This window comes from Pinus tabuliformis, chromosome 6 (genome assembly GCF_031772625.1).
Source record: "Pinus tabuliformis cultivar Carrire ecotype Pingquan chromosome 6, CPIR1, whole genome shotgun sequence".
NCBI lineage: Eukaryota > Viridiplantae > Streptophyta > Pinopsida > Pinales > Pinaceae > Pinus > Pinus tabuliformis.
This window is the reverse complement of record NC_142292.1, coordinates 1,304,002,400-1,304,146,578: the sequence shown is the minus strand read 5'-3', so window position 1 is coordinate 1,304,146,578 and position 144,179 is coordinate 1,304,002,400. Positions and strand designations below refer to the sequence as shown.

The 144,179-nt window shown below is 38.2% G+C and overlaps 3 protein-coding genes across 3 annotated transcripts; all 3 read right to left on the bottom strand.

Moving 5' to 3' along the window:
• Positions 1 to 26,622: 26,622 nt before the first annotated feature.
• Positions 26,623 to 78,802, bottom strand: LOC149263404 (putative calcium-binding protein CML25). Its single transcript, XM_089388049.1, has 2 exons — positions 78,707 to 78,802; positions 26,623 to 27,012 (listed from the first exon to the last, which is right to left on the bottom strand). Exons 1-2 carry the CDS (start codon positions 78,800 to 78,802, stop codon positions 26,623 to 26,625), a joined length of 486 nt encoding a protein of 161 aa, XP_089244175.1.
• An 8,334-nt stretch (positions 78,803 to 87,136) lies between these two features.
• LOC149263403 (putative calcium-binding protein CML25) lies at positions 87,137 to 87,770 on the bottom strand. Its single transcript, XM_089387682.1, has one exon. The coding sequence runs from the start codon at positions 87,758 to 87,760 to the stop codon at positions 87,272 to 87,274; it is 489 nt and encodes a 162-aa protein (XP_089243808.1). The 5' UTR covers positions 87,761 to 87,770; the 3' UTR covers positions 87,137 to 87,271.
• Positions 87,771 to 136,074: 48,304 nt separating this feature from the next.
• On the bottom strand, positions 136,075 to 136,446 carry LOC149263402 (polcalcin Ole e 3-like). The gene has a single exon (XM_089388042.1). The coding sequence runs from the start codon at positions 136,444 to 136,446 to the stop codon at positions 136,075 to 136,077; it is 372 nt and encodes a 123-aa protein (XP_089244168.1).
• Positions 136,447 to 144,179: the final 7,733 nt, after the last annotated feature.

Here is a 144,179-nt window from a genome sequence, read left to right as displayed (position 1 = left end):
TTCAGCTCTATTCAGGAGTTTTGCTGTCTGTAGTCAGTATACCTCTGTGGAAACCCCCTTCCTTGCCATTATTCTGCCTCCATTGTGCAAAGAACTGTAAATTTTTTTATGTATTGTGAGCCATTTTCAGTTCTCTTTTACAAAGAAGTAGCGTAATTGAACTGTCGTTTTTTGATTTGGAAGTGTCGCAAGTGTCGTTTTCAGTCATAGAAGAGAATCTGATTGTTCTTAATAGTCGATTACATTGTTACTCTTGTATTTGATTTGAATTAGTAGTTTTTCAAGTGTTGAAAGCAAGTTTTCCATTCCAAATTGCAAAGTGTCGTCATTGTCTTCATTTTGTCTTGAAAAGAAGCTTGTTAGTAATGTCGCTTTGAAAAATAATTCAGATTTGCGCTTAGCTTTATTTTTTATCATTCACACATTAAGAAGGCTGAAAACAAATACATGCATGTGCATTTGCATTTAGACTGTTTGTTGGTTTGATTTAGGACAGTGCATATAGTGTGTGCTCTCTGCTCTATGTTGAAAGAATATCATCTCTCTTTCTTTGGTAGCTAGGATTTTCATTGCAAAAAGAAGATTAAACGATTGTTTATCATCTTAGATTGCATTTTAGGAATTGTATATCTACATCACGCGGTGAACCTGAAAGGAAAATTTCTTAAGCAAGATCAACTGTAAAATAAATTTAATGAATCTAAAAACTCTTTGGAACCTAACGCACAACATTTAGAAGTCTAGGCTAGAGATGTATTCCGGCGTCGTAAAGCCTGGTAACTGTTGTTTTCATTGCTGGTTGGGTGATTCCTCCACTTTGAGACGACAAGTGCCAGTACGGACTTGTGCTCCCACGTACCGTCAAGTATATATTGGGAGACCACAATAGGCTATATCCTTTATCCATAGGAAGCCGTGTCTGCCGCCCTATCAATCACAATGCACTGAACACAGCATTCGGGAAGATTGACTGCCGTACCGTAAAAAGTATTCTGCAGTTTTGCGATTGGTTTGGTAATCCCTCTATCTAGATTTCCAGATTAGTCTCTTTCGTTCCTTTTCAGACTCCTTAAAGGAAAAGGTCCATCTGAGCACTTGTCACTTCAAGCTCATTAAAAATCGAAGGCGACTAGAGTCATATTTTGTTTTTTCTCGACTCTTAAAAATTGAAAAAACAAGTTGTGTCAAAGCGTCTAAAATTCATTTAATTCGGAAACATATTTTCCCTTTATTTTAGTTGATCGAGTAATCCGCAATCGTGGAAGAAAGTCAATTGAAACCCCGTCGTTCGCGGAGGCTTACGAGTCAACCGTCTTTGTCTCCAGAATCAAAACTGTTATAGACGAAGTGAACTCGTTTAACTGGTTCGAAGTCCCCTGGTAAAGTTGGAACAAGTGTTCCAACACCATCGGAGACTCCGGTTACTCCAAACATTTCTGGTATCCATACCTTTATAGAAGAAGTTCAGCAGCCACCAAAGGATAGTAGAGCTGATCCTAGTGTGAAGGCAAACACTTGTATTACTGAACCAGCTCCATCTACAGCTGATTCAGAAGGTGTTATTCCCCAAACATCTGTCGCTGCAGAATCTATACCTTCTTCGACACCGGAGATATTTTACGGACCTGACGGTCTTCCTCTTACACCTGGTATGATTGCTATAGAAGAGATTGTGGAGGATCCTCCATCTAGTACTCCATCGCAATTTGGAGTCGGGATCACTCTATATCCTTCTTCATCAAAAATTAGTCTACTGTTATCGGAAGCTCCTGTAGAATCGCTAGGAAATCTTTTGGATAGACTAGAAATGTCTGAACAACCATTGACATCTAGGACTGTGTCATCTGACACAGCGACGATAGAGCTTCCTGCTGTCACTCCAACAATGTTCACCGGCATACCATCTGTCCCGACTAGCTCTCAATTGCTAGATGGGGCCCACTTAGGGGCTATTTCGACAGTATGGTCCGTTCCCGTTTGTTCATCCGGAGTAATATCTGGGAGCTCTTACATTGAGTCTCAGCAAATTGATCCTTCACGGTGTCAATTTGGGCAGTCCGGTCCTCAAGGGCAAATCATTCCTTTGAGTACCAGATTACTGCCATATGGGGGGCAATATACCCTTTCATTGTCTCCTCCGGGAGAACAACCATACGAGAGTTCACAACAAAATTCAGGTTATGCCGGAATTACATCTAGCGGTTGGGTGCCAATACTGCCTCAACAACCAAGAGTTGTATACTCGATGCAACAATGTTTACCTATGTCAAATATACCAACTACAGCAGCTATTGTGACGGTGTCGCAAGTACAAGCGTTGCCTGTTGTATGCCAACCTAAGGTTTCTTAGGTCGTAATGCAACAGCCTCTTATCCCTGCGACTCAACCACAATCGCCAACTAGTGGAATGACACAGGCCCAAACAGGTACAATTACCCCTCATCTTGGTCAAACAGCTAGTATTGGACAACAGCATATGGCTTCACAACCATGGCTGGTGCAATATCAACAACCACAATTCCAACAAGTTTACCAAGGATCTGAGCAACAAATCTTTGCAAATAATGGGCAGCCGTATATTCAAAACGGTCAAAATCAACCATTCTATAATGGTTATGCCCATCAACCTTACCAAAGTTACCAGCATCAAATGCATTATGCTGGTATGCAAAGACCAACTACTCAGGCAATTCCATCTTATCCTGGGTATGCTTCGCCAAACCTGAATCAACAGTTACCCTTCGTGGCGACTTTAGAGTTACCGGATCTAAATCGGCTAATGAATGATCCAATTGCTTACGCCCCTTGGTGGCCAGCGATTCCACATAAACTTCCGTCAGATATTCCTAAATTTAATGGAAATCCAGGTGAAGACCCGTCGAATCATGTGATGACCTTTCATCTGTGGTGCTCATCAAACACCCTAAACGATGATTCGATTAGGCTTCGCCTTTTTCAGAGAACGTTAACTGGTCCGGCAGCAAAATGGTATATCGAATTACCTAGAGCTTCATTTGATAACTTCAGTACCCTAGCCACAACCTTTTTAACCCATTTTCAGTTACCCATAAGGTACGAAACGGGAACAGAACTTCTTACCAATTTCAAGCAAACGACGGCCACTCACATATCCGATCATATTCATGAGTGGCGACGTCGTCGTAGAATGGTAAAAACATACGTTCCTGATCAGCTTTTAGCTGAATGGTTTATTAAGTCATTATTACCTTCCATTACGGAAGATGTGGCAAAAGGAGGAGTCATCACTGAAGAGCAAGTTATTGCTTGTGCGCAATATTTGGACTTGATTTATACTCAGTCTGGCACGCTCTACGATAAAATCCCTGACGCTCCCAGACCGAAATTTTCCGTTCCTCCTCCTGCTAAATCGAACAATGACTCTCATGTCGGCGATGGCGTGATTGGTACGACAGACACGAAATCAACAAAGGCTACATCTAAAAAGGCCTGCAAGGTTTCTAGTCAAAATGAAAAAGAAGAACTTCTCGCCTCGGAAGTAAATGCCGTCTCAACAGACAAAGGCAAAGAAACCAAGCAACCAGGAGGCAAGAAGAAAAACAAAGGGAAGAAGAAGAAACAGGAGGAATCATCACCTGAAAAATCTTCTGCAAACCCTTCTGGAGATAAGAAACCAAATCGTCCATGCCTTATATGTGATGAGGATCATTGGGTAAGAGATTGTCCATATAAAGCTGAGCTTAAAAAATTCTTCAAGAATTCAAAAACCTCGGCAATATTAACTGATTCGTTTCGAAATCCAGGAACAAATCTGGTTGCCAGTGATAATGCTTCCCCATCCCAAGTGCTGATGTTGTCGGTTTTGAAACAACAAAATGATGCTTTGATAACGACAAGGAATAAAGATTACGGGAATCCATAGCTGTCGAACAACAAGGATAAAGATCAACCTAGTAGTTTGACAACAACTTCGACAGAAGTTGCACCGCCCATCATTCCAGAGCTAACGATAAAACCGCCAAAGGGAGTAGTACACAAGTCGACATTTAATCCTCGTGCCAGAGCAGCACAAAATTATAATATAGTGGAAGATCTGGCCCAATCGCCATCCGCTATGTCGACACTCGAGGTACTGCAAATTGCCCCTCCCAAAAGCAGGCTTTATTATCAGCAATAGGTGGGATTGAACCAAAGGATTCTAATATTGTGTCCTTTAATCACAGAGGATATGACCCTCAGTTACCAGCTCAACAAGCTTTCCTCATTCAAGTGAAAGCCCTCAACAAAACTGTTCATTGAACAATTATTGATGAGGGGGCATCTACATGTATTATGTCGATGAGTTGCTGGAAAACTTTAGGATCTCCAACCTTGTCATGATCTTCGACGACATTAAAAGCATTTGATGGACGAACATATACCCCATATGGGATTTTAAGTAACTTGCAAGTTGAACTGGGAGGGAAAACAGTAGAAATAGATGTTGAAGTAATCGACGGAAACCTCGATTACAACATCCTACTAGGAAGGCCCTGGATATATGCTATGGCTACCATTGTGTCGACCTACTTCAGGAAGATTGCATTTTCCTTTCAAGGGGGAATTACAATCGTCGACCAACAAACATTTCTCCCCAATAGTTCCCAAGTTACGGGAAGCATTCCGATGATCCATGGAAGCCCCCATTCACTTCAAAATATCGGAGTAGGCCTACTAAAAGACCCTATATTAATGGGGACTTTTGCCCTCCCACCTCCAATCAATCTGGCAGAAGTGGTGACGGTAGGAACCTGCAATATGATATCTTCTATTCAAAAGATCTCAGAAAACGATATTAGCATGGATCATCTGCAGGTATTGCCTCCAAGCCCAATAGAAATATTGTAGCAATCAATGTTTTTGGCATGGGAGGCAAACCCAAATCAACGCTCATCAAGTGTTTGGATAGATAGGTCTAAGGAATATGGCACCCCTTCAGATCCTTGGTCGCAAGTACATTACACAGACGAAGGAATTGTTCAGTCAATGATAATTGACGGGGCACCATGGGAAGATTACCACCATCGTTCCCATCTTCCGGATTGTCAAGAAGATACTCCTGATGACCTTCATCATCCTTCAGTTTTTGATTTCCTATCAAATACTGTAAACATGGTGGATTCCGAGCGAAACTTGTCCAATATCGAAGAGACTATCGCCATAAATATCTCGACCAAAACAGATGTTGTAGAGAATATTTATGTCGGCAAATGTTGTTCTCCTTCAGAACTGGAAATATACAAAGTTCTTTTTCGCGAATTCAGAGATGTCTTCGCTTGGTCATATGATGAAATTCCAGGCATTGACTCAAGTATAGTTGAACACGAAATCAAGATGTATCTAGATGTCAAACCAGTACGACAACGACTACGGCAGGTGCACCCCAAGAAAGCTACTGCCATAAAGGCAGAAGTTGAAAAACTTCTCCATGCTGGTTTTATTTACCCGGTTCCTCTAACCGATTGGGTATCGAACATTGTTCCTGTAATAAAAAAACAAGGAACGATTAGAGTGTGCGTCGATTATAGGGATGTAAATCAAGCTTGTCCAAAAGACAACTACCCTACACCCTTTATTGACCAGATAATTGATGAATGTGCCGAATGTGAAATCTTTTCATTTATGGATGGATTCTCCGGGTATAATCAAATAAATATCCGCCCACAGGACCAGTCAAAGACTACATTTATTTGTCCGTGGGGCACATTTGCATATCGCAAGTTACCCTTTGGTTTAAAGAACGCAGGGAAACATTTCAGAGGGCAATGAATTATGCCTTCCATGACATCAAAAACATCATTCAACCATATCTCGACGATCTTCTGGCTCATTCACGAAAGCGGACCGATCATCCGCAGCATTTGAGAGCGATATTTCTACGTTGCCGACACTACAAGATACGACTCAATCCACACAAATGTGTGTTCTGTGTCAGTTCTGGTCGTTTTCTTGGCTTTGTAGTCTCAAAGGACGGGATTCGTCTCGACCCATGTAAGGTTCAGGCAATCATAAATTTGCCTCCACCTTCAAATTTGCTTCAGATTCAGAAACTCCAAGGGAAAGCAAACTTTCTGAGGAGGTTCATTCCAAATTACGCCGAACTTGCTAAAGGTTATACACGTCTATTGAAAAAAGGAGTACCCTTCATCTGGGATCAGGTCGCGCAAGCTTCCTTTGATGCTTTAAAGGAATCCCTACTAAAAGCATCATTAATGTACGCTCCTGATTATCAAAAAGACTTTAACCTGTATCTGGCTGCAGCGGATACAACCATCGCAATGGTTTTAGTTCAAGAAGACGATGGAATTGAACATCCTATATATTATTTGAGTAGAAACTTAAATGATACAGAAAGCAAGTATTCCTACATTGAAAAGCTGGCTCTCGCAGCTGTTCAAGCGATACAGAGATTTCAACACTATGTCCTCTTTCGAAAAACTACCATTTTGTCAGATTGCAACCCCATGACTTATATATTGTCGCGACAGTTGCTGGGGGGAAAATATTCAAAATGGATAGCAATTCTTCAAGAGTTTGATCTAGAATTTGTAAAATCCAAATCGAAGAAATCCCTGGTTTTCGCGGAATTACTATGCGATCTCCCATCGTCGTCCAACGATGAAACATCCGAAGAAACCATCGTGGATGAATCTTTGTTTCTGATATCTTCAAGCAATCCGTGGTATGGAGATATAATCATCTATCTCCAAACCCAAAAATATAGGTCTAATACCTCTCGCTCGGAACAAAGACGTATTCGATACCAATCAAAAGACTACATGATCGTCGGTGATACGCTTTACCGTCGTGGTGTCGATACAGTTCTGAGGAGGTGCCTCACCCATGAGGAGGCCGAAAAAGTCCTGAATGATTGCCATTCAGGCGCCTGTGGGGGACATCAATCTGGTTACTCTACGACACAATTTTTTTTTACGAGCAGGATACTTCTGGCCAACAATGTTCAAAGATTGCATAACCGCAGTCAGAAGTTGCCATGCGTGTCAAATTTTCAATAGCAAAACCAGAAGACCACCCACACCCCTACAACCAGTAGTTGCTATTGGGCCATTCACCAAATGGGGCATAGATTTCATGACATGTAACCCCACCTCGACCGGGGGGCATGGGTATATCATAGTCGCGGTAGACTATTTTACCAAATGGACTGAGGCGATGCCTACATTAAACAACACCGGCGAAACGGCTGCCCTTTTCTTTTTCAATCATGTAGTCGCCAGATTCGGCGTTCCACAGGCCATAGTCATAGATCATGGATCACATTTTTGCAATCACATGATGGTTGAATTGGCTGCCAAATTGGGGTTGTCCCACGACAGCTCTACTCCATATTACCCACAGGACAATGGACAAGTTGAAGCAATCAACAAGGTCCTGAAGCGGATGCTGCAAAGGATGATTGGAGTCCACAAAAGGAGTTAGCACCTGATCCTGTACTCAGCCTTGTGGGCATACCGAACATTGGTAAGGAATGCAACTGGGTTTACACCCTTTCAACTGGTGTATGGCCTAGAAGCAATCTTACCAGTTCAGTGTGAAATCTCGTCCCTCAAACTCGTAGTCGACCTTCTCCCCGGAACTTCAGAAGAGGAGGCTCATTTCTTGGAACTAATCCAATTGGATGAAACCCGTCGTGATGCCGCTTTGGCTAACGAAGCCCATAAGAAACGAGTCAAGGCGTAGTTCGACAAGAATGTCAAACCCCATGTCTTCTCAGAAGGTGACTTGGTCTTACTTTACGACCAGGAATCTGATAAATTGGGAGCAGGTAAATTCAAATCCTTATGGATGGGCCCCTATATTGTTAAACGTGTATTAGCAAAAGGAGCCTACGAGTTAGTGGATTATGATGGGATTCCACTGGCGCAACCCCGTAACGGGTTGTATCTTAAGCATTAGTACGCATGATTCAGTGTAGTAACCCCTATGCTTTTGTTAAATTTTTGTTTTCGCTAAGGGTAATTGTTTTGGTCAGGTAATCCATTTTCTTACAACTGTTGTAGATGTCGAACCTATTGGAATCATTTGTTGGATATGCCGACGGAGCGAGTCATAGTTCGCGGAACCTATCTTTTGCGGCCTGGGCCATTTTTGATCCAAGCGACGAGTTAATAAGTTTCAGAGGGGTATGTATTGGTCGGTCAACAAATAACATCGCTGAATATAGCACATTGATAGAACTCCTCTTTGACGCCATCACACATGGCGTACGCCGACTTGTCGTCAGGCTAGACTCACAACTCGTCATACTACAACTCACTGGTATCTACTCCGTTCAAAATCCAGCTATCTATCGCATGTTCCTAAGGGTCACGATTTTGGAAAGACAGTTTGATTCTATTCAATATCAGCATATTTCCAGAAACTTAAACACATTAACGGACTCATTGGAAAATTATGTGTTAGATAGACATTTGCAACATTTATAAAAGAAGCATTTCATCAATATTTGCATCAGGATCATGTAACTTAACCAAAATAAAACTCCGAAAATCAAAAATATATATATATATATATATATATATATATATATATAACTGTTTGTGGTTTACACATAATGTTCTGTAACCAAGACAAAATTGGTCAGATGACCCAAAACTCAAAATGCTAGGGGGCACCCTAGTCTAATGGTGCTGATGATAACAAGTCACCGCCTGTGCAATCATGCGTAAAAGCCGAGTCCATCGACTTGGCACGCCAGTAGTATGTCGCTGCAGCCTAAGAGGCAGCTCGTCGGTCCTCACATCTGGAATACCAAGAGTGAGACCCTCGACCTGATCCTGCAATGCTGAAAGAGTCTCGGCCACATCAAGGTCGCGAAGGATAGCCCTCCCCACAGCCTCTCCTGCCGGAGCGGCAGCTGGCGCTCTCGGACGTACTGCTGGTCGGACTGGTCCAATGTCTGCATGAGCGCATGAGTTTTGATTAGTCTTGAGTAAAGAAAATATAAGAACATTATGAAAAATAATAAACAGGGATATGGTCAGAGAATTTACCTATGGCACCCCACTGCTCACCAGCCAGCAGTACCAAATCCAGATCACCCCGGAAATCCATACCAGCATATGGACACTCGGCAAAAACCATCTGCTGACGGTTGAACCACTCAAAGAAGGTATCAGAGAAAGAAATCCGGGACTGACCCGCATGTCGAGCCATGAAGTCAACCCATCTCTACATCCGTGGCTCAGTCGGTGGAGGTAAACCAAGTGGAATATACTGTGGCTGCATCAGTGGGATCTTTTCCAAGAACACATATTTCATTAAATTTGGAATTAAATAGTGGATCTAGAATTTCAAAATAACCAAAAAACTCAATTCTGGTGAAGTGCTTGTAATAATGTTTTTCCAATTTTAATGAAATATGTGTTCAAGGCAAAAGCAGTCAAAATAGAACCATAACCAAAGTTCTTCAATCTCCCACTCTTTACCTTGGTCAGTTGTTCTTTCATCACAGAGAGTACTACATCACACCAGTTGAACACCTTTGGTTCAAGGCATTCCAAGGCATACTGCATATAAGACCTGTTGGCCACATGAAGAGCCGCACTACCAGCCAGTCTAGCAAAAGTGAACAGAATGGTCCTCAAAGGCCTGTCAGTGACATCTCAGATATTGATCTTTCCATCCTTACTCGGCTGAGATCCCTCTCTGCAATACCGGCGAATGTAATCTCTCACAGATTCACCCCCACGGGCCGAACCTGATAATGAGATAGGGGCACCACGCCTCGATAAACCGGTCAAAAAATAGATGTCCACGACAGTCAAGGGGATGGATTTGCCCCTAATCTGGAACACCTGGTTGGTAGGATCCCATGCATCGAGAAAATATTGCAACAAGTTGATTTGTTTCCTCATGCTAGAGATGCAGAAAAACTTGAACAGGCCACAGTTCCACAGTGCATTTACCGTAACCGGATCATGTAAAGCAAGCATGTCCTCTTCTTCATGCTCACGTTCTCGCCATGTAACAGGCATTTTGCTCCGATGAATCTCTGAAAACAAACAAGAGAAGAGTCAGGATCCTGATTTGGTGAAAAACAGGCAAAAAATTCCATGAAAAACTGTGCACAAGTTTCCCTCCTTGCGCCCATCGCACCCCCAGTAGTGTACTGGGTGGGATGCATGCTGAATGGCCAGTGGCCAAGCCAGCATGCATCGCACTTTTTGATATAGAAAAGGTGCGATGGAGCTAGGGCGAATTCTTCAAACCCTAGGGGCTCCGAAAAACCAGGAAACATGCTCAGAATTCAAAAAGGAAAGAATGAAATTGAAGAGCTTAGGTTTAGCTCTTACCTAGTCCAGACGGCGCCAAGAATCGTCCATAGAATCTCCTGGAATCAGCTAGTGAAAATCAAGGGGGGAAGCACCTCCAAAGCTCCAACAAACCAAAGTTCAAATGAAATGGTAAAATGAGAGGTAAAAACCACTTTTAAATTACTTTTCACGTAATTCAAGTAAAATATTAGTGTTTTGACTCATTTTTCAAGCATATATTATTCGTTTCTAACTAGTTTGATGAAGCAATTGAGTAGGCAGTACAACCTTTGAAGGAACAAAGTTGTCAATGGTAAAATCAAGGTAATCAATGACCATTATATCGAGCAGTTTTTATGTGGAGTTCAAGCTCGTTAAAAATTAAACATAAGCAATGAGCAAATGTTTCCCCCAGAGTTTAAGCTCATTCATTAAAAAATGAACCAATTTCTGGTAAATAACCATCGTGAATGCATTATCATCAGCCTTTGAAGCCTTGGTCGTGTTCTCATCATCACCTCCACTCTGTATTGGCCGATCATTCACCTCCATTTGATTGTTTACCCTTTTTGAGGAACAGCTGCGAAGAGTGATCCTGTTAGCCATCCTTGTGACACTGCCGTGATTGGAAAATTCCAAACCTTACCTGGAATCAGCTGCTACCCGAATTTATCACTCGTTCCTCGAAAAACGAGTCTCCTTTAAGCTCTTTTCATCTGACTCGTAAAATATGAAAAGATTGCCGAGCAATTAGCCTCTCTAGCTCGTTAAAGTGACCGGAAGTGCTATCCCTCCTCTAGATTTTAATCTTTTTGGACCTGAGGGATTATTACACAAAAAGATCGAGCGCTTGTTTTGTTCGGCTCGTTAAAATTACCGAAAATTCATCCCTTTTGTATTATTTTATACTTTTTTGGACTTAAGGGATTATAAGACGAAAAAGGATTATTGGAGTTTTCTTTACGTCCCTTTCAGACTCTCTAAAATTGAAAAGGACCGAGTTATCTTTGTCGTTAAACTCGTTAAAACTGAATAGCGACAAACTTGTCCATACAGACAAGAACGAGTTTCACTATCGCTAGGCTCGTTAAAACATAGCGATGGGTTTGCCCGAAGGGAAAATTATAGAACAAGCATATGTTATCCTCCTCAAGCTTGAAAAAAATAAAGAGGTACTGGTCAGCAATGACTGGGGAAAAATTGGGAAGAAAACTTGAAGAAACTTTATTGGTAGCAAGTCGCTCTTGAACATGACACTTTCACTCTGCATCCGAGTCGGGTTGGGTTGTTCCGTTCACTGGTCATATCACCATTGGTCCATCACACCATCCATATTTGGGGTTAACGCTACCAATCCATCATGTCAGTGTCGCCAGTATGTTCACGAGAAGTCGCTCAGAGAATTCATCTGTGTCTCATCCACTGCAATACATTCACGCTCCATTCTTTCATGACCGCCACCCTGAACCCTGTATCATCAGACCGTTTTCACCTCCAAAATCATTTACTCCATTCCATGCCGTAGATGTGGGATTCATTAAGGCCCTCCTATGGTGGGTCACTTCTTGTCGACATCAGCTCATTATCCAAGAAGTCGACTTAGGGACAACCCTTTCAGTACTTTGAAGCTTGCATGCCTCAATGGCAAGTTTCTCACTTCCGGCGATAGGTTTACATCAATGGCCTTCGACCGAAAGATTTTGCGTGGTGTTCGACGCCAAGTCCCTTATTCACACCACGTGAATTGTACTGTAGTACCTTGAGGGTCATCATCATTATCGGTGATTCCTCTCGTGCCTGTTAACAACTTACATCACCGGCTGGTAATCAGGCGATGTCTTTCCATGTTCGACTCCAGAACATCTCTCACATGGATCGACCTGTACTTTGAGTGAAGATCGAACGAGATTGAAGACCCCGGATCTAGTTTCATCCATCCGGGCTGCGATATATATTCAGGAAAATAAATACATCAAATGTACATCATTGCTGCACAGATAATCATCCAATCTAAGGGATGATGGCTCTACCAGAATCGTCAGTCTGCACACAGACGATTGTCTGTCTTATGTACATGAAAATGAATTTATAAAGCTGAGCATGGGAATGCCCGCCTCAGCTAGATCATGAAAATACTATGAAGATAATGTATTGTATTGTATCTTATTACAGGTCGCCTTCCAGCTCGAAAAAAGTTCGGATCCTCATGATAAAGCATTTCACCCGACATCAAAAGATTAACGACCTCATGCTTTAGGGGGCAACTGTTATAGACATTTTTGGGCACTTCAACCCCAATCATATATGTCCATAAACCAAGGGCTCCTAGGTCCCTAAAAGTGTTGTTCCAACCCCTAAAAGAACAAGGTCAGCTGATTACATCATCTCCCAGAAGTTCTCCATAAAAAACTACTCAGAACTGGTCAAAACTGGACCATCTCACCTGCTCCATGATCAAAGTGCGCTGCATCCCACCTAAATGCACACGCGAGGTGCGATGCCTACTGAAAATCCCTTCTATGGGGTGTGATGGGCGAGAGTGGACAAATGGCAGAGTCAATTTGCGAGGTGGATGATCATGGAATCTTCCAGAAACTTCTCCTGTGACACTTGCCTCTCTGCATTCGCCCAGGGATGAGTAAGAGATCATCAATCTCCAAGTGGAATCAAGAACTATCAGAGAGAGGACACTAATCAAATCTCAGAAGCTAACTCACCTCCCTACAATCATCTATATATGGATCCCTCATCCCAGAGATCCAAGAGGCTGGAATTTTGTATCTTGTAAGGAAGTGCTGCTGGTTTCTTGGTGTAACATCATAGTGTTGGGTGATCTAAGCTTTTCATGAGGTGAAGAAGGGCTTTCTTGCTGAGAGGATGACGCTGGGTCAGAACAATTGGTTGTAATCCTCTTTGCTATTCTTGATATTAATAAAGCTATTCAAGTTTTCCTCCACATTCTTGTATGATTGATGATATATGCATTTGTGTGGTCAATATATATCTGGTCCTATATTGTTTGTGATAGTAGATCTTTGTTCTTGGATAGTGTTATGCTGCTTTGATTCCACAGGTGCTCTTTGAAGCTGGGTAGACGAGGAAGTGAGTGACAGAGATCTATCAGAAGGGAGAGGAATCAAGCAAGGAACCAAGCGCAAGACAGAGGTTGGTCTCCTTTGTTCCCCTCCTATCTACTTCTCATAAAGGAAAATGAAAGTAGTTTTAGTTTGTTTGTTTCTAATATAGCTACTAGTCTTAGTGGGACTAGTAGCTCTGCATAGACACTAGATTTCCCGATAACACTTTGCGACGCGTGGCGGGGTACTGTGCGGAAACCACTTTGCGATCGCGCGCTAACCCGCGGTCACAAAGTGGCACGCGATATCGTTAATGGCCGTTGGATGATGGAGGTGTGATCGGACCACTGACGGGAGGCACGATACAGCGGGGTTTAATGTGCGCGGGCCCGACCCAATTAAAAACTATTTAATCGTATCGGGAGTGATATGATTGGTTGGGAAGGGTTCTTAATTAACCATGAGGGTTAATTAATCCATTTTGTGCAGCGGGGGAATTAGGCTGTTAATGAATTATGGATTAATTCATTAATCCTATTTTAAACGTTGATTATGGTTGTATTCAATCGGGGGCGGTGTATATAACAATTTGGGAATTTTAATATAGTTAAATAATATGGGAAAAACTAATACCTGTGCAGGCTTTATATAATACAAAGGTTAATAGTTAATGTGACATGAAAAGTAAAAAGCGCTAAGTAAAACATTAGAATGAGTATTTAACTTAGGCTTGAGTGAAAACAGGGGTTTTTATGTGATATTGTATATTTTTCCTAAGTAAAATGGGATTTTACCTAGGAAAAGACTTATGAGAGTAAATGAATGATGATTTTAAATACTTAGGCTTTTAAATTATTGGGCCGAGGGTTCGGTCCCTCCAGAAGTCAGAGAAATGCTCTGAGCCCCTCTAATTTTCAAAGACCTTAATACTTAGGGGGAATTAGTGAAATCTTTAGGGAAAAATGAGAAGGGGAGTTAATTATTTGACCTTGTCTTGCTTGAAATGCATCAAGTGTAATGTCTGCCTTGCACTTGTGATGAAAGTGAAAATTAACATATTTAGAGATATTATCCATCACATGTAATTCTTCCACATTATCTACCTACCCTAACTACTTTAGCCTGACATTTTTTCTTCTTTATTAGGGTGCACTTGGACTGCAAACCCTTATCACACTTTCTTTTCTTTTACATGTAGAAATCTATCTAAGTCTAACCTTATTACATCCAAGGGCTCAGATTAAATTGTTGAGCTCCTTTTATTCACTCTACCTATCTACTTATCTGCCAAGATTAAACAGTTTGGTCAGATTTTATTCTCTATCTCTAAAACATAAAATTGAAAATTTGATACTTATAGTTGAATTAGAGGACAAAGGTTATGATGTGGTGTACAGTATGGGAAATTTTTTTCTAAAGCATGTTTCTACCGGAGAAGTGAAACAGATTGGAGTTAGAGTGAAAAATATCGTCAATCTAGAGGTATATTTCTCCATGCATGCAACTATACCTCCAGGAGTGAGGAGGGGTGATGTAGAGCCTTAGTCGCAGAGTTGCAATGATTTGGCTAGGGTCCATAGGAGAGAAGTAGCAGTTGGAGTATACTCTTCTCATGGATCATTACCCTTGATATAGGGACCCACGATATTTAGTAGCAGTAGGATCAATGTTAATTGTAGCAGTCAGATATAGAGGAGCACAGACTAATGTTGACACTAGAGCAGGAGGCTCAACAACAGAGTCGGGAACAACATAATTTTCCCAGTAGACACTGTAGACACTAGTAGTAGTGAAATGCTTAGGAGATAGTTGCAAATCAAAGACACAATTGATTTAGTATTTCAGATGCTTCTCAGTTGCAATTATCGTAGTAACAAAAACAACAATGAGATGGCTTCTTGTTATCATACATTCTTGTAGGAGAAAGATTGGTGTTGTGCAGAACCCTTTTCTTGCTAAGAGGGAGTGTTGAAATTGTAGCAAGAAAAGGCTTCATTTCACTAGTGCTTTATTCAAATGGAGAAAATTTGATTTTCCACATCAGCTGGATGACTTGGATTGTAGTTAGCAAGAGTGACATGGCCTTGTCTATTAGTTATCTCAGTAAATTCAAGTTATAGGCTAGAAGTAGAGTTGTGCATGAGTTGATTGCTAAGATCTAGCAATCTAGTTGAGTTAATGTTAGTTTAACTTAGTTAATTGAGCTCTCGTCATTAATTAAGTCAGTTTAAGGTAAGTTGAGTAGTTATAACAATTATTAACTCACTGATATCTCATTTAACTACTTAATCAACTAAAAATACACCTAGTCATGCATGGAATTCAAATTACCTAGTTGAGTGGATGGAAAAGGAACATTTGTATTTATAATTGACCCCCTAAATGGAAATTTTTTTATTTTTAGAAATCTTGTAGTACTTGGAGATATTTCCAATGAGGTATCATACACGACAAACAAAGATCATATGACTAAGTTATAACCCTGGGAAGTGGGTTTCCCAACAAACCCCAACAGGGCCTAAACAATCTTGGCAGTCCATCTCTTGGGGTTAGGGTTTGGGTTGTTAAGGGTTTTCCCTTGTTGTTAAATAATAAAAAGGCCATTAAGCCTCATTGTAACACAATTTAGAGGCATGTAGATGTCACATATCTTCTTAGTCATAATCTACCATCCCTTGAGCTAGTTTATTTCCATTCTCTATGTAAACATATTTTAGTTCTTTGATATTATTGAAATGAATTTTAATTTCTGTCACATTTCTTTGTTTATGTTTGTATCTGTATTCTGTTGCGTTCAATATAAGTCTGGATCAGTGGTATTAGAGCAGTATTCTCTTTCTCTATTCTTATTTTCATGTCCCCAACAATGTTAGGGTATAATGATTTAGGGCTCCAACTGGTTGAACCTTTCCAAGACCATGCCGATAAACACCAACGACCTCCCCTAGTGGAATAAAAGAAAGATAATGGAGTAGAAGATCCTTCCAAAATATTGCTCGAATAAGCCGTCGAGCAATAGAGGAATGGGGTGATGGATAACTTTGCCAGGATTTTTCTGTGGCTACCCACAGGTGATACATCTTCATCCAGTAGCCACTCTAGAGGTGCCACTCCCTATAAGGTACAAGTCAAATTTGACATACCCATACTTGAAGGCCATAAAGATGTAGGCATCCTAGATAGATGGTTAAATCGGTTGGAAGGATATTTTTCAGGTCATGAATTTTCCAATCGGGAAAATATTACTTTTTCACTTCTCAAAGTCGCCCCCATGTAACGAACTGGTGGGAAACTGACTGTGAATAGAAGGATAAGAGGGAACCCTCACTATTTTCAATTGCACCCGGTTGGAATTCTCTTTGAGACGCCATAAGGGAACAATATTACCCTATCAAGAGCTATGAATATAAATGCATAAAGTCAACCACATTGCAGCAGGGAAGGGACCAAGATGTGTCGAAGTTCACAAATATTTTTCATACACTTCACACGAAGTTTGGTATCAAGGATTATGAGTAGAATTTGGTATTCAAGTATCGCGAATATCTACACAAGTAAATCCAAGATGAGATGGAGTTCCTGGACATCTCCTTGCTTAGCGCTCCTTATCAATATGATGTCAAGATTGAGAAAAAACTTAAATAGAAGAAGAAAGGCTTTGGATCTGCAAATTTGAATAAAGGGAAAGGAGCCCCCAAACCATAGAACAAAGGATAAAGCCAAGGTGAGGCGACCCAAGAAAAATTGCCAAAGCCACAAGAAAAGAAAAACACCACGAAAACAAATAAGGACACAGATAAATGGTGTGAGTGCCATCATGGGCCCACTCACAACATAAGTGAGTTTCAAGCCAAGCAGTCATTAGTAGTCGAGTTGAAGGCTTCTTAATCAAATGCATATTCTGACTCTGAGTCAGAACCCAACAAGGGTAATGCCAAAGGGAAGTAGTTTATTGATGCGGAGCCCAGTGCCACTATTGCCACCATAAGTATCGAGAATATTGATCCCGAAGATCCAAAAGAGGGGGAGAATTTTTTCCACTCCCATATGCAAGGGTTCTCGACTATAGTTCATTGTCGACAACGAAAGCTAAAATAACTGAATTTTAGCAGTGTTCATGAAGCGGTTGGCCGTACCAACCACACCACACCCACAGTCGTACACCATGGGATGGCTTCACCAAGGATGAGATCTCCGCATCACCCAACAGTGTCTCCTTCCCTACAACATCAAGCTCTTCACATATGAGGTACTGTGTGATGTTTCTCCTCCTGAAGTTTTTGATGTATTATTTGGCCAACCATACTTGTGGAAGTGTCATGTTTTGTATAAGTCTAGGCCTCACAATGTTATTATTTCTCTGTGGAATAAGTTAAACAGGATACTAGAGGTACCACTTCCTACCGCCATCTCTTTTATTTCTATGAAGAAATTTTATTATTTTCTTAATAAGATTTTAGGGGTTCTATGGGATCCGGCGAGGTATGACCATTCCATCTCTTTCATCATATTCATCTATAAATTCCATTGGAATTAGTAGGAAATAATATGTATAACTTAGCTGTTGGAAGAGGTCAAATGAGTGAAATGATGCCTCCAAGGTGTTCTATTCAAAACGGGGGGAATGGAAAGAAATTGAGTAAAATACAATGGATATGATTACCCCTAGACTATGAAGTTGTTATCAAGACTTTGAAATTAAAATTCATAAAGAAATTGGTTCTTCTTGTAGGTCATTTTATTGTTTTTCTTAAATTGAAAGGATATTCTATGTTGAGTAAGAGATACTAAATGTAAGTGGCTTATTAATTAAATAGGTCTCTTGTTTTCTCTAAGTTTAAAGGGAGGAATTATTGTATTCACTTGTCTTATGAGAATTTTCATTTTTTCATTTAGTTTGAAGAAAATAATAGAGGATTTACCTTTTAAGATCCCAATATGATTTTCTCTAAATTGATGATAAAACAAGAGAGATAAATACCCTACTACTTCTTTAAAAATATAGACATATCTACTCCTACAAACTAAGGTGAATTGCTTGCAGGTTTTCATGGCTTTATGGTGATTTCTCAATAAGTTAATGCAGGTTCAAGTAATAGAAAAGAAAATGTTGTTTTAAGAACTCAATCCAATTGCAAAGATGGAAGATTTGAGTTAATTTATGCGAAACTACTTTCATTTAATGAGGAAATGGGCATGGGATGGTAACAATATTTTAGCCAAGTATTTGGGAATTATAGTTATATCTTCCTTGATATCATTGGCTTCCCATACTAAATTGTATAGTTCTCTCTTTTGATGCTTCTAACAAGGAAGACTATACTAAAGCATTAATATTATGGAATACTAGTTTGGCATTATAGTTATATATTTCCTAATATCATTAGGTTCCCATAGTGAATTGTATAGTTTACTCTTTCATTTCTTCCAACAAGGAAGACCATAATGAAACATTGTTATTATGAAATACTTATGAAACTATATTTTGTATGGTGCGAAGTAACAATGGATGCTCACAACTTTGCAATAATCTAAATAATTAATGATTTAGGATTTCGAATGACTATATTTCCAAATGGATTTTCTAACATTAGGTTATAGACACAGACTCTCATAAGAAAAAAATTCTTAAAATGTGCAAGTGACTTGAGTACAATTTTTTATTATTTGTTTTTTAACATAGATTGAAGATCCCATAACATGATAGTTTGAAGTATTACGTGTCTTCCATTTCATTAGTGAAATTAAACCCAATATGCCTTTTAATCTTGTATTTATTTTGAAAAACAATTTTATTTTGGATTGCCATGAATAATCATATTCAAATCTTGTGGTATGTTATCTCCTTGTAAACTCAATAAAACTGACACTTCCTTGGTTGCACATAAATGGTTAATGGGAACCCATTTTGTTTTTGATGCAATAATTAAGTGGATAGACTTGTCTATTTTGGAATGGAGATTTTAGGGTTTTATTTTAATTATCAGTGATTATTAGGAGGATGGTAGAGATTTAACCTCCACTGAATATTATGGAATATTCATATTACTATACAAAAATAAAAGGTTGGAAGTGATCTCCAATGCTACAATGTTTTCCCCTTTTAATTAAATTGATTAATTAAAAAAAATGGCATATGAACAAGTACCATTGGAAGTGAATTATGGTTTTTTGGGCATGTGGTATTGATAATCCATGGCATTTGTCCGATATTTTTAATCCTTTTCTATATATTGATGGATGCAATTTCATATTTATTAAAGAGTAATTTCTTTTTCTTTTTGTTCAATTGCCCATGGGCCATACATAAGGATACAACCCACATGCAAGATTGAGAATGTAATTTCATCTTATTGGGTGTGGTGTAATTTAATCTTGAGAGTGTATTTCGAGTCCTCATCTCAAATACCAAAAATGTTTTGGATGACAATGCACCAATTTCCGGGATGCTTTACACAATTATTGAGGTGCCAAGATGTTGGGTGGCGAACAATAGAAATGTTTGATTGATGTGACAAGATGATGGGTGGCGAACAGTAGAAATGTATGTTTGATGTGCCAAAATGTGAAGAGTATAAATGTTTGATGTGCCAAGATGATTGTGTGTGGTAAAAAGAACAGCAGAAATGTATGATGGATTTGAAGCGAATTGCAGTAAAACCAAGAAAAGCGAGCCTGCATGAGTAAACAACAAACCTAACCCTCACGTGCATTCTCCTAGTCCCGCCTTGCAACCAGCACTCAAAATTCCATTCCTCGCTCTCATCTTCAACTTCCTCGCCTTCCTAGTAAGGATGGATGGAAGATACAGTAGACGACAAGAACGCCTAGGTGATCGAGGTTGCATGAACCTGAATATTTCAATAAATTAATAAAAAATCACCCGACTATTTATTTATTACCACTGATGATATCAACATTGATACTTTATGAGATACTCCATCCTGTGTGGTGAACAATTAAAAAAACAAAAAAGTTTGATAAAGAGACGCAACTTTGGTCCTTTTGGTATATATATTTAAATATTTGCAACTTACTAGAATATTTATTATCAACCAATGATATTCGCATCAATGAGATATCCAATGGAATATGGTTATTTAATTGAATTTAATTTCAAAAGAATCACTTTTGGAATCTAATTAATTTGAGCTTTTAGTTCATTTCAATTTAGTTTATGCTTAATTAAAGTATTATTTTATTAGATTTTGAAGATTATCATGTGTATTTTTTTTTTTTCCTGATGGTGTCACTAAAGCTTATCTTTAATAACATAATTTAAAAGAACCTTTCGCTATTCAAATGAGAAGGTTTTGTAATCATGGAAGCAATAATGTGTAGGTTGTCATAAATACATTGTTGTGCTATCCATTAGGTTCTCATGTACATAACAATATTTGTAATGCTCAATTTATAGGTGTTGACATCCTAACCATAGAGGAAATGAAGTGAACCACCCCTAATAAAAAAATACAAAGTTACCAGAAAAATTAGTAGTTAGGGCTAATGACTATGCCACAATAATAGAATTACCGCTCTCATGAATGTAACCTTACCCCACTTAAATCTTCTTTTCCTATAGACAAAAGGAGGTATAAAGTAACTTGGTGGCCATGGATGAAGGAATCAATGAAATGGACTATGGGGATGATGATTCCCCTACCACCACATCCATTTTTGGGTCTCACCATGAATTCATTAAGATATGGCATAAAAAAAGGGTTAAATGATTAGATGGGAGTACCATACATGTTCTTGGATGTGGTCAAATTTGACAGAGGTGAAAGATATGCATTTGAGGATGAATCTATTCACAAACTTCTTGAAGACGATAAGTTATTTCTTTACTCTTTCATGACAGTTTATAAAAATATACCATTATTGATTTTATGTTGGAAATTTAACTTATTTAACCTTTCTATGTCCTCCCCACCAATAATATTTTGTTTGAACAACTCAAAATTATGCGTGATGGAAAGTAATCACACAACTCTTCAATATTTAAAGGCTTTCAAACTTGTGATCTAGGTGTCTTTTCATGTGATTTTTCAAGGCAATTCATATACATTTTCCTATGCAATGGGGCTATTCTTGATCCATATTCACTTCATATTTGTCCTTTTCCAAGAGTCATGGATAACATATTTGCTAATTTTCAATGAGTGGGATATATAACTATATCGTATCATCTCATCACAATGGTGCATTGATTTCAATCTTGGTGTGGTTTCCAACATAATGTTATTTATCTATAGCACGAACCCATTTGTTATTAGCTATTACATATTGAAATACCCTATATTTATGTCACGTAATCAAATATGTTCCTTCTTTTGTTGGACATCAACACTGACATCAAGAGAATATTGCTTATGTAGTTATATTTTAGGTTATAAATGAGTATGAAGTGTAATGTATCAGATTTATAGACGTATCAAAGAGAAAAGTTGGTCATCATAGTTTCGAGGGGTTGGCTTTACACTTTCACCACTGCCATTCTAGAAAATTGTAAATGACCCTCCCATATTTACTCACTTGTACAAGCTCTCTAGGGTAAATATGAGTTGAGTTCTATAGTGACATGACCCAACTTTCAAGTTCCAGTTATGGAAGTGGGGCCTACAAACCTACAACTAGTTGACCTCCCTCAGGGGTTGCAAACCACTCACAATAGGCGACAATTGCAAATAAAAGACACAATTGATTTAGTATTTTGGATGCTTCTCAGTTGCAATTATTGTAGAAACAAAAACAACAGTGAGATGGATTCTTGTTATTGTACATTCTTGTAGGAGAAAGATTGGTGTTGTGAAGAACCATTTTCTTGCTAAGAGGGAGTGTTCAAATTGTGTAGCAAGAAAAGGCTTCATTTGACTAGTGCCTTATTCAAATGGAGAAAATTTGATTTTCCACATCAACTGGATGACTTGGATTGTAGTTAGCTAGAGTGACATGGCCTTGTCTACTAGTTATCTCAGTAGATTCAAGTTATAAGCTAGAAGTAGAGTTGTGCATGAGTTGATTGCTAAGATCTCGCAATCTAGTTGAGTTAATGTTAGTGTTAATTGAGCTCTAGTCATTAATTGAGTAAGTTTAAGGTAAGTTGAGTAGTTATAGAAATTGTTAACTCACTGATCTCTCATTTTACTACTTAATCAGCTAAAAATAGACCTAGTTATGCATGGAATTCAAATTACCTAGTTGAGTGGATGGAAAAGGAACATTGTATTTATAATTGTATAATATTTAGTGTACAATGATTTTGTGATCTAGGTGGATATTGGTGGCCACCCACCTATTCCACCTAGACCTCTAGTTAGTTTCATGTGATTCCTTGATTATAGTAGCATCTATTATTTTTAGAAGTTTTTCGGGTCTTGAACTTCTGGAACTATTTTAATCCCCTAAATTACAGTTTTTTTATTTTTAGAAATCTTGTAGTACTTGGAGATATTTCCAATGAGGTATCATACACGACAAACAAAGATCATATGACTAAGTTATAACCCCGGGAAGTGGGTTTCCCAATGAACCCCAATAGGGCCCAAAATATCTTGGCAGTGCATCTTCTGGGGTTAGGGTTTTGGTTGTTAACGGTTTTCCCTTGTTGTTCAATAATAAAAAGGCCCTTAAGCCTCATTGTAACACAGTTTAGAGGCATGTAGATGTCACATCTCTTCTTAGTGATAATCTACCATCGCTTGAGATAGTTTATTTCCATTATATATGTAAACATATTTTAGTTCTTTGATATTATTGAAATGAATTTTTATTTCTTTTAAATTTCTTTGTTTATGTTTGTTCTGTATTCTATTGCGTTCCAGTATAAGTTTGGATCATTGGTATTAGAGCAGTCTTCTCTTTCTCTATTTTTATTTGCATGTCCCCAATGATGTTAGGGTATAATGATTTAGGGCTCCAACTTGTTGAACCTTTGCAAGGCCATGTCGATAAACCCCAACGACCTCCCATAACAGAGGAAAAGAAAGATGATGGAGTAGAAGATCCTTCCAAAATATTGCTCGAATAAGCCCTCAAGCGACAGAGGAATGGGATGATGGATAACTTTGCTAGGAATTTTTTGTGGCTACCCACAGGCGATACATCTTCATCCAGTAGCCACTCTAGAGGCGCCACTCCCTATAAGGTACAAGTCAAATTTGACATACCCATATTTGAAGGCCATAAAGATGAAAACGTCATAGATAGATTGTTAAATCGGTTGGAAGGATATTTTTCAGGTCATGAATTTTCCAATCGAGAAAATATTACTTTTTCACTTCTCAAAGTCGCCCCCATGTAAAGGACTGGTGGGAAACCTACTATGAATAGAAGGATAAGAGGGAACCCTCACTGTTTTCAATTGCACCCAGTTGGAATTCTTTTCGAGATGTCATCAAGGAACAATATTACCCTATCAAGAGCTATGAATATAGATGCATAAAGTCGACCACGTTGCAGCAGGGAAGGGACCAAGACGTGTCGAAGTTCACAAATATTTTTCATACACTTCACACGAAGTTTGGTGTCAAGGATTCTGAGAAGAATTTGGTATTCAAGTATCGCGGATGTCTACACCAGTAAATCCAAGATGAGATGGAGTTCCTGGACATCTCCTCGCTTGGCGCTCCTTATCGATATGATGTCAAGATCGAGAAAAAACTTAAATAGAAGAAGAAAGGCTTTGGATCTACAAATTTGAATAAAGGCAAAGGTTCCCCCAAACTGTAGAACAAAGGATAAAGCCAAGGTCAGGCGACCCAAGAAAAATTGCCAAAGCCGAAAGAAAAGAAAAACACCATGAAAACAAATAAGGACACAGATAAATGGTGTGAGTGCCACTAGAGGCCCACTCACAACACAAGTGAGTTTCGAGCCAGGCAGTCATTTGTAGTCAAGCTGAAGGCTTCTTAATCAAATGCATGTTCTGACTCTGAGACGGAACCCAAAAAGGGTAATGACAAAGGGAAGTAGATTATTGATGTAGAGCCCAGTTCCATTATTGCCACCATAAGGATCGAGAAGATTGAGCTCGAAGATCCATAAGAGGGGGAGAATTTCTTCCACTCTCATATGCGGGTGAAGAGTTCTCTGCTATAGTTGATTGTTGACAGCAAAAGCCAAAATAAATAAATTTTAGCAGTGTTCGTGAAGCGGTTGGGCGTACCAACCACACCACACCCACAGTCGTATACCATGGGGTGGCTTCACCAAGGATGAGATTTTTGCATCACCCAACAGTGTCGCCTTCCCTACAACATCAAGCTCTTCACATATGAGGTACTGTGTGATATTTCTCCTCCTGAAGTTTTTGATGTATTATTTGGCCAACCATACTTGTGGAAGTGTCATGTTGTGTATGAGTCTAGGCCTCACGTTGTTATTATTTCTTTGGGAAATAAGTTATACAGGATACTAGAGGTACCACTTCCTACCACCATCTCTTTTATCTCTATGAAGAAATTTTATTATTTTCTTAATAAGATTTTAGGGGTTCTATGGGATCCTGCGAGGTATGACCATTCCATCTCTTTCATCATATTCATCTATAAATTCCTTTGAAATTAGTAGGAAAATTTTATCTAATTTATTCGCGTTTGAGATTTGAATGAAGGAAGTTAAAATAATAGGTATAACTTAGCTGTTGGAAGAGGTCATATGAGTTAAATGATGCCTCCAAGGTGTTCTATTCCAAACGGGGGGAATGGAAAGAAATTGAGTAAAATATAATGGATATGATTACCCCTAGACTATGAAGTTGTTATGAAGACATTGAAATTAAAATTCATAAAGAAATTGGTTCTTCTTGTAGGTAATTTTATTGTTTTTCTTAAATTGAAAGGATATTCTATGTTGAGTAATAGATACTAAATGTAAGTGGCTTATTAATTAAGTAGGTCTCTTGTTTTCTCTAAATTTAAAGGGAGGAATTATTGTATTCACTTGCCTTATGAGAATTTTCATTTTTTCATTTAGTTTGAAGAAAATAATAGAGGATTTACCTTTTAAGAGCCCATTATGATTTTCTCTAAATTGATGATAAAACAAGAGAGTTTAATACCCTACTACTTCTTTAAAAATATAGACATATCTACTCCTACAAACTAAGGTCAATTGCTTGCAGGTTTTCATGGCTTTATGGTGATTTCTCAATAAGTTAATGCAGGTTCAAGTAATAGAAAAGAAAATGATGTTTTAAGAACTAAATCCAATTGCAAATATGGAAGCTTTGAGTTAATTTATGTGAAACTACTTTCATTTAATGGGGAAATGGGCATGGGATGGTAGCAATATTTTAGGCAAGTGTTTGGGAATTATAGTTATATCTTCCTTGATATCGTTGGCTTCTCATACTAAATTGTATAGTTCTCTCTTTTGGTTCTTCTAACAAGGAAGATTATACTAAAGCACTAATATTATGGAATACTAGTTTGGCATTATAGTTATATATTTCCTAATACCTTTGGGTTCCCATAGTGAATTGTATAGTTTACTCTTTTGTTTCTTCCAACAAGGAAGACCAAAATGAGACATTGTTATTATGCAATACTTATGAAACTATATTTTGTATGTGCGAAGTACCAATGGATGCTCACAACTTTGCAATCATCTAAATAGTTAATGCTTTAGGATTTCGAATGACTATATTTTTAGATGGATTTTCTAGCACTAGGTTATAGACTGAGACTCTCATAAGAAAAAAGATTCTTAAAATGTGCAAGTGACTTGAGTACATTTTTTTATTATTTATTTTTTAACATAGATTGAAGATCCCATAGTATGATAGTTTGAAGTATTACTTGTCTTCCATTTCAATAGTGAAATTAAACCCCATATGCCATTTAAGCTTGTATTTATTTTGAATTGGCATGAATAATCATATTCAAATCTTGTGGTATGTTATCTCCTTGTAAACTCAATAAAACTGACACTTCCTTCGTTGCACATAAATGGTTAATGGGAACCCATTTTGTTTTTGATGCAATAATTAAATGGAAAAAATTAATAAGAATGGTAAAAACAACAAGGTAAGTGATCAAAAGTAAAAAATGCTAAAAACGTAAAAGAATGCTAAAAACAAAAACGTAAGTAAAAATAGTAAGAGATTGTGTAGTTATTTTAAATATATGTGCATATATTTAAAACTGAAAGTACATGCATTCAGCCGTCATATAATGATAGAGTTAAGCGCTGAGAGCTAAGGTAGGGGAATATTTATTTATTTATTAATTAGGGGGGCGACGTGGGCATCAATTGGCTGAAGTGAAGCCTAGCATGAGATGGGCGGAATTGAGGCCATTGTTGTTGGTGGCCACGAACTCGTCGAAGCTGATGAAGCAGTCTCTATTGGAATCCATGTCCTTCATCACACCATCAATCTCCTCCTCACTAGAGCTGCACTTGAGGATGGCGCTCAGTTCTGATTTCGATATTTTGTCGTCGCCGTTGGTGTCGAACTTGCAGAACACGTCCTCCAGCTCCAAGCGGCCGAGCAGGGTGGCACATTGCACAGCAGAAGCAGAATTTCTCATGAGATTGGCGGCATTAAGGTTCTTGGAGTTGGCCTCCACCAACTCGTCGAAGTTGATGAATCCATCTTTGTTGGAGTCCACCTCCTTCATCACCCCTTCAATCTCCGCCTCCGAAATCAGGGCACTCAGGGCACTCAGTTCCGAAATCAAAGAGAAAAGTTAGTTTTCATAGTTTCTAGGGGTTGGTTTTACACTTTCACCACTACCATTCTGGAAAAATGTAAATGACCCTCCCACATTTACTCGCTTGTACAAGCTCTATAGGGTAAATATGAGTTGAGTGCTACAATGACATGATCTGACTTTCATGTTCCTGTTATGGAAGTGGAGCCTACAAACCTACAACTAATTGACCTCCCTCAGGGGTTGCAGACCACTCACGAGATTAACGATCAACTCGGGTGATCAATCCCTTGACAGCCAACCCAGGCGATCAATCTCTCAAATGGATCTATTTTCTCAAGAGAAACTCCCAAACTACACCCATAACATTGCATCCGTGTGGTTATGAAGCTCCACCAACACTCATAAGCTTTCTTGCGTGTTGTTATGGCCAAAGGTCCCTTGTTCTGTGCATGCCGTTCTAGGATATGTGTGACTTTTTTTTGATGGTCTCCATGCCACTGCTGAAAATTGCCTCTAACTTTCCATAATTGTGATTGAGATGATCACAGTGTCAAAAATTCAAACTTGAAGCAAGAAATTTAACTAGACTGCCTAGTACACATTAGACATTTCTTCAAACACATGGTAAACATATAAGTTATAGGTCATGAATCCATATATGAACATAAATCTCTAAACTTCATATAAGAATCACTAAGAAGGTCTAATTCCTTCTCAATTAGGTGCAACAACACTTGTTAGCTCGTGCATTCATCAGCCATTCAAATACTGATAAAATCATGAATAAGAACCATAGTCAGAGGACATCATAGAACCTTTCATATAACCAACAAATAACCAGAATATTAACCATGACAAACTAGACAACAAATCAACATAATAACAAGTATGAGTGCTCATAGGTCGCAATAGGGAAAATAACTTCTATTAACATATGTAAAATCTGAGCAAGTCAGGGACTTCCACGTTCAAACCAATCATAGTTTGGGCTAAACCAAGTATTTATTTTAGCCAATAACCCCTGTGCCATATTCCAAGCATGAATATGGGATATCATGGGATAAAACAAGAAAAAATAAAAAAGGGAATCTAGAGGTTAAACCACCTTGACCCTCAAGCTGCTGTGATCTCACCTAAACTGGTCCAAAGATCATAAAACTAAACCAAGATTGGATGCCTCAGAACTCCTTCACCACACCTTGAGGATTTTTCTTTTTTCCACCCACCTCTCGACGACTTCCTAGAGAAAAACACTTCTATAAACAACCCTTTGGAATTTTCCTGAGACCACATCACCTAGTTCTAAAACCTTCCGGAAATCGAGAGCGTGACTAAGGATGAATCCCAACACACCATGGCTATCCAAGAAATTGCAAGGAAAGGCTGGAACCACTAAAAAAGCAGTAAAAAACCATGTCAATGCCAACAGATGAACCAAATAAAAAAATGCATGTACCATGCATTCACCCCTCAGTAAGGAAATCACACATGCAACCTGTTACCTGCAAAATCCTCCTGTTGAATTTTTTTATCCAACCTTCTCCTTGACATCCTTCACGTTCCTTTTATTTTTCTGTTACCTTCCTTTTCTTTCATAATTTCCTTTCTCCAAATCTAAGTGAATGCCCATGTTCTCCAAGAATGTTCTATTTTTTCAAGACTCTATGAAAGAGAGAATGAAAAGAGAGAGCCAAAACATAACTAACAAAAGTTGTGAACTGTTTCTTTGAAGCCTTTTTATCATTGATGTCTCAATTTTCTTCATTTTCCTTCATTTTCCTCTAATTTCCATTGCATAAAATTTGTGTCTCTTTACCTTCCTTTTCTCCTATTTTTCCTTATTTCATAATTAAATGCCATTTGTTAGCTCTTTGCCTTTGCCAATTTCCATAGCCATAAATTAACCAAAAGTCCTATTCACTTCATCTTGATCCATATTCACTTCATCTTTGTCCTTTCCAAGGAGTCGTCGATAACATATCTGATAATATTCAATTAGTGGGATATATAACTAGATGGTATGAAATAAAGTGGTGCATCAATTTTAATCTTGGTGTGGTTTCCAACATAATGTTATTTATCTATAACAGGAACCCATTTTCTATTAGCTATTACATATTGAAATACCCTATTGTTTCTATCATGTAATCAAATATGTTCATTCTTTTGCTGGACATCAACACAGACATGAAGAGAATATTGCTTATCTTGTTATATTTTACATTATAAATGAGTGTAAAGTGTAATGTATCATATTTATAGAGTTATCAAAGAGAAAAGTTGGTCATCACAGTTTCTAGGGGTTCATTTTACACTTTCACCACTACCATTATGTAGAACTATAAAAAGGACAATGGAAAGAAAATTATATTACATGTAGTATCAATTGCATGTTCACTCTTATCATCAATTCATTGACCAAAATTTTAACTATATTTAACTGAAATCTAATCCAAAATTTGTATTTTACATGAGAAGATAAATGTAGCTTGTTAGAGTGGTTGGAAACATAGATGATACCTTTATTTCTCCTTTCCTCATCCCTCAAGAAATTATCAATTTATTTTTATATTTATAGACTTAATTTATTGTTGTCTATTCCATTATATAATTTATGTGAGTATGTGCCTCTATATATAAAATAAATATTTGAAGCCATATTACTGAGGTGACAAGTCTAATTAAAATATAGTTCACTGGAACCACAATCCCATTTATGTTGTCATGAACATATGTATTTTCTCAAGATGCCCATTTCTCGAGCTACATATCACTTATGAATGGTAAGCCAATCTAATGCTTATGGAGCTAGAAAACTATTGCCAATAGTTATTTATACAACAATTTATGATATTCAATATGAAGGTCCTCTTCATTATATATTCTTCATACAAATTCATAAACAATAAGGCATTCGTTTCCGTATGAATACTTGCAAATAAATGGTAGTGAAATGGTAAGTGTTGTACATAATACTTAACCATTGACACTAGTGATATTGAGAGCATTCTCCTTGATTTTAAGTTAGGATATGAAACCTTATATATTTGATATTTTCTTTACAAATATCTTTCTTAGTATACCATGAGAAATCTAAGCTTTGATATTTACTTTCTTATAGCTAGAAACCATTCCAAACATGAAAGGCATTGGTCATGTTGTTTTCTTGAGATAGTTTTTTCTTAGAAAACTATGCCAAGAACCAATAATGTTTTTAAAAGAAAGGTTTTTATTCATTTCAGTTCTCATGGATGATACCTTTCATGTATATAATCAACATGCTAGCTTCCAACTAAGGCAGATGAATATTAAGGTTAATTATGGTTGTAGAAGAGAAGAGGAAAGGATATGACAAACTTTATAGAATTTGGTAAATACTTTGAGATCTATTACTACATAAAACACTAATTATGGTTGTAGAAGAGAAGAGGAAAGGATATAACAAGATTTATAGCATTCACTAAATACTTTGAGATCTATTACTGTAGAAAACACCTAGGAATGATATTCAAATGGTTCTAACACAAAGACAAAAATTTAATCATATGAAATATGGACAATAATATAACCATTCATATATAGGTATCGTAAAAGAAAACAAATTCTATCATAAGACTTTGTGTGTAACATTACTAGAAGATAGGGAAATTGATGCTCAATTTATCCACTTAGAGATATCTCATATAACTTCAAATATTTGCACATATGAAAACATAATGTAAAACTTACAAAGGAAAAATAATTAGGTCTTAGCATGAATTAGTTAAGATATGGCATAATAAAAGGGTTAAATGATTAGATGGGAATAGGAGACATGTTCTTGGATGTGGTCAATTTTTTTGTTGTTGTAATCTTAGCAATACCTTTCCATTCATTCATTTCAATAATCAGGCAGGTTACCCACATAAGAAACCTTCAGTGGCCTCAACCCACCTAATGGGAAACCAGGTTTGTTGGCCACTGAACCGCATTATAAGCCATCCAAAAGATAAACAATCTGGTTTTGTCTATCTAAGCCTTATAGGACTTATAGTCTGTAAACCATCTACTAAACATAAAGCTATAAACATAAATTCTTCTCGACATATACATCAAAATATAAGACAAAAATTATCAGATAGTACATTCCATCAACTAGTCATCTCACGATTCCACAGGAGCATGATATTTTGCACATGAGCATAGCAGTTCAGATTGAGGCAAACAGGGAATGTAGTGCTCAATGCAGCCAAGAGAGCATTCTGGTGCTGCAGCTGGAGTCGAATTAACTGGAGTTCTTTCTGAATGTCTTTGAGACCTAGGTCAGGATCCCCATTTTCAGTTATATTGAAAGAGGAAGCCATTTCTTTAGAAACAATACATTTCATAAGCCAGGATCAAGAATCAAATTGCTTCGATCCTCCACCAGCGGCTCAATCTAAACTTTCAAATTTAATTCGGCCTCTTAGGTCCAAATTAGATTCTTTACCTCGGCCGAGGTCCCTACACAATAGGCCTGAATGGTGTTTTGCAAAATCTCAATATCCGTTTTCCTTCCACGTTGGTGTCGAGGTCTACTCAATTTCAAGCCATTTTCCTTGCCCTATCCACCCTGATTCTTGCAACCACGATCTCTGCACTAAGAGGCACCACCTCCAGGAGGAGTATTCACCATGATTAACAGTGTTGAACCAACCTTCTTCAACTTTCTCTCACCTACCCACACTCGAGACCCAACCCACTGTGCAAAGGCTAGAGGAAGAAGTGACTTAGGCGGACCTGGAGTAACAACAATACAGAAAACAAATCGAAAATCAAACTTAAACATAATATGAGGACAAAAGGACAGAGGTAGCACCAGACGACACTGCAACACAACATAAATCCACCGCCCAAGCCAGTACTAAGAGAAAATCAAGAGCCCTCCCATAGTGTGTGGCACCTTCTGAATGACAACAACGATCCCTCTGCACTCCTGAGACCGGAGTCCATAGACTCAGCCCCGTCCAAATGCTTGAACCCTTTCCCTCCTCAAGGTTTTTCAAGGCACTTTAAACTCGGAATGGTATGGCTCACATTCAACATGTAGAGTAAACATAATAAATATGACCTGGAAACCATGAATCATGCCCATACGAAGTAGAATATTGCCAAAAATTACGAAGATTGAGATAACATAGTTGAGAAAGCTAGAGCTTGTAATCACAAAAACTTTCCAATTCATCATTGTTTCTTTGCCCCTCCAGATGCAAGGTGAATCACTAATTGCAACCCCCAAGACAATGAATAGGATAAGCATAAGAATATACCAGACTATTTGCGCCATCCCTGAGTAAAGATAGACTGTTACAAGGTTTCCTCCTTGCGTTTCCAATGTAACGAACCCAAAAATAGTTTTCTGGGGCATCCTAAGATACCCATAACACGAGTTAGATTGCCAAACAAATTTTTACATGTAATCCTCCTTTCCCGCCACGTGGAATTTTAATAGCTTGCTAAACTACACGTCATGGATTTGTCGTGATCTATGACCCTTCATTTTATTAAGGAGGAGGAGCGTCTTAGAGCGTGGGAGAGGACACCCACTGACCCTTACGATTAAACGATCAATCATGGTGACGATCCCCATGTGGATCTCCAGCTAGCTCGCACCCCGATCAAGGGTTCTGATTAGGAGCTGAGTCCTGGTCCAAAATCAGTGTCAGCTGATCCAACCCCTCTTCTTGGGTCTCACTTACCCAAGGATCATCTATATTCTTACTCGAATGAAGGCATCCCCGATTTTCTAGGAAGTCCACTTATTTGTTATTGGTGCGACGAACATGCGAGGGAATGATATATTCAAATCCTTGAATAAGATCAATAATGTCCTGAATCAAATGAGTATTCCTCCAACTTTTATTGATATTTTCCTACTAGGAACCTTGAATAAGCTTCTTTATAGTATCGATGACGAGTGTGGAGTTTCCTTCAACCACCATTTTGTTGAACCCTTCCTGTCTTGTGATTAGCAAACCATGTTTTACTACATTGAATTTTGCTTCATTTTTGCTAGCCAAGCCATAATCCGAAGCATATATTTGAACCACCCGACACTATGGGTCTCTGAAGATACCTCCAAAGCCCACGGCTCTTGGCTTACCTTTGGATGCCCCATCAAAGTTGAGCTTAAGAAAACAATCAGGAGGGCAGAAGAATTGGGAGGGGGATTTTCGGGGAGGCACCTTTAACTTCCATGATGAGGGGGAAACATTTGCAGGGACAAGTTTAGGAAATAAAGGATCCGCACTTCTTGAGGTGTAACATTCCTATCATTAGATTGTCATTTCTCTACAAGGATAGTTTCTCTAATGTTTTGGAGAATTCTTTTCTAAATCTCTGAATATGGGATCTTCTGTTCTTTGAAAATCCTTCTATTCCTTTCTTTCCATATTTCCTAAAGAAGAAAGCCAAGGGAGAGATGCCAAGCTCCATTTAGGAGAGGACTAGAGAAGATTCCTTGCCTCCAGGTCTCAATAGTGGATCAAATATTGGTATTATCTCGGTCTAGGTGACCAAAAAGAGAGTCAATATTCTACCAGAGCTGAGCTACAAAGGGGAATATGTTCAAAATATGCTCAATAGTTTCATTTTGAGAGGCACACCTACTGTAGAAGGAAGGCCCATGGATTCCTATCTTTTGTAATTGGTCCCAAGTGAGAATATGAGAACTGCACTCTAGTGACATGAAGTACATCACTTTTGTGCCAAATTGTCACGTCCATATTTTTGACGAGGGAGGATTATACTGGTCCTGAGGTTCCTTTGTTGCCAACTGATAAGATTCTTTTATGGTGAACATGCCTTTGGTTTTGTATCCCCATCGAAGAATATTCGACCCATCAGAAATAACGATCCTTCTAGAGTGTAGCTCTGTATCAAATAATTCCCATTGATTTGAGCTAGGGAGATTGTTCCAATTGTGTTCCCTTTTCCGTTGTCTTCATGTAGTTAATGAGAGAGGTTCCCAAAATTGATTGACTATCAAATTATGGGTTCTGTTGGTAAAAGGAAGATCTCAGCAAGGTCCTGTTGACAGAAGAGATTTTCTCGTTGTTGCAACGAATCTTGCCAGAATAAATCTCTAATCCCATCCTTTATTTCCGAGAATGTATGATTATGGATTAACTCTTTATTCGTAGAGGATAAATTCCAAATTGAGGATCCTCTTGGAATACCTTGCACTCATAGTTTATCTTTCGAAGAGGAGGGCATATTGTATTTTCGGCCCCAAATAATCTTCCAAAGATTTGTTTCACCCTAAATCCAGTGCAAACATAGTTTCACACCCATCACTTGATTTAGGATAAAAGGCTCACAGAGACCAAGACTGCCAGTCATTTTGTGTTTGATAAGACGATTCCTTGAAAGGAGCACCCATTTTTTAGCTTCCTAAGGCCCATTCCATAAATTTTTTTGAAAATATTTGTCATATCTGAGCATGTAGTTTTAGGAGTAGCTAGGCCTGATAACTGGTAGGTTGGAATTGATTGCAACACAACCTTCAGTAGAACCACCCGCCTAACAAAATTTAGTGAACGAAAAGGCCAGTTTTGAAGGCATGGTTCAACAAGCTCGAGGAGGTATTTCCAACAAGATGTTCTTAGAGAGTTAATCACTAGGGGAATTCCCAATTATTTGGACAAAAGGTAGCCAACATGAAAACCAAAATTCCTGGCCAGGAAGGATTGGAAAGAAACCACGCTATGGAGGAAAAAAATATTAGATTATGATTATTGATCTGGGTGCTAGAGGCTTGCATAAAATCTTGAAGGATAGGTTTAAGGAGTCTAGATTCTCGAAGGGAGACTTGGAAAAATAACATTATGTCATCCAAAAATTCTTGATGGGATAAGGGAAGATCATTTACCCATAGATAGATACCTTTGAGATGGCCTGCTTGAAAAACTGATTTTATATATCTACCCAACCCTTCCACATCCAGAATAAAAAGGAAGGGAGAGATAGGCTCTCCTTGTCTAAGGGCTCTGGATGCATTAAAAGTGCAGTTGGGGGAGCAATTAATAATGATTGAAAAAATCGGTGTAGAGATAAGAGAAGAAATCCATTGGATCCATTGTGGGTTAAAACCGAAGGCTTTCAGATTATTCAACAAGAAAGGCCAGCTGATGCAGCCATAAGCTTTGGAGAGGTTCAACTTAATCAACATTCCCTTATATTTGAGGCAATTAAGGGAGTGAATAGCCTCCTTGACAGTAGTGATGCCATCTAGAATTTGGAAACTTGGGAAAAAATCCGTTTTCTCAGGAGAAATAAAAAATGGAAGGAGAGGTTTAAGGAAGTTGACCATAATGGTGGAGAGGATTTTGTAAATAAAATTACATAAGAAAATAGGTCTAAACCCTTGAGGATCTTCAGAGTGGGCTCTTTTAGGAATTAAAGCTATAAAATTAGAATTAAGAGCGGGGTATACTTGCTTAGATTAATGTGATTCCTCTAATACTTCTAGAATGTCCTTACCAAGGATGGGCCAGGTTGCTTGAAATAATTCTGTAGTAAATCTGTTAGGCCCTGGGGCTTTGTTTTCACCAAACCTTTTACCACCTCCTCAACTTCCTCCAAAGTGATGGCCCACATCAGTGCCATATTTTGATCGTTGCTGACCAACTAGGGAATATGTCTTGTGATTTTCCCGATCGCTTCCGATCTGTCCAGACACGGTTCCTACAAAAGATTGTGGAAGTGGTCGACCAATAGGGTTTCCATATCTTCATGTTACACTAGTCGGTTCCCCTCTGAATCATGCAACGAAAAAGTTCTAATATGATGCCTATGCTGTATCATTGCTTTATGAGAGAAACAGGTGTTTATCTCCCCTTCCCGAAGCCATTGTACCTTGGATTTATGTTTCCACATGATTTCCTCATGCTTTCTTCATTCTTCTATCTGGGTTAAGAGTTCTCCTTCTTCTACTGCAAGGGGTCCAAAGCGGCCTTGGGTGATCATCTATTGTTGTACCTTTTTCATGCGAGCCTGAAGGATTTCCTGATCCTTATGAATATGTCTAAATTCTGATTTATTCCACTCTTTTATCTGCTGCTTAAGATCCTTCAAGTGAAGTTGAAAGGTGTGCATGCATTTCCTGCCTTACACATAACTAGATGGCCACCAATCCTTTGCCTTATCTAGAAAGGATGGATCGTGCAACCAAAAGGATTCAAACTTGAAAGGTTTGTTGCAGTTGCCCTGTTTCAAATCCATTTCAAGGTGGATCGACCAGTGGTCAGATCCAAGGCATGGCATGATATAAGCTTTAAAGAAGATGTCCTTACTAATAAGGTCTTCAGAAACCAAAAATATATCCAACCGGGAGGCGAATTGGTGTGACCCTTCCCGACAGTTGTTCCACATAAATAGCCCATGGATAGTGGGTATATGTACATGTTGCAAGTCCATGATCAGATTTCCAAAAAGTTCCATTTCTGGTTCCTGACATCTAATCCTACCCTTTTTCTCTCCTAGAGAGGTGATGAGGTTGAAATCTCCCCCAATCCACCAAAGTTTTTCCTTGTTCATATTTTTAAGCTTTCCTATATTTTGAAGGAATGCATCCTTCTCCCTTGGAATATGAGAGTTGTAGTCCATCGAGAGTAATGCCCTCTCAATAGTCCCAATATGTTTGAATCACCCAAAGAGAATGTGGAGCATGTTGAACTAGTTATCAAAGAAAATCTTCGTAGGGTTCCAACAAATAGAAACTCCTCTTGCACTGCCCCTTGCATCTAAAGCTACTACTTCATACTTGGGAGGCATATGGATGAGTATTTCTTCTATTCTTGCCCCTATGACCTTTGTTTTATAAAGCAAAATGATGTGGGGATTCCCCTTTTTGAGGTGATCTTGTAAATATCTTTGTTTACCTCGGCTGTTGAGGCCCCTCACATTCAAATAGATTACAATCATTGGGGAACTTTGTTAATTTGGTGGAAGACCGTTGCTAGAGGTACTACCCATCTGGAGTTTATTAACATATATCCAACCATATAGATCTATTCTTGAAGGTTTTTCCTCCTGCATTTCCATCCTCCCTTTCTTTCGCTACCTTGAACTTGCATGCTTCCCAAATGAGAGTCAAGAGGATCTGGTAGATCAAGTGGATTTTGGTTCTGTTTCACCTGATATTGCTAAAAAATTTCAAGATAGAGTTTCTTTTGGTCCTACGATATGAACCTCTCATCCAGATTCCTCCATTCATGCAGTAATATTTTTTAGCACTTGCTCCTCTGCACTTAGATCCTCCTTTGATGCATCAATAGCCATGGTCGAGAGATCCATGGACTTCTCCTATTATTCCTTATCCGAGGGTTCCATATGAGCTTTCCTTTTTGGCTTAGGAGTTGTTTTTGAAGGGTCTCTCTCTCATGCCAAATATTTCTGTAAATTTGTTGCTTTGGAGCTCTCCCCCAAATCCTGCAATACCCAAAAATGATTTTGGTTCTTAGATTTTCTTTGCTGTACTAAAGGGTATGATTGAGTCGACTTCACATTCTTCTTCTTGTGTGAAACTTCTTGAAAACCCTTGCTACAATATTTAGGTGAGGATAGTGCCTTTGGTTTTTTCACGATCTCTGGTTCCATTTGAGTCAATGGTAAAGCCTTATACAAATGGCCATACTCATGGAAGCGACAACAATGAAAAGGAACATGTTAGTAATCCAGTAGCTATTGCCATATCTTATATTGATATTCTAGTTATACAATTTCATGATTGGGCTCAGTGATGTTCATGTAGATGCAGATTGAGGCATATGAAGTATATCTCCCTCGATGGGTGGATTCAACCACTTTCATGAATCGTCCAATGCAATTGGAAATCCCTTCTAAGGTTTTTGGATCCCTAAAATCTATTGTTAGGGAAAAGAGAGGAAACTAGATTGGGGCAACCGTGAACTGTTCATGATCCCAGTTGTAGCATTCCTCCCAGTATCTCATGAAAGGGCCTATATTGTAATAAAAACATGGGCCATTTTAAAAAATCTTCTCCTTATCCTTGAGGATGGAGAACATTACTATGAAGAAGCCTCTGGATCTTAGATTTAGATCTATATGGAATTTTGGTTTCCATTTTAGTTGGATCCACTTAATAAAATCCTTTTCCAAGGGCCATATGCTAGTAAACTTACAGATCAGGGCATGATCTTTCATATACTTGTGGTAAATCTCCAATTTTCTAGAGGGAATCACAAATATAATTTTCTTGGTTGCTCATGGGAGGAACTACCTGCAGATTATTTCTTGCCACTGGGCTTCCATTACAGGTCCCTCATTAGGGTTGGCTCCATGGATATGCCTTTTTTTCGTTGGATTCGCTTTCTTCCACACTTCGATATGAGGGGATGTCGCCACCCACCCCCCCGGCGTAAGGGTGATCATTTGCCTCTGTCAGAACCCTGGGGTGAAGAATATATGTTTGCGGAAAAGGTAATTCTAGTATTGTCAGGTGCTTTAGATACTATTCAAAACCCTAACAGAGCTCATTTGTGAAATTAACATTGCCCGGATGTGGTCAAATTTGAGAGGTGAAAGATATGTATTTGAATATGAAAGGCTAGAAATGATGATTCCTTTATTAACATCGACTCAAGAAATAAGAGAGGGAAAGGACAAATAGTCCTTATTTTCTTCAAGACAAAAAATGAGGCTATTAATTAAACTTATTCATAGTAGAATGAAGCAAAATATACTACATAAATTCATAGGGGAAAGTCTAGAGAATTTAAATTTATGGTTGGGAAACATGTAAGTTTGAATGAGGTAGAAGGACAAATTGGGAGGCTGCTCATTGAATTATACATGAGGAAAATTGTTAAAGGATAAACCCTAAAATTATGGATGAGTTTTGGTTGTGATGTGTGTAAAATCAACTATATCTAAAGCACATTATAAAATGCGTAGTCTTGATTTGATGAAACTAAAAATTCAATTGTAGTGCTAATTTGAAAAATTATATATTATACCAAGTGTACCTCCAAGTGGACCACTAGTTCCATTTATAAAGAAAAGGGATTTTACCCTGAGGATGTGCATTATTATAGAGGTTGAACAAAATGATGGTGGAAAATAAGTATCAATTACCGTAGATTTATTATTTGTTTATCAATTAAAGGAGGACAAATATTTTTCAAAAATCAACTTGACATTGAGATACTATCAAGTGAGAATGAAAGATGATGATATTGATAAGAAAAATTTCAAAAAAAGATATGGTCGTTATGAATTTATAGTGGTACCATTTGGTCTTACCAATACACCAACTGCATTCATGTGTTTCATGAATAACATCTTTAGGGAATACTTGGATATGTTTATATTAGTATTTATAGATGATATCATGATGTAGTCTAAGTCTGAGGAAGAACACAAAAAAAATATTGGATTGGTTTTATACGTATTAAGAAAACATTACTTAAATGCCAAGTTCAGTAAATGCAATTTCTAACGAAGACAAATGTATAGTATTTGGGATAGTTGTTTTAGATCTAAGAATCTCAATTAGTGTAGAAATGATCAAGGGTATGATGAATTGGCCTACTCCAAAGAATGTGATAGCTATAAGATCATTTAAGGCACTTGCAAGATATTATTGTAGATTCATTAAAGGATTTTAAAAGATTGGTCATCCTATATAATATTTGCAATGGAAAGGAGTAAAATTTGTTTGATGTGCCAAGATGCAAAGAGTAGAAATGTTTGATGTGCCAAGATGATTGTGTGTGGAAAACAGAACAGTAGAAATGTATGTTGGATTTGAAGCGAATTGCAATAAAACCAAGAAAAGCGAGCCTAACCAACAAACCCAACCCTCCTGTGCGTTCTCCTGGTCCTGCCTTCCGACCAGCACCTTAAATTCCATTCCTCGATCTCATCTTCAACTCCCTCGCCCTCGCCTTCCTAGTAAGGATGGATGGAAGATACAGTAGAATGCCTAGGCAATTGAGGTTGCATGGACTTGAATATTTACAATAAATTAATAATAAGCCACCCCAATCTTTATTTATTACCACTGATGATATCAACATCGATACTTTATGAGATACTCCATCCTGTGTGGTCAACAATTAAAAAAACAAAAACGTTTGATAAAGAGACGCAGATTTGATCCTTTTGCTATATATATTTTAAATATTCTCAATTTACTAGAATATTTATTATTAAAAAAAAAATGTTTGATAAAGAGACACATCTTTGATCCTTTTGCTATATATATTTTAAATATGTAAAATTTACTAGAATATTTATTATCAACCAATGATATCAGCATCAATGAGATATCCAATGGAATATGATTTTTTAATTTAATTTGATTTCGAAAGAAGAACTTTTGGAATCTAATTAATTTGAGTTTTTAGTTCATTTCAATTTAGTTTATGCTTAATTAAAGCATTATTTTATTAGATTTTGAAGATTATCATGTGCATCTTTTCTTTTTTGATGGTGTCACTAAAGCTTATATTTAATAACATAATTTAAAAGAAGCTTTTGCTGTTCAAATGAGAAGGTTTTGTAATCATGGAAGCAATAATGTGTAGATTGTCATAAATACATTGTTGTGCTATCCATTAGGTTCTCATGTACATAACAATATTTGTAATGCTCAATTTATAGGTGTTGACTTCCTAACCATAGCGGAAATGAAGTGAACCACCCATAATAAAAAAATACAAAGTCACCAGAAGAATTAGTAGTTAGGGCTAATGACATATGCCATAATAATAGAATTACCACTCTCATGATGGTAACCTTGCCCCACCTAAATCTTATTTTCCTATATACAAAAGGAGGTATAAAGTAACTTGGTGCCCATGGATGAAGGAATGGACTATGGGGATGATGATTCCCCTACCACCACATCCATGTTTGGGTCTCACCATGAATTCTTTAGGATATGGCATAAGAAAAGGGTTAAATGATTAGATGGGAGTACCAGACATGTTCTTGGATGTGGTCAAATTTGACAGAGGTGAAAGATATGCATTTGAAGTTGAATCTATTCACAAACTTCTTGAAGATAAGTTATTTCTTTACTCTTTCATGACAGTTTATAAAAATATACCACTATTGATTTTATGTTGGAAATTTAACTTATTTAACCTTTCTATGTCCTCCCCACCAATAATATTTCATTTGAGCAACTCAAAATTATGCGTTATGAGAAGTAATCACACAACTCTTCAATATTTAAAGGCTTTCAAACTTGTGATCTAGGTATCTTTTCATGTGAATTTTCAAGGCTCTTCATATACATGTTCCTGTGCAATGGGGCTATTCTTGATCCATATTCACTTCATCTTTGTCCTTTCCCAAGAGTCGTGGATAAGATATTTGCTAATCTTCAATGAGTGGGATATATAACTATATCATGTCATCTTATCACAGTGGTGCATTGATTTCAATCTTGGTGTGGTTTCCAACATAATGTTATTTATCTATAGCACGAACCCATTTGTTATTAGCTATTACATATTGAAATACCCTATATTTCTATAATGTAATCAAACATGTTCATTCTTTTGTTGGACATCAACACCGACATCAAGAGAATATTTCTTATGTAGTTATATTTTACGTTATAGATGAGTGTGAAGTGTAATGTATCATATTTATAGAGGTATCCAAGAGAAAAGTTGGTCATCATAGTTTCTAGGGGTTAGTTTTACACTTTCACCACTACCATTCTGGAAAACTGTAAATGACCCTCCCACATTTACTCGCTTGTACAAGCTCTCTAGGGTAAATATGAGTTGAGTGCTACAATGAGATGACCCAACTTTCAAGTTCTAGATATGGAAGTGGGGCCTACAAACCTACAACTAGTTGACCTCCCTTAGGGATTGCAGACCACTGATTAGCTTGACAATCAACCCGGGTGATCAATCTTTTCATAGCCAACCTAGGTGATCAATCTCTCAAATGGATCTATTTTCTCAAGAGAAACTCCCAAACTACACCCATAACATTGCATCCGTGCGGTAATGAAGCTCCAACAACACTCATAAGCTTTCTTGTGTGTTGTTATGGCCGAAGATCCCCTATTTTGTGCATGCGGTTCTAGGATATGTGTCACTTTTCTAGGATGGCCTCCATGCCACTGTTGAAAATTGCCTGTAACTTTCTATAATCGTGATTGAGATGATCACAATGCCAAAAATTCAAACTTGAAGCAAGAAATTTACCTAGACTCCCTAGTACACATTAGACATTTCGTCAAACATATGGTAAAAATATAAGTTATAGGTCATGAATGCATATACGATCTTAAACCTCTGAAATTCATCTAAGAATCACTAAGAAGGTCTAATTCCTTCTCGATTAGATGCAACAATAGTTGTTAGCCCATGCATTCATCAATCATTCAAATACTTATCGAATCATGAATAAGAGCCATAGTCATAGCACATCATAGAACCATCCTTATAACTAGCAAATATCTAGAATATTAAGCATGAAAAACTAGCCATCGAATCAACATGATAACAAGTACAAGTGCTCATAGGTCGCAATAGGGAAAATAACTTCTATTGACATATGTAAAATCCGACCAAGTCAGGGACTTCCACGTCCAAACCGAGCATAGTTTTGGCTGAACCAAGTATTTATTTTAGCCAATAACCCCCGTGCCATATTCCAAGCATGAATATGGGATATCATGGGATAAAACAAGAAAAAATCAAATAGGGAATCTAGAGGTTAAACCACCTCGACCCTCAAGCTACCGTGATCTCGCCTAAACTGGGCCAAAGATCGTAAAACTAAACCAAGCTTAGATGCCTCAAAATTCCTTCACCACACCTTGAGGAATTTTCTTGTCTCCACCCACCTCTTGACGACTTCCTAGAGAAAAACGCCTTCATCCACAACCCTTTGGAATTTTCCTTATACCACATCACCTAGTTCTAAAATGTTCTGGAAATCGAAAGCTGGACCAAGAATGAATCCCAACACACCATGGCTATCCAAGAAATTGCAAGGAAAGGCTGGAACCACTATCAAAGCAGGAAAAAACCATGTCAATGCCAACAAATGAACCAACTAAACAAATGCATGTACCATGCATTCACCCCTCAATAAGGAAATCACACATGCAACCTGTTACCTGCAAAATCCTCCAGTTGAATTTTTTTATCCAACCTTCTCCTTGATTTCCTTCGTGTTCCTTTGCTTTTTTCTTTTCCTTCCATTTCTTTCGTACTTTCCTTTCTCCAAATCTAAGTGAATGCCAGATTTCTCCAAGAATGTTCTAAGTTTTCAAGACTGTATGAGAGAGAGAATGAAAAGAGAGAGCCAAAATAGAACTAACAAAAGTTGTGAATTGTTTCTCTGAAGCCTTTTTATCATTGATGTCTTAATTTTCTTCACTTTCCTCTAATTTCCATTGCATGCAAATTTGTGTCTCTTTACCTTCCTTTTCTCCTATTTTCCTTTATTTCATAATTAAATGCCATTTGTTACATCTTTTTCTTTGCCAATTTCCATAGCCATAAATAAACCAAAAGTGATTCCCACTATAGTGTTTGCCCAAGATTCAACTTGGAATACATGTCCCATGACCTTGGTCTTATTTTAACTTTATTATCCTTTATTACGTGAAACTTAACCCGAGGCTATTACAAAACCCTCCCCCTTGGGAGAACAATGTCCGCGGTGTTCTATGACACATATGACCAGCAAATTAATTAAAAAAAAATACACTGCCTGTGGATCTTTATAACATAGCTCGATGCAATGTTTACAATGACATCCTGCTGAAATAAAAACAAACATAACACTTATTAGAGCTTTATAACACAACTCATTGCGGTATTTACAAATATATATATATATATATATATATATATATATACAAAAACTCATTTACTTGAACCTGCAAATCATGAAGGATACAAATCCTGCATCTAATCATTCATCTCTCATGTACCTTCATCGATCCCAAAGTGCTTCAACTGTACTTTAACTTACTTTATTGCTTGGTTTCGGAGCATGAGTTGTTTCGAATGCAAAATGAACTGACGTTCTAGCTAGAACTGTCCCTCTTGTCCAACCTGTAATACAGACCAATCAATCAAATGATCAATATCTTGGAAATATCTCTTAAGCGATGAAACATGGAAAGCATCATGGACTTTCATTGTTGGCAGCAGTGCAAGTCTATAGGCCATTGGTCCAATCCTCTCAAGGATCTCAAAATTCCCACAATACCGAGTTGTCAACTTGGCAAATGATATAGTCATCAAGGAGCTCCTCTTGGATTTGATATGTTAAATTTTCTTAGGGCTTATTGTTTTTTGCTTTAGATAATTTCATTTCATCATTTACATATAGAATTTGCCCCACAACATCATAACAATAATGAGATTTACAACATTATTCAGTAGCATATGAAATTATATAGAATGAAAAACATCATCATTAATGCAAAGGAACATAAATGAATAATATAATTAAAACATTCACACATAGAAACACCAGGATTGGTCGAAGACTAGGGAAAAACCCAATATGGGGAAACCATTTCAAATTCTTTTTCTTATTAGATTGTCATTGAATGATTCAACAAAATAGAGTAAACTGATCCATATCTTCAACCATAATCCTATCGAGAAAAATCAACTAACCAACATCATGGGATGAACCCAACAATGCCAATAAAAAAAAAGCTAACTTAGAAGCCTACAGTTAGTTGTCACTATCTGTGTTCAATTGCCAAACTCTGTTGTCAACTCATGAATTCTTTAGTCAACTGTAAAATTAAAACCTTAGGTCTTTTTGTAGTTGCTACAACAACCTCCAAAATTTTAGCTTCCACTCAATTTTGGAGCCTTTCTTGGTCTGACATACTGTCTTCTCAAACACCAAAAATCATTTCATGAGCTTTCTTGAAGTATTTTTCTCCCCTTTGCAAGTTGGGTTAATTGTCATGTTTCAACATGAATAGATATCACACAATGTGCAGAAGCCTGTTATGATGGTTTGACGGGTCCCTCTTTGTGTATATGAGATTATCTAACTATGTAAAAATCTGTCGCACTCATTCACCAAATTTTGAGCACTGTCACACAGGTGTCGTCACGGTTGTCCCAAAGTCTACCTTAAGTGTCGCACTTGTCGTAAATGGTTGTAAAGTGGTCACGCGGAGGGAAACCTATTATTCTTGTGTCCTAGGTGATCTATGTCATTATGTTTTCAAGTATTCTAAGTGTGAGATCATATTCAAAGTCTTATCATTGTTCACATCAATTTAACAGGTGTTACACTTAGTCGTTTCTGAGAAGGCATCTCAACTAAGAAACTTGGCTTCATCCATCCTCCCTGAACTATCCATTGCATAGTTCCAGTCCTCCATTTGTGTCATTTCCCCTTGGAACTATGCAATGTGCAGCTCCTGCCTCCCAGGATTGTTGCACTGCACAGTTTCCATGCTCAAGCTCCAACCTTGACCTTCAGAATTGCACAGTCATTCCTCCTAGCCTAGCCTTCACTATGCACTACAAAATCACAAGCCTCAAGCTCATCCCCTGATCCTATGAACTGTGAAATTGTGCAGTAGCACTACCTCCCTTGTCTCTCAAAATTTCACAGTGTTTCCTCTCATTTCTCATCCCCTCAACCTGTCCCATTGGCTCTCAAAAATGCGTAGTATTTTCCCTCAGTCCTGCCTAAACTATGCATTGCACAATCTCAAATCTCAAGCCTCACCCCTGGCTTCTAGAACTATGCTCTGCCCATTCACTGCGCCCTCTCTCCTGACTTCTCACCTGGTTCCGACTTAGATAATGGATCAAAATGAACTATCTTATACTAGGTTTTCAGACTAATGTCATCTTGTCATGAGTGAATTGCAGATGTTGGTACTCTATCACATCATGGAAAGATGATGAAGAAGGACATGAAGTAGGTGATCTTGCTGAAAGACACACTTGTAGTTGAACACATAAGCTAATCAATCAAGAAAAGCAAAAGGGACATCAGTTTGCGATTTCATCTCAAGGCTTAAGATCATTGCAGATTCTTTATCACCAAGTCATACAGAGGTAAAAAGAAGAAGCATAAACAAAACACTTAGTGGAGATAGTGGCTTGACATTGCCACATCATCATGCAGTCCATGTCAGCAGTGTCCTGTCATGTCATGTCATGAGTAGTCACATGCCACACCTTGTGGCCAATGATGTAACATATGTTTCAGAAATGTATTGTAAAGTGAAATTCCAAAGGACATGTGTGGAATACGAAAAGTCATGTAATGTTGAAAAGTCATAGGAAGTCAAAAAATCATGAGGGAAGTCAAAGAGTCACAAGGAAGGGGAAGCATCACCCCTTGGTTATATATACTCTCTCATTGTATGGGCAAAGGATGCCTCACCTTATCTCCTCCCGCAAGGAATTAGAGAGACAAACTCGTTATTTTGAGGAGAAAGGAGTGGCTCCAACACTCCACTATTAGAGCTAGTGATGTTCATTGCACACATGTGTCTTGGAACTTTTACTTAATAACAGAAGCCTTCAAGGCCAACATGATCTTCATGCATGGATTATGAATATTTATAAGACTATTATGCAAATGTTTGTATTTCATGTTTTCTTTCATTTGTGCTAAAGTAGTTAAACTATTTTGGTCATTTTAGTGCTTATCTTATTGAGAATATGTTGTAATGTCTTTTGTTTCTATCCCATCCTTGTGGAATATTTCGAAGGATATTCGACAAATATTTCTGATTGATTAGTCGTAATGATCGTCACATCTTTTGTGGAATATTTTGTTCGATGTTAGACATACCCTTCTTGATTGTGTGTGTCTCTTCTAGGGTGGTACTATTACCTCTTTATTAGAGGCTCACTTTACTCTTTCACTCCACGATAGAAGAAATTTGACACACCTACAACTGAACACTCACTAGGCATAGCTTCTTGATTTTCGAAGGCACCACACGTTCCTCTCTTGTTGACAGTTAGAGCTAAGGAAAATCTATAAGAATAGATGGCAACCAGGCCGATATTCGGGATGGAGCTTCTACTCCAAACGGTGTGACGTCTAATTTGGACTTCACATTAGGGAGACCCCTTGGTTGACGGATTTCCAGCACTGTCAACAATGGCACTAGAAGGAGGGCCAGATGATAAGCTGAGCCCACTGAATCTGGTATTAACATCTTATCTAAAATGACTCATGCTCAAACCTTACTCTCGGGGTATTTCTCTAATCTTCCATTTATCAATTTTCAATCCTTGATGAGCCTATATATAACTTGTCCCATTAAAGTTTGATGGTGAGGATGGAACATCCATAACCGAGCACATTTCTAATTTTCTTAAATTTTGTGAATCTTACGAAATCAATGATGAAGAGTTTTCTTGTGTGATTTTCTTCCTCACCCTTGAAGGTCGTGTTAATCAATGGTGCCATACCTTGCCACCTGCTTCCATCCATTCCCTTCATCATTTCCTCGGGGAGCTTCATCAAGCCTTTGATATGTATAATTACCGAGATGTTTGTAAAATAATCAATCTCTTAAGAATGAATTCTAATGAATCAGTTGAGGAGTTTTTTGATCAATTCCTTCACCTTTGTTATGAAATTTCTAAAGAAGACATGAATAAGGATTTCTTGAAACAAGTGTTTGAGAGCTTGGTTCTTATCTCTTTACATGATGAACCTAAAACCCCTAATTTTCCTACATCCCCAACTATTATGAATCATGAGACACCTCTAATTTCAGAGGAGACATTCATTGCCTCTTTTTGTCTTTTTCCTCCCCCTTTTCTAGTTCCGATGAAGGTGTCTCTATGCGATGGTGATAATGTTGAAAAATCTGCAAATCAAATTCCTAATCCATCTTCTCATTCTTCTTGCATTTCTCATGACTCAAATTCAATGAAGGAAATCTCAGAATGGCTCATGAAGCCCATGATGAAGACTAACTTCCCCATTCTGCAACATGATGTTATCATTCATAACTCTAGCTTCCAATCTAATCTAGATTTCTATGCTCCTCTATCATATACATGCCATGAATCTTTTTACTATGATCTGCCCGATCAATTTGCTCCACCGGCTAGTCTTTCACGCTCTCTTGATTTTTTCATTACTGGTTCAAATTGCGATCAGTGTTTCCAGGAAAACTAGTGTCCATTCAGAGCTGCTAGTCCCACTAAGACGGGTAGCTATCTTAGAAACAAACAATTCAAAGTAACTTGTGTTTTCCTTTATGAGAGATAGATGAGAGAGAAGCAGAGAGTACCAACCTCAGTCTTTCACTTGACTCCTTGCTGGTTTCCTCTCTCCTTTGATAGAGCTTCACCACTCCTTTCTCACTTGTCTCGCTTCAAAGAACACCTGTAGAGTCAAAGCAGCAAAATACCATCAAAGCATATAAATCTATAACCATAAACAATGTAGAGTCAGATGTACATTAACCATACAAATGCATACACAAATACAAGATTCAGAAATATACAAGTATATGGAGGAAAACTCAAATAGCTTTGTTGATAGAAGTAGTAGAAGAGAGGATTACAACCCAGCTGTCTGATCTAGCATCATCCTCCCAGCATGAAAGCCCTCTTCACCTCATGAAAAGCTAGATCACCCAACAATACAATGTCTCAAAGAGAAACCAACATCACTTCCTTACAAATTACAAAATTCTAGCCTCTGGATCTCTAGGATGAGGGATCCATATATAGATATCTGCAGGGGAGTGAGTCAGCTTCTGGGATTTTGATTAGTGTCATTTCACTGATAGTTCTTGGTTCCACTTGGAGATTTCATGATCTCTTACTCATCCCTGGGCGAATTAGAGAGGCAAGTGTCATATGAGCAGTTTCTAGAAGATTCTCTGAGTTTCTACCTAGCAAACTGCCTCTGCCATTTGTCTGCTCTCGCTCATCGCACCCTACAGAAGGGATTTTCAGTATGCATCGCACCCTTTGTGTGTAGCAGGTGAGATGCATCACACCCTCAGCATGAAGCAGTTTGTATGGTCCAGTTTTGACCAGTTCTGAGCAGTTTTTCAGGGATAACTTCTGGGAAATGATGTAATCAGTTGACCTTGATCCTTTAGGGTATGAAACAACACTTTTAGGGGTTTGAGAGCCCTTGGTTTATCGATATATGTGATTGGGGTTGCAGTGCCCAAATATGTATATAACATTTGCCCCCTAAAGCATAAGGTCTTAAATCTTCTGATGTCGGGTGAAATGCTTTATCATGAGGATCCGAGGTTTTTCAAACTGGAAGGTGACCTGTAATAAGATACAATACAATACATTATCTTCATAATATTTTCATGATCTAGCTGAGGCGGGCATTCCCATGCTCAGCTTTAAAAATTTATTTTCATGTACATAGGACAGACAACCGTCTGTGTGGCAGACTTATGATTCTGGTAGAGCCATCATCCCTTAGCTTAGATGATTATCTGTGCAGCTATGGAGTACATTTGATGTTTTTATTTTCCTGAATATATCGCAGCCCGGATGGATGAAAATAGATCCAGGGTCTTCAAACTCGTTCAATCTTCGCCCGATGTACAGGCCGATCCATGTGAAAAGATGTTCTGGTGTCGAACATGGAAAGACATCGCCTGATTACCAACCAATGATGTACACTGTTAACAAGCACGAGAGGAATCACCAATAATGATAATGACCCTCAAGGTACTGCAGTACAATTCACGTGGTGTGAATATATGAGTCGATGTCGAACACCACGTAAAATCTTTCAGTAGAAGGCCATTGATGTAAACCTGTCGCTAGAAGTGAGAAACTTGCCATTGAGGCATGCAAGCTTCAAAGTACTGAAAGGGTTGTTCCTAAGTTGACTTCTTAGATAATGAGCTGATGTCGACAAGAAGTGACTTGTCGTAGGAGGGCCTTAATGAATCCCACATCTACGACACAGAATGGAGCAAATGATTTTGTGGAGGTGAAAACAATCTGATGATACAAGGTTCAGGGTGGCGGTCATGAAAAAAGGTATTGCAGTGGATGAGGCGTTAGCTGGGTTGGTGAATTCTCTGAGCGGCTTCTCTTGAACATATTGGCGAAAATGGAATGGATTGGTAGTGTTAACCCCAAAATGGATGGTACGGAGGACCAATGGTGATATGACCGGTGAACGGAATAACCCAACCTGACTCAATCATGGTGATGGAGTGAAAGTGTCATGTTCAAGAGCGACCTGCTACTAATGAAGTTCTTCAAGTTTTCTTCCCTTTTTCCCCAATAATTGCTGACCAGTACCTCTTTATTTTTGTCAAGCTTGAGGAGGATAACATATGCTTGTTCTATAATTTGCCCTTCGAGCAAACCTGTCGCTATGTTTTAGCGAGCCTAGCGACAGTGAAACTCACTCTTGTTTGTATGGACAAGTTTGTCGCTATTGTTTTAACGAGTTTAACGACAAAGATAACTCAGTCCTTTTCAGTTTTAGAGAGTCTGAAAAGAGATGGAAAGGAAACTCCAGTAGTCCTTTTTCATAGTATAATCCCTTAAGTTCGAAAAAGTATAAAATAATACAAAAGGGATGACTTTTCCGATCAGTTTAGTGAGCCGAAAAAGACAAGTGCTCGATCTTTTTGTGTAATGATCCCTCAGGTCCAAAAAGATTAAAATATAGAGGAGGGATGGCACTTCCAATCACTTTAACGAGCTGGAGAGGCCAATTGCTTAGCAATATTTTCACATTTTACAAGTCTAAAAAGAGCTTAAAGGAGACTCGTTTTTGAGGAACGAGTGATGTTTTCGGATAGCAATTGGTTCCAGGTAAGGTTTGGAACTTTTCAATCACGACAGTGTAAAGAAGGTGGCTAATAGAATCACTCATCGCAGCTGTTCCTCAAAAGGGTAAATAATCAAGCGGAGGCGTATGATCGGCCAAAAAGTGGAGGTGATGGTAAGAACACGACCAAGTCTCAAAAAGATGATAGCAATGAGATCACAAAGGTTATTTACCGAAAGGTGGGTTCATTTTTTTTAATGAGCTTGAACTCTAGTGGAACATATGCTCATTGCTAGGTTTATTTTTTAACGAGCTTGAACTTCACGGAAACGTGCTCGTGCCAGTCATTTAATAAGGATGTCTCTCATTAGTAGGTTCATTTTTTAGGGAGCTTGCCCCATGCGAAACTTTGCTCTGAGCCTTTTGTATGCAAGCTAGGAACCACCAACTACTGTCCTAAGGGTTAAAGAACTACTGAGGTTAGGTAGGATAGTTTCTCGACAGGAAATATTTCCTTTGCTTTGCCATCGCCATCGGTCCCGGCAAAGGTGAATGGTGGATCAGACCAATCACCTAACTTAAGCAGTTGAAGTTAGTAAAACTACAGGGTTAGAGTTACGTTGGTCGCTTTTACTTGCGTAAAAAAGGTTTGCATGCCCCCCAGGTATAAAGAGAAGTAGAGTTTCCAGGTTACCATATGGAAGTTCTTGCATTAAAGCAAAGTCTTTTTGTCCACATAGCAGCCAAAACACTTCCTTGGCTTTGTCCATCGAAATAAACAAAGGTGAATGGTTGGAGCTTCCAATCACATAACCTTCGATGAGGAAATCTTATTCCAGACTGATCCCATTTTCCTAAATGGATGGGTGTGTCAGATTGGTCATATATCCTACGAGGAAACCTACCTTATATCTGGGGTTTTCCTGCCGAAGCAGACCAGGGCACATGCCCCTTGGGTTTAGTCAAATTCACCGAATCACTCGCGATCATCAGGTGGATGGACTGGAGGTTGATAAGACATTCCTTGTGCAAAAAGAGCATTTAGGGATGGAATTTGACTAGTAGCTGTGTTTGAACCGGGGAATGAAAGCTGGTCAATGATTTGGACCATTCTGCCTTCATACGAGAAACACATCACCTGAAAGAGTGAGGAAACAATAGCTCCCATGTTGTAAATGTAGTCACACCCAAGGAGTAGATTGTAATCTAGTGGCCCTTGGACTACCATCACGTTTAGATGAATGGTTTTCCTTCTCAAAGTTATAGGAAAATTTGGAAGGATCCCTAATGGTCGACTGGTTCCTTTATTGAACCCTGACAGATTTCGAATCTTAGGCAGAAGCGATGGCGAACCAAGCACTTTCCAACCAGTTGAGGAAAGGATACTCACAGAAGCCCCTTCATCTATGATAGTACCAGCCATGATCATTCTGTAAGCTTGTACTATGATTCAAAATGGTACATTAGATGGTAAACGGGGTCTCGCTAGTAGATTCCAATCAAAGGAAACGACTAGATTGCTTGGAGGAGGGACTGAATAAATGGCCGGATGAATCTCTTGAACTGAGGAACTTCCTTCTTGTGGTAGAGGAATGGGTAGATTTCCCCCCTATTCATCGAATTCCGTGTTAACAAAAATAATTTGAATGGTGTCGTCCTCATTCTCTTTGGAGACTGTATCATCTGAAGGTGGACCTTCTGAAGACAAAACTGGGTCGACTGCCATCTCGACTTGTTGACTTTGGTCAGTGTGGACTCAGAGGGTTTATATTCAATGATAGGCGTTTCGACCGACAACAGAGGTGTGTCAGTCGGATTTTCAACTAGCGATGGACTTGGCAAGAGTTTCTTGTATCCAGGAGGAAGTCGCTGCAGTGAAGCAGGACAGTTATCCAAGACTCTTTTAGCTTCGTCTAGGAAAGGGCAATGGTGGAGGGCATGATCGCCTTCACACAACCTACAAGGAAACTTAAATCTTCCTTTTTTCCCATTGACTTCATTTTCACTAGTTGACGGTGTACTCTCAACATGATTGACAGAGGTTGAAGACACTGGATTGTGCAAGCAGGGAGACTAGTCTCTCAAGATCCGTGGGATGCAGGGACAATCTCGATGATAGTGGTCTCCTTTGCAAATGACACATGGAGATTTGGGTTTGGATGGTGCAGTGTGTGGATTTTCACCAAACGATGCATGGTTTCCCCCTTTCGCCGTTGGCTTCTTCTTCTTCTTCTCCTTCCCTTTCTTCTTCTTCTCAGTTACTTGGTTTTTAGTGTTACTAGTTTCACCAAGCAAAGAAGAAGAAGGAGAGGGAGAAAAAAACGAAGTGGAAGGTGGGGGAGCAACTTTAGTATCATCTGGTTGCTGAGGATTTACGGTGTTTTGAACGACAGAGGTCGAGAATAGCCATACTGGTAGGCCAATTGTGAGTCCTGGAAGGGACAATGTAGCCATGTGTGGAGCACCAACATCTCCCCAAGAGGAGAAAGGACTAGGATTCCCCCCAAGGGGAAATCCTTGATTGGTGGACTCCATTTTCTCAACCTAAGACCAATGAGGGAACAGTGATGTTATTCCGAATTAAATGAATTTTATGACACTTTGACACAACTTGCTTTTTCAATTTTTAAGAGTCGAGAAAAATCTAAAGATTACTGTCGCGCGGAATGAGTCGATCTTGCGGACAAGATAGACCTTCCTAGAATCTAAAGAAGACCTAACGACAAGCAAACCAACCAGAAACTATATTTCTCTAAATATGCTTCAATTAACAATAGCAAACAAAGGTTTTTAGGGCCTACCTTTGGTCCAACGCAAGCTTGTGGATGCCCTCGCTCCTTTGATCCAAATGAGCTCCTTTTCGCGAATCTGCAAACACAAACAAGGGAAACACATTAAATAGCACTTGAAAAACCAATTGCATAAAACATATTTAACATGAAAGTCAAGGAGTCCATGAAACAAATAACATAAGATACTTGTTGAGAAAAATGAATTTGATTGTATTAATTCAAAAGAAGAAGAACCTTACAACCTTTGCCTTGACGCTGTACAAGCTCCTCCCAGGGTCCAACAAGATTTCTCCTCTACTTTGACAAGTTTCACTCACTCTCCAATGGAACCAAGAGGTATGTGATCTCTCCTCTCAAGCTCAACCAAAGAGTCTCAATTTCACCAGCATTTACCCTAAAAAATGTTCAGCTTCTAACCTCCTTAGTCCTCACCCCAATGCCTGTATTTATAGTGCAATGGAGGGAAGTTACTAGGTCCTCCTTCAAAGGGATAAAGCCCTCCTTCAAAGGGATAGCTCCTTTAGTCAAGGGATTAGCTCCTTCTCTTTTGGGATGCATGAACCACCTCAGAGCGAACAATCCACGTCAAAATTCCTTCTAGAAAACTCTAGAATTAACCCAAAGTGAGTTTTTTAAGATAAAAATTACGCCTTTTGACTTTCACAGGGGTCCGCACCTGCACCGTTAGGAACAGAGCGGGTAGGTACGCAGCTTTTGTACACAGAAGGTGCGGGACCGCAGGTGACCATGAGAGAAAGTGTGGAACCAGAGTTACATTGAATTTTAATGTCTTTCTCCCACTTCCAAAGCTTGATTTGAAGAGCTGAGGTCTTAGACTTGCTTAGGAGGACAGTACAAGTGATGATAGACCCATACTGACTGCAAATAATCATGGTGACATTATTTTTGTGTAACAGATTGCCCCCTAAAGTGCGAAGTCTGTAGTAGATGAGGATTTCATTTATCATATAGGAAGAGTGAAGTACTTTATCATTTCGAGGATTATCTTGTGGAGGGCCCGGTCGGAACCTGTAAAAACATTCAATGCAAGATATATATATGAGATCATATCATCACTGAGGTAGGCATTCCCATACTCAGATCAAAACTAACTAGAAACCTATCTACTGCTCTGATACAGGAATGATCTTGTAAAACATCATAAGTATAGACTCGTGTGAACACAGTATGGACGCAGCCATCTGTTTATGAATAGTCCACAACATAATGAATACAAAATTCCTCGCAGCTTGGATGGTGGAAACTAGATCCAGGGTCTTCATTTCTATATCCCGAAATAGTACGATTCTATCCATGCGAATAAATGTGTTGATGTCGAACATGGTAGAAACCACTTGATTACCAGTCAATGATGGAAATTGTTAACAAGTGTGAGAGAAACCACCAGTGATGTCCATGGCTCTCAAAGTACCCAGTATAATCCACGAGATGTGAGTAAATGTGTTGATGTCGAACATGTCACGGAATCCTTTGATCGAAAGTCAATGATGTAAACTATCGTCAAAGGCGAGAAACCTGCCATTGAGGCATGCAGATTTCAAGGTACTGGCGATTTCTAGATCATCTTTCTAGATAATGAGCTGATGTCGATAGAAAGCGATCCGTCGTAGGCAAGCCCACAACACGAAATCATAGATCAAGTTGAAGAAATTTAGTTGCAAGGACTGACTCAGGGATGGTCAAGATGGATGACAGATATTTTGCAGATGAATGGCTTATTGGCAGTGACCTCTTGAACACATAACGACACAACAGATGGCTTGGTGACAATTGACCCAAAGTTAATACCCAGAAACCGGCTGAAGACTTTCAATGTGGTTTGATCAACTGTTAGTCAAAGGATTTCCCAACCCAGGTGAATAAAAGTGTCGTGTTCAAGAGTGGTTACAAAGTATGACAAAAAGACTCATTTTCCTCTCTTTTCCCCCACCATTTCTGGCAAGTACCTCTTTATTTTTAACAAGCTTGAGGAGGATAACATTTGCTTTATTATAAGCTCATCCTTCGGATGAGTCCAACTTAGTTTAAATTCGAACCCTAAGAAGGAGTGGTTCGTTCCTGTTTGTAATTGAACAGGTCCTTTACTGTGAAATTTTAACGAGTCCAGTATAGGAGAAACTCGGTGTTTTTCAATTTTAGAGAGTCTGAAAAAACTTAAGAAGACTCCAGGGTTGACCTTTTTCGTAAATTTGTGTCTCCCAAGCCCGAAAAAGTATAAAATAATACTTGAGAGAACCGCTTGATCTTTTACGACCAAGGATTACTTTTCGTTATTAGTGTCACTGACCCGAAAAAGTAAAAAAGCGATCAACAACACGTCGTTTTATAACCAATATCGAATTTGAAACGACAAAAATCCGGCAATCTTTTCATGTTTTTTACGGTCGGAAAAGAGCTGTAAGTGGACCGTCTTTTAATTCCGTTTTAACAAGTGTAAAAGAAACACTCGGCAATCTTTTCATGTTTTAGGAGTCAAAAAAGGGCTTAAAGATGACTCTACTTGTTTTTTCGTTGAAAATGATAGATTTCGCCTGAATAATCCTGTATTCTGCACAAAGACACAAACATTACTCATACCTGTTTAAAATGGATAAAAGCATTGCAAAATACCTTTTCAAAGTGAAACATAAACAAATTTGCGATTTATTTACTCAAAAAACTTATAAAAAGGGCCTTTGTCAATTCATTTTTACCGTTCGAGTTTGGGTGAGAAAATAGTGCTTTTGCTTAGAAAAATTCCCGTGAATATTGTGGAAAATCCAACCGTCGGAATCGAGCGCCGTCTTCTCCAGGTAATCCACATCATCTTACTCTTCATTTTCAACCATTTAGTTTTTTTATTTAGTCCCTCATTTCATTTTTTGGGAGGGTTTTTAGGCGCAAAACCCGCGCGCGGGGGTCCGCAGGTTTACCATTGCGGACCCGCGGACCCCGACTTTTTCTCCATTGGGAAAAAGCTCGGGGTCGCACCTTCCGTGTAGACAAAGTGCAGACCCACGCACTGTGTCTAACGTGGAGGGTGCGTACCCCGCCGCAAGGGTTTTGAACCCAAAATTTCTCAAAAATGGACCAATCAAAAAGTTTTCTAGCAATCTAATTAATCTTTATTCTTGATGCAGAGAATATATCATGCTAGATTGGCGCGAACGGGAGCATGAGGACGTGGATACCGCTGCATGGAATCATCAGCCTTCACTTGATGCTTTGAGGGCATGCGGACTGTACAAGTTCTGGACCATTCCTGGCATGAGGGCTCAGGTAGATTTCTTACAGTGGCTGGTTGACCGATGGAGCGTACAGGACCAGTGTTTCTTCATTGGCGGGCACCGGCTCGAAATCGAGCCGGAGGACATTTATTTCTTGACTAGTTTGCCTAAGAGAGGCGAGGACTTGACTCTATACGGGACTAGGCCAGGTGGCCAGTCTGTCGATAGCCTCCGGCTAGAGTACTGCAACAGCCAGGCTAAAGACAAAGGGATATACATAAAAACCATATCCCATCCTGAGCTCATGGTGATTGCGTTTACTGTCACCAGACTTTGCGGAGCTACCGCATTACATGTTGCCACCGGATCCCAGATGCGTATGGCAGTTGATTGCTTTCAAGGCACCATCTTCAACTGGTGCAATGCTGTGCTGGCCAATGTGAAAGGCCAACTGACCAGGGCCAAGAGCGGACGACTAAAGACCTTTGGTTATGGGGCTTTGGTCATGAGTTTTGGCCTGGAGAGGGTTCCTATGCTGATCCCACAGCATCTTACTGTTGGAGTTGGGCTTCCTCAAGAGCCCAAAATGATGCGATGGGTCGCAGTCATGGCCCGTCACCCGGACGAGAGGACAGAGGTTGCTCGGTTCAAACCTGAGTATTTCCAATGGTTGGAAAACCAGGTTTTTGCCAATCAGGACTTCCCTTACGCTGGGATAGATTTCCGTGGTGACCCAGACATGGATCTTCCACCAGGAGAGCAGTGGGACGAGTAAGGTAAAATCCTTTTCAACTTTTCTATTTAATTTTTTTTTTTTTTTTTTTGCATCGTCTCAAAACTGATAGTAAAAATTTCAAATGCAGATGTGGGTCCACAATGACCAGCTGCTCTCCGGCCTTTCGAGAGGAGGCAACCAGTTGCACCCGCACCAGCCCCACAGGACGAATCAGCAGAGGTTTTGGCCGAGTTGGAGGGCCATCTTGAGCGCTTGACAGGGGATATTCCTGAGACCACTATAGACGACATTCCTCGTCGACTTCAGCGCTATGTGATTGGAGTCCCGGGACCTTTTAGGAGGTTCCTTTGCAAGGTGGCCCGGGTAGTGGTTTCTTATAGAGATCATCACCAGTGATAGGATGATCGCCTTTTGTGGGCACATGTGACATTTTTGTTTTTTGTACTTATCATTTTTGCCGATCATAAGGTGTTTTTCAACCTATGATCGAAGACGATGTATTTTTTGACACACTCCTATATATATATATATATATATATATATCACTCTTACCGGCTTAATTTGAATATCAGCATTGGTCTGCGAAACCAGAGATTCTGGGTTCAATCCCCAGTGGAGTCGCCATTTTGTCGCGCGGAATGAGTCGATCTTGCAGACAAGATAGACCTTCCTAGAATCTAAAGAAGACCTAATGACAAGCAAACCAACCAGACACTATCTTTCTCTAAATATGCTTCAATTAACAATAGCAAACAAAGGTTTTTAGGGCCTACCTTTGGTCCAACGCAAGCTTGTGGATGCCCTCGCTCCTTTGATCCAAATGCGCTCCTTTTCGCGAATCTGCAAACACAAACAAGGCAAACACATTAAATAGCACCTGAAAAACCAATTGCATAAAACATATTTAACATGAAAGTCAAGGAGTCCATGAAACAAATAACATAAGATACTTGTTGAGAAAAATGAGTTTGATTGTATTAATTCAAAAGAAGAAGAACCTTACAACCTTTGCCTTGACGCTGTACAAGCTCCTCCCAGGGTCCAACAAGATGTCTCCTCTACTTTGACAAGTTTCACTCACTCTCCAATGGAACCAAGAGGTATGTGATCTCTCCTCTCAAGCTCAACCAAAGAGTTTCAATTTCACCAGCATTTACCCTAAAAAATGTTCAGCTTCTAACCTCCTTAGTCCTCACCCCAATGCCTGTATTTATAGTGCAATGGAGGGAAGTTACTAGGTCCTCCTTCAAAGGGATAAATCCCTCCTTCAAAGGGATAGCTCATTTAGTCAAGGGATTAGCTCCTTCTCTTTTGGGATGCATGAACCACCTCAGAGCGAGCAATCCACGTCAAAATTCCTTCTAGAAAACTCTAGAATTAACCCAAAGTGAGTTTTTTAAGATAAAAATTGCGCCTTTTGACTTTCACAGGGGTCCGCACCTGCACCGTTAGGAACAGAGCGGGTAGGTATGCAGCTTTTGTACACAGAAGGTGCGGGACTGCAGGTGACCATGAGAGAAAGTGCGGAACCAGAGTTACATTGAATTTTAATGTCTTTCTCCCACTTCCAAAGCTTGATTTGAAGAGCTGAGGTCTTAGACTTGCTTAGGAGGACAGTACAAGTGATGATAGACCCATACTGACTGCAAATAATCATGGTGACATTATTTTTGTGTAACAATGACTCTAGTCGCCTTCAATTTTTAATGAGCCTGAAGTGACAAGTGCTCAGATGGACCTTTTCTTTTAAGGACTCTGAAAAGGAACGAAAGTGACTACTCTGGAAATCTAGACAGAGGGATTACCAAACCAATCGGAAAGCTGCAATATACACCTCGGTGGTAAATTATAGAGAGATTACCAAGGACTTTACGTACGACAGTCAATCTTCTCGAATGTTGTGATCAGTGCATTGTGATCGATAGGGCAGCAGACACGGCTTCCTAAGGATAAAGGATATCAGCCTATTATGGTCTCCCAATATATACTCGACGGTACGTGGGAGCACAAGTCTGTACTGGCACTTGTCGTATCAAAGAGGAGGAATCACCCAACCTACAATGAAAATGATAGTTACCAGGCTTTACGACGTCGGAATACGTCTCTAGCCTAGACTTCTAGATGTTGTGCGTTAGGTTCCAACACGTTTTTATGTTCATTGAGGTTTATTTTATAGTTGATCTTTCTTAAGAAGTTTTCCTTTCAAGGCTCATCACATGATGTAGATGTACAACTCCTAAATATGCAATCTAAAATGATAAACAGTCGTTTACTTTCTTTTAGCAATGAAAATCCTAGCTACTAAGGAAAGGAAAATATGATTCTTTCAACATAGAGCAGAGAGCATACACTAAATGCACTTTTCCTAAATCAATTTCCGCATGCAGTCTAAATGCAAATGCACATGCATGTATTTGCTTTTCAATTCCCTTAATGTGAGAATGACAAAAAGAAAACTAAGTATAAATCTAAACTACTTTTCTTCGAATCGACACTTTAACAATTTCTTTTCAAAAAATGAAAGGAAGACTAAGATGACACTCTCTCTTTCGAATGGAAAACTGTTTTCGACACTTCAAAGAATTGATAATTCAAATCAAATACAATGGCAAAAGTGTAATCGACTATCTAAAAGAGGAAGACTTTACTACACTCTTTTTCTTGACTGAAAATGACAGTTGTGACACTTTCAAATCAAAAGACGACAGTTCGATTAAGCTACTGTTTGCAAAGGAGGACTGTAAATGATGAAAAATACATAAAAAACATTCACAATTCCTTATCAATGGAGGCTGAATAATGTGAAGAAAGAAGGTTTCAATAGTGATATACTGATCATAGACAGCAAAACTATTTAATAGAGCTAAAGACAATGAAGAAAAAACCAAAATCTGGAGGCAGAAACAGTCTCATTCAATCAACGCACCTGTCCTCAAGGAAAACAGGGATGCATCTCACCTGCAGCGCACGGGAGGTGCGATGCATCCAGACTGCCAATGAGAGACAGTGCAATGGTCCAGGGACGAGACTAAGCTTGGTTTTCACCCACAGTTCAGCTAAGTTCAGGGATTTAGGCTGAGCTTATGATAGACAATAAACACAGAGTATAGGGGCTGATTTAATGAGGTTGTTGAGCTACCACCAGGGCACTTAGGATGTTTGCAAGTCAGATGTTCAGTTCATAAACCAACCCGGAGATTGACTGAAGCAGTGTTGATCTACTTTGCAGTTGCATAGCAAAAGTAGTTCGAAGGCTAGCTGGCTTAACTTCAGGCTCCGTCTGTAGTTTATAAAGCAAACAATAGTAACAAACAAACAAACTATTCGTTCCCCAGCGGAGTCGCCATTTTGTTTCCGGGAAAACTAGTGTCCATTTAGAGCTGCTAGTCCCACTAAGATGGGTAGCTATCTTAGAAACAAATAATTCAAAGTAACTTGTGTTTTCCTTTATGAGAGATAGATGAGAGAGAAGCAGAGAGTACCAACCTCAGTCTTTCGTTTGACTCCTTGCTTGTTTCCTCTCTCCTTTAATAGAGCTTCACCACTCCTTTCTCACTTGTCCCGCTTCAAAGAACACCTGTAGAGTCAAAGCAACAAAATACCATCAAAGCATAGATATCTATAACCATAAACAATGTAGAATCAGATGTACATTAACCATACAAATGCATACACAAATACAAGATTCAGAAATATACAAGTATATGGAGGAAAACTCGAATAGCTTTATTGATAGAAGTAGTAGAAGAGAGGATTGCAACCTAGCTTTCTAATCCAGCATCATCCTCCCAACATGAAAGCCCTCTTCACCTCATCAAAAGCTAGATCACCCAACAATACAATGTCTCAAAGAGAAACCAACAACACTTCCTTACAAATTACAAAATTCCAGCCTCTGGATCTCTAGGATGAGGGATCCATATATAGATATTGGCAGGGGAGTGAGTTAGCTTCTGGGATTTTGATTAGTGTCATTTCATTGATATTTCTTGGTTCCACTTGGAGATTTCATGATCTCTTACTCAACCCTGGGCAAATTCAGAGAGGCAAGTGTCATATGAGCAGTTTCTAGAAGATTCTTTGAGTTTCCACCTAGCAAACTACCTTTTCCATTTGTCTGCTCTCACTCATCGCACCCTACAGAAGGGATTTTCAGTATGCATTGCACCCTTTGTGTGTAGCAGGTGAGATGCATCGAACCCTCAGCATGGAGCAGTCTGTATGGTCCAGTTTTGACCAGTTCTGAGAAGTTTTTCAGGGAGAACTTCTGGAAAATGATGTAATCAGTTGACTTGACCCTTTAGGGTATGAAACAACACTTTTAGGGGTTTGAGAGCCTTTTGTTTATCGAGATATGTGATTGGGGTTGTAGTGCCCAAATATGTCTATAACAATAAGATACAACACAATCAAATTACACAGGTATAAGAGCAAGAAGGTGAAGATGTTTTCAATCTTTTTTCTCTTTTTAAAAATCTTCCATGTCAAAAAAATGCGCTTCTATTCTTAAATGATTCTCAATCTTCTAATCTCGATAATGAATCAAATGTAATCAATTCTTTCGATCAATCGATAACCTTCGGCAAAAATCACCCCAATGATGATGACTCTATTGATGTATTCAATCATGAATTCCCAGGTGCATCAACTAATCTTTTGGTTTCTCATGAAGATTTTACTTTTGATCTAGAATCTAATTCAGTCAAAGAAGATGTGCTTATCGAAAATTCCTCTTCATCTCACTATCCCTTGTGCTCTACCGTCTACGATTCATCTACTTGCAATGGAGATAATCCACGCTCATTAAGTTCTTCATCCAATGAGTTATATTCTCAATTTACACAAGGCGATGAGATTATCCATGATGTATATGAAAACAATTGAATCTTTGACTACTCTTCCCAACCCTCATCATCTCTTCTCTTGCACGAAGAAAACTCTTCAAATCACCTTGCTCATGAAATTTCCTCTATTAGTTAATCTTCAAATTTTTTATCAAAAGAATCTTTCGACTTGAATAACTTGGTTGTTCTAGTTGAAAAATCCAATGAAATTAGTGGTAGAGATGGATGTAATCCGGTGGGAAATGGATTTATTGAAACCAGTGGTAGTAGCTATCCTCAAACCATGCATGATCTCATTCAATCTTCAAAACACAATTTTACAATCCTGGAAAGTTTTGGGACCTTCCAGGGAGTCGAGGCACCTCAAATTATGTTGATGGTTATGTCAAGATCTTGCAACTCTGGTAATCCCCCCGAAATAAGTCAGATCTGGTTTTTACTGCATAATCCTTCTCTTTGCATGGTTTCACTCAATGAAAATTGCCTTTTGAAAAATGTTTGGTATTCTGAGCATGATCTTTCAAATTGTCAAGCTTTTACTTCTCACTGGATTCAGGAATATTTTTTAGTTTATTCATCTTCATGAAAATGACTCGCATCAAACTTGGGTTTGGAATGTGTGCCTCTCATAGAGTCATGGAATTGCAAAGTTGATCATTTCAAAGATTATGTTTGGCCGAAGGAATCATGCTTATCAAATTCATCTCTTAATAGTCAGCTCCTGGTTTTTCTCGCGAATGTTATATTGCAAATATTCCCATTCATTGCACCTAAAATCCTCTTGAGTGATAATGAATGCACGAGTTATCACGCGAATCAAATTATTCTTCGTTCACTACATCTTGATTGATTTCATGTGTTTGTTGTACTGACATTCCTTCTCACTTATTTCGATAATGACGTTGCTAGTGTAGTGTGTAACCAGTTACAAAGAAATAGTTTGTCACATTCATCACATGAGGAAGATGATTCTATTATTCAGAGCATTTGTGAAACTCTTCAAAATGATTTATCTTCATTTATTACAAACTGGGAATATGATGCTTTAATCAGCCAATCTAATCAGTACTCTTTCTCTAACGAATGTTATTCATTTTATCCTTTCCCGTCAGCACATCCAATGACACTTGTTTTACATCCTTTGATCTTCATCATTCAACATCTCACTATTTGGATTTTTCCGAGTGATTGAATCACTTCAGCCTTCGCTAATGGTTATGTCAGGGCCTCACCATCTCAACATGACTACCAAATATGATAAGATCTATTTTCCATCACAAGATTCCCATCTTAATCTCATGCCTCTAATTGAAGAGCCATATTTTCAAATATTTCAGGGTTTTCAAGAGGATCATCATCAATTTTATGATCCAACCGCTGAATGGTTGGAGGAATATTACTTGGCAAGCTCCATTACAATAAACAGGTTTCGGCCTTTTCTCGTGCTTGCTAAGCAGGATGACATAGCAGAAGGTGCATTCACAAGAATTCTTTGAGGTTTGTTTGATTATGCTTTCCATCGTAGAGGTAAGAATGTGAATTGGATGAAAGTAGTGGTTGTGACACATCTTTCTGTGCATAGGCAAGACCTTCAATTTTTTTGTGAAAATTATTCAAGCTCTCATACGTTAACTTGCACATTGCTTTATATTGAAGGTTAGGAATGATTACAGTGGCTATATTAGAAATTCCATCATACGTGACCCCGACCTTCTAGTTGTTAGATTAGGAGTAGGATTACCTTCATCTTAGAATTCCTTCTCTTGCACCAATCCCATCTTGTTATATTTAGTCTCTCTTGTTTTCTCTTACTTTTCTCTTACATTATGCTTTGGTTTAGTTTCTTTCTTGGCTTCTGGTTTTGTTTCCTTGTTGTGTGTTGTCCTTCCCATCATTTTGTTTCTTTTGTTTTTCTTTCTTGTTAATTGTCTCCTTTTGTTTTCATCATATGAATAAGTGTTGTTCCTGGACCTATTTTGGCTTCTTAGTATGTGTGTAGTTGAAGTCTAAAGAGTCTTGTGACACTTCAAAATTTGGCTAATGTCCAGTCCATCTCCCTTGTGTCGGTTATATATTTTGGTCGATGAAGTTCTGATGGAAAATACAATTCGTTCGTAAGGAGATTTTTGGTCAAACCATGAACCTATGTCTATTCAGGAAACCTAATGCCTACAATCGGTTTTGTGTTTTGGTGTTTTCATGCTTATCCAATAAGTAGAAGAGGAAAAGGGGAAAAATAAAAAATAGCAAGCCTAAATTAGAGGTATCTATATGCTTCTCTAAAGGAACCTCTTCTGCTCTCAATAAGTCGGGATCCCTTTTCCGCCCAAAAATAAATAAGTGTCGATGCATATTCCTCTTTAAAATAAGTAACTAAAGATGAAATAAGAGAAATGCTTCATGCACAGAGACTTGAAGCAAGAAACTCCGTTGGGGTACTGTCTAGGCTCGCTGGTAGCAGAGAAGTTCTTGTGTTCCTAGGTGACTTCATCGTGGTATTGTCCAGGTCTGCTCGCAGTGGAGCAACAAGAGAGATAAAAAATTATACTCTAAAAATATTAAGCTCGCAAGCTACACTACCCTTACTAAGTTGAAACATTTGATATTGCTAAATGTTTTGTTGTGTTCAACCAAGAAGGAATAAAGGAAATCGTGTCTATTGATGGCTATGTGGGAAGGCCAAAGTAATCTGCACGACTAATCAATGCTCCCTGAAGAACCAAGGCCCTCCACAGAAGAATTTAACCGACATAGAGAAGCTGTAATTCTACCAGTGTGTCGCCAAGTGTTGTAGCTACTACAACAACCTCCAAAATTTTGGCATACACTCAATTTTAGAGCATTCCTTGGTCTTGCATACTATCGTCGCAAAAATTGAAAAACATTGCATCAGATTTCTTGAAGTATTTTTCTCCCCTTTGCAAGTTGGGTTAACTGTCATATTTTGGCATGATTGGATGTTGCATAATGTGTAGAGGTATGTTCTCATGGTTTCAAGGGTCTATATTTGTGTATATGAGGTATTCTAACTATGTAAACATCTGTTGCATTCAATCACAAAGTTTTGAGCACTCTCACACAAGTGTCGTCATGGTCATCCCAAAGTCTATCTTAAGTGTTGCACGTGTCTAAATGGTCATAAAGTAGTCACACAGAGGGAAATGTATTGCTCTTGTGTCTTAGGTGATCTATGTTGTTGTGTCGTCAAGTATTCTAAGTGTGATATCACAGCCGAAGTTTTATCATTGTTCACATAAGTCTAACTCGTCTTACACTTATCCATTTCTAAGAAGGCTTCCCAACTAAGCAACTTGGCTTCACCCGACCTCCTTCAACTATGCATTGCGCAATTCTAGTTATCTAGTTGTGAGATTTCCCTTTGGCACTACCCATTGTCTAGTTCCTGCCTCCTAGGACTATTGTACTGCGCAGTTTCCATGCTCAAGCTCTGCCTTTGACCTATATATTTGCGCAATCATTCCTCCCAGCTTGGCCTTTACTGCAAAATGCACAATCACAAGCCTCAAGCTCATCCCCTAAGCCTCTGAACTCTATAATTGCATAGTATCCCTATCTCCCTTGTCTCTCAAAATTGCGCAGTGTGTCCTCTCAGTGCACATCCCCTTAGCTTGTCCCACTACCTCTCAAAACTGCACAATATTTTCCCTCAATCCTGCCTAAGCTACGCATTGTGCAGTCTCAAAGCTTAATCCTCACCCCTAGTTGTTGGAACTCTGCATTGCACAGTCACTGAGTCCTCTCTCTTGACCTTTCACCTGGCTCCGTCTCAAATAATGGATCAAAATCCACTATCTTAGACTAGGTTTTTAGATTGATGTCATCTCATCACGAGTGAATTGCAGATGCAGGTACTCTATCACATCATGTCAAGATGATGAAAAAGGAGATGAAGGAGGGGAGCTTGCTTAAATACACACTTGTAGCTGAACACACAAGCTAATCAATCAATAAAAGCCAAAGGGGCATTATTTTTTGATCACAACTCAAGACTTAAGATCATTGAAGATTCCTTATCACCAAGTCATACAAAGGTGAAAAGAGGAAGCGTGTACTCAACACTCAGTAGTAGCAGCGAATTTACATTGCCACATTATCATGCAATACATGTCCATTGTGTCATGTCATGCCATGTCATGAGTAGTCACATGCCACACCTTGTGGCCAATGATGTAACATATTTTCAAAAATGTATTGTAAAGTGAAAGTCCAAAGGACGTGTGGAATACGAAAAGTCATGTAAAGTTGAACAGTCATAGGAAGTCAAACAATCATGAGGGTATTCAAAGAGTCACAAGGAAGGAGAAGCAACACCCCTTGGTTATATATACTCCCTCATTATATGCGCAAAGGACTTTTCTCCTTGGATCCTCCCGCAAGGCATTAGAGAGACAAACTAGTTCTTTTTAGGAGAAAGGAGTGGCTCCAATGCTCCACTATTGGAGCTAGTGATGTTCATTGTACACATGTGTCAAGGCCAACACGTTCTTCATGCATGGACTATGAATATTTGTAAGACTATTCTACATATTTTTGTATTTCATGTTTGCTTTCATCTATGCTAATGTAGTTGAACTAGTTCGGTTCTTTTAGTGCTCATGTTATTGAGAATGTGTTGTAATGGTTGTTGTTGCTGTCCCATCCTTTTGGACTATCTTGTGAGATACTAGAAAGATCTTTCTCATGGATTGGTGTAATGACCATCACATATTTTGTGGACTATTTCATTGGATGTTAGATGAACCCTTATTGACTGTGTGTGTCTCTTCTATGGGGGTACTATTACCTCATTCTTAGAGGCTCACTTTACTCTTTTGCTTTGGGGTAGAAGAAATTTGATGCACCTACAACTAAACACTCAGAAAGCACACATTATTTCTTTTCAGAGGCACCAAACATTCCTCTCTTGCTAACAGTTAGAGCCAAGGAAAATCTATAAGAATACATGGCAATCAGGTCGATATTCTAGATGGGGCTCCTACTCCAAACAGTATGAGGTCAAATTGATACCTCACATCAAGGATAACCCTTAGTTTACAGATTTCCAGCATCGTCAATAGGTCCCAACTGCCTGGGCTGAAGAAAAATTTGATACTTGTAGTTGAATTAGAGGACAAAGGTTATGATGTGGTGTACAGTATGGGAAAACATTTTCTGAAGCATATTTCTACTGTAAAAGTGAAACAGATTGGAGTTAGAGTGAAAAATCTCGTCAATCTAGAGGTATATTTCTCCATGCATGCAACTATATCTCCAGGAGTGAGGTGGGGTGATCTAGAGCCTTAGTCGCAGAGTTGCAAAGATTTGGACAGGGTCAATAGGAGAGAAGTAGCAGTTGTAGTATACTCTTCTCATGGATCATTACTCTTGATACAGGGACCCACGGTATTTAGTAGTAGGAGGATTAGTGTTAATGTTGATAGTAGAGCAGGAGGCCCAACAACAGAGTCAGGAACAACATAATTTTCCTAGTAGACAACGCGGAGACTAGTAGTAGTGAGATGCTTAGGAGACAATTGCAACTCAAAGACACAATTGATTTAGTATTTCAGATGCTTCTCAGTTACAATTATCATTGTAACAAAAACAACAGTGAGATGGATTCTTGTTCATACATTCTTGTAGGAGAATGTTTGGTGTTGTGCATAACCCTTTTCTTGCTACAAGGGAGTGTTGAAATTGTAGCAAGAAAAGGCTTCATTTGACTAGTGCCTTATTCAAATGGAGAAATTTGATTTTCCACATCAGCTCGATGACTTGGATTGTAGTTAGCTAGAGTGACACGTCCTTGTCTACTAGTTATCTCAGTAAATTAAAGTTCTAGGCTAGAAGTAGAGTTGTGCATGAGTTGATTGCTAAGATTTAGCAATCTGGTTGAGTTAATGTTAGTTTAACTTAGTTATTTGAGCTCTAGTCATTAATTGAGTCAATTTAAGGTTATTTGAGTAGTTATAACAATTGTTAGTTCACTAATCTCTCATTTAACAACTTAATCAGCCAAAAGTTAGACCTAGTCATGCATGGAATTCAAATTACCTAGTTGAGTGGATGGAAAAGGAACATTTGAAGTTATAATTGTATAATATTTAGAGTACAATGATTTTGTGATGAAGGTGGATATTGGTGGCCACTTGCCTATTCCACCTAGAACTCTAGTCAGTTTCATGTGATTCCTTGATTATAGTATTATTTATTATTTTTAGCAGCTTTTCGGGTCCTGAACTTCTGGAGCTATTTTGACCCCCTAAATGGCAGTTTTTTTTATTTTTATAAATCTTGTATTACTTGGAGATATTTCAAATGAGGTATCATACATGACAAAAAAAGATCATATGACTAAGTTATAACCTTGGGAAGTGGGTTTCCCAACTAACCCCAATAGGGCCCAAAAAATCTTGGCAGTCCATCTCTTGGAGTTAGGGTTTTGGTTGTTAAGGGTTTTCCCTTGTTGTTCAATAATAAAAAGGCCCTTAAGCTTCATTATAACAAAGTTTAGAGGCATTGTAGATGTCACATCCCTTCTTAGTGATAATCTACCATCGCTTGAGCTAGTTTATTTCCATTATCTTTGTAAACATATTTTAGTTCTTTGATATTATTGAAATGAAGTTTTATTTCTATTACATCTCTCTATTTATGTTTGTATCTGTATTCTGTTGCGTTCCAGTATAAATATGGATCAGTGGTATTAGAGCAGTATTCTCTTTCTCTATTTTTATTTGCATGTCCCCAACGATGTTAGGGTATAAGGATTTAGGGCTCCAACTGGTTGAACCTTTGTAAGACCATGTCGATAAATCCCAACGGCCTTCCATAGCGGAAGAAAAGAAAGATGAGGGAGTAGAAGATCCTTCCAAAATATTGCTCGAATTATCCCTCGAGCGACAGAGGAATGGGATGATGGATAACTTTGTCAGGATTTTTCTGTGGCTACCCACAGGCAATACATATTCATCCAGTAGCCATTCTAGAGACATCACTCCCTATAAGGTACAAGTCAAATTTGACATACCCATACTTGAAGGCCATAAAGATGCAGACGTCATAGATAGATGGTTAAATCGGTTGGAAGGATATTTTTCAGGTCATGAATTTTCCAATCGGGAAAATATTACTTTTTCACTTCTCAAAGTCACCCCCCATGTAAAGGACTAGTGGGAAACTGACTATGAACAAAAGGATAAGAGGGAACCCTCACTGTTTTCAATTGCACCCAATTGGAATTATTTTCGAGACCCCATCAAGGAACAATATTGCCCTATCAAGGGCTATGAATATAAATGCATAAAGTCGACCACGTTGCAACAGGGAACGGACCAAGACGTGCCGAAGTTCAAAAATATTTTTCATACCCTTCACATGAAGTTTGGTATCAAGGATTCTGAGAAGAATTTGGTAGTCAAGTATTGCGGTTGTCTACACCAGTAAATCCAAGATGAGATGGAGTTCCTGGACATCTCCTCGCTTGGCCCTCCTTATTGATATGATGTCAAGATCGAGCAAAAATTTAAATAGAAGAAGAAAGGCTTTGGATCTGCAAATTTGAAGAAAGGGAAAGGTGCCCCCAAACCGTAGAACAAAGGATAAAGCCAAGGTGAGGCGACCCAAGAAAAATTGCCAAAGCTGCAAGAAAATAAAAACACCACAAAAAAAAATAAGGATACAGATAAGTGGTGTGAGTGCCACAAGAAGCCCACTCACAACACAAGTGAGTTTCGAGCCAGGCAGTCATTAGTAGTCGAGCTAAAGGCTTCTTAATCAAATGCATGTTCTAAATCTAAGTCAGAACTCGACAAGGGTAATGACAAAGGGAAGTAGATTATTGATGCGGAGGCCAGTGCCACTATTTCCACCATAAAGATTGAGAAGATTGAGCCTGAAGATCCATAAGAGGGGGAGAATTTCTTCCACTCCCATATGCGGGTGAAGAGTTCTCTGCTATAGTTCATTGTCGACAACAAAAGCCAAAATAACTGAATTTTAGCAGTGTTCGTGAAGCGGTTGGGCATACCAACCACACCACACCCACAGTCGTACACCATGGGGTGGCTTCACCAAGGATGAGATCTCTGCATCACCCAACAGTGTCACCTTCCCTACAACATCAAGCTCTTCACATATGAGGTACTATGTGATGTTTCTCCTCCTGAAGTTTTTGATGTATTATTTGGCCAACCATACTTGTGGAAGTGTCATGTTGTGTATGAGTCTAGGCCTCACGCTGTTATTATTTCTTTGGGAAATAATTTATACAGGATACTAGAGGTACCACTTCCTACCACCATCTCTTTTATTTCTATGAAGAAATTTTATTATTTTCTTAATAAGATATCAGGGGTTCTATAGGATCCTGTGAGGTATGACCATTCCGTCTCTTTCATCATATTCATCTATAAATTCCATTGAAATTAGTAGGAAACTTTTATCTAATTTATTCAAGTTTGAGATTTGAGCGAAAGAAGTTAAAATAATAGGTATAACTTAGTTGTTGGAAGAGGTCAAATGAGTGAAATGATGCCTCCAAGGTGTTCTATTCCAAACGGGGGGAATGGAAAGAAATTGAGTAAAATACAATGGATATGATTACCCCTAGACTATGAAGTTGTTAGCAAGACTAATTGAAATTAAAATTCATAAAGAAATTGGTTCTTCTTGTAGGTAATTTTATTGTTTTTCTTAATTTGAAAGGATATTCTATGTTGAGTAAGAGATACTAAATGTAAGTGGCTTATTAATTAAATAGGTCTCTCGTTTTCTCTAAATTTAAATGGAGGAATTATTGTATTCACTTGTCTTATGAGAATTTTCATTTTTTCATTTAGTTTGAAGAAAATAATAGAGGATTTACCTTTTAAGAGACCATTATTATTTTCTCTAAATTGATGATAAAACAAGAGAGTTTAATACCCTACTACTTCTTTAAAAATATAGACATATCTACTCCTACAAACTAAGGTCAATTGCTTGCAGGTTTTCATGGCTTTATGGTGATTTCTCAATAAGTTAACGCAGGTTCAAGTAATAGAAAAGAAAATGATGTTTTAAGAACTAAATCCATCTGCAAAGATGGAAGCTTTGAGTTAATTTATGCGAAACTACTTTCATTTAATGGGGAAATGGGCATGGAATGGTAGCAATATTTTAGGCAAGTATTTGGGAATTATAGTTATATCTTCCTTGATATCATTGGCTTCCCATACTAAATTGTATAGTTCTCTCTTTTGATTCTTCTAACAAGGAAGACTATACTAAAGCACTAATATTATGGAATACTAGTTTGGCATTATAGTTATATATTTCCTAATATCATTGGGTTCCCATAGTGAATTGTATAGTTTACTCTTATGTTTCTTCCAACAAGGAAGACCATAATGAGACATTGTTATTATGCAATACTTATGAAACTATATTTTGTATGGTGCGAAGTACCAATGGATGCTCACAACTTTGCAATCATCTAAATAGTTAATGCTTTAGGATTTCGAATGACTATATTTCTAGATGGATTTTCTAGCACTAGGTTATAGACTGAGACTCTCATAAGAAAAAAAATTCTTAAAATGTGCAAGTGACTTGAGTACATTTTTTATTATTTGTTTTTTAACATAGATTGAAGATCCCATAGTATGATAGTTTGAAGTATTACTTGTCTTCCATTTCAGTAGTGAAATTAAACCCCATATGCCATTTAAGCTTGTATTTATTTTGAAAAACAACTTTATTTTGAATTGGCATGAATAATCATATTCAAATCTTGTGGTATGTTATCTCTTTGTAAACTCAATAAAACTGACACTTCCTTCGTTGCACATAAATGGTTAATGGGAACCCATTTTGTTTTTGATGCAATAATTAAGTGGATAGACTTGTCTATTTTGGAATGGAGCTTTTAGGGTTTTATTCTAATTATCAGTAATTATTAGGAGGATGGTAGAAAATGGTTAATGTTAACCCATTTTGTTTTTGATGCAATAATTAAGTGGATAGACTTGTCTATTTTGGAATGGCGCTTTTAGGGTTTTATTTTAATTATCAGTAATTATTAGGAGGGTGGTAGAGATTTAACCTCCACTGAATATTATGGAATATTCATATTACTATACAAAAACAAAAGGTTGGAATTTATCTCCAATGCTACAACGTTTTTCCCTTTTAATTAAATTGATTAATTATGTCGTAACGCGTTTCCCTCTGAAAAACACTTTCCTCTCTGCCACTTCTCATCTTTATGTGTCATTGGATTAAATGTTAGACGATTAGAAAATTTTTAGCCGTTCAATAGAGTAAAGTAGTTGGTAGTTGGAAAAAACTGTTATTAAACCGAACTCCTCATATCAAGGTTCAGATGGAGGCAGTACAACTAAGGTGTAACCACCCACTTCCCTCTGCCCTGAAGTTGCTTCAATTGCAACCTGTTCTCTTCGGTGCAATCTCTATTATCAGTGTTGAAAACCCTAAGTGAATTTAGCTCTTGAGTTATGCCTGCACCTGCTACTGCTTCGCTCACACTCCGTGAGTACCACAACTTTCAAATTTGTTTATAACTCATTTTTTTTCTCTCTTCAGCTATCAGATGCATGTCTGTTGATTGGGGTTTCTTAATATCAGTCACAAGGTTTAAATTCTTTGTTCTCCGGCTTCAAGGAAATCGAGGTTAACTTCCTTTTCGGTTCTTAAGGAACCCTGTTCTGCTTAAATACCATTCAGCCAAGCCTTGCGACTAATGTCGATAATGTTTCTTTTTAGTGCGGCGTCCACTGGTTTGCAAGGAAATTTTACACTAGTTAAGTGCTTTTGGCCCAGACAAACTGGTTAACCCTGCTTTTGTGGATTTTCATAATTAATGAGATTAATATTAAATAATTTGAAACTACATATTTTTGTGTTCTTTATCTTCTATGGTTTTTAACTTGACAGCGCACTAACGATTGCGGAGTCGTAACACACATTACTCATGGGGTTCTATTTTTTACCGATTCTATATGTAAGCATACTACCAGAGAATTAACAAAACTTGTAATATTTTTCATGATTTTGTTTCACTTTAGAATTTCTTCACCACAAACTCCACAATTAGTTTCTCACACATTAATATCATGTCATGATTTGGTTTCAACTCGACTTAATTTATTCCCAATCTCCATGAAAATATGGCCAGAAATATGGCCAGCGGCTCAAAACAGAAATTTTATCAAGCGTTGCTGAACAAATAAATATACCATAAATCATATATATTATGTAATCCACTTAGCATAAAAATTATCATCTCATTGTTGTTCCAAAGACTATTTTTGGAGGAATGGATTACCAGAGAATATTAGAAAATTCATATTTCAATCATTTCAAATAATTTAGAATTTATTTTCAATGAAGACTTTCGTATTTTATTTATTTTGGCATCGGTTAGATGAATAAGTGGCCAGCAGTGGCAGGTTACATTAACACGTTAATGAGGGATCACTAAACTTAATGGTGTTATGGAAGAAAAGGATTGGGATGTTTTTAATTATAAAAGTATTTACCCTTTAAAGAGTGGTTTTAAGTTGAGTAGTTTATATAATTTGGTTATTTTTAAGAAATAAGTTGAAATATAATTTTATATTATATATATAAAAAATGTTAATTGTTTTTATGTGCTTTATGAGTGATGGGTGATCATGAATTGTTGTTGTCAAGAATCTAAAAAAGGGATGGAGAAATCTTTAATTATGACAATTGTGGCTCTTATATCAGTGTACCCCATAGCTTGTAGTATAGGATTTTTTGAATTTGTAGGAATGCATATGAGAGAATTGTTTCTTAAGTTAGCCTCTTTAAGTGGAACTCAAGGCCAAATGTTTGGACTCAACTAATTAGGCTTGTCATATTATATTATTCATTTTTAATTAAAAAAATAAATCTAAAATTTAAACTTCAATTCTAAAATTATAATTATATTATAAAAGTTATAAAATATTCTAATATAAAAACACATAGGTCATTATTAATATGGAACTTGCATTAAGAATAAAATTTTGTTTTACATTCAAGGTAGTGTTCCACTCATTACTAATAAGGTGTATTAGAAGTAATAACAACTTAATAATTATTATTAATCTCTTTGCATTCTCTTAAATTCTCTTGAAGTCTTAGGATAAAGATTATTAATGTTCACCATGGATGTCGTGTTAATTATGATGTTTCCATACCTGTCTCTACATTATTAGTTTAATTTTGTCTCTTTATTTTTTATAAACATTTTTCTTATATTTTTTATTATATTATAATAAAATAATCTAATATATAATTTGAGAATAACCAACCTTATATCCATCTTTAACTTTGGATTTTTATAATTATTTGTTTTATTTTGTTTTAATTTTATGCAATTTGACCGAGTCAAAATGTTTAAATGTTGGATAACATTCTAGATTTTTGGTTTTTTCCATCAACGAAATCCAGCTAAATCCAAGATTTGCAATTTTGAATTGATAGAATTGTTGTTGTCAAGAATATAAAATAGGAATGGATAACATTTTACATTTTTGGTTTTTTCCATCAACTAAATCCATATTTGCAATTTTGAATTGATAGAATTGTTGTTGCCAAGAATCTAAAAGAGGAATGGAGAAAACAAATATAATTTTAATTATGACATTTGTGGCTCTTCATCTCATACTTTGCAGTGCCTTAAGATAAGGTTTTTTGAATTTAAGATAGGGTTTTTTGAATTTGTAGGAATGCATATGGGAGAATTGCTTCTAAAGTTAGCCTCTTTGAGTGGAACTCAAGGCCAAATGTTTGGACTCAGGAATTAGGCCTATCATATTCATGGTTGTAAATCAAAGTGGTTTGCTAGTTTACCTTGCCATATTCACATGGTTGTAAATCCAAGTGGTTTGTTAGTTTACCCATCACCATGAAGCTCAAGTATTTGATGTTTGAAGGGGAGAGGATACAAATAGACTAGGAGCCTTGGGAGCTTTGCTGTTGAGGCCTGCAATGAAAAAAATCTTCAACTTATTAGAACATGAGGAAGAGAAGATACAAATAGACTAGGAGCCATGGGAGCTTTGGTGTTGAGGCCCGCAATGACAAAAATAATCTTCAACCTATTAAAACATGAGTAAAGCTCACAGGGTTTCAATAACATTAACCTTTTGGAGAACTATATGAAAAAATAGAGAATTGTGGTTGAATATATACATACAATGTGTGTGGGGCACTTAAATACTTGTTAAGATCGTGAAGTGATTGCTTCCACATGGAATGGGTTCTCTTTCAATCAGGTATACATTCTTTTGCATCGTTTGAGAAGCCCCATAAAATGGCCCCTCATAGTGGTTTCACTACTGGGGTTATAGTGGATTGGATGGCTCCAAGTTGTGTAATGCCTTCAGAAATTGAATCCTTTTTGCATCTTGTCGAGAATATTGGTATGAATGTGCTTCAATGGCTTAGGATATTTATCTCATTATGTACTTTGATGAAGAAGAGAAGAGGTTTGAAGGCCATGGAGAGCTAAGAGAGTGACTCATATTGATTTGGTGAGAAACATAATATTTAATTTGCATTAGAGGTTAATATAATGGATTTTGGAAGTCATGGAAAAAATTATCTGTAATGAAATCTTGTTTGTTGGTTGATAACCTTTTTGCAAGAACTTAGGTCACAATGAGCTTACATCATCGGGCACTATGAAAGATTTTCACTATAACATACCTCATAATTTAGGTAGGAAACTACCTTATAGGTTGAGGTTCACTGTGAATCTATTTATTGTGTACTTTGATGTAGAAGCCAAGAGGTTTTAAGGCCATGCAGAGACAAGAGAGTGATCCATATTGATTTTTTGTCATGATAATTGCACCAATCTACAATGAGTTTTTCATTGAAACAAGACCATTTTTAATATAAAAGTTGTGGAGCTTGACTTGTCTTTGCATCTTTAAGACACTGAAAAATTTATATGTTGTGACATCTAAAATCTGAAACATAACTATCCAATATACATCTAATTTAGCGATAGTGTTTGTATAATCACTTATATTTACCTCAGATATTGATCTTCACTTTTTAAGTGTTGATTTGTTAATAAAAAAATTTGAGGATGCTCCATTTTTCGTAATTTGTTGGATAAATCCAACAAAGAGATAGGTGTGGAGCATTGTTCTTCAAGACATAACTACTAAGGTGATGATTATGTGGTTCTTAACAAATTGATAATGAAGAGACAACCCATATTATTTTTTTCTTTACATGTTGCATTGATTTAATATTTGAGGATATCATAAAAATTGACGTTGTTAAGGAGGAAAGAAGGAGATTATGAGCATCGATAATTATAATGTTTCCATACTTGTCTCTACATTATTAGTTTAATTTTGTCTCTTATTTTTTTATAAACATCTTTCTTATATTTTTAATTAGATTATAATAAAATAATATAATATATAGTTTGAGAATAGACAACCTTAGATCCATCTATAACTTTGGATTATTATAATTATTCGTTTTATTTTTATTCAATTTGACTGAGTCAAAATGTTTAAATGTTGGATAACATTCTACATTTTTGGTTTTTTCCATCAACGAAATCCAGCTAATAGTATCTGCCAAGATTTGCAATTTTTAATTGATAGAATTATTGTTGTCTAGAATCTAAAAGAGGAAAGGATAACATTTTTTCCAAGATTTACAATTTTGAACCAATGGAATTGTTGTTGTCAAGAATCTAAAAGAGGAATGGAGAAAATAAATGTAATTTTAATTATGACACTTGTGGCTCTTCATCTCATAGGTTGCAGTGCCATAAGGTAAGGTTTTTTGAATTTAAGATAGGGTTTTTTGAACTTGTAGGAATGCATATGGGAGAATTGCTTCTAAATTTAGCCTCTTTGAGTATAACTCAAGGCCAAATGTTTGGACTCGGGAATTAGGCCTATCATATTCATGGTTGTAAATCAAAGTGGTTTGTTAGTCTGCCCTGTCATATTCACATGGTTGTAAATCAAAGTGGTTTGTTAGTTTACCCATCACCATGAAGCTCAAGTATTTGATGTTTGAAGGAGAGAGGATACAAATAGTCTAGGAGCCTTGGGAGCTTTGGTGTTGAGGCTGCAATGACAAAAATCTTCAACCTATTAGAACATGAGGAAGAGAGGATACATGAGATACCATGTAAGGAATTAAATCTCATGTACATCATGGGGTTTTATTGATAACATATTGAACAATATGCTCCACCACCCACTGCATACAGGAGGCGGCATTACATTGTTTTACTCTCGTAACTTTGACTACTATAGTGAGACTATGGCTGGATTCTTTGGAATCTTTAGATGTGTGCGAAGGATCAAGGATATTGAACAATATGCTCCACCACCCACTTCCTACAAGAGGGAGCATTACATTGTTTTACTCTGGTAACTTTGACTACTATAGTGAGACTATGGCTGAATTCTTTGGATTCTTTAGATGTGTGTGAAGGATCAAGGATATGCCAGATCCAAGTGTACATGTGGCCATAAAATTTTTGAAGATGTATAAGAGATTTGTCAGATTAGATGGCTATGATATAGTAGTTCAAGGACAATTGCGACGTCGAATAAGCAATTTGTTGTAAATTTCATATTTGCAAAGATTCAATTAATAATTTCAAAGTTCAAACTTTACATTTTAAATTTCATTAATTTAAATTTATTTATTACCTATTCTTAGCAAGTAATTTATTTTGCAAAGGAAACCATTTCAAACTAGGCAACATCTAGATCACATAACATATCACATCATTTTTCACCTATGCTATTATTCCATATGCTATAACCTTACGGTGTTTCCTTTGCAACATGTGGTGCAATTACTAGTTAAAAAAAATGGCATATGAACAAGTACCATATGAAGTGAATTATGGTTTTTTGGGCATGTGGTATTGATAATCCATGGCATTTGCCCAACATTTTTAACCCTTTTCTATATATTGATGGATGCAATTTCATATTTATTGAAGAGTAATCTCTTTTTCTTTTTGTTGAATTGTCTATGGGCCATAGATAAGGATACAATCCACATGCAAGATTGAGAATGTAATTTCATCTTATTGGGCGTGGTGTAATTTAATCTTGAGAATGTAATTTAAGAAAAAAATATATATTTATTGACTTGAAATCAAATGTACAACTTTCTTTTGAGAGTGTATTTCGAGTCCTCATGTCAAATACCAAAAATGTTATTTTTTTCATAGTTTTCTATGCAATTCCACCCCTTATGTCAATTATAAAAAATTATATTTCTTTAATGGTTTTATATACGCATTTTTATCTCCGCCTCCGAAATTAGAGCACTTAGTTCCGACTTGGATATTTTTCCGTCGTCGTTGGTGTCGAACTTGCGGAACACATCCTCAAGCTCACGGCGGCACATTGCACAGCTGAAGCCATTCTCGCAGCTGAACTAGGTGATGGTGAAGGGAAGCAAATAGGATAATACTACGACTTGAGAAGGAGATGGAGATGGTGCTAGAGGTGGTGAGGAGGAGTGGAAGCCAAGGGCATCGTTATATAGGGCTATTTTCAGAATCTCTGCCACATGTCCTTTAGTTTTGGATGACAGCGCACCAATTTCTGGGATGCTTTACGCAATTATTGATGTGCCAAGATGTTGGGTGGCGAACAGTAATTCAAAACAAGAATCCCTATAGTGATTCAAAACAAGAAGGATGCGACCGACATTAGAGTATGCGTTGACTATAGGAGCCTGAACAATGCATGCATGCATGACCCGTTCCCCACACCCTTTAGTGACGAAGTCCTAGACAATGTTGCGGGGAATGAGGCTTACTCGTTCATAGATGGCTTCTCGGGCTACCACCAGGTCTGAATAGCTAAAGAAGATAAAAAGAAAAAACATTCACGATGGAGTGGGGGTCGTACGCATACAATGTAATTCCATTCGGATTAAAGAATGCGTTAACAGGCTTTTCAAGGATTGTAATAGCAGCTTTCCGAGACTATATTCATAAGTTCCTAGAAGTCTACATGGACGACTAGATAGTGTATAACCTGCTGAAAAATCATACCAGTCTATTGAGAGTAACGTTCGAAAGATGTAGACAATTGCAGATCTCTTTAAATTTGAAGAAGTTCATTTTCGCGGTTCCCTTTGGAACCCTGCTAGGCCATATTGTTTGCAAAGATGGATTTTGCATTGACCCTACCAAAATAACAACCATCATCCACATGGAACCACCCTGCAACATAAAGCAACTAAGAGAAACTCTAGGCCATACGGGGTACTACAGAAGGTTCATCAGAAACTATGCAACCATAACAACCCCAATGGAGAGACTGCTAAAGAAGACGGAGGAATTCATTTGGACAACAGATTGTCAAGCAACGCTGGACAAACTAAAAGAATGGTTAGTAAGTGCACCCATATTGGTGTACCCTGACTAGAACAAAATGTTCCATTTACATATTGATGCGTCTGGAATAGCACTAGGAGCAGTCCTAGCGCAACTAGGAGAGAATATGGATCATCCAGTATACTACGCAAGCAGAAAGCTCTCCACGGCGGAAAAGAATTACACAACAATAGAACGAGAAGCTCTAGCAATGGTCTACTCTCTCCAAAAGTTTAGGCACTACCTAATGGGGGTGCCATTCAAATTTTTCACAGACCATTCTGCACTGAAATACCTAGTAAACAAGCCCATACTGGAGGGAAGGATATGCAGATGGCTATTATTGTTTCAAGAGTTCACGTTTGAAGTAGTTGTTAAGTGGGGCAGATTGAATGTAGGCTCAGATCACCTTTCTCACCTAGAGACAGGGGAGAGCGATGGAGCAATAGATGACCGGTTCCCTGATGCCGATCTGTTTAGGATAGAAGCCATACATGACCACCTGCAGGAAATTGCTACTCTGTTCACAACAGGTAGTTGTGCACAGGGCTACACCGCAACGCAGAAAAGGAACCTAGTGGTCAGAGCAACAAATTACCAACTCATAGTAGGACACCTTTACAAAATGGGTTTAGACCAGATACTCATACGTTGAGTCCTACAGCACGAAAGAGAAGATATTTTATGGGAGTGCCACATAGGGGTTGCGGGAGGACAGGTAGGGGGTAAGGAAATTTCAAGGAAGATACTACAAGTGGGACTGTGGTGGCCTATGGTACATAAGGATTCAAAGGCATTCGCCAATGAATGCGATTTCTGTCAAAGAGTTGGAAGGCCTTCCCAACGTGATGAGCTACCACTACACCCGGTCCATACGGTGCATATATTTGATAAATGGGCAGTAGACTTCATTGGTCCAATATCCCCACCACCACGTCACTCCAAAGCCCGATACATAATTACTACCACAGAGTACCTGTCAATATGGGTAGAAGCCGTGCCAGTGAAAGACTGCACAGTAGAAACCGCAATGCGCTTCATTTTTGAAAACATCATCTCAAGGCTTGGATGCCCAAGGAGTCTCACAAGTGACCAAGGTACACACTTCCTGAACTCGCCAATCTAGGTCCTATTAACAACTTCTATGGTACAACATCACAAGAGCAGCCCGTACCATCCACAAGCAAACGGTGCAGTAGAAGCATTCAACAAGATACTGGAAAAAGGGCTAACCAAAATCGTATCAGCCAACAGAGATGACTGGGATGAAAGAATTCTAGCGACACTCTGGGCATATAGAACAACAGTTAAAAGACTCCACAAACAAACTCCATTTTAGTTGGTATACGGTAGAGAGCTGGTGGTGCCAGCAGAGTTTGTACTACCCAGAAGGTTCATTTCAGAGGCAACAGGAATGACCGATAGCAGTGCCTTGCGAGACAGATTGAGCCAGCTGTTAGAGCTCGACGAAACAAGGTTCCTGGCGGAGTTCAATCAATATGTCGAGCAATGAAGATAGACGGATTGGCATGATAGGCACATCAAGAAGAAATCGTTCGGGGTCAGTGACCAAGTGATCCTCTATGACAGCAAGTTCCTCAAGTTCCCAGGAAAACTACAGATGCAATGGTTAGGCCCGTTCATAATTTCACACATAAAGGAATCAGGTGCGTGAGACTCATGCAACTCGATGGAGTCCTATTGCCAGGATGGGTGAATGGCGCACACCTAAAAACTTTCCACAAGTTATAAAAATAAATAAATTAGTTTTCATAATAAGGTTGCGGTCAGTAGAGAGATACCGCAACCCATTTGTGGTTGGGGGGGTAGTGTTAGTAGAGTCCACAGGACTAGTTGGCAGGAACAATAGCCATGTGTGTCAAATACCGTCAATAGAATACACGTAGGTTCAAACTTTTTCCAAAATTGATGGCCGCACACACACCCGTCCCATCCGCCGTACCAGTAGTTATTCCCTGATTAAGTAATAAATAAGGCAACTGTCAAGGTAGGGTCACAAAATATTTCCCGTTAAGCATAGAATTAGTTAATAAATAAGCCCATCACAGCAAAATAAAGACGCCATGCAGCCCACTTTGTACTTTTCAAGCCCACGTCATAGTTGGCACATACTAGTCAGCCGACGGTGGCAAAAAGATAGCTAGAATACATGGAAAGGCCGCTGGAGTAATTAGTTGATTAAAGACTTGTCAGTTAAGGGATGTTGAGTTAGAACCGACAACATAACTCTTAGAAGAATGCAAGGAATGGTATAATTTCAAACACTAGAAGGATTCCAGAAGCACTCGGAAGAACAAGAGCAGGACAGGAGAAACAGAAGACCACCAGTGAAAATTGTTTACAGAAGAAGGGGAACAATGGCTAAGAGAATCAAATCAGTTCCACAAAACGCTCTAGATACAAGAATCGAAGTTATGGATGACCTGTATGGGAAATACGACTTGTCGAACCTCATCGGCAACGACTTCACAAACGGGTTACAATTCCCAGCAATGAAGAGGGAGTTATATGAAGAATAATTTCAACGGGAGGATGGCACGAGGGCCTCCAGAATCAGGGGGGACTTCAAAGGGCTACAGAAGTCCATGCTGTTTAGATTGAGAAATATGCCTGTGTTCGGCACCCAGCTGGACGCCATGCAGTGTACCAAGCTATTAGCGAGCAGGATGCATGGAGGTTCCCTATGGCTGGATAGAGAATACCCAATACATGCCGAAGATATCTACGGATTGACCAGGTTGGAAAACATGGTGAATGCAGTCAGCACAACATTCCAGGCTGGGGCCAAGCGAGGTAAGAAACCCACAGAGGACAACATCTACACCCGCTATAGGATGGAGCATGGGGGAAAATGCGAAAAACTAGATAGAATCAACAAGGATAACATTCGGTGTGCCTCCTACCTGATTGCAAGAAAGACGACGAGGCACTTCACGAGAAACGAGTGCACCCTGGACACAGTCCCAATAGCATAACACTGCTGCTAGGGTGAGATACACAACTGGGTAGCCTTTGTACTCAACGAACTCTTTGAGGAATGCGAAGATGTCTACCGGTGGAGCACTAGATTTGTGTTTAGATATGTTGTAATGACACTGGAAATGTGGAAGTGGAGACCACCTCCAGAGAGGCAGATGGCAACTATTACTGAAGATCAGCCAATTGCACTCAAATATGAACCATGGAGGGCATCGGGGGATCCCAACATCAAGGAAATCAACGAAACGGCCTTCAGGAGCTGGTATGCACAAATGGTGGACGCCATTAAGTCCATGAAGAGAATACCCAGGACTCTCCTGGATGAGTTCTTGGACGACCTCTGGTTCGGGGCTTCGCACACACATACTTATCTCAGACCACGGTGTGTCAACCCCACCACATTTAAATTAAGGCCACAAAGATTTAGTCTGATAGAGGAGGCCTTGCGCAGAGAAGTAGAGTCATGGCCGGGAGTGGCCTACGAAATAACAAAAGGGAAGCCCAGGTACCTATTCGGAGCTATGGCGCCACAGAACCAAGAAGGAGAGGGGGCAGAAAGTAGCAGCAGAAGGGCAGCAATGGAAGTACTCCAACCAATGCTGCTCCAAATGGAGGAGAAAATGTTCGAGGTAAGGAGGACAATCACAAGCTTCGAGCCAGGTGAGGGTGAATATCCCAAACATTTTCAAGGTTCAACTATGTTGTTCCCCATTATAACGCCACCCCTCTCAACGACACCTCCCGCGGGTGTAGCCCAGGCTCCCTCCACGACACCAGTGCCCAAGCCACAAAAGAAGCGAGTTATCCGCACCCCCCAAGCCAAAAATTTGACTACCAAAAAGCCGAAAGTTAGCACCCCAGCCCCAGTCATCGATCTCACTGTTGAGGTCGAGCACCAAATTCCCGCAACTGCCATAGTCGAGGAAATCCCCAACACCGCAACCACTGCAATACATCAGTCGTGGGAGTCATCCCCGCAAACAGCGTCCACCTCCGCAATGGTGTCTGAGCTCTTCCCCTTCAGCCACAGGAGAATATTTGCGGAAGCAGAAGTTCAGTCAACTAGCTGGAAGGAAGGTGCCACCTCAACCTTAGGAATGCCACCTATTGAGAGTACAACATCGATGCTAGGACTAGACCCACTAACTGGAAGACGCCTGGATACTAGTTGGTAGGGAGAAAGGACTGGCCCGTACCTAACCACTCTACCTATAAAGGTCATAGTCCCCCCAAACCCTAGTATCACCCCAGTCACACCACAGTTCACCCCGCCATCACAACAACCATCCCAGCAAGAGCATTCACCCACGTCACATTACGATAAATCCATTGCAAGCGGCCTACCCTTACAAGAACAATTTCCAAAACCAGACACAATGAGGGCTGATACACCTTATCACTGGTCATTAGCCCAGTTATTTTCATCCCTTCATCAAACCGCCCACAAGGTCGAGGGCCTGCATGAGAAATTGGCTAAGGAGCATGAGCAGTAGACGATGCAATTGCTCACAGTAACGGAAGAACGGGATCGCCTGCAAGAGGAAAATACAGGGTTGCAAGCACAAGTGGATCAACTTACTCAGAGATTCCAAGCCATGTGTCCAATAGTCATCGAAGCCAACACAAAAGCACCAGCGGACATGTCCGCCTACTCCTTGATAGGCTGCTACAATCACATACAGACGGCGTGCATACGCCTAGCAACCACAAATGAAGAAATGAAGAAGGAGATAGAGATCGTAAGGTCCGCGCTGCCAAACCCTATGGAAATATATGCACGCTCAGTTTAAAGCAAGATGCGAGAGCTCGAGACAAAGAAACAAGCACTAGCCGACGCCCTCACCGATGGATACGCCTTAATGGGCAAGGTCCACGACTGGTCAGGCATTCTAGCTCTAAAGAATCACCAAGTCTACCCGTTGCGAGAGTAGATATAGTCTCTATTTGCCAACACAAGGGCATGCATATATCCTATTTAGCTCCAGTAACTAAAGAAACAAATTGACGTCCTCCAAGCCCAGGTTGACGCAATTGAGGAGGAGTCGGCCAGGACGAAGAGAGTAATATGAGACTTGCGGTCCCCAGTGCGAATGCAGGTCCTGCTATTAAAAGAGGCATGTGATTCAAGCAGCCAGCAACTGGACGACCTGCAGGTCCAACTATAGTTTACTCTTTTGTTGCTTCCAACAAGGAAGACCATATTGAATCATTGTTATTATGCAATACTTATGCAACTAGATTTTGTATTGTGTAAAGTAGGAATGGATGTTCACAACTTCACAATCATCTAAATAGTTAATGCTTCACGATTTTGAATGACTTTATTTTTAGATGGGTCTTATAGCATTAGGTTATAGAATGAAAGTCTCACAAGCAAGAATTTGTTAAAATGCTCAAATGACTTGAGTACAATTTTTTGTTCTTTTTTTAAACATAGTTTGAATATCTCATAGTATGATAGTTTCAAGTATTATTGGTATTCCATTTCATTAGTGAAATTAAACCCCAAATGGAATTTAAGATTGTATTTATTTTATGTTAGTTTGAAAAGAAATTTTATTTTTAATTGTCATGAATGATCATATTAAAATCTTGTGGTAAGTTATGTCTTTGTAAACTCAATAAAGTTGACACTTCCTTCCTTGCACATAAATGGTTAATGTGAACCCATTTTTTTTTATGCAATAACTACTTAGATAGAATTTATTAATATACAAAAGTAAAAGGTTGGAATTGATCTCCAATGCAATTATGCAACTATTTCCCTATTAATTAAATTGATTAATTAAAAAAATGGCATATGAATGTGTGCCATATGAAGTGAATTATGTTTTTTTGGGCACGTGGTATTGATAATCCGTGGTATTTTCCCAAGATTTTTAACCCTTTTCTATATACTGATCGATGCAGTTTCATATTTATTGAAGAGTAATTTCTTTTTCCTTTTGTTGAATTGGCAAGAGATAAGGATACAACCCACATGCAAGATTGAGAATGTAATTTCATCTTATTGGGCTCGGTGAAAGTTAATCTTGTTTTCCAAACTTGAAAAAAAAATCTTTGTTGACTTGAAATCAAATTTACAACTTTATTTTCATAGTGCATTTCCAGTCCTCATGTCAAATACCAAAAGTGTTATTTTTTTCATAGTTTTATATGCAATTCCACCCCTTATTCCAATGATAAAAAATTCTATTTCTTTAATGGTTTTATTTATGCATTTTCATCCTTATTTACTTGCATGCAATTTCAAACAAGTCTCTTTTTGAGTTTTAAAATTATATTATGACGCATGTTTTTATTCCACAAATTATAGGGTATTTCTTAGCTTTGAAATTTGCATTTACAAGTCCCTTCTTGAGGTTTAAGATTGCTTTACTACAAATGTTTTTGCGTGTAGTTTTGGCCTTATTAGATTATTTAAAAATGTAAAATCTTGCATAGGCCTACATAGAAAATGTAACTTTCAACCTTGGATACATGTTTGAAGAGTGATTTCCATTTATATAGTTTATTACTTAAGAAATCAAAGGTAAAGAATGGTCAAAATATTCTTACATAAAGAATAAGAAAAGGAAAAAACTCATTTTCAAAATTCATTAAAACAAGTCTCTCATCCAAAATTCAAGCATGTCCAAAAAGAGAAAAAGAAAACTATAATACCTAATTTCCTTAAGTAGCTAAGATATTATACCTAATTTCATCCTTTCTTCTCTTTTTCTATGTAATCTTGGTTACTTTTCTCTATTATAGAATAAAATATAATCAACTAGAAACAAATCCCTTTTTTCTCATTCTAGCCGAGTTATAACACAACTCGGTAGCAAAATAGGGTTTATGTTTGACTCCAACTCTCAAATATAGCTACCACTTGGACCCTTATAGAGTATTATTTCTATTCTCCATATGGCTAGCCCTTTTTCCATTAGTAAAGAGGTTGATGTGGTGTCCTCTCAAAATAGGTGGAAAGTCACTTTTTCACTGGCATAATATCTATAGATGGAATCCATTTCAAGTATTTCTTACATTGTTGGAAAGGCCTTGGATTTTATACTAGCTTCAAGGAGTTTGGAATAATTAATATTTTCTGGATCCGATAAAACTTTGTCTAATATCTCAATGCAAAAGGTTTTAGACTCGACTTCTCCAAATTGGAACCCATCCTTAAAAATGGCCTTGTGAGCTAGTTCTTAAATTTTTTTCACTCTAAAAATAATAAGATGGACAGAAAATAATATAAATAAGTGGAAAAAATGATAAAAACAACAACTTAAGTGATCAAAAGTAAAAAAATTCTAAAAACGTAAAAGAATGCTGAAAACAACAACCAAGTAAAAAGAGTAAGAGACTCTGTAGTTATTTTAAATATATGTGCATATATTTAAAACTGAAAGTACATGCATTCAGCCGTCATATAATGATAGATTAAGCGCTGAGAGCTGAGGTAGGGGAGTATTTATTTATTTATTTATTATGGGGCGGCGTGGGCATCAATTAGCTGAAGCGAGGCCTAGCATGAGACGGGCGGCGTTGAGGCCGTTGCTGTTGGCGGCCACGAACTCGTCGAAGCTGATGAAGCCGTCTTTGTTGGAGTCCACGTCCTTCATCACACCATCAATCTCCACCTCACTAGAGCTGCACTTGAGGATGGCGCTCAGTTCCGATTTCGATATTTTGCCGTCGCCGTTGGTGTCGAACTTGCGGAACACGTCCTCCAGCTCCAAGCGGCCGGGCAGGGCGGCACATTGCACAGCGGAAGCGGAATTTCGCATGAGACTGGCGGCGTTGAGGTTCTTGGAGTTGGCCTCCACCAACTCGTCGAAGTTGATGAATCCGTCTTTGTTGGAGTCCGCCTCCGAAATCAGGGCACTCAGTTCCGACTTGGATATTTTGCCGTCGCCGTTGGTGTCGAACTTGCGGAACACGTCCTCAAGCTCGCGGCGGCTGCTCACGGCGGCACATTGCACAGCTGAAGCCATTCTCGCAGCTGGACTACGACTCGAGAAGGAGATGGAGATGGCGCTAGAGGTGGTGTGGAGGAGTGGAAGCCAAGGGCATCGTTATATAGGGCTCTTTTCCGAATCTCTGCCACTTGAGGATGACAGCGCACCAATTTCTGGGATGCTTTACGCCATTATTGATGTGCCAAGATGCTGGGTGGCGAACAGTAGAAATGTTTGATTGATGTGACAAGATGCGAAGAGTAGAAATGTATGTTTGATGTGCCAAGATGATTGTATGCGGCAAACAGAACAGTAGAAATGTATGTTGGATTTGAAGCGAATTGCAATTAAACCAAGCAAAGCGAGCCTGCATGAGTAACCAACAAACCGAACCCTCCCGTGCGTTCTCCCGGTCCCGCCTTGCGACCAGCACTCAAAATTCCATTCCTCGATCTCATCTTCAACTCCCTCTCCTTCCTAGTAAGGATGGATGGAAGATACAGCAGACAGCGATCGAGGTTGCATGGACCCGAATCCCGAATATTTATTTATTACCACTAGATATCAACGTCGATACTTTATGAGATACTCCATCTTGTGTGGTGAACAATTAAAAAAACAAAAATGTTTGATAAAGAGACGCAGCTTTGATCCTTTTGGTATATATATTTTAAATACCAATGATATCAGTATCAATGACATATCCAATGGAATATGATTATTTAATTTAATTTAATTTTGAAAGAAGCATTTTTGGAATCTAATTAATTTGAGTTTTTAGTTCATTTCAATTTAGTTTATGCTTAATTAAAGTATTATTTTATTAGATTTTGAAGATTATCATGTGTATTTTTTCTTTTTTGATCGTGTTACTAAATTAAAAGAAGCTTTTGCTATTCAAATGAGAAGGTTTTGTAATCATGGAAACAATAATGTGTAAATTGTCATAAATACATTGTTGTGCTATCTATTAGGTTCTCATGTACATAACAATATTTGTAATGCTCAATTTATACGTGTTGACTTCCTAACCATAGCGGAAATGTAGTGAACCACCCATAATAAAAAAAATACAAAGTTACTAGAAAAATTAGTAGTTAGCGGTAATGACATATGCCACAATAATAGAATTACCCCTTAGGGCTAATGACATATGCAACAATAATAGAATTACCCCTCTCATGATGGTAACCTTACCCCACTTAAATCTTCTTTTCCTATAGACAAAAGGAGGAATAAAGTAACTTGCTGCCCATGGATGAAGGAATCAATGGAATGGACTATGGCGATGATGATTCCCCTACCACCACATCCATGTTTGGGTCTCACCATGAATTCTTTAAGATATGGCACAAGAAAAGGGTTAAATGATTAGATGGGAGTATCATACATGTTCTTGGATGTGGTCAAATTTGAGAGAGGTGAAAGATATGCATTTCAAGATGAATCTATTCACAAACTTCTTGAAGATGATAAGTTATTTCTTTACTCTTTCATGACAGTTTATAAAAATATACCATTATTGATTTTATGTTGGAAATTTAACTTATTTAACCTTTCTATGTCCTCCCCATCAATAATATTTTCTTTGAACAACTCAAAATTATGCCTTATAGGAAGTAATCACACAAGTCTTCAATATTTAAAGGCTTTCAAACTTGTGATCTAGGTATCTTTTCATGTGATTTTTCAAGGCTCTTCATATACATTTTCCCGTGCAATGGGGCTATTCTTGATCCATATTCACTTCATCTTTATCCTTTCCCAAGAGTTGTGGATAACATATTTTCTAATCTTCGATGAGTGGGATATATAACTATATATCTTATCATCTCATCACAGTGGTGATTTGATTTCAATCTTGGTGTGGTTTCCAACGTAATGTTATTTACCTATAGCACGAACCGATTTGTTATTAGCTATTACATATTGAAATACCCTATATTTCTATCATGTAATCAAATATGTTCATTCTTTTGTTGGACATCAACACCAACATCAAGAGAATACTGCTTATGTAGTTATATTTTACGTTATAAATGGGCGTGAAGTGTAATGTATCAGATTTATAGAGGTATTAAAGAGAAAGTTGGTTTTCATAGTTTCTAGGGGTTGGTTTAACACTTTCACCACTACCATTCTAGAAAACTGTAAATGACCTTCCCACATTTACTCGCTTGTACAAGCTCTCTAGGGTAAATATGAGTTGAGTGCTACAATGACATGACCCAACTTTCAAGTTCCAGTTATGGAAGTGGGGCCTAAAAACCCTCAACTAATTGACCTCCCTTAGGGGTTGCAGACCACTCATGAGCTTGACAATTAACCCGGGTGATCAATCCCTTGACAGCCAACCTAGGTGATCAATCTCTTAGATGGATCTATTTTCTCAAGAGAAACTCCCAAACTACACCCATAACATTGCATATGTGCAGTTATGAAGCTCCAACAACACTCATAAGCTTTCTTGCGTGTTGTTATGGCCAAAGATCCCCTGTTCTGTGTATGTGGTGTTCTAGGATATGTGTGACTTTTTTATGATGGCCTCCATGCCAGTGCTGAAAATTGCCTGTAACTTTCCATAATTGTGAATGAGATGATCAAAATGGCAAAAATTCAAACTTGAAGCAAGAAATCTAACTAGATTGCCTAGTACACATTAGACATTTCGTCAAACATATGGTAAACATATAAGTTATAGGTCATGAGTGCATATATGATCATAAATCTCTGAACTTCATCTAAGAATCGCTAAGAAGGTCTAATTCCTTCTCAATTAGGTGCAACAACACTTGTTAGCCCATGCATTCATCAGCCATTCAAATACTTATCAAATCATGAATAAGAGCCATAGTCAGAGCACATCATAGAACCATTCTTATAACCAACAAATAACAAGAATATTGACCATGACAAACTAGCAATCAAATCAACATAATAACAAGTACGAGTTCTCATAGGTCGCAATAGGGAAAATAACTTATATTGTCATATCTAAAATCCGAGCAAGTCAGGGACTTCCACGTCCAAGCCGATTTCACATTTGGGAGAGTCGAGATCCCTTGGTTGATAGATTTCTAGCACTGTCAATAATGGCGCTAGAAGGAGGGCTAGATGACAAGCTGAGCCTGTTGAATCTGGTTATAATATCTTATCTATAATGACTCATGCTCAAACCTTACTCCCGGGGTGTTTCTCTAATTTTTCCCTTTATCAATTTTCAATCCCTCATCAGCCTCTCTATCACTTGTCCCAGTTAAATTTTGATGGTGAGGATGGAACATCCATAACTAAGCACATTTCTGATTTTATTAAATTTTGTGAATCTTACGAAATCAATGAGGAAGAGTTTTCTTGTGTGATTTTCTTCCTCACCCTCGAAGGTCGTGTTAATCAACGGTGCCATATCTTGCCGCCTACTTCCATCCATTCCCTTCATCATTTACTCGGGGAGCTTCATCAAGCCTTTGATATGTATAATTACCGAGATGTTTGTAAAAGAATCAATCTCTTAAGAATGAACCATGGAGGGCATCGGGGGATCCCAACATCAAGGAAATCAATGAAATGACCTTTAGGAGCTGGTACACATAGATGGTGGACGCCATTCAGATGCAGAGAGAATATCCAGGTCTCTCCTACCACCTCGACCCTCAAGCTACCGTGATGTCGCCTAAACTGGTCCGAAGATCATAAAATTAAACCAAGCTTGGATGCCTCAGAACTCCTTCACCACACATTGGGGAATTTTCTTGTCTCCACCCACCTCTCTATGACTTCCTAGAGAAAAACACCTCCATCCACAACCCTTGGAAATTTTTCTCACACAAGATCACCTAGTTCCAAAACCTTCTGGAAATAGAGAGCTCGACCAAGGATGAATCCCAACACACCATGGCTATCTAGGAAATTGCAAGGAAAAGAGGGAACCACTATCAAACCAGGAAAAAACCATGCCAATGACAACAAATGAACCAAATAAACAAATGCATGTACCATTCATTCACACCTCAGTAAGGAAATCATGCATGCAACTTGTTACCTGCGGAATCCTTGTGGTAAAGTTGTTTATTGAACCTTCTCCTTGATTTCCTTCGCTTTCCTTTGCTTGTCCTTTTCCTTCCTTTTATTGCCTACTTTCATTTCTCCAAATCCAAGTGAATGCCCAATTTCTCGAATCCTCTTCATTATACTTTCTTCATGCAAGTTCATAAACAAGAAGGAATTCCTTTCCCTATGAATACTTTCAAATAAATGGTAGTGAAATGGTAATTGTTGTACATAACTCTTTTTCATTGACACTAGTGATATTCAGAGCATTCTCTTTGTCTTTAATCAAATACGCTATCAAGCCTTAGATATTTGACATTTTCTTTACAAATATCTCTCTTAGTATACAATGAGAAATCTAAGATTTGATATCTACTTGCTTGTACCTAGAAACCATTCCAAACATGAAATGCATTCGTCATGTTATTTGCTTGAGATAGTTTTTGCTTAGAAAACTATGCCAAGAACTAGTAATGTTTTTAAAAGAATGGTTTTTATTCATTTCAGTTCCCGTGGATGATACCTTTCATATATATAATCAACATGCTAGCTTCCAACTAAGGAAGATGAATAATAAGGTTAAATATGGTTGTAAAAGAGAAGAGGAAAGGGTATAACAATCTTTATAGCATTCATTAAATACTTTTAGATATATTACTACATAAAACACTAATTATTTTTGTAGAAGAGAAGAGGAAAGGATATAACAAGATTTATAGCATTCACTAAATACTTTGAGATCTATTACTACAAAAAACACCTAGGAATGATATTCAAGTGGTTCTAAAACAAAGAAAAAAATTAATCGTATGAAATATGGACAATAATATAACCATTCATATATAGGTATCCTAAAAGAAAACAAATTCTATCATAAATCTTTGTGTGTAACATTACTAGAAGATAGGGAAATTGATGCTCAATTTATCCACTTAGAGATATCTCATATAACTTCAAATATTTGCACATATGAAAACATACTGTAAAACTTACAAAGGAAAAATAATTAAGTCTTAGCATGAATTAGTTAAGATATGGCATAATAAAAGGGTTAAATGATTAAATGGGAGTAGGAGACATGTTCTTGGATGTGGAAATTTTCTTTTTGTAAGCTTGGGAGTACCTTTCCATTCATTCATTTCAATAATCAGGTCGGTTACACACATAAGAAACGTTAAGTGGCCTCAACCTGCCCAAAGGGAAACCAAGTTTGTTGGCCACCGAACCACATTATAATTCATCCAAAACATAAATAGTATGAGTTTGTCTATCCAAGCCTTATAGGACTTCTAGTCTGTAAACCATCTACTAAACATTAAACTATAAACATAAATTCTACCCGACATATACATCAAAAGATTAGACAAAAATTATCAGACATTACCTTCCATCAGCTAGTCATGTCATGATTCCCCCAGAGTGTGATCTTTTACACTTGAGCTAGGCAGTTTAGATTGAGGCAAGCATGGAATGTGGTGCTCAATGCAGCCAACGTGAGCATTCTAGTGCTGCATATGGAGTTGAATTAACTGGAGCTCTTTATGAATGTCTATGAGACCCAAGCGAGGATCCTTATTTGCAGTTATATTGAAAGAAGAAGCCATTGCTGTAGCAAAAATACATTTCATAAGATAGGATGAGGAATCAAATTGCTCCAATCCTCTGTTAGTGGCTCAATCTAGAATTTCAAATTTAATTCATCCTCTCAGGTCGAAATTAGATTCTTTACCTTGGCCGGGGTCCCTATATAATAGGCCTCAACGGTGTTTTGTAAAATCTCAATATTCCTTTTCCTTCCGCATTGGCATCTAGGTCTACTGGATGTCAAGCCATTTTCCTTGCCATTTCGACCCTGATTCTTGTGACCACGACCTTTGCGCTCAGAGGCACCACCTCCAGGAGGAGTCTTCACCATGATGAACAGAGTTGGACCACCCTTCTTGACTTTCTCTCACCTATCCACACTTGATACCCAAACCACTGTGCAAAGTCTAGAGGGAGAAGTGACTTAGGAGGACCTAGAGTAACAACAATTCAGAAAACAAATCGAAAATCAAACTTAAACTTAATAGGAGGAGAAAAGGATAGAGGTAGCACTAGACGACACTACACCACACCATAAATCCACCACCTGAGCCAATATTTAGAGAACATTAAGAACACTCCCGGAGTGTGAGGCACCTTCTAAATGAGAGCAATGACCCCTTTGCACTCCAGAGACCAGAGTCAATAGACTTGGCCCCATCTAAATGCTTGAACCCTTTCCCTCCTTAGGGTTTTCCAAGGCACTTTAAACTCGGAATGGTATGGCTCACTTTTAGCATGCAGAGTAAACATAATAAGTATGACCCAGAAACCATGAATCATGCCCATACGAGGTAGAAAATTGCCAAAAGTTATGGAGATCGACATAACATAGTTGAGAAAGCTAGAGCTTGTAATGACAAAAACTTTCCAACTCACCATTGTTCCATTTCCCCTCCAAACGCAAGGTGAATCACTAATTGTAGGCCCAAACCCAATGAATAGGATAAGAATAAGAATATACCAGACCATTTGTGCCATCCCCGTGAAAATAAAGATCACTACAAAGTTTCCTCCTTGCATTTCTAGCACGACGAACCCAAAAACAATTGTCTGAGGCATCCTAAGATACCTGTAACACGAGTTAGATTGTCAGACAAATGTTTGCATGTAATCCTCCTTTACCACCACTTGGAATTTTAATAGCCTTCCAAACTTCACGTCATGGATCTGTCACGATCTATGACCCTTCATGCCATTAAGGAGGAGGAACGTGTGAGAGCATGCTAGAGGACACCCACCAACCCTTGTGATTAAGCGATCAATCATGGTGACGATCCTCATGTGGATCTCCAACTAGCACACAACTCAATCAAGGGTTTTTATTAGGAGCTGAGTCCTGGTCCAAAATTAGAGTCAATTGATCCAACCCTCTTCCTGGGTCTCACTTACCCATGGATCATCTATATTCTTACCTGAATGAAGGCATCCCCAATTCACTACGAAGTCCACTGCTTTGTTACTGGTGCAACAAACGTGCGAGGGAATGATATATTCAAATCCTTGAATAAGCTCATTAATGTACTGAATCAAACGAGCAGGCCTCCAAATTTTACGTATATTTTCCCATTAGGAACCTTAATTAATCTTTTTTATAATATTGATGACAAGTGTGGTGTTTCCTTTGACCACCACATTTCTGAATCCTTCATGTCTTGTGAATAGCAAACTATGTTTGACTGCATTGAATTCAGCTTCATTATTCCTAGCCAAGCCACAATTAGAAGCATATATTTGAACCACATGACACTATGGGTCTCTGAAGATACCTCCAAAGCCCACGGCTCCTGGCTTACCTTTGGATTCCCCATCAAAGTTGAGCTTAAGAAAACCATCAGGAGGGCAGAAGATTTGGTAGGAGGATTTTTGGGGAGGCACCTTTAACTTCCACGATGAGGGGGCAACATTTGTGGGTACATGTTTAGGAAATAAATGATCCACACTTCATCAAGTGTAACCTTCCAATCATAATAATTCCATTTCTCTGCAAGGATAGTTTCTCTAATGTTTTGGAGAATTCATCTCTAAATCTCTGAATGTGGGAGCTTCTGTTCTTTGAAAATCCTTCTATTCCTTTCTTTCCATATTGCCCAAAGAAGAAAACCAAGGGAGAGATACAAAGCTATATTTAGGACAGGACTGGAGAAGAGTCCTTACCTCCAGGTCTCAATAGTGGATCGAATACTAGTATTATCTCGGTCTAGATGACCAAAAAGAGAGTCAATATTATGCTACAGCCAAGCTACAAAGGGGAATAGGTTCAAAATATGCTCAATAGTTTCATTTTGAGAGGCACACATGCTGCAGAAGGAAGGCCCTTGGATTCCTCTCTTTTATAATTGGTCCTACGTGAGAATACATGTAGTGCAAACTAGTGACAAGAACTACGTCACTTTGTCCAAAATTGTCCCATCCATTATTTTCACTAGAGAGGATTATCTTGGTCCTGAGGTTTCTCTGCTGCCAATTGAGAAGCTTCTTTTATGGTGAACATGCCGTTGGTTTTCTATCCCCATTGAAGAATATTCGGCCCATCAGAAATAGCAATCCTTCTAAAGTGTGGCCCTGTATCAAATAATTCCCATTGAATTGAGCTTGGAGGATTGTTCGAATCGTGCTTCCTTTTCCATTTTCTTCATGTAGTCAAATAGAGAGGTTCCCAAAACTGATTGACTATCAAATTATGGGTTCTGTTGGTAAAAGGAAGATCTCAGGAAGGTCCTAGTGACTGAAGAGATTTTCCCGTTGTTGCCACAAATATTGCTAGAATAAAGCTCTACTCCCATCCCTAATTTCCAAGAAGGTACAACTATGGATTAATTTTCTATTCCTAGAGGCTAAATTCCAAATTGAGGGTCCTGTTAGAATACCTCACGCTCATAGTCTATCTTTCAAAGAGGAGGGAATATTGTATTTCCGGCCCCAAATAATCTTCCAAAGATCTGTTCCACCATAAATCTAATGCCACCATAGTTTCATACCCATCACTTGATTTATGATAAAAGGGTTACTGAGACCAAGATCCCCAATAATTTTGTGTTTGATAAGATGATTCCATGAAAGGAGTGCCTATTTTTTGGCTTCCTAAGCCCCATTCCATAATTTTTTTTGGAAAATATTTGTCATATTTGAGCATGCATTTTTAGGAGTAGCTAGGCCTGATAACTGGTAGATTGGAATTGATTGTAGCACAACCTTCAACAGAACCACCCACCCAACAAAGTTAAAAGAGAGAAAAGGCCAGTTTTGAAGGCATGATTGAATACACTAGAGGAGGTATTGCCAACAATATGTTCTTAGAGAGTTAATGACTAGGGGAATTCCCAATGATTTGGATGGATGGGAGCCAATACGAAAACCAAAAATCCTGGCTAGGAAGGATTGGGAAGAAACCATGCTATGGAGGAAAAAAATATTATATTTATCATTATTGATCTGAGTGTGAGAGGCTTGCATAAAATCTTGAAGGATAGATTTTTGGAGTCTAGCTTCCCGAAGGGAGACTTGGAAAGAAAGCATTATGTTATCTAAAAATTGTTATCTTATTTGCTTATCGAGAAAAGGAGGTATAAAGTAACTTGGTGCCCATGGATGAAGGAATGGACTATGGCAACAACTCAAAATTATGTGTTATGGGAAGTAATCACACAACTCTTCAATATTTAAAGGCTTTCAAACTTGCGATCTAGGTATCTTTTCATGTGATTTTTCAAGTCTCTTCATATACATTTTCCTGTGCAATGGGTCTATTCTTGATCCATATTCACTTCATCTTTGTCCTTTCCCACGAGTCATGGATAACATATTTGCTAATCTTCAATGAGTGGGATATATAACTATATCGTATCATCTGATCACACTGGTGCATTGATTTCAATCTTGGTCTGGTTTCCAACATAATGTTATTTATCTATAGCACGAACCCATTTGTTATTAGCTATTACATATTGAAATACCCTATATTTCTATCATGTAATCAAATATGTTCATTCTTTTGTTGGACATCAACACCAACATCAAGAGAATATTGCTTATGTAGTTATATTTTACGTTATAAATGAGTGTGAAGTGTAATGTATAAGATTTATAGAGGCATCAAAGATAAAGTTGGTCATCATAGTTTCTAGGGGTTGGTTTTACACTTTCACCACTACCATTTTGAAAAACTGTAAATGACCCTCCCACATTTATTCGCTTGTACAAGCTCTCTAGGGTAAATATGAGTTGAGTGCTACAATGACATGACCCAACTTTCAAGTTGCAGTTATGGACATGGGGCCTACAAACCTACAACTATTTTACCTCCCTCAGGGGTTGCATACCACTCAAGAGCTTGACAATCAACCTGGTTGATCACTCTCTTCACAGCCAACCCAAGTGATCAATATCTTAGATGGATCTATTTTCTCAAGAGAAACTCCCAAACTACACCCATAACATTGCATCCGTGCAGTTATGATGCTCCAACAACACTCATAACCTTTCTTGCTTGTTGTTATGGCCAAATATCCCCTATTTTGTGCATGCGATTCTAGGATATGTGTCACTTTTTCAAGATGGCCTCCATGCCACTGCTGAAAATTGCCTGTAACTTTCCATAATCATGATTGATATGACCACAATGCCAAAAATTCAAACTTGAAGCAAGAAATTTACCTAGACTGCCTAGTACACATTAGACATTTCGTCAAACATATGGTAAACACATAATTTTTAGGTGATGAATGCATCTACGATCATAAATCTCTGAACTTGATATAAGAATCACTAAGAAGGTCTAATTCCTTCTCAATTAGGTGCAACAACACTTGTTAGACCATGCATTCATCAGCCATTGAAATACTTATCAAATCATGAATAAGAGCCATAGTCAGAGCACATCATAGAACCATTCTTATAACCAGTGAATATCCAGAATATTAACCATGAAAAACTAGCCATCAAATCAACATAATACCAAGTTCAAGTGCTCATAGGTCGCAATAGGGAAAATAACTTCTATTAACATATGTAAAATCCGAGCAAGTCAGGGACTTCCATGTCCAAACCGACTTCACATTTGGGAGAGTCGAGACCCCTTGGTTGATAGATTTCTAGCACCGTCAATAATGGCGCTAGAAGGAGGGCTAGATGACAAGTTGAGCCTATTGAATCTGGTTTGAATATCTTATCTAAAATGACTAATGCTCAAACCTTACTCACAGGGTGTTTCTCTAATTTTTCCCTTTATCAAATTTCAATCCCTCGTGAGCCTCTCTATCACTTGTCCCAGTTAAAGTTTGATGGTGAGGATGGAACATCCATAACCAAGCACATTTCTGATTTTCTTAAATTTTGTGAATCTTACGAAATCAATAATGAAGAGTTTTCTTGTGTGATTTTCTTCCTCACCCTCAAAGGTCATGTTAATCAATGGTGCCATACCTTGCCACCTACTTCCATCCATTCCCTTCATCATTTCCTCGGGGAGCTTCATCAAACCTTTGATATGTATAATTACAGAGATGTTTGTAAAAGAATCAATTTCTTAAGAATGAATCCTAATGAATCAGTTGAGGAGTTTTTTGATCAATTCCTTCACCTTTGTTATGAAATTTCTAAAGAAGACATGAATAAGGATTTCTTGAAACAAGTGTTTGAGATATTGGTTCTTATCTCTTTACATGATGAACCCAAACCCCCTAATTTCCCTACTTTCCCAACTCTTATGAATCATGAGACACCTATAATTTCAGAGGAGGAGTTTACTGCCTCTTTTTTCATTTTCCTCCCCCTTTTCCACTTCCGATGAAGGTGCCTTTGTGTGATGGTGATAAAGTTGAACAATCTAAAAATCAAATTCCTAATCCATCTTCTCATTCTTCTTCCATTTCTCATGACTCAAATTCAATGAAGGAAATATCACAATGGCTCATGAAGCCCATGATGAAGACTAACTTCCCCATTCTGCAACATGATGTTATCATTCATAACTCTAGCTTCCAATCTAATCTAGATTTCTATTCTCCTATATCATCTACATGCCATGATTCTTTTTACTATGATCTACCCGATCAAATTGCTCCACCAGCTAGTCTTTCACGCTCTCTTGATTTTTTCATTACTGGTTCAAATTGTGATCAGATACAACACAATCAAATTACACATGTATAAGAGCAAGAAGGTGAAGATTCATTCAATATTTCTTCTCTTTTCAAAAATATTACATGTCAAAACAATGTGCTTCCATTCTTGAATGATTCTCAATCTGCTAATATCGATAGTGAATCAAATCTAATAAATTCTTTCGATCAATCCATCAACTTCGGCAAAAATCACCCCAATGATGATGACTCTATTGATGTATTCAATCACGAATTCCCAGGTGCATCAACTGATCTTTTGGTTTCTCATGAAGATTTTACTTTGGATCCAGAATTTGATTCAGTCAAAGAAGATGTGGTTATAAAAAATTCCTCTTCATTTCACTATCCCTTGTGCTCTACCATCTGCGATGCATCTACTTACGATGGTGATAATCCATGCTCTTTAAGTTCTTCATCTAATGAGTTATATGCTGAATTTACACAAGGCGATGAGATTATCCATGATGTAAATGAAAACAATTGAATCATTGACTACTCTACCCAACCCTCATCATCTCTTCTCTTGCACAAAGAAAGCTCTTCAAATCAACTTGCTCATGAAGTTTCCTCTATTAATTAATATTCAAATTTGTGATCAAAAGAATCCTTCGACTTGAGTAATTTGGTTGCTCAAGTTGAAAAATCTAATGAAATCGGTGATAGAGATGGATGTCATCCGATGAGAAATGGATTTATTGAAACCAGCGGTAGTAGCTATCCTCAAAACATGCATGATCTCATTCAATCTTCAAAACACAATTTTACAATCCTGGAAATTTTTGGGACCTTCCAGCGAGTCGAGGCACCTCAAATTCTGTTGATGGTTATGTCAGGATCTCACAACTCTGGTAATCTCCCCGAAATAGTCAGATCTAGTTTTTTTAGCACAATCCTTCTCTTTGCATGGTTTCACTCAATGAAAATTCCTTTTTGAAAAATGTTTGGTATTCTGGGTATGATCTTTGAAATTTTCAATGTTTTACTTCTCACTAGATTCAGGAATCTTTTTCAGTTTATTCATCTTCATGAAAACACTCGCATCAAACTTGGGTTTGGAATGTGTGCCTCTCATAGAGTCATGGAATTGCGAAGTTGATCATTTCAAAGACTATCTTTCGCCAAAGGACTCATGCTTATCAAATTCATCTCTTAATAGTCAGTGCCTGGTTTTTCTCGCGAATGTTATATTGCAAATATTCCCCTTCATTGCACCTGAAATCCTCTTGAGTGATAATGAATGCATGAGTTATGAGGTGAATCAAATTCTTCTTCGTTCACTACATCTTGACTGATTCCATGTGCTTGTTGTACTGGCGTTCCTTTTCACTTATTTCAATAATTACGTTGCTAGTGTAGTGTGTAAGCAATTACAAAGAAATAGTTTATCACATTTGTCACACGAGGAGGATGATTCTATTATTCAGAGCATTTGTGAAACTGTTCAAAATGATTTATCTTCATTTATTACAAACTGGGAATATGATGCTTTAATCAGCCCATCTGATCAGTACTCTGTCTCTAATGAGTGCCATTCATTTTATCATTTTCCCATTAGCATATCCAATGACAGTTGTTTTACATCCTTTGATCTTCATCATTCAACATCTCACTATTTGGATTTTCGCCAAGTGATTGTATCACTTCAGCCTTCTCTAATGGTTATGTCAGGTCCTCACTGTCTCGACATGACTACCAAATATGATCAAATCTATTTTCCCTCACAAGATTCCCATATTAATCTTGTGTCTCTAATTGAAGAGCCATATTTTCAAATATTTTAGGGTTTTCAAGAGGATCATCATCAATTTTATGATCCAACCAGTGAATGGTTGGGGGAATATTACTCGGCAAGCTCCATTACAATAAATAGGTTTCGGCCTTTTCTCGTGCTTTCTAAGGTGGATGACATAGAAGGTGCATTCATAAGAAGTCTTTGAGGTTTTTTTTATTATGCTTTCCATTGGAGAGGTCAGAATGTGAATTGGATGAAAGTAGTGGTTGTGACACATCTTTCTGCGCACATGCAAGATCTTCAATTTTCTGTGCAAATTATTCAAGCTCTCATATTTTCTCTTGCACATTTCTTTATATTGCAGGTTAGGAATGATTACGGTGGCTATATTAGAAATTCCATCATACGTGACCTTGACCTTCTAGTTGCTAGATTAGGAGTACGATTAGTTGCATCTCAGTTTTCCTTCTCTTGAACCAATCCCATCTTGTTATCTTTAGTCTCTCTTGTCTTTTCTTACTTTTCTCTTGCATTATGCTTTGGTTTAGTTTCTTTTCTTGGCTTCTGGTTTTGTTTCCTTGTTGTGTGTTGTCATTCCTATCATTTTGTTTCTTTTGTTTTTCTTTCTTATTAATTGTCTCCTTTTGTTTTCATCATGTGAATAAGTGTTGTGCTTGGACCTATTTTGGCTTCTTAGTATGTGTGTGGCTAAAGTATAGAGAGTCTTGTGACACTTCAAAATTTGGCTAATGTCCAGTCCATCTTCCTTGTGGCAGTTATATATTTTGGTCGATGAAGTTCGATGGAAAATATGATCTGTTCGTAAGGAGATTTTTGGTCCAACCATGAACCTATGTCTATTCAGGAAACCTTATGCCTACAATCGGTTTTGTGTTTCGGTGTTTTCATGTTTATCCAATAAGTAGAAGAGGAGAAGGGGAAAAAATAGCAAACCTAAATCAGAGGTATCTATATGCTTCTCTAAAGTAACAACCTCTTCTACTCTCAATAAGTTGGGATCCCTTTTCCGCACAAAAATAAATAAGTGTCGATGCATAGTCCTCTTTAAAATAAATAAGTAAAGGTGAAATAAGAGAAATGCTTCATGCACAGAGACTTGAAGCAAGAAACTCTGCTGGGGTACTGTCCAGGATCGCTGGTAGCAGAGAAATGCTTGTGTTCCTATGTGAGATCGTTGGGGTACTGTCTAGGCCTATTGGTAGTGGAGAAACACGAGAGATAAAAAATTATGCTCTGAAAATATTAATCTCGCGAGCTACACTACCCTTACTAAGTTGAAACGTTGTGATATTGCTGGATCTTATGTTGTGTTCAACCAAGAAGGAATAAAGGAAATCGTGTCTATTCATGTCTAAGTGGGAAGACCAAAGTAATTTGCATGATTAATCAATGCTCCCTAAAGAAACAAGGCCCTCCACAAAAGAATTTAACTGACACAAAGAAGCTGTAATTCTACCAGTGTGTCGCCAAGCGTTGTAGCTACTACAACACCCTCCAGAATTTTGGCATACACTCAATTTTAGAGCCTTCCTTGGTCTTGCATACTATTGTCGCAAAAATTGAAAATCATTGCATGAGTTTTCTTGAAGTATTTTTCTCCCCTTTGCAATTTGGGTTAACTATCATCTTTTGGCATGATTGGATGTTGAATAATGTGTAGAGGCATGTTCTCATGGTTTCAAGGGTCTATATTTGTGTATATGAGGTGTTATAACTATGTAAACATTTTTCGCACTCATTCACAATGTTTTGAGCACTCTCGCACAAGTGTCATCATGGTTGTCCCAAAGTCTATCTTAAGTGTTGCACATGTCTAAATGGTCAGAAAGAGGTCACACGGAGGGAAATATATTGCTCTTGTGTCTTAGGTGATCTATGTTGTTGTGTCATCAAGTATTCTAAGTGTGATATCACAGCCGAAGTCTTATCACTGGTCACATTAGTCTAACTCGTCTTACGCTTATCCATTTCTAAGAAGGCTTCCCGACTAAGCAACTTGGCTTCACCTGACCTCCTTCAACTATGCATTGCGTAATTCTAGTTATCTAACTGTGAGATTTCCCTTTGGCACTACACAATGTGTAGTTCCTGCCTCCTAGGACTATTGTACTGCACAGTTTCCGTGCTCAAGCTCTGGCCTTGACCTTCATAATTGCGCAATCATTCCTCCCAACTTGGCCTTTACTGCAAAATGCACAATCACAAGCCTCAAGCTCATCCCCTAAGCCTCTGAACTCTATAATTGCATAGTAGCCCTGTCTCCCTTGTCTCTCAAAATTGTATAGTGTGTCCTCTCAGTGCGGATCTCCTTAGCTTGTCCCACTACCTCTCAAAATTGCACAGTATGTTCCCATAATCCTGCCTAAACTACACACTGTGCAGTCTCAGAGCTTAATCCTCACCCCTAGTTGTTGGAACTATGAATTTCACAGTCACTAAGTCCTCTCTCCGGGCCTTTCACCTGGATCCATCTCAAATAATGGATCAAAATCCACTATCTTAGACTAGGTTTTCATATTGATGTCATCTCATCACGAGTGAATTGCAGATGTAAGTACTCTATCACATCATGTCAAGATGATGAAGAAGGAGATGAAGCAGGGGAACTTGCTTAAATACGCACCTGTAGCTGAACACATAAGCTAATCAATCAATAAAAGCCAAAGGGGAATTATTTTGCGATCACCACTCAAGACTTAAGATCATTGAAGATTCCTTATCAGCAAGTCATAGAAAGGTGAAAAGAGGAAGTGTGCACTCAACACTCAGTAGTAGCAATGACTTTACATTGCCACATCATCATGCAATACATGTCCATTGTGTCATGTCATGCCATGTCATGAGTAGTCACATCCCACACCTTGTGGCCAATGATGTAACATATTTTCAAAAATCTATTGTAAAGTGAAAGTCCAAAGGACGTGTGGAATACAAAAAGTCATGTAAAGCTGAAATGTCATAGGAAGTCAAACAATCATGAGGGTATTCAAAGAGTCACAAGGAAAGATAAGAAACACCCCTTGGTTATATATACTCCCTCATTATATGCGCAAAGGAATTTTCACCTTGGGTCCTCTTGCAAGGCATTAGAGAGACAAACTAGTTCTTTTTAGGAGAAAGGAGTGGCTCCAATGCTCCACTATTGGAGCTAGTGATGTTCATTGTACACATGTGTCTTGGAACGTTTACTTAATGAAAAACACCTTCAAGGCCAACACGTTCTTCATGCATGGACTATGAATATTTGTAAGACTATTCTACATATGTTTGTATTTCATGTTTGCTTTCATCTATGCTAATGTAGTTGAACTAGTTCGATTCTTTTAGTGCTCATATTATTGATAATGTGTTGTAATGGTTGTTATTGTTGTCCCATCCTTTTGGACTATCTTGCAGGATACTAGAAAGATCTTTCTCATGGATTGGTTGTAATGACTGTCGCATATTTTGTGGACTATTTCACTCGATGCTAGATGAACCCTTATTGATTGTGCGTGTCTTCTATGGTAGTAATATTACCTCATTCTTAGAGGCTCACTTTGTGCTTTTACTCTGGGGCAGAAGAAATTTGATGCACCTACAACTAAACACTCAATAAGCACACCTTATTTCTTTTCAGAGGTGTTATCACTCAGATTTTCCTTGAAGTTGTTGGGAAGAGGAAAGGGGTCTGAGGTAAACACAAACCAACTTTTAAGTACAGAATCTAGCCAATCTGTACTCAGAGAGGGCTCTCTCTTTATGATTTAGCTTGGTTTTGAAAGATATTAGGCTAGTTGTGAAGTTTAGGGGTTTTGATTGTGTTTGGATGGTGAGATTCAATAGCAGAGGGGTAGAACTGAGTAGTTTAGGCCATTGCGCTAATGGAGTCAAAGAAGATGGCTTAACTGGATTTGGTTTCTTAACAAGGGATGGTTTCACAGGGCAAGGTAATCAAGTAGGGAACAAATAAAGACTTAAAATAGATGAAATGTACTCAAAATGGGTGAAGGGCAGTTAAGAATCCTTCTACCTATTCGAAAGAGGGAACTTGAATGATTATTAATAAAGAGCAGTTAAGTCAAAGTGAATAAACTAGAAAACAGGAGAAATTAAGATTTCACTGTTTATGCTAGTTCAAAAGAAAACATTGAGAATAATAACGATTGAAAACAGATTGCAATCAAGCACTTTCCGAATTATTCTTTTTTGTTTATCATTCAAATATGAAACATAGATGATATAATAAACTAGGAAAACTTTAAGACATAAGGTATATAGGACTTATTGATCCGGTGTTTGACTCAAGAAATCTGTGAAAAGTCCTTTGCATCAATTCTTTATCCAACAAGCCATACAAAAGTTGGTCCAACAACACTTTATTCCAAAATAACCAATATTACAGCAATGTCTAAGAATCCACCCTCACTACTCCAATTGAGGGAGTATTTATACAAAAATTTTACAAAAAATATCTCATAACAGAGTTAGATATATTCTAGGGTGACTTATGAATAAGTTACAAGATAATAGAGACAACTGGTCTCGTAGATAGGAGAAAAGGTAAACTGATGTTGTGTTGTTCCTATTCTTGTGAGTGTGCTGGAGGTAGGCCCTATGATTTAGCTTGCTGCTGTCTTCTTGGGTAACTCTGTGCTGGCTGCCCTGTTTTCACTGATACTCTTTACCTGTTCTGATACATTTCGACCTGTTTGATCTTTGTTTATCCTCTTTACTATCACTTACTGTAGTAAATAACCAAAATTTACATTTTACCAAGGATAATTTTACAAAATTTCCAATATGTCTTCCCACCATTTTGCTTCTGGCAATCTATTTTTCTGAAGTTTTCTCAGGGTCACATCAATTTCTGTGTACCTGAAAAAGGTAGGCTGAATTGGAAACAAGTGCTTTATCTCATGCTCGACGTAGAACAAGTTCTCCAGACTATCAAAGAGAACTCTGCCTGTAGGCAATGCTTTTGTTCCTGATGCACTTGTTGATGAACCTGCTTGGTTGCCTGCATAGTTATTCCATTTCTCCACATAGTCTTTATGACTCATTAATTTATCATGAATAACTAAAGGACTTGGCAACCCTTTACTCTGCAAAATATCAAATCTCTTCATGAAGGCATTCATTTCTTCCTGCATGTCATGGCACCTTCTTTCTAAGTTTTGCATCAGAGTTCTTTTAGTAAAAACTCTTTTCATCTCCAAAATTTTCCCTGTTCTATCTTGAATGCCCGGCTCTTCAAGCTGGTACTTATTCCTGGTATTCAAAAACTATATGAGCTTGTTGGCTTCCTCAGGCATATTTCCTAATTCAGCCTTTGTCTTTTGAATTTCTTCTTGAGCTGGTTTCACTAAATCAATTTGCTCAAAAATTATTTGAATTGATGGCCAAGCATCATTTATTGATTGAGTGATGTTGGCCCAAAGAATTTTGTTAATTTCGGTCAGAGGCTTGTCGAAAGTAAGATCTTTTTCCAATGATTTCACTTTGTTTTCTAACACTTTAATCTCTCTTGTCTTTTCTGCAGCATTTATTTTTGAGAGATCATACCTTTGCTCTAAGTTGGCATACTGTTCTTTGACCTTATTTAGCTCTGAAACTTGTAGTTTTAGGTCCTCCATTGATTTTATTAGCTCCTCTATGCTAAAATTAGCAATGCTGCCTTGTGCTACTCCTACTGTCCCTGTTGTTTTTGTACCTGTAACCACCTCCGCTGTGACTGTTGGAATATTTGGTGCCAATGCTGCTCCAAGAGTTGATGGGACTGCAGTTGAGACTACTGGTATTACATTGGGAGGCTGAGAGGTCAACTCTCCCTGCTAGTCCTTCAACGCTTTTTCAAGTTCTTTCTCAGTCTCATTCAGTCGTTCATTAATTTTTAAGAGTAAATCCATCAACTCTTCTTTAGATTTTTGCTTTATGATTTCAGCAGTCTGTGGATGCCTTGAAGGTGGCAACTTTAGTTGTTTCCTTAGAGCAGTGATATCTTCATCTTTCTTTTTGATCAAGGCTTTTGTAGCCTTTACATCCTTGGGATCATGACCCAATCCAATAATTATTTCTTCTAAGGACTTTATTCTGTTATCTTTGGCTTGAGAGGAGGCTTTCTCCAAGTGTAGTTGAGCAGTAGTGTCATCCAAAGAATTCTACAACCTTTGGGCCATCATTGCCTTACTAGTCAAGGTTGAATAAATCATTTCTCTAGTTTGCTTATGCAACTCAATTTGATCCAAAGGATGAATATCCTTTGCCATGACTTCAAAATTTGTTCTGAGATAATCTGTTGTTGATTTAGGCTATTGCACCTTTTGCTTGAAATAGCTCATTATCATCTTGCCTTCCTTGATGTCATAGGTTGACATCAATCTCTGTTGATTTGTGGGAGCCATCTTCAAATATTGGTTATAAAACTGAAGCCTCAATGGATCATTCTTGGCCTTTATTTCTACAAATTTTTTCTTGATATCTGAGGCAACTGTCCCTGGCAGCTTGAAAAAAGATATCTCTGCACTTTGCTATCTTTCTACCTCCTGCCTTTGTGAGCTAGTGGATGTTCCTCCTACTGGAAAAGTTTGCTGGCTCCATACTCTTTCTTGCCTCTGACTATCTGTAGTTTCTTCAACAAATTCCTCCTCTGAAAGGGGATTTAGTCTTTGTCTTTTTGTTCCAGTCTGTCCTGAAGGTTCACTGGCAGGGGTAGTTGTTTCCCTGTCTCTCCTTTTGTTTCTTTCCTCATTTAGAGGAGTCTGCAGAACTGGAGGCTCTCCCATATTGTTCTGAGTGGGAGGAGTATGTATTTGAGCCTGTTCTTTGGAATTTTTAGGCTGCTTAGACACTGTAGACTTTTCTTTGGTTTAAAAGCTGGTCTCTAATTCCTTGCCCTTTAATGTTCCTATGGCTGGTGTGCTTGCTTCCTGTGAAGGTTGATGAGAGGTTCCAGCAATGGAGGCACCAATTCCTGATCTTTGAGATAACTCAAATGGTACCTGCCCAAAAGAATCCAGGTCAAGCGTTTTCTCAAGATCTCTCATAACATTCTCAATATTGACCTGTTCACTATCATGTTCTACTAGGGTCCCTTCCCTCCATTCATCCATATTTGTAAATTGTTCAATCTCTGGAATCCTATGGTGAATGTATGGTGACAACCTATTTTTCATCCTCCTATCACAGATGAAACTATTAGGGTCATATGGCCTCCAACCAAAACTTTTGTGCAACTTAAGATGATCTTCTAGAATTATCTCTGCTTCTCTCCATGCTTCCCTATCATTGCAGATAAAAGGGCCTAACTTATTTTTTTTATTCTGAGTTGAGCTTTCTTTTTGGCTTTGCAAAATTGAACCATGTCTGTATGTATCATTTGTCTGAAATACTCTAATGCAAACAGTATCATTGGAACATATTTGGGTAACTTGAAAGGGCAGAGCTCACATCCATATATCCGGATATCTGTATGGTTCTTGTATAGGTACCAATCACCTATTCTGTATTGCTTGGAGAGCTGTAAGATTCTCTTGATGTCACCACTGATTCTAGGAGGGGAAACCCCTGTCAATAAAGTGGTTGCAGGATGAACAAATTGGTCAATGAACTCATTGTATGAGTAAGGGGATTCATAGGATGCATGGAAGATGGGACTCCAAAAGGTAACAGACCTTGGATTGCCTTTATTGTCAAGTTTGATCATAGGGAAAGGGAAGTTCTCTGACTGATAATACAACATAAGATGATAAATGAAAGTGGTGTATTTAAAGACTCCTTCATTGTCCAGTCTCAGGAATTGGTCATGAATTTTATTGGCAATATAGGAGGCATAATCATACTTAACCGTAGGGGGCTGTCCAGGAGTAAAAACTGACAACAACTCTAAGGTTACATCATCAACATACTCACTGGAGTTGAATCCCATGATTAAGGATATCATATCAACAATGAGTCTTCCTATGTATGTGAAGAAATTTTGCAGATAGGGAGGTGGGCCTTTAGGCTGATGTTTAGGCACCATGAAAATATGACAGATGTGAGTCAGTTCTGACTGAGACAATTGGGTAGATTTCTCAAGCAATTGTCCCATAGAAGTGGGAGTGAGAGCTTGATCAGGGGAAAATTTCAACATTTCATTAATGGATGCAGCTATTATGGGGAAAAGGACTGTTTGACTTGGGGACATAACAGCTCTGAGGTTAGGGTCATAGTTTGCCTGGCATTGATGAATCAGATCAGGAAAAATATGGACAGAGGGGAGAAAATACCTGGGAAGGTTGGATTCCCATAGTCCTAGGATGTTTGAGCCATCTAGGTATTGGTCTCTGGCTTGGAAAAATACTTTCAAGTGGTTTATGTCAATGGATAAGTCCCTTATCTGAAAGTCTTTGTCTGCAAGAGGCAGATAGTCTAAGTCTTTATGAGGGGCATTCATGGGTGCAACAGACAGAGCCACAAGGGTTTCCATTTCTGGTTCTTGTGGATTCAGAAAGGAATTTGGGTTTTTGGTGAAAAATAGGCAAATTAACTGGTCTGGGAACTTATATTGGCAAAAAAAAGACTGAATTTGCAATGAATTTTTCTTTTCTCTGTGGATTTTATACTATAAAACCAAACTTGCAGGGTTTCGGTGGAAATTGGATAAATACCTATATTTGAGGAATGAACAGAGTAATAACAGGTGCTGATGGTGGCTAACAGGTTCTGGCTGCGTCGATTGCAATTTTCCTGGCAGGGTGGCGGTTGGAAAGCTTGAACAGTTGACTTGGACGTTGTTTGCATGGGAGCACGGGTTGCAGTACAGAATAATGAAAACGACACTTTGTTGGTTTTATTAACAAAGTCAAAGGTGGCGGGAGTTTTATTATTCGGGCGGGTGACGTAAGCGGGAAAGGATGTTTTGTCGCATGCAGAGGGTGGTAAGTGGTATGGTATCGCACCGCTTTTGGAGATGGGTGGGTTTCGGCTAGGAGCCAGCGATTCCATAGACTTTGTGTTATAGACATTTTTGGGCACTGCAACCCCAATCATATATGTCCATAAACCAAGGTCTCCTAGGTCCCTAAAAGTGTTGTTCCAACCCCTAAAAGAACAAGGTCAGCTGATTACATCATCTCCTAGAAGTTCTCCATAAAAAACTACTCAGAACTGGTCAAAACTGGACCATCTCACCTGCTCCATGATCAAAGTACGCTGCATCCCACCTAAATGCACACGGGACGTGCGATGCATACTCAAAAGACCTTCTATGGGGTGCGATGGGCGAGAGTGGACAAATGGCAGAGTCAATTTGCGAGGTGGATGATCATGGAATCTTCCAGAAACTTCTCCTGTGACACTTGCCTCTCTGCATTCGCCCAGGGATGAGTAAGAGATCATCAATCTCCAAGTGGAATAAAGAACTATCAGAGAGAGGAAACTAATCAAATCTCAGAAGCTGACTCACCTCCCTGCAATCATCTATATATGGATCCCTCATCCCAGAGATCCAGGAGGCTAGAATTTTGTATCTTGTAAGGAAGTGCTGCTGGTTTCTTGGTGTAACATCATAGTGTTGGGTGATCTAAGCTTTTCATGAGGTGAAGAAGGGCTTTCTTGCTGAGAGGATGATGCTGGGTCAGAACAATTGGTTGTAATCCTCTTTGCTATTCTTGATATTAATAAAGCTATTCAAGTTTTCCTCCACATTCTTGTATGATTGATGATATATGCATTTGTGTGGTCAATATATATCTGGTCCTATATTGTTTGTGATAGTAGATCTCTGTTCTTGGATAGTGTTATGCTGCTTTGATTCCACAGGTGCTCTTTGAAGCTAGGTAGACGAGGAAGCGAGTGGCAGAGATCTATCAGAAGGGAGAGGAATCAAGCAAGGAACCAAGCGCAAGATAGAGGTTGGTCTCCTTTGTTCCCCTCCTATATACTTCTCATAAAGGAAAACGAAAGTAGTTTTTGTTTGTTTGTTTCTAAGATAGCTACCAGTCTTAGTGGGACTAGCAGCTCTGCATAGACACTAGATTTCCCGGTAACAAAATGGTGACTCTGTTGGGGAGCGAATAGATTGTTTGTTTGTCTATATTTGTTTGCTTTACAAAACTTACAGACGGAGCCTGAAGTCAAGCCAGCTAGCCTTCGAACTGCATTTGCTATGCAAGTGCAAAGTAGATCAATGTTGCTTCAGTCTATCTCCGGGTTTTGTTTATGAACTGAACAATCGATTTACAAACTCTCTAATTGCCCTTGTGGTGGCTCTAGTAACCTCCTTAGATCTACCCCTGTGATTTATTTACTGATTATCACTTGCTCGGCCTAAATCCCTGAACTGTGCTGCAAACTGTGATCAAGAACTGGATCAAAAGTCTCGCACTGTACCATCGCACCCTCTCTTCAAGGATATCAATATGCATCGCACTTCCCGTGTGCTGTAGGTGGGATGCATACTGGAATCCCTGTGTAACAGGTGCGCTGATCAGAGAAGGCTAATTTTGCCTCCAGACTTTGGTTTTTCTTCACTCTTTTCAGCTCTATTCAGGAGTTTTGCTGTCTGTAGTCGGTATACCTCTGTGGAAACCCCCTTCCTTGCCATTATTCTGCCTCCATTGTGCAAAGAACTGTAAATTTTTTTATGTATTTTGAGCCATTTTCAGTTCTCTTTTACAAAGAAGTAGCGTAATTGAACTGTCGTTTCTTGATTTGGAAGTGTCGCAAGTGTCGTTTTCAGTCATAGAAGAGAATCTGATTGTTCTTAATAGTTGATTACACTGTTACTCTTGTATTTGATTTGAATTAGTAGTTTTTCAAGTGTTGAAAGCAAGTTTTCCGTTCCAAATCGCAAAGTGTCGTAATTGTCTTCATTTTGTCTTGAAAATAAGCTTGTTAGTAATGTCGCTTTGAAAAATAATTCAGATTTGCGCTTAGCTTTATTTTTTATCATTCACACATTAAGAAGGCTGAAAACAAATACATGCATGTGCATGTGCATTTGCATTTAGACTGTTTGTTGGTTTGATTTAGGACAGTGCATATAGTGTGTGTCTCTGCTCTATGTTGAAAGAATATCATCTCTCTTTCTTTAGTAGCTAGGATTTTCATTGCAAAAAGAAGATTAAACGATTGTTTATCATCTTAGATTGCATTTTAGGAATTGTATATCTACATCACATGGTGAACCTGAAAGGAAAATTTCTTAAGCAAGATCAACTGTAAAATAAATTTAATGAATCTAAAAACTCTTTGGAACCTAAAGCACAACATTTAGAAGTCTAGGCTAGAGATGTATTCTGGCGTCGTAAAGCCTGGTAAATGTTGTTTTCATTGCTGGTTGGGTGATTCCTCCAATTTGAGACGACAAGTGCCAGTACGGACTTGTGCTCCCACGTACCGTCGAGTATATATTGGGAGACCACAATAGGCTATATCCTTTATCCATAGGAAGCCGTGTCTGCCGCCCTATCAATCACAATGCACTGAACACAGCATTCGGGAAGATTGACTGTCGTACCGTAAAAAGTATTCTGCAGTTTTGCGATTGGTTTGGTAATCCCTCTATCTAGATTTCCAGAGTAGTATCTTTCGTTCCTTTTCAGACTCCTTAAAGGAAAAGGTCCATCTGAGCACTTGTCACTTCAAGCTCATTAAAAATCGAAGGCGACTAGAGTCATCTTTTGTTTTTTCTCGACTCTTAAAAATTGAAAAAACAAGTTGTGTCAAAGCGTCTAAAATTCATTTAATTCGGAAACATATTTTCCCTTTATTTTAGTTGATCGAGTAATCCGCAATCGTGGAAGAAAGTCAATTGAAACCCCGTCGTTCGCAGAGGCTTGCGAGTCAACCGTCTTTGTCTCCAGAATCAAAACTGTTATAGACGAAGTGAACTTGTTTAACCGGTTCGAAGTCCCCTGGTAAAGTTGGAACAAGTGTTCCAACACCATCGGAGACTCCGGTTACTCCAAACATTTCTGGTATCCCTACCTTTATAGAAGAAGTTCAACAGCCACCAAAGGATAGTAGAGCTGATCCTAGTGTGAAGGCAAACACTTGTATTACTGAACCAGCTCCATCTACAGCTGATTCGGAAGGTGTTATTCCCCAAACATCTGTCGCTGCAGAATCTATACCTTCTTCGACACTGGAGATATTTTACGGACCTGACGGTCTTCCTCTTCCACCTAGTATGATTGCTATAGAAGAGATTGTGGAGGATCCTCCATCTAGTACTCCATCGCAATTTGGAGTCGGGATCACTCTATATCCTTCTTCATCATAAATTAGTCTACCGTTATCGGAAGCTCCTGTAGAATCGCTAGGAAATCTTTTGGATAGATTAGAAATGTCTGAACAACCGTTGACATCTAGGACTGTGTCATCTGACACATCGACGACAGAGCTTCCTGCTGTCACTCCAACAATGTTCGCCGGCATACCATCTGTCCCGACTAGCTCTCAATTGCTAGATGGGGCCCACTTAGGGGCTATTTTGACAGTATGGTCCGTTCCCATTTGTTCATCCGGAGTAATATCTGGGAGCTCTTACATTGAGTCTCAGCAAATTGATCCTTCACGGTGTCAATTTGGGCAATCCGGTCCTCAAGGGCAAATCATTCCTTTGAGTACCGGATTACTGCCATATGGGGGGCAATATACCCTTTCATTGTCTCCTCTGGGAGAACAACCATACGAGAGTTCACAACAAAATTCAGGTTATGCCGGAATTACATCTAGCGGTTGGGTGCCAATACTGCCTCAACAACCAAGAGTTGTATACTCGATGCAACAATGTTTACCTATGTCAAATATACCAACTACGACAGCTATTGTGATGGTGTCACAAGTACAAGCGTTGCCTGTTGTATGCCAACCTAAGGTTTCTTAGGTCGTAATGCAACAGCCTCTTATCCCTGCGACTCAACCACAATCGCCAACTAGTGGAATGACACAGGCCCAAACAGGTACAATTACCCCTCATCTTGGTCAAACAGCTAGTATTGGACAACAGCATATGGCTTCACAACCATGGCTGGTGCAATATCAACAACCACAATTCCAACAAGTTTACCAAGGATCTGAGCAACAAATCTTTGCAAATAATGGGCAGCCGTATATTCGAAACGGTCAAAATCAACCATTCTATAATGGTTATGCCCATCAACCTTACCAAAGTTACCAGCATCAAATGCATTATGCTGGTATGCAAAGACCAACTACTCAGGCAATTCCATCTTATCCTAGGTATGCTTCGCCAAACCTGAATCAAAAGTTACCCTTCGTGGCGAATTTAGAGTTACTGGATCTAAATCGGCTAATGAACGATCCAATTGCTTACGCCCCTTGGTGGCCAGCGATTCCACATAAACTTCCGTCAGATATTCCTAAATTTAATGGAAATCCGGGTGAAGACCCGTCGAATCATGTGATGACCTTTCATCTGTGGTGCTCATCAAACACCCTAAACGATGATTTGATTAGGCTTCGCCTTTTTCAGAGAACATTAACTGGTCCGGCAGCAAAATAGTATATCGAATTACCTAGAGCTTCATTTGATAACTTCAGTACCCTAGCCACAACCTTTTTAACCCATTTTCAGTTACCCATAAGGTACGAAATGGGAACAGAACTTCTTACCAATTTCAAGCAAATGACGGCCACTCACATATCCAATCATATTCATGAGTGGCGACGTCGTCGTAGAATGGTAAAAACATACGTTCCTGATCAGCTTTTAGCTGAATGGTTTATTAAGTCATTATTACCTTCCGTTACGGAAGATGTGGCAAAAGGAGGAGTCATCACTGAAGAGCAAGTTATTTCTTGTGCGCAATATTTGGACTTGATTTATACTCAGTATGGCACGCTCTACGATAAAATCCCTGACGCTCCCAGACCGAAATTTTCCATTCCTCCTCCTCCTAAATCGAACAATGACTCTCATGTCGGCGATGGCGTGATTGGTACGACAGACACGAAATCAACAAAGGCTACATCTAAAAATGCTCGCAAGATTTCTAGTCAAAATGAAAAAGAAGAACTTCTCGCCTCGGAAGTAAATGCCGTCTCAACAGACAAAGGCAAAGAAACCAAGCAACCAGGAGGCAAGAAGAAAAACAAAGGGAAGAAGAAGAAACAGGAGGAATCATCACCTGAAAAATCTTCTGCAAACCCTTCTGGAGATAAGAAACCAAATCGTCCATGCCTTATATGTGATGAGGATCATTGGGTAAGAGATTGTCCATATAAAGCTGAGCTTAAAAAATTCTTCAAGAATTCAAAAACCTCGGCAATATTAACTGATTCGTTTCGAAATCCAGGAACAAATCTAGTTGCCAGTGATAATGCTTCCCCATCCCAAGTGCTGATGTTGTCGGTTTCGAAACAACAAAATGATGCTTTGATAACGACAAGGAATAAAGATTACGGGAATCCATAGCTGTCGAACAACAAGGATAAAGATCAACCTAGTAGTTTGACAACAACTTCGACAGAAGTTGCACCGCCCATCATTCCAGAGCTAACGATAAAACCGCCAAAGGGAGTAGTACACAAGTCGACATTTAATCCTCATGCCAGAGTAGCACAAAATTATAATATAGTGGAAGATCTGGCCCAATCGCCATCCGCTATGTCGACACTCGAGGTACTGCAAATTGCCCCTCCCAAAAGCAGGCTTTATTATCAGCAATAGGTGGGATTGAACCAAAGGATTCTAATATTGTGTCCTTTAATCACAGAGGATATGACCCTTAGTTACCAGCTCAACAAGCTTTCCTCATTCAAGTGAAAGCCCTCAACAAAACTGTTCATTGAACAATTATTGATGAGGGGGCATCTACATGTATTATGTCGATGAGTTGTTGGAAAACTTTAGGATCTCCAACCTTGTCATGATCTTCGACGACATTAAAAGCATTTGATGGATGAACATATACCCCATATGGGATTTTAAGTAACTTGCAAGTTGAACTGGGAGGGAAAATAGTAGAAATAGATGTTGAAGTAATCGACGGAAACCTCGATTACAACATCCTACTAGGAAGGCCCTGGATATATGCTATGGCTACCATTGTGTCGACCTACTTCAGGAAGATTGCATTTCCCTTTCAAGGGGGAATTACAATCGTCGACCAACAAACATTTCTCCCCAATAGTTAGCAAGTTACGGGAAGCATTCCGATGATCCATGGAAGCCCCCATTCACTTCAAAATATCGGAGTAGGCCTACTAAAAGACCCTATATTAATGGGGACTTTTGCCCTCCCACCTCCAATCAATCTGGCGGAAGTGGTGACGGTAGGAACCTGCAATATGATATCTTCTATTCAAAAGATCTCAGGAAACGATATTAGCATGGATCATCTGCAGGTATTGCCTCCAAGCCCAGTAGAAATATTGTAGCAATCAATGTTTTTGGCATGGGAGGCAAACCCAAATCAACGCTCATCAAGTGTTTGGATAGATAGGTCTAAGGAATATGGCACCCCTTCAGATCCTTGGTCGCAAGTACATTACACAGACGAAGGAATTGTTCAGTCAAGGATAATTGACAGGGCACCATGGGAAGATTACCACCATCATTCCCATCTTCCGGATTGTCAAGAAGATACTCCTGATGACCTTCATCATCCTTCAGTTTTTGATTTCCTATCAAATACTGTAAACATGGTGGATTCCGAGCGAAACTTTTCCAATATCGAAGAGACTATCGCCATAAATATCTCGACCAAAACAGATGTTGTAAAGAATATTTATGTCGGCAAATGTTGTTCTCCTTCAGAACTGGAAATATACAAAGTTCTTTTTCGCGAATTCAGAGATGTCTTCGCTTGGTCATATGATGAAATGCCAGGCATTGACTCAAGTATAGTTGAACACGAAATCAAGATGTATCTAGATGTCAAACCAGTACGACAACGGCTACGGCAGGTGCACCCCAAGAAAGTTGTTGCCATAAAGGCAGAAGTTGAAAAACTTCTCCATGCTGGTTTTATTTACCCGGTTCCTCTAACCGATTGGGTATCGAACATTGTTTCTGTAATAAAAAAACAAGGAACGATTAGAGTGTGCGTCGATTATAGGGATGTAAATCAAGCTTGTCCAAAAGACAACTACCCTACACCCTTTATTGACCAGATAATTGATGAATGTGCCGAATGTGAAATCTTTTCATTTATGGATGGATTCTCCGGGTATAATCAAATAAATATCCGCCCACAGGACCAGTCAAAGACTACATTTATTTGTCCGTGGGGCATATTTTCATATCGCAAGTTACCCTTTGGTTTAAAGAACACAGGGCAACATTTCAGAGGGCAATGAATTATGCCTTCCATGACATCAAAAACATCATTAAACCATATCTCGACGATCTTCCGGCTCATTCACGAAAGCGGACCAATCAGCCGCAACATTTGAGAGCGATATTTCTACGTTGCCGACACTACAAGATACGACTCAATCCACACAAATGTGTGTTCTGTGTCAGTTCTGGTCGTTTGCTTGGCTTTGTAGTCTCAAAGGACGGGATTCGTCTCGACCCATGTAAGGTTCAGGCAATCATAAATTTGCCTCCACCTTCAAATTTGCTTCAGATTTCTGAGGAGGTTCATCCCAAATTACGCCGAACTTGCTAAAGGTTATACACGTCTATTGAAAAAAGGAGTACCCTTCATCTGGGATCAGGTCGCGCAAGCTTCCTTTGATGCTTTAAAGGAATCCCTACTAAAAGCATCATTAATGTACGCTCTTGATTATCAAAAAGACTTTAACCTGTATCTGGCTACAGTGGATACAACCATCGCAATGGTTTTAGTTCAAGAAGACAATGGAATTGAACATCCTATATATTATTTGAGTAGAAAACTAAATGATACAGAAAGCAAGTATTCCTACATTGAAAAGCTGGCTCTCGTAGCTGTTCAAGTGATACAGAGATTTCGACACTATGTCCTCTTTCGAAAAACTACCATTTTGTCAGATTGCAACCCCATGACTTATATATTGTCGCGACAGTTGCTGGGGGGAAAATATTCAAAATGGATAGCAATTCTTCAAGATTTTGACCTGGAATTTGTAAAATCCAAATCGAAGAAATCCCTGGTTTTCGCGGAATTACTATGCGATCTCCCATCGTCGTCCAATGATGAAACATCCGAGGAAACCATCGTGGATGAATCTTTGTTTCTGATATCTTCAAGCAATCCGTGGTATGGAGATATAATCATCTATCTCCAAACCCAAAAATGTAGGTCTAATACCTCTCGCTCGGAACAAAGACGTATTCGATACCAATTGAAAGACTACATGATCGTCGGTGATACGCTTTACCGTCGTGGTGTCGATACAGTTCTGAGGAGGTGCCTCACCCATGAGGAGGCCAAAAAAGTCCTGAATGATTACCATTCAGGCGCCTGTGGGGGACATCAATCTGGTTACTCTACGACACAATTTTTTTTTACGAGCAAGATACTTCTGGCCAACAATGTTCAAAGATTGCATAACCGCAGTCAGAAGTTGCCATGCGTGTCAAATTTTCAATAGCAAAACTAGAAGACCACCCACACCGCTGCAACCAGTAGTTGCTATTGGGCCATTCGCCAAATGGGGCATAGATTTCATGACATGTAACCCCACCTCGACCCGGGGGCATGGGTATATCATAGTCGCGGTAGACTATTTTACCAAATGGGCTGAGGCGATGCCTACATTAAACAACACCGGCGAAACGGCTGCCCTTTTCTTTTTCAATCATGTAGTCACCAGATTCGGCGTTCCACAGGCCATAGTCATAGATCATGGATCGCATTTTTGCAATCACATGATGGTTGAATTGGCTGCCAAATTGGGGTTGTCCCACGACAGCTCTACTCCATATTACCCGCAAGACAATGGACAAGTTGAAGCAATCAACAAGGTCCTGAAGCGGATGTTGCAAAGGATGATTGGAGTCCACAAAAGGAGTTGGCACCTGATCCTGTACTCAGCCTTGTGGGCATACCGAACATCGGTAAGGAATGCAACTGGGTTTACACCCTTTCAACTGGTGTATGGCCTAGAAGCAATCTTACCAGTTCAGTGTGAAATCTCGTCCCTCAAACTCGCAGTCGACCTTCTCCCCGGAACTTCAGAAGAGGAGGCTCATTTCTTGGAACTAATCCAATTGGATGAAACCTGTCGTGATGTCGCTTTGGCTAACGAAGCCCATAAGAAACGAGTCAAGGCGCAGTTCGACAAGAATGTCAAACCCCGTGTCTTCTCAGAAGGTGACTTGGTCTTACTTTACGACCAGGAATTTGATAAATTGGGAGTAGGTAAATTCAAATCCTTATGGATGGGCCCCTATATTGTTAAACGTGTATTAACAAAAGGAGCCTATGAGTTAGTGGATTATGATGGGATTCCACTGGCGCAACCCCGTAACGGGTTGTATCTTAAGCATTAGTACGCATGATTCAGTGTAGTAACCCCTATGCTTTTGTTAAATTTTTGTTTTCGCTAAGGGTAATTGTTTTGGTCAGGTAATCCATTTTTTTACAACTGTTGTAGATGTCGAACCTATTGGAATCATTTGTTGGATATGCCGACGGAGCGGGTCATAGTTTGCGGAACCTATCTTCTGCGGCCTGGGCCATTTTTGATCCAAGTGACGAGTTAATAAGTTTCAGAGGGGTATGTATTGGTCGGTCAACAAATAACATCGCTGAATATAGCACGTTGATAGAACTCCTCTTTGACGCCATCAAACATGGCGTACGCCGACTTGTCGTCAGGCCAGACTCACAACTCGTCATACTACAACTCACTGGTATCTACTCCGTTCGAAATCTAGCTATCTATCGCATGTTCCTAAGGGTCACGATTTTGGAAAGACAGTTTGATTCTATTCAATATCAGCATATTTCCAGAAACTTAAACACATTAACGGACTCATTGGAAAATTATGTGTTAGATAGACATTTGCAACATTTATAAAAGAAGCATTTCATCAATATTTGCATCAGGATCATGTAACTTAACCAAAATAAAAATATGAAAATCAAATATCTATATCTATATATATATATATATATATATATATATATATATAACTATTTGTGGTTTACACATAATGTTCTGTAACCAAGACAAAATTGGTCAGATGACCCAAAACTCAAAATGCTAGGGGGCACCCTAGTCTAATGGTGCTGATGATAACAAGTCACTGCCTATGCAATCATGCGCAAAAGCCAAGTCCATCGACTTGGCACGCTAGTAGTATGTCGCTGCAGCCTAAGAGGTAGCTCGTCGGTCCTCACATCTAGAATACCAAGAGTGAGACCCTCGACCTGATCCTGCAATGCTAAAAGAGTCTCGGCCACGTCAAGGTCGTGAAGGATAGCCCTCTCCATAGCCTCTCGGATGTACTGCTGGTCAGATTGGTCCAATGTCTGCATGAGCACATGAGTTTTGATTAGTCTTGAGTAAAGAAAATATGAGAACATTATGAAAAATAATAAACAGGGATATGGTCAAAGAATTTACCTATGGCACCCCACTGCTCACCAACCAGCAGCACCAAATCCAGATCACCCCGGAAATCCATACCAGCATATGGACACTCGGAAAAAACCATCTGCTGACGGTTGAACCACTCAAAGAAGGTATCAGAGAAAGAAATCTGGGACTGACCCGCATGTCGAGCCATGAAGTCAACCCATCTCTGCATTCGTGGCTCAGTCGGTGGAGGTAAACCAAGTGGAATATACTGTGGCTGCATCAGTGGGATCTTTTCCAAGAACACATATTTTGTTAAATTTGGAATTAAATAGTGGATCTAGAATTTCAAAATAACCAAAAAACTCAATTCTGGTGAAGTGCTTGTAATAATGTTTTTCCAATTTTAATGAAATATGTGTTCAAGGCAAAAGCAGTCAAAATAGAACCATAACCAAAGTTCTTCAATCTCTCGCTCTTTACCTTGGTCAGTTGTTCTTTCATCACAGAGAGTACTGCATCACACCAGTTGAACACCTTTGGTTCAAGGCATTCCAAGGCATACTGCATATAAGACCTGTTGGCCACATGAAGAGCCGCACTACCAGCCAGTCTAGCAAAAGTGAACAGAATGGTCCTCAAGGGCCTGTCAGTGACATCTCGGATATTGATCTTTCCGTCCTTACTCGGCTGAGATCCCTCTCTGCAATACCGGCGAATGTAATCTCTCACGGATTCACCCCCATGGGCCGAACCTGATAATGAGATAGGGGCACCACGCCTCGATAAACCGGTCAAAAAATAGATGTCCACGACAGTCAAGGGGATGGATTTGCCCCTAATCTGGAACACCTGGTCGGTAGGATCCCATGCATAGAGAAAATATTGCAACAAGTTGATTTGTTTCCTCATGCTAGAGATGCAGAAAAACTTGAACAGGCCACAGTTCCACAGTGCATTTACCGTAACTAGATCATGTAAAGCAAGCATGTCCTCTTCTTCATGCTCACATTCTCGCCATGTAACAGGCATTTTGCTCCAATGAATCTCTGAAAACAAACAAGAGAAGAGTCAGGATCCTGATTTGGTGAAAAACAGGCAAAAAATTCCATGAAAAACTGTGCACAAGTTTCCCTCCTTGCACCCATTGCACCCCCAACAGTGTACTGGGTGGGATGCATGCTGAATGGCCAGTGGCCAAGCCAGCATGCATCGCACTTTTTGATATAGGAAAGGTGCGATGGAGCTAGGGTGAATTCTTCAAACCCTAGGGGCTCTGAAAAACAAGGAAACATGCTCAGAATTCAAAAAGGAAAGAATGAAATTGAAGAGCTTAGGTTTAGCTCTTACCTAGTCCAGACGGTGCTAAGAATCGTCCATAGAATCTCCTGGAATCAGCTAGTGAAAATCAAGGGGGGAAGCACCTCCAAAGCTCCAACAAACCAAAGTTCAAATGAAATGGTAAAATGAGAGGTAAAAACCACTTTTAAATTACTTTTCACGTAATTCAAGTAAAATATTAGTGTTTTGACTCATTTTTCAAGCATATATTATTCGTTTCTAACTAGTTTGATGAAGCAATTGAGTAGGCAGTACAACCTTTGAAGGAACAAAGTTGTCAATGGTAAAATCAAGGTAATCAATGACCATTATATCGAGAAGTTTTTATGTGGAGTTCAAGCTCGTTAAAAATTAAACATAAGCAATGAGCAAATGTTTCCCCTAGAGTTTAATCTCATTCATTAAAAAATGAACCAATTTCTGGTAAATAACCATCGTGAATGCATTATCATCAGCCTTTGAAGCCTTGGTCGTGTTCTCATCATCACCTCCACTCTGTATTGGCCGATCATTCACCTCCATTTGATTGTTTACCCTTTTTGAGAAACAGCTGCGAAGAGTGATCCTGTTAGCCATCCTTGTGACACTACCGTGATTGGAAAATTCCAAACCTTACCTGGAATCAGTTGCTGCCCGAATTTATTACTCGTTCCTCGAAAAACGAGTCTCCTTTAAGCTCTTTTCATCTGACTCGTAAAATATGAAAAGATTGTCGAGCAATTAGCCTCTCCAGCTCGTTAAAGTGACCGGAAGTGTTATCCCTCCTCTAGATTTTAATCTTTTTGGACCTGAGGGATTATTACACAAAAATATTGAGCGCTTGTTTTCTTCGGCTCGTTAAAATTACCGAAAATTCATCCCTTTTGTATTATTTTATACTTTTTCGGACTTAAGGGATTATCAGACGAAAAAGGATTATTGGAGTTTTCTTTACGTCCCTTTCAGACTCTCTAAAATTGAAATGGACCGAGTTATCTTTGTCGTTAAACTCGTTAAAACCGAATAGCGACAAACTTGTCCATACAGACAAGAACGAGTTTCACTATCGCTAGGCTCGTTAAAACATAGCGATGGGTTTGCCCGAAGGGCAAATTATAGAACAAGCATATGTTATCCTCCTCAAGCTTGACAAAAATAAAGAGGTACTGGTCAGCAATGACTGGGGAAAAATTGGGAAGAAAACTTGAAGAAACTTTATTGGTAGCAAGTCGCTCTTGAACATGACACTTTCACTCCGCATCCGAGTCGGGTTGGGTTGTTCCGTTCACTAGTCATATCACCATTGGTCCATCACACTATCCATATTTGGGGTTAACGCTACCAATCCATCATGTCAGTGTCGCCAGTATGTTCACGAGAACTCGCTCAGAGAATTCATCTGTGTCTCATCCACTGCAATACATTCACGCTCCATTCTTTCATGACCGCCACCCTGAACCCTGTATCATCAGACCGTTTTCACCTCCAAAATCATTTACTCCGTTCCATGCCGTAGATGTGGGATTCATTAAGGCCCTCCTACGGTGGGTCACTTCTTGTCAACATCAGCTCATTATCCAAGAAGTCGACTTAGGGACAACCCTTTCAGTACTTTGAAGCTTGCATGCCTCAATGGCAAGTTTCTCACTTCCGGCGATAGTTTTACATCAATGGCCTTCGACCGAAAGATTTTTCGTGGTGTTCGACGCCAAGTCCCTTATTCACACCACGTGAATTGTACTGTAGTACCTTGAGGGTCATCATCATTATCGGTGATTCCTCTCGTGCCTGTTAACAACTTACATCACTGGCTGGTAATCAGGCGATGTCTTTCCATGTTCGACTCCAGAACATCTCTCACATGGATCGACCTGTACTTTGAGTGAAGATCAAACGAAATTGAAGACCCCGGATCTAGTTTCATCCATCCGGGCTGCGATATATATTCAGGAAAATAAATACATCAAATGTACATCATTGCTGCACAGATAATCATCCAATCTAAGGGATGATGGCTCTACCAGAATCGTCAGTCTGCACACAGACGATTGTCTATCTTATGTACATGAAAATGAATTTATAAAGCTGAGCATGGGAATGCCCGCCTCAGCTAGATCATGAAAATACTATGAAGATAATGTATTGTATTGTATCTTATTACAGGTCACCTTCCAGCTCGAAAAAACTTCGGATCCTCATGATAAAGCATTTCACCCGACATCAAAAGATTAACGACCTCATGCTTTAGGGGGCAACTGTTATAGACATTTTTGGGCACTTCAACCCCAATCATATATGTCCATAAACCAAGGGCTCCTAGGTCCCTAAAAGTGTTGTTCCAACACCCAAAAGAACAAGGTCAGCTGATTACATCATCTCCCAGAAGTTCTCCATAAAAAACTACTCAGAACTGCTCAAAACTGGACCATCTCGCCTGCTCCAAGATCAAAGTGCACTGCATCCCACCTAAATGCACATGGGAGGTGCGATGCCTACTAAAAATCCCTTCTATGGGGTGCGATGGGCGAGAGTGGACAAATGGCAGAGTCAATTTGCGAGGTGGATGATCATGGAATCTTCCAGAAACTTCTCCTGTGACACTTGCCTCTCTGCATTCGCCCAGGGATGAGTAAGAGATCATCAATCTCCAAGTGGAATCAAGAACTATCAGAGAGAGGACACTAATCAAATCTCAGAAGCTAACTCACCTCCCTACAATCATCTATATATGGATCCCTCATCCCAGAGATCCAAGAGGCTGGAATTTTGTATCTTGTAAGGAAGTGCTGCTGGTTTTTTGGTGTAAAATCATAATGTTGGGTGATCTAAGCTTTTCATGAGGTGAAGAAGGGCTTTCTTGCTGAGAGGATGACACTGGGTCAGAACAATTGGTTGTAATCCTCTTTGCTATTCTTGATATTAATAAAGCTATTCAAGTTTTCCTCCACATTCTTGTATGATTGATGATATATGCATTTGTGTGGTCAATATATATCTGGTCCTATATTGTTTGTGATAGTAGATCTCTGTTCTTGGATAGTGTTATGCTGCTTTGATTCCACAGGTGCTCTTTGAAGCTGGGTAGACGAGGAAGCGAGTGACAGAGATCTATCAGAAGGGAGAGGAATCAAGCAAGGAACCAAGCGCAAGACAGAGGTTGGTCTCCTTTGTTCCCCTCCTATCTATTTCTCATAAAGGAAAATGAAAGTAGTTTTAGTTTGTTTGTTTCTAAGATAACTACTAGTCTTAGTGGGACTAGTAGCTCTGCATAGACACTAGATTTCCCGATAACACTTTGCGGCGCGTGGCGGGGTAATGTGCGGAAACCACTTTGCGATCGCGCGCTAACCCGCAGTCACAAAGTGGCACACGATATCGTTAATGGCCGTTGGATGATGGAGGTGTGATCGGATCACTGACGGGAGGCACGATACAGCGGGGTTTAATGTGCGCGGGCCCGACCCAATTAAAAACTATTTAATCGTATCGGGAGTGATATGATTGGTTGGGAAGGGTTCTTAATTAACCGTGAGGGTTAATTAATCCATTTTGTGCAGCGGGGGAATTAGGCTGTTAATGAATTATGGATTAATTCATTAATCCTATTTTAAACGTTGATTATGGTTGTATTCAATCGGGGGCGGTGTATATAACAATTTGGGAATTTTAATATAGTTAAATAATATGGGAAAAACTAATACCTGTGCAGGCTTTATATAATACAAAGGTTAATAGTTGATGTGACATGAAATGTAAAAAGCGCTAAGTAAAACATTAGAATGAGTATTTAACTTAGGCTTGAGTGAAAACAGGGGTTTTTATGTGATATTGTATATTTTTCCTAAGTAAAATGGGATTTTACCTAGGAAAAGACTTATGAGAGTGAATGAATGATGATTTTAAATACTTAGGCTTTTAAATTATTGGGCCGAGGGTTCGGTCCCTCCAGAAGTCAGAGAAATGAGCCCCTCTAATTTTCAAAGACCTTAATACTTAGGGGAATTAGTGAAATCTTTAGGGAAAAATGAGAAGGGGAGTTAATTATTTGACCTTGTCTTGCTTGAAATGCATCAAGTGTAATGTTTGCCTTGCACTTGTGATGAAAGTGAAAATTAACATATTTAGAGATATTATCCATCACATGTAATTCTTCCACATTATCTACCTACCCTAACTACTTTAGCCTGACATTTTTTCTTCTTTATTAGGGTGCACTTGGACTGCAAACCCTTATCACACTTTCTTTTCTTTTACATGTAGAAATCTATCTAAGTCTAACCTTATTACATCCAAGGGCTCAGATTAAATTGTTGAGCTCCTTTTATTCACTCTACCTATCTACTTATCTGCCAAGATTAAACAATTTGGTCAGATTTTATTCTCTATCTCTAAAACATAAAATTGAAAATTTGAACCAGTCAAGCTTAAGCTATTTGACTGTTCATCAATTGTGGCATAAATTACAAGTTGCACACAATTTGTTTATTACATAAGAGTAAAAGTAGTGGCATTTAGACTTGCACACTTTCTCTGGCCTTTCTTTTGGTGGGGTTCCATTTCTTTCACTTTTTTGACCATTTTATTCTTTTCACCCTTTGATTTTTCTTTTAGGGTATACCCTCTTTACATTTTTTAAATTTTTTGATTTTTTGACAATATGGAAAACCTTTGCAACAAGTAAAGGTATGAACATATTACATAGCCCATCAAGTCAATCATGAAATATGACACCTATTGGTATAGGAGAATAACAAGAGGCACCACACATTCCTCTCTTGCTGACAGATAGAGCCAAGGAATATCTATAAGAATACATGGCAATCGGGTTGATATTTCGGATGGGGCTCCTACTCCAAACAGTCTGAGGTCAAATTGAGACTTCACATCAAGGAGACCCCTTAGTTTACAGATTTCCAGCATCGTCAATAGGTCCGAACTACCTGGTCTGAAGACAAATTTGATACTTATAGTTGAATTAGAGGACAAAGGTTATGATGTGGTGTACAGTATGGGAAAACATTTTCTAAAGCATGTTTCTACCGGAGAAGTGAAACAGATTAGAGTTAGAGTGAAAAATATCGTCAATCTAGAGGTATATTTCTCCATGCATGCAACTATACCTCCAGGAGTGAGGAGGGGTGATGTAGAGCCTTAGTCGCAGAGTTGCAATGATTTGGCTAGGGTCCATAGGAGAGAAGTAGCAGTTGGAGTATACTCTTCTCATGGATCATTACCCTTGATATAGGGACCCACAATATTTAGTAGCAGTAGGATCAATGTTAATTGTAGCAGTCAGATATAGAGGAGCACAGACTAATGTTGACACTAGAGTAGGAGGCTCAACAACAGAGTCGGGAACAACATAATTTTCCCAGTAGAGGTACCACTTCCTACCGCCATCTCTTTTATTTTTATGAAGAAATTTTATTATTTTCTTAATAAGATTTCAGGGGTTCTATGGGATCCGGCGAGGTATGACCATTCCATCTCTTTCATCATATTCATCTATAAATTCCATTGGAATTAGTAGGAAATAATATGTATAACTTAGCTGTTGGAAGAGGTCAAATGAGTGAAATGATGCCTCCAAGGTGTTCTATTCAAAATGGGGGGAATGGAAAGAAATTGAGTAAAATAAAATGGATATGATTACCCCTAGACTATGAAGTTGTTATCAAGACTTTGAAATTAAAATTCATAAAGAAATTGGTTCTTCTTGTAGGTCATTTTATTGTTTTTCTTAAATTGAAAGGATATTCTATGTTGAGTAAGAGATACCAAATGTAAGTGGCTTATTAATTAAATAGGTCTCTTGTTTTCTCTAAATTTAAAGGGAGGAATTATTGTATTCACTTGTCTTATGAGAATTTTCATTTTTTCATTTAGTTTGAAGAAAATAATAGAGGATTTACCTTTTAAGATCCGAATATGATTTTCTCTAAATTGATGATAAAACAAGAGAGATAAATACCCTACTACTTCTTTAAAAATATAGACATATCTACTCCTACAAACTAAGGTGAATTGCTTGCAGGTTTTCATGGCTTTATGGTGATTTCTCAATAAGTTAATGCAGGTTCAAGTAATAGAAAAGAAAATGTTGTTTTAAGAACTCAATCCAATTGCAAAGATGGAAGATTTGAGTTAATTTATGCGAAACTACTTTCATTTAATGAGGAAATGGGCATGGGATGGTAACAATATTTTAGCCAAGTATTTGGGAATTATAGTTATATCTTCCTTGATATCATTGGCTTCCCATACTAAATTGTATAGTTCTCTCTTTTGATGCTTCTAACAAGGAAGACTATACTAAAGCATTAATATTATGGATGCTCACAACTTTGCAATAATCTAAATAATTAATGATTTAGGATTTCGAATGACTATATTTCCAAATGGATTTTCTAGCACTAGTTTATAGACACAGACTCTCATAAGAAAAAAATTCTTAAAATGTGCAAGTGACTTGAGTACAATTTTTTATTATTTGTTTTTTAACATAGATTGAAGATCCCATAACATGATAGTTTGAAGTATTACGTGTCTTCCATTTCATTAGTGAAATTAAACCCCATATGCCTTTTAATCTTGTATTTATTTTGAAAAACAATTTTATTTTGGATTGCCATGAATAATCATATTCAAATCTTGTGGTATGTTATCTCCTTGTAAACTCAATAAAACTGACACTTCCTTGGTTGCACATAAATGGTTAATGGGAACCCATTTTGTTTTTGATGCAATAATTAAGTGGATAGACTTGTCTATTTTGGAATGGAGATTTTAGGGTTTTATTTTAATTATTAGTGATTATTAGGAGGATGGTAGAGATTTAACCTCCACTGAATATTATGGAATATTCATATTACTATACAAAAATAAAAGGTTGGAAGTGATCTCCAATGCTACAATGTTTTCCCCTTTTAATTAAATTGATTAATTAAAAAAAATGGCATATGAACAAGTACCATTGGAAGTGAATTATGGTTTTTTGGGCATGTGGTATTGATAATCCATGGCATTTGTCCGATATTTTTAATCCTTTTCTATATATTGATGGATGCAATTTCATATTTATTAAAGAGTAATTTCTTTTTCTTTTTGTTCAATTTCCCATGGGCCATACATAAGGATACAACCCACATGCAAGATTGAGAATGTAATTTCATCTTATTGGGTGTGGTGTAATTTAATCTTGAGAGTGTATTTCGAGTCCTCATCTCAAATACCAAAAATTTTTTGGATGACAATGCACCAATTTCCGGGATGCTTTACACAATTATTGAGGTGCCAAGATGTTGGGTGGCGAACAATAGAAATGTTTGATTGATGTGACAAGATGATGGGTGGCGAACAGTAGAAATGTATGTTTGATGTGCCAAAATGTGAAGAGTATAAATGTTTTATGTGCCAAGATGATTGTGTGTGGTAAAAAGAACAGCAGAAATGTATGATGGATTTGAAGCGAATTGCAGTAAAACCAAGAAAAGCGAGCCTGCATGAGTAAACAACAAACCTAACCCTCACGTGCATTCTCCTAGTCCCGCCTTGCAACCAGCACTCAAAATTCCATTCCTCGCTCTCATCTTCAACTTCCTCGCCTTCCTAGTAAGGATGGATGGAAGATACAGTAGACGACAAGAACGCCTAGGTGATCGAGGTTGCATGAACCTGAATATTTCCAATAAATTAATAAAAAATCACCCGACTATTTATTTATTACCACTGATGATATCAACATTGATACTTTATGAGATACTCCATCCTGTGTGGTGAACAATTAAAAAAACAAAAAGTTTGATAAAGAGACACAACTTTGGTCCTTTTGGTATATATATTTAAATATTTGCAACTTACTAGAATATTTATTATCAACCAATGATATTCGCATCAATGAGATATCCAATGGAATATGGTTATTTAATTGAATTTAATTTCAAAAGAATCACTTTTGGAATCTAATTAATTTGAGCTTTTAGTTCATTTCAATTTATTTATGCTTAATTAAAGTATTATTTTATTAGATTTTGAAGATTATCATGTGTATTTTTTTTTTCTTGATGGTGTCACTAAAGCTTATCTTTAATAACATAATTTAAAAGAACCTTTCGCTATTCAAATGAGAAGGTTTTGTAATCATGGAAGCAATAATGTGTAGGTTGTCATAAATACATTGTTGTGCTATCCATTAGGTTCTCATGTACATAACAATATTTTTAATGCTCAATTTATAGGTGTTGACATCCTAACCATAGAGGAAATGAAGTGAACCACCCCTAATAAAAAAATACAAAGTTACCAGAAAAATTAGTAGTTAGGGCTAATGACTATGCCACAATAATAGAATTACCGCTCTCATGAATGTAACCTTACCCCACTTAAATCTTCTTTTCCTATAGACAAAAGGAGGTATAAAGTAACTTGGTGGCCATGGATGAAGGAATCAATGAAATGGACTATGGGGATGATGATTCCCCTACCACCACATCCATTTTTGGGTCTCACCATGAATTCGTTAAGATATGGCATAAAAAAAGGGTTAAATGATTAGATGGGAGTACCATACATGTTCTTGGATGTGGTCAAATTTGACAGAGGTGAAAGATATGCATTTGAGGATGAATCTATTCACAAACTTCTTGAAGACGATAAGTTATTTCTTTACTCTTTCATGACAGTTTATAAAAATATACCATTATTGATTTTATGTTGGAAATTTAACTTATTTAACCTTTCTATGTCCTCCCCACCAATAATATTTTGTTTGAACAACTCAAAATTATGCGTGATGGAAAGTAATCACACAACTCTTCAATATTTAAAGGCTTTCAAACTTGTGATCTAGGTGTCTTTTCATGTGATTTTTCAAGGCAATTCATATACATTTTCCTATGCAATGGGGCTATTCTTGATCCATATTCACTTCATATTTGTCCTTTTCCAAGAGTCATGGATAACATATTTTCTAATTTTCAATGAGTGGGATATATAACTATATCGTATCATCTCATCACAATGGTGCATTGATTTCAATCTTGGTGTGGTTTCCAACATAATGTTATTTATCTATAGCACGAACCCATTTGTTATTAGCTATTACATACTGAAATACCCTATATTTATGTCACGTAATCAAATATGTTCCTTCTTTTGTTGGACATCAACACTGACATCAAGAGAATATTGCTTATGTAGTTATATTTTAGGTTATAAATGAGTATGAAGTGTAATGTATCAGATTTATAGACGTATCAAAGAGAAAAGTTGGTCATCATAGTTTCGAGGGGTTGGCTTTACACTTTCACCACTGCCATTATAGAAAATTGTAAATGACCCTCCCATATTTACTCACTTGTACAAGCTCTCTAGGGTAAATATGAGTTGAGTTCTATAGTGACATGACCCAACTTTCAAGTTCCAGTTATGGAAGTGGGGCCTACAAACCTACAACTAGTTGACCTCCCTCAGGGGTTGCAAACCACTCACAATAGGCTACAGTTGCAAATAAAAGACACAATTGATTTAGTATTTTGGATGCTTCTCAGTTGCAATTATTGTAGAAACAAAAACAACAGTGAGATGGATTCTTGTTATTGTACATTCTTGTAGGAGAAAGATTGGTGTTGTGAAGAACCATTTTCTTGCTAAGAGGGAGTGTTCAAATTGTGTAGCAAGAAAATGCTTCATTTGACTAGTGCCTTATTCAAATGGAGAAAATTTGATTTTCCACATCAACTGGATGACTTGGATTGTAGTTAGCTAGAGTGACATGGCCTTGTCTACTAGTTATCTCAGTAGATTCAAGTTATAAGCTAGAAGTAGAGTTGTGCATGAGTTGATTGCTAAGATCTCGCAATCTAGTTGAGTTAATGTTAGTGTTAATTGAGCTCTAGTCATTAATTGAGTAAGTTTAAGGTAAGTTGAGTAGTTATAGAAATTTTTAACTCACTGATCTCTCATTTTACTACTTAATCAGCTAAAAATAGACCTAGTTATGCATGGAATTCAAATTACCTAGTTGAGTGGATGGAAAAGGAACATTGTATTTATAATTGTATAATATTTAGTGTACAATGATTTTGTGATCTAGGTGGATATTGGTGGCCACCCACCTATTCCACCTAGAGCTCTAGTTAGTTTCATGTGATTCCTTGATTATAGTAGCATCTATTATTTTTAGAAGTTTTTCGGGTCTTGAACTTCTGGAACTATTTTAATCCCCTAAATTACAGTTTTTTATTTTATTTTTAGAAATCTTGTAGTACTTGGAGATATTTCCAATGAGGTATCATACACGACAAACAAAGATCATATGACTAAGTTATAACCCCGGGAAGTGGGTTTCCCAATGAACCCCAATAGGGCCCAAAATATCTTGGCAGTGCATCTTCTGGGGTTAGGGTTTTGGTTGTTAACGGTTTTCCCTTGTTGTTCAATAATAAAAAGGCCCTTAAGCCTCATTGTAACACAGTTTAGAGGCATGTAGATGTCACATCCCTTCTTAGTGATAATCTACCATCGCTTGAGATAGTTTATTTCCATTATATATGTAAACATATTTTAGTTCTTTGATATTATTGAAATGAATTTTTATTTCTTTTAAATTTCTTTGTTTATGTTTGTTCTATATTCTATTGCGTTCCAGTATAAGTTTGGATCATTGGTATTAGAGCAGTCTTCTCTTTCTCTATTTTTATTTGCATGTCCCCAATGATGTTAGGGTATAATGATTTAGGGCTCCAACTTGTTGAACCTTTGCAAGGCCATGTCGATAAACCCCAACGACCTCCCATAACAGAGGAAGAGAAAGATGATGGAGTAGAAGATCCTTCCAAAATATTGCTCGAATAAGCCCTCAAGCGACAGAGGAATGAGATGATGGATAACTTTGCTAGGAATTTTTTGTGGCTACCCACAGGCGATACATCTTCATCCAGTAGCCACTCTAGAGGCGCCACTCCCTATAAGGTACAAGTCAAATTTGACATACCCATATTTGAAGGCCATAAAGATGAAAACGTCATAGATAGATTGTTAAATCGGTTGGAAGGATATTTTTCAGGTCATGAATTTTCCAATCGAGAAAATATTACTTTTTCATTTCTCAAAGTCGCCCCCATGTAAAGGACTGGTGGGAAACCTACTATGAATAGAAGGATAAGAGGGAACCCTCACTGTTTTCAATTGCACCCAGTTGGAATTCTTTTCGAGATGTCATCAAGGAACAATATTACCCTATCAAGAGCTATGAATATAGATGCATAAAGTCGACCACGTTGCAGCAGGGAAGGGACCAAGACGCGTCGAAGTTCACAAATATTTTTCATACACTTCACATGAAGATTGGTGTCAAGGATTCTGAGCAGAATTTGGTATTCAAGTATCGCGGATGTCTACACCAGTAAATCCAAGATGAGATGGAGTTCCTGGACATCTCCTCGCTTGGCGCTCCTTATCGATATGATGTCAAGATCGAGAAAAAACTTAAATAGAAGAAGAAAGGCTTTGGATCTACAAATTTGAATAAAGGCAAAGGTTCCCCCAAACTGTAGAACAAAGGATAAAGCCAAGGTCAGGCGACCCAAGAATAATTGCCAAAGCCGAAAGAAAAGAAAAACACCATGAAAACAAATAAGGACACAGATAAATGGTGTGAGTGCCACTAGAGGCCCACTCACAACACAAGTGAGTTTCGAGCCAGGCAGTCATTTGTAGTCAAGCTGAAGGCTTCTTAATCAAATGCATGTTCTGACTCTGAGACGGAACCCAACAAGGGTAATGACAAAGGGAAGTAGATTATTGATGCAGAGCCGAGTTCCATTATTGCCACCATAAGGATCGAGAAGATTGAGCTCAAAGATCCATAAGAGGGGGAGAGTTTCTTCCACTCTCATATGCGGGTGAAGAGTTCTCTGCTATAGTTGATTGTTGACAGCAAAAGCCAAAATAAATAAATTTTAGCAGTGTTCGTGAAGCGGTTGGGCGTACCAACCACACCACACCCACAGTCGTATACCATGGGGTGGCTTCACCAAGGATGAGATTTTTGCATCACCCAACAGTGTCGCCTTCCCTACAACATCAAGCTCTTCACATATGAGGTACTGTGTGATATTTCTCCTCCTGAAGTTTTTGATGTATTATTTGGCCAACCATACTTGTGGAAGTGTCATGTTGTGTATGAGTCTAGGCCTCACGTTGTTATTATTTCTTTGGGAAATAAGTTATACAGGATACTAGAGGTACCACTTCCTACCACCATCTCTTTTATCTCTATGAAGAAATTTTATTATTTTCTTGATAAGATTTTAGGGGTTCTATGGGATCCTACAAGGTATGACCATTCCATCTCTTTCATCATATTCATCTATAAATTCCTTTGAAATTAGTAGGAAAATTTTATCTAATTTATTCGCGTTTGAGATTTGAATGAAGGAAGTTAAAATAATAGGTATAACTTAGCTGTTGGAAGAGGTCATATGAGTTAAATGATGCCTCCAAGGTGTTCTATTCCAAATGGGGGGAATGGAAAGAAATTGAGTAAAATATAATGGATATGATTACCCCTAGACTATGAAGTTGTTATGAAGACATTGAAATTAAAATTCATAAAGAATTTGGTTCTTCTTGTAGGTAATTTTATTGTTTTTTCTTAAATTGAAAGGATATTCTATGTTGAGTAAGAGATACTAAATGTAAGTGGCTTATTAATTAAGTAGGTCTCTTGTTTTCTCTAAATTTAAAGGGAGGAATTATTGTATTCACTTGCCTTATGAGAATTTTCATTTTTTCATTTAGTTTGAAGAAAATAATAGAGGATTTACCTTTTAAGAGCCCATTATGATTTTCTCTAAATTGATGATAAAACAAGAGAGTTTAATACCCTACTACTTCTTTAAAAATATAGACATATCTACTCCTACAAACTAAGGTCAATTGCTTGCAGGTTTTCATGGCTTTATGGTGATTTCTCAATAAGTTAATGCAGGTTCAAGTAATAGAAAAGAAAATGATGTTTTAAGAACTAAATCCAATTGCAAATATGGAAGCTTTGAGTTAATTTATGTGAAACTACTTTCATTTATTGGGGAAATAGGCATGGGATGGTAGCAATATTTTAGGCAAGTGTTTGGGAATTATAGTTATATCTTCCTTGATATCGTTGGATTCTCATACTAAATTGTATAGTTCTCTCTTTTGGTTCTTCTAACAAGGAAGATTATACTAAAGCACTAATATTATGGAATACTAGTTTGGCATTATAGTTATATATTTCCTAATACCTTTGGGTTCCCATAGTGAATTGTATAGTTTACTCTTTTGTTTCTTCCAACAAGGAAGACCAAAATGAGACATTGTTATTATGTAATACTTATGAAACTATATTTTGTATGTGCGAAGTACCAATGGATGGTCACAACTTTGCAATCATCTAAATAGTTAATGCTTTAGGATTTCGAATGACTATATTTTTAGATGGATTTTCTAGCACTAGGTTATAGACTGAGACTCTCATAAGAAAAAAGATTCTTAAAATGTGCAAGTGACTTGAGTACATTTTTTTATTATTTATTTTTTAACATAGATTGAAGATCCCATAGTATGATAGTTTGAAGTATTACTTGTCTTCCATTTCAATAGTGAATTTAAACCCCATATGCCATTTAAGCTTGTATTTATTTTGAATTGGCATGAATAATCATATTCAAATCTTGTGGTATGTTATCTCCTTGTAAACTCAATAAAACTGACACTTCCTTCGTTGCACATAAATGGTTAATGGGAACCCATTTTGTTTTTGATGCAATAATTAAATGGAAAAAATGATAAAGAATGGTAAAAACAACAAGGTAAGTGATCAAAAGTAAAAAATGCTAAAAACGTAAAAGAATGCTAAAAACAAAAACGTAAGTAAAAATAGTAAGAGATTGTGTAGTTATTTTAAATATATGTGCATATATTTAAAACTGAAAGTACATGCATTCAGCCGTCATATAATGATAGAGTTAAGCGCTGAGAGCTAAGGTAGGGGACTATTTATTTATTTATTAATTAGGGGGGCGGCGTGGGCATCAATTGGCTGAAGTGAAGCCTAGCATGAGATGGGCGGAATTGAGGCCATTGTTGTTGGTGGCCACGAACTCGTCGAAGCTGATGAAGCAGTCTCTATTGGATTCCATGTCCTTCATCACACCATCAATCTCCTCCTCACTAGAGCTGCACTTGAGGATGGCGCTCAGTTCTGATTTCGATATTTTGTCATCGCCGTTGGGGTCGAACTTGCAGAACACGTCCTCCAGCTCCAAGCGGCCGAGCAGGGTGGCACATTGCACAACAGAAGCGGAATTTCTCATGAGATTGGCGGCATTAAGGTTCTTGGAGTTTGCCTCCACCAACTCGTCGAAGTTGATGAATCCATCTTTGTTGGAGTCTACCTCCTTCATCACCCTTCAATCTCCGCCTCCGAAATCAGGGCACTCAGTTCCGAAATCAAAGAGAAAAGTTAGTTTTCATAGTTTCTAGGGGTTGGTTTTACACTTTCACCACTACCATTCTGGAAAAATGTAAATGACCCTCCCACATTTACTTGCTTGTACAAGCTCTATAGGGTAAATATGAGTTGAGTGCTACAATGACATGATCAGACTTTCATGTTCCTGTTATGGAAGTGGAGCCTACAAACCTACAACTAATTGACCTCCCTCAGGGGTTGTAGACCACTCACGAGATTACCGATCAACTCGGGTGACCAATCCCTTGACAGCCAACCCAGGCGATCAATCTCTCAAATGGATCTATTTTCTCAAGAGAAACTCCCAAACTACACCCATAACATTGCATCCGTGTGGTTATGAAGCTCCACCAACACTCATAAGCTTTCTTGCGTGTTGTTATGGCCAAAGGTCCCTTGTTCTGTGCATGCCGTTCTAGGATATGTGTGACTTTTTTTTTATGGTCTCCATGCCACTGCTGAAAATTGCCTCTAACTTTCCATAATTGTGATTGAGATGATCACAGTGTCAAAAATTCAAACTTGAAGCAAGAAATTTAACTAGACTGCCTAGTACACATTAGACATTTCTTCAAACACATGGTAAACATATAAGTTATAGGTCATGAATCCATATATGAACATAAATCTCTAAACTTCATATAAGAATCACTAAGAAGGTCTAATTCCTTCTCAATTAGGTGCAACAACACTTGTTAGCTCGTGCATTCATCAGCCATTCAAATACTGATAAAATCATGAATAAGAACCATAGTCAGAGGACATCATAGAACCTTTCATATAACCAACAAATAACCAGAATATTAACCATGACAAACTAGACAACAAATCAACATAATAACAAGTATGAGTGCTCATAGGTCGCAATAGGGAAAATAACTTCTATTAACATATGTAAAATCTGAGCAAGTCAGGGAATTCCACGTTCAAACCAATCATAGTTTGGGCTAAACCAAGTATTTATTTTAGCCAATAACCCCTGTGCCATATTCCAAGCATGAATATGGGATATCATGGGATAAAACAAGAAAAAATAAAAAAGGGAATCTAGAGGTTAAACCACCTTGACCCTCAAGCTGCTGTGATCTCACCTAAACTGGTCCAAAGATCATAAAACTAAACCAAGATTGGATGCCTCAGAAATCCTTCACCACACCTTGAGGATTTTTCTTTTTTCCACCCACCTCTCGACGACTTCCTAGAGAAAAACACTTCTATAAACAACCCTTTGGAATTTTCCTGAGACCACATCACCTAGTTCTAAAACCTTCCGGAAATCGAGAGCGTGACTAAGGATGAATCCCAACACACCATGGCTATCCAAGAAATTTCAAGGAAAGGCTGGAACCACTAAAAAAGCAATAAAAAACCATGTCAATGCCAACAGATGAACCAAATAAAAAAATGCATGTACCATGCATTCACCCCTTAGTAAGGAAATCACACATGCAACCTGTTACCTGCAAAATCCTCCTATTGAATTTTTTTATCCAACCTTCTCCTTGACATCCTTCGCGTTCCTTTTATTTTTCTGTTACCTTCCTTTTCTTTCATAATTTCCTTTCTCCAAATCTAAGTGAATGCCCATGTTCTCCAAGAATGTTCTATTTTTTCAAGACTCTATGAGAGAGAGAATGAAAAGAGAGAGCCAAAACATAACTAACAAAAGTTGTGAACTGTTTCTTTGAAGCCTTTTTATCATTGATGTCTCAATTTTCTTCATTTTCCTCTAATTTCCATTGCATAAAATTTGTGTCTCTTTACCTTCCTTTTCTCCTATTTTTCCTTATTTCATAATTAAATGTCATTTGTTAGCTCTTTGCCTTTGCCAATTTCCATAGCCATAAATTAACCAAAAGTCCTATTCACTTCATCTTGATCCATATTCACTTCATCTTTGTCCTTTCCAAGGAGTCGTCGATAACATATCTGATAATATTCAATTAGTGGGATATATAGCTAGATGGTATGAAATAAAGTGGTGCATCAATTTTAATCTTGGTGTGGTTTCCAACATAATGTTATTTATCTATAACAGGAACCCATTTTCTATTAGCTATTACATATTGAAATACCCTATTGTTTCTATCATGTAATCAAATATGTTCATTCTTTTGCTGGACATCAACACAGACATGAAGAGAATATTGCTTATCTTGTTATATTTTACATTATAAATGAGTGTAAAGTGTAATGTATCATATTTATAGAGTTATCAAAGAGAAAAGTTGGTCATCACAGTTTCTAGGGGTTCATTTTACACTTTCACCACTACCATTATGTAGAACTATAAAAAGGACAATGGAAAGAAAATTATATTACATGTAGTATCAATTGCATGTTCACTCTCATCATCAATTCATTGACCAAAATTTTAACTATATTTAACTGAAATCTAATCCAAAATTTGTATTTTACATGAGAAGATAAATGTAGCTTGTTAGAGTGGTTGGAAACATAGATGATACCTTTATTTCTCCTTTCCTTATCCCTAAAGAAATTATCAATTTATTTTTATATTTATAGACTTAATTTATTGTTGTCTATTCCATTATATAATTTATGTGAGTATGTGCCTCTATATATAAAATAAATATTTGAAGCCATATTACTGAGGTGACAAGTCTAATTAAAATATAGTTCACTGGAACCACAATCCCATTTATGTTGTCATGAACATATGTATTTTCTCAAGATGCCCATTTCTCGAGCTACATATCACTTATGAATGGTAAGCCAATCTAATGCTTATGGAGCTAGAAAACTATTGCCAATAGTTATTTATACAACAATTTATGATATTCAATATGAAGGTCCTCTTCATTATATATTCTTCATACAAATTCATAAACAATAAGGCATTCGTTTCCGTATGAATACTTGCAAATAAATGGTAGTGAAATGGTAAGTGTTGTACATAATACTTAACCATTGACACTAGTGATATTGAGAGCATTCTCCTTGATTTTAAGTTAGGATATGAAACCTTATATATTTGATATTTTATTTACAAATATCTTTCTTAGTATACCATGAGAAATCTAAGCTTTGATATTTACTTTCTTATAGCTAGAAACCATTCCAAACATGAAAGGCATTGGTCATGTTGTTTTCTTGAGATAGTTTTTTCTTAGAAAACTATGCCAAGAACCAATAATGTTTTTAAAAGAAAGGTTTTTATTCATTTCAGTTCTCATGGATGATACCTTTCATGTATATAATCAACATGCTAGCTTCCAACTAAGGCAGATGAATATTAAGGTTAATTATGGTTGTAGAAGAGAAGAGGAAAGGATATGACAAACTTTATAGAATTTGGTAAATACTTTGAGATCTATTACTACATAAAACACTAATTATGGTTGTAGAAGAGAAGAGGAAAGGATATAACAAGATTTATAGCATTCACTAAATACTTTGAGATGTATTACTGTAGAAAACACCTAGGAATGATATTCAAATGGTTCTAACACAAAGACAAAAATTTAATCATATGAAATATGGACAATAATATAACCATTCATATATAGGTATCGTAAAAGAAAACAAATTCTATCATAAGACTTTGTGTGTAACATTACTAGAAGATAGGGAAATTGATGTTCAATTTATCCACTTAGAGATATCTCATATAACTTCAAATATTTGCACATATGAAAACATAATGTAAAACTTACAAAGGAAAAATAATTAGGTCTTAGCATGAATTAGTTAAGATATGGCATAATAAAAGGGTTAAATGATTAGATGGGAATAGGAGACATGTTCTTGGATGTGGTCAATTTTTTTGTTGTTGTAATCTTAGCAATACCTTTCCATTCATTCATTTCAATAATCAGGCAGGTTACCCACATAAGAAACCTTCAGTGGCCTCAACCCACCTAATGGGAAACCAGGTTTGTTGGCCACTGAACCGCATTATAAGCCATCCAAAAGATAAACAATCTGGTTTTGTCTATCTAAGCCTTATAGGACTTATAGTCTGTAAACCATCTACTAAACATAAAGCTATAAACGTAAACTCTTCTCGACATATACATCAAAATATAAGACAAAAATTATCAGATAGTACATTCCATCAACTAGTCATCTCACGATTCCACAGGAGCATGATATTTTGCACATGAGCATAGCAGTTCAGATTGAGGCAAACAGGGAATGTAGTGCTCAATGCAGCCAAGGAGAGCATTCTGGTGCTGCAGATGGAGTCGAATTAACTGGAGTTCTTTCTGAATGTCTTTGAGACCTAGGTCAGGATCCCCATTTTCAGTTATATTGAAAGAGGAAGCCATTTCTTTAGAAACAATACATTTCATAAGGCTGGATCAAGAATCAAATTGCTTCGATCCTCCACCAGCGGCTCAATCTAAACTTTCAAATTTAATTCGGCCTCTTAGGTCCAAATTAGATTCTTTACCTCGGCCGAGGTCCCTACATAATAGGCCTGAATGGTGTTTTGCAAAATCTCAATATCCGTTTTCCTTCCATGTTGGTGTCAAGGTCTACTCAATTTCAAGCCATTTTCCTTGCCCTATCCACCCTGATTCTTGCAACCACGATCTCTGCACTAAGAGGCACCACCTCCAAGAGGAGTATTCACCATGATTAACAGTGTTGAACCAACCTTCTTCTACTTTCTCTCACCTACCCACACTCGAGACCCAACCCACTGTGCAAAGGCTAGAGGAAGAAGTGACTTAGGCGGACCTGGAGTAACAACAATACAGAAAACAAATCGAAAATCAAACTTAAACATAATATGAGGACAAAAGGACAGAGGTAGCACCAGACAACACTACAACACAACATAAATCCACCGCCCAAGTCAGTACTAAGGGAAAATCAAGAGCCCTCCCATAGTGTGTGGCACCTTCTGAATGACAACAACGACCCCTCTGCACTCCTGAGACTGGAGTCCATAGACTCAGCCCCGTCCAAATGCTTGAACCCTTTCCGTCCTCAAGGTTTTCCAAGGCACTTTAAACTCGGAATGGTATGGCTCACATTCAACATGTAGAGTAAACATAATAAATATGACCTGGAAACCATGAATCATGCCCATACGAAGTAGAATATTGCCAAAAATTACGAAGATTGAGATAACATAGTTGAGAAAGCTAGAGCTTGTAATCACAAAAACTTTCCAATTCATCATTGTTTCTTTGCCCCTCCAGATGCAAGGTGAATCACTAATTGCAACCCCCAAGACAATGAATAGGATAAGCATAAGAATATACCAGACTATTTGCGCCATCCCTGAGTAAATATAGACTGTTACAAGGTTTCCTCCTTGTGTTTCCAATGTAACGAACCGAAAAATAGTTTTCTGGGGCATCCTAAGATACCCATAACACGAGTTAGATTGCCAAACAAATTTTTACATGTAATCCTCCTTTCCCGCCACGTGGAATTTTAATAGCTTGCTAAACTACACGTCATGGATTGTCGTGATCTATGACCCTTCATTTTATTAAGGAGGAGGAGCGTCTTAGAGCGTGGGAGAGGACACCCACTGACCCTTACGATTAAACGATCAATCATGGTGATGATCTCCATGTGGATCTCTAGCTAGCTCGCACCCCGATCAAGGGTTCTGATTAGGAGCTGAGTCCTGGTCCAAAATCAGTGTCAGCTGATCCAGCCCCTCTTCCTGGGTCTCACTTACCCAAGGATCATCTATATTCTTACTCGAATGAAGGCATCCCCGATTTTCTAGGAAGTCCACTTATTTGTTATTGGTGCGACGAACATGCGAGGGAATGATATATTCAAATCCTTGAATAAGATCAATAATGTCCTGAATCAAATGAGTATTCCTCCAACTTTTATTGATATTTTCCCACTAGGAACCTTGAATAAGCTTCTTTATAGTATCGATGACGAGTGTGGAGTTTCCTTCAACCACCATTTTGTTGAACCCTTCCTGTCTTGTGATTAGCAAACCATGTTTTACTACATTGAATTTTGCTTCATTTTCGCTAGCCAAGCCATAATCCGAAGCATATATTTGAACCACCCGACACTATGGGTCTCTGAAGATGCCTCCAAAGCCCATGGCTCTTGGCTTACCTTTGGATGCCCCATCAAAGTTGAGCTTAAGAAAACAATTAGGAGGGCAGAAGAATTGGGAGGGGGATTTTCGGGGAGGCACCCTTAACTTCCATGATGAGGTGGAAACATTTGCAGGGACAAGTTTAGGAAATAAAAGATCCGCACTTCTTGAGGTGTAACATTCCTATCATTAGATTTTCATTTCTCTACAAGGATAGTTTCTCTAATGTTTTGGAGAATTCTTTTATAAATCTCTGAATATGGGATCTTCTGTTCTTTGAAAATCCTTCTATTCCTTTCTTTCCATATTTCCTAAAGAAGAAAGCCAAGGGAGAGATGCCAAGCTCCATTTAGGAGAGGACTAGAGAAGATGCCTTGCCTCCAGATCTCAATAGTGGATCAAATATTGGTATTATCTCGGTCTAGGTGACCAAAAAGAGAGTCAATATTCTACTAGAGCTGAGCTACAAAGGGGAATATGTTCAAAATATGCTCAATGGTTTCATTTTGAGAGGCACACCTACTGTAGAAGGAAGGCCCATGGATTCCTATCTTTTGTAATTGGTCCCAAGTGAGAATATGAGAACTGCACTCTAGTGACATGAAGTACATCACTTTTGTGCCAAATTGTCACGTCCATATTTTTGACGAGGGAGGATTATACTGGTCCTGAGGTTCCTTTGTTGCTAACTGATAAGATTCTTTTATGGTGAACATGCCTTTGGTTTTGTATCCCCATCGAAGAATATTCGACCCATCAGAAATAACGATCCTTCTAGAGTGTAGCTCTGTATCAAATAATTCCCATTGATTTGAGCTAGGGAGATTGTTCCAATTGTGTTCCCTTTTCCGTTGTCTTCATGTAGTTAATGAGAGAGGTTCCCAAAATTGATTGACTATCAAATTATGGGTTCTGTTGGTAAAAGGAAGATCTCAACAAGGTCCTGTTGACAGAAGAGATTTTCCTGTTGTTGCAACAAATCTTGCCAGAATAAATCTCTAATCCCATCCCTTATTTCCGAGAATGTATGATTATGGATTAACTCTTTATTCGTAGAGGATAAATTCCAAATTGAGGATCCTCTTGGAATACCTTGCACTCATAGTTTATCTTTCGAAGAGGATTCCTCTTGGAATACCTTGCACTCATAGTTTATCTTTCGAAGAGGAGGGCATATTGTATTTTCGGCCCCAAATAATCTTCCAAAGATTTGTTTCACCCTAAATCCAGTGCCAACATAGTTTCACACCCATCACTTGATTTAGGATAAAAGGCTCACGGAGACCAAGACTGCCAGCCATTTTGTGTTTGATAAGACGATTCCTTGAAAGGAGCACCCATTTTTTAGCTTCCTAAGGCCCATTCCATAAATTTTTTTGAAAATATTTGTCATATCTGAGCATGTAGTTTTAGGAGTAGCTAGGCCTGATAACTGGTAGGTTGGAATTGATTGCAACACAACCTTCAGTAGAACCACCCGCCTAACAAAATTTAGTGAACGAAAAGGCCAGTTTTGAAGGCATGGTTCAACAAGCTCGAGGAGGTATTTCCAACAAGATGTTCTTAGAGAGTTAATCACTAGGGGAATTCCCAATTATTTGGACAAAAGGTAG

Coding starts and splice junctions, on each gene's coding strand:
- LOC149263403 (XM_089387682.1), bottom strand. CDS start 87,760: ATGGCTTCAGCTGTGCAATGTGCCGCCGTGAGCAGCCGCCGCGAGCTT.
- LOC149263404 (XM_089388049.1), bottom strand. CDS start 78,802: ATGTGCCGCCGTGAGCTTGAGGATGTGTTCCGCAAGTTCGACACCAAC. Junction 27,013..78,706: donor TAAGTGCTCTAATTTCGGAG/GCGGAGATAAAA, acceptor CTGATTTCGGAG/GCGGAGATTGAAGGGGTGAT.
- LOC149263402 (XM_089388042.1), bottom strand. CDS start 136,446: ATGAAGGAGGTAGACTCCAACAAAGATGGATTCATCAACTTCGACGAG.